We start from the raw sequence: 119,263 nt of genomic DNA on the forward strand, positions 1-119,263 counted from the left end.
ATTGCAAAGCAAATGAAAGAAAAGAAACCTAACCCATGGAGGGAAAAAATATTATTTAAACAGTTAGTAGTGTTATAATTAAATATTAAAACAACATTGAGAGGGCTAGTGATCTGATCTTATGGTATCATATCATAGGAAAAAAGAAGCAAAAGCATGATTACAAGGCCACTGCCACTTTCAGTTCTCTTTTCTTCCTCAATCATGACTCAACCAGTTCTTGTATTTTTATTTTCATTTAACTAAGCTAAGTATTCCTTCCGTCAACTTAACTTTTTACTATAACCACATTCCATTCTTCACTTAACTTTCAACAATGACAAGTTATTTTAACATCCAACAAGTTAGCATTTTTACTGTCATTCAGTATTGATGAGTTGTTCATCTGTATTAATATGATACTTAATATAAAATATCATCACGGCTATCAAACTTCAAATATGTGTGAAAAATGTCACAAATTTACCCCCCAAAATTAATGAAACTAGTAACTGTGGTGAGGGGTCATAAGGGTAATTTAACTTTAAAAGGGCCCAACTTTGGAACTTTGAATCTCTCTTTCTCTCTCTCTAAAATCAAGTTGGGATTGTATGCAGTAGTCAGTGATGGGCTGAGAAAGCAAAAGGCAAGAGGGAGAGAAGGATGCTGTTGCTGCAATAAAGAACCCAAAAGAAAAGGAAGCCCTCTCCCCCATTGCCAACGGATCTTTTCTTCCCTTCTCTCTCTCTCTCTCTCTCTCTCTCTCTCTCTCTCTCAAACAGTCTCAAGAAAAAAGAAAAAGGAAATTCAAAAACAATCCCAAAAATGGCTTAACAAAATCAATCCTTCTCCTGCCCTACCCAGAGATGAACTCCCTTTCCTCTATTCCTCCACCTTCAACCTTCACACTTCCATTTTCCCCTTCTATTGTTCATGCAAGATCCAAACAATTCCCAATCACGGTACTCTCACTCTCACCCTCTCTCTCTCTCCCCCCCCCCCCCCCCCCCCAATCTCCCCTTTAATGGCAGAAGATTTTTTATTTGTGCTTGAAATGTGGGGATTGGGTCATTTTGCTTTTGCAATGCTGCTTTGCATTTGCACTTCACATTTGCATGCTTGTGTTGAGGAAGAATGGCAATTTTGGCATCTTATATGCTTATGTGGGTTGATTATAGATTTCTTAATGTTCCAAGTTTGAGCTTGAGGTTTTACTGTTCTTTTTGTTTGATGGGTTGTTGGGGTTTGATGAGAAGCGAAGGATGTGAACAGAACATAACTGGCTTTGTTTTTCTCTTATTGTGGTCATGCTTCTTGCTAATTATATGGTTCAGGGTTTACTTAATAAACAGAAACAAATCAATTTGGGGGTGATTCTTGAATGTTGGACCCAAAGTCAATTGGGTTATAAGTTTTAGGGTTTAGGATTAAAAAGGGTTAATTGATTTGGTTGTTGGGTCTGTGTGAGTTCAGTGTGGGGGAGGTTGGAATTATGTTTCCCATTTTGGGAATATGATCTGGTTAAATCATTTAAAAGTTCTAGTTTCAGAATCATGAGGTGAAAATTAGATTCGTTTATCTAAATTTCTGTTCTTACTTTTACATCAAATTAGAAGAACATTGTCTAGCTCAGATTATTATTGATTATTTGGGTAAGACAACTAACTTTTCTGAACATTCCATCAAGACAAAAATAAGAACACACTTTAGGTAACATCACACTCGGGATAGATTTGGTTTAGCTAAGAGTGTAAGAAAGACAAATCTGAGAATTAAGTCAAAGCGATTGAATCCAAGGATTAAATCAAAGTAATTGAACTGATATCATTACACTAAAATGGACCATACTTCTGAACAGGTTGCTCTGATTTTTTGGTTTTTATATGTTCTTTTTGTGCACTCAATGCAAGAACTAAGAAGAGTAAGAGCCAAGGGGCCCTTGTGAATTGTGCTATTAGGCTTTGGGCCCAAACTTCCATTTTTGGTGGGCTCATCTCTTGGACATGTCGGTTTTCAAAGAAGCCATTTCCTATGATCTAACGCTTTCAATTAATAATCAAAGTTACTTTATCCAGTATCAATTGATTTGTATTCTAAAAGATAAGTGTTAGGGGTCAAGCAAAAAGTTTTTGCTGTTCAAATGTAATTGTGTGAATAACAGTAAGTGGTTTCTTCTTAAACCAAATCTATATTTACCTGATAAGAGTTACATGGGCTGATCTATGATGGGCTTTGGTTGCATTTTAAGTGCTCGATATGGGCTTGGATGGCATGATGCAAAATTGAAACTACTCAACCAATTCATGGGCCTTACTGGACAACAGCTATACAATGAGGGCAAAAGGAGGAAAATATCAGAGGAAATTGCTGAACTTTGGTTGTCTTAGATCTTCAATACATTCTGAAACCAGATAAATAAGAAATTACATGAAAACCTGTCTGCATTTTTCTTCAGAAATGTACAAATATACAGTTGGATTTAACTTTTTTCGATTGGTCATAACAATTGCAATACCAGTTTAGAGACACTAGATTGATAAATAATAATAGCAATTGCAATTGATGTAGCAAGTGGTCAACTCCTGGCACCTCTTTGGTAAAGGGCATTTGCTGGGAGATCAAGTGGTAACTGCCATCTTGTTAGTTTTGTTGCTGCGTGTCTTATCTTGATATTGTCAGTGCATTTCGTTACAGTTAATTTAGGTATTAGTTCAGTTGGAAAAAGGTTAAGAGTGGAAGGAGAACTGAAATGTGGATAAAAGGGTGTGTTTATTTCTTTTTTCACAGACCAAGTGGCAGTGCCATAGACGACAACGATAGTTATCGTTCTTTGAGGAAAAATCAAGAGAAGAATGCTCAGAGTAGAGTTCTAAATACAGGATTTTGATATCTGCTGATCTCTGAAAGATCAAAGAACAGTTTTGATACATCTTCTTACCCTTGCAGACTAGATGATATTTATGTAAGCTTGCACTTACGCATGCAAGATTAAGATTAGACTGTCAAATATCTCTTTTTATGATTATTTAGGAAATCGATTAACTTTCTCTATCCGGTAGATGCCATGTTGTAGTTTTCCCCCTCCCCTGCAGGTCATTTGTTGCAAAAGTAGTCGATGCCATGTTCTCTATCATTGCTTGCTTGACAGAATTTTGTCAATGTCTCTAGTGTACGCAACAAGTTGAAAGTTAACATGTAGTTTACCAGAAAAATGAGGTTCGACGAATATCTAGTTTTCTAATTAGTTGAAGTTTGGCATTGAATTCTTTAGATATGGAACTAGATTTGGTTACAAACAGTTTCCAAAAAGCCTAAATTTGTCTGTATTTTGTATGCACATTTGGTGTATCTTTCGTGTGTTGCTTTGTTTTTCTTTCTAATGCATTCAACGAAGACCAATCATCATATCATTGTGTTATGCAATAGGAAGCCGTGGTACCAAAGAGCAGTGGAAATGGCCACCCTGTGGAAAACCATTTCCAAGTCCCCGGAAATTCCCACAACCAATGCAACCTTATGGAAAACCATTTCCAGATCCACCGAGGTTTCAGCCACAAGTGCAAACAGACAGAAGCTAAGAAAATGCACCTCCCTAAAGGTTGCGACATCGTTCACGCGAGTTTGCTTATGCGCACCAATATCTTCCTACACGGAGATCTTCCAAGCTGATGTTCCTCCAAGAAGAAGCAACAGTTACCCGAGAGCAAAGCCGTTTCCCTCCCAGCAAGAAAGAACTCCGAGCTCCAGAATCAGCATGGAAGGGAGGAGAATTTTCCGGGGAAAATCCTTGACAGACGATGTGTTGATGAGAAGATTTGTTGTGGAAGAAGAGGCAATGATGCAGGTTAGGAGGAGGAACCAGATGGATATAATTAGGAGGAGGGCTGCCATGAGAAGGAAAATGCTTGGGCCAAGCCCTCTCAGTAGAATGGTTTTGGCCGAGGAGGAATCGATTTAATGAAACAGGTGGGGCTTTAAGGCTTTCCTTTCCTCTATCCAAACAACAACCGTTAATGGTATTTTCTGCTCCCCTCATTCTATTCTTTGAGGCTGTAAATGGCAGCTATTCATCCTAGTATTCTCCAAAGCAGTGAGGTAATCCCTCCTCTAGTCGTCGGTTTTCGTTCTGTTACTTGAGAAACTAGCTGCTTCAGCCCTTTAACCACTGGAATTCATGCATAAATGGGATCTTCTTGCTAGAAATTATTGGCTGTTCTTGCTAGAGATGATGGTTTTATAGATTGGTTTCAACAAAGAACTCATCGCAATTCAAACTTTGATGGAAACATGCAGGAAAACCCGAGTATGAAATTAAACCATCAGTTCCCCTTTAACAAGAATGATCGACCCCATAAATCCTATACCCTATACCTAATGCACGAGACTCTTTATTTTCTAACAGTCATATTTGTACGTAGCCTCTTTGTTTCTACAACTCGACCTCGTGGACCTTCTGGACACAAAGCTTCACCAGTGGGGAATAACATTTGAGTTGAACTGCCAACCTAGACACGTCTTGTTTATGCAGCCCAGAGAGAGGCATCAATTAGGTTAGCAACCTCTTCTTTTTAGGTCACTTGGTGAACAAAGCTGCTCTGTCTTCCCCAAAGTTTGATCTTGCTTATAAGCCACTCTAATCCTATTATTATACCTATTGAAATGCAGATCTAACTTGTGAAACAAGGGTTGCAGTTATCTTATACTTGTCAATCATATTACAGCCTATATATATACATACATATTAGGTCTCTTCTCTAACTACCATTATCAACCCTTCCCTCTTTCTTCTTGTCAGCCACCAACCCTCCCTACTTAGCTTACCTTCTTTTTTTTTTTTTTTCCCATTATTGTATCGATAATAACGGTTAAATTGTCCTTTTGTGATTAGAAGGTCATGGGGTTGTGTTGCAAAAATGGTTTTTCTAGAAGAAATGTTTTGTTATAAAAAAAAATTGTTTTTTTTCTCCACCACGACTCACTAAAAAAATCAAATATCGAAAATGTTTTCTTTCTTTTTTTTTTTTGGGTCTTTCTAAACATAAAATTCACGTTAGAATTCTGAGCCAAATTTGAAGGCAAAGAATTTGACTTCAATTTCAAGGTTGAATGCACCCTCTTGACAGAAGAGTCCTTGGGCTTCTGACGGTGACTCAGGTGACAATAATTTATCCCTCTTTAATAAATAAATCATCTTTAAATTTTTATTTTTTTTTAACGTAAGAAACTTGAGAAGTCTTTCGATCACAATTAATATTCGGTTTGGTTCTATTTTACCTTCTCTAAAATTTACGATTTACTTGCTTTATAGTCATACGTAAACGGATAGACTTATCGTGAGCTGAAACATGACGACTTAATTCTTAATTGTTTATAAGAAAAAATCAATTAGGGACGCGTGAGACACTCACCAATATTCTTACTAATTCTTTTATTATAGGTTATCTGCTGTGAACAAGTCATTCGTCTTATGATCGATGTTTTATTTTTATCTTTTTATTTTTTAAATTAATTAATTTTAGTTGGGTTTGTTTGTTTAGCAGATGGAAGTGTAGGATTGGAATAAATTGATCAACCAAGAGCTCAATCATCGTCAAATATATGATGATGATTCATCGTAGAGTGCTTGACCGCCCGTCGTCTTAGTGCGCCTAATTGAAATCTTCCAGCTTCCATTCCCTCGCCGCCTCTAAATTTTAAATTCTAAATTTATTTTTATAATATTTAATTCCATAAATTTTACTTTGACCGTAAACTGAGTCTAACTTCATAAGTAAAGCGAAAGGTCGTAACTTTTTTTATACTTTTGCGGACAAATATAAGTCATGTTTATACTTTTACTTGTGTATTTTTATTTTTTATTATCTCGATTATATTCTTATGTTTATATTTTTTTAATTACTTTAATTTTTGTTCGTGTAATAATTTAATTTTTTTATTATTTTAATTACATTATAGATTTATATTTTTTAATTAATTTAACTCTTATACTTTGATGTAAATAAAGTGTGACATATATTTTGATATTTTATTTTATTTTTTTAATATAAAAATAAATTAGTTAAATTAATTTAAAAATATAGATCAATAGGTGCAATTAAAACGATTAAAAGTATAGATTGCCATATAAAAAAAATATATCAAAATATAAGGGTTAAATTAACTTAAAAATTAAGTTCAAAAATGAAATCAAAACAACGAAAAGTTCATATAACTATACGAAAAAACGCGAACATACATAGACAAAAATATAAATTTTGTCGAGTGACTACTTATGTTGCACGGAAACGAAAATGGAAAGCGTTTTAAATAAAAACAAAAACTTGAAAATAAACATTATTTTAAGAAAATAAGTATAAATAAGGTCTAAAACGAGAATATAAAATGTTTCAAAAATAGAGAAATAACTCTTATATTTACGTGCAACAACATAGGTGACTACTACTTACTGTATTTTGCTTATGATCTCGGGATCAAAAAAATAACATATGAATATTATCTAAAGTATCATAATTGAATAGTCAAATAATATTTTTTGTAAAAATAATAAAAAAGGGGGTCCAATATATATATCAAAAATATGTAAAAGAAGAGGATAATAGCGTATGGGTAAAGGTCGGGATTGTGGGTGATGATCGATCAGGTGGTGGATGATGATCTGAGGCAGTCTGGCAGCTTTTCAGAGCCACATGATCTACATTACTCCTGCATGTGCAGGCTACACTGTACACATGCATCATGTATATCCAGTATGTACACTCATGTAGCCTCCTACGGTATCAATGTTATTGTATATACATACATACATGATAAATTTTTTATTTTTTTGAATGAAATATTCAAAACATATTGTTAAAATTTAAAAAAAAATTACAAATCCTTATTTGTATCTTGGGATTTGCTTATTTGACGCCATAGTTTTTTAAATATATTTCTGGTTAAAAGACGAATGAGTTTAAGTGAAATTAATCTTTATATTTTTACTTATTTGTATATGTTAATTTAATTTTATTATTATTTTAATTAGATTTTTAAATTTATATTTACAAATTAATTTAACATATCTAATTTGATGTAAATAGAATGTAGTGTATATTTTGTCATCTTATTTTATATTTTTATATATATAAAAATTAAATTAACTAAAAAATATAGATATAAAAATGTAATTAAAATAACAAAATATTTAAGTTATCACATAAAAAATATCAGAATACAGAGATTAAATTGACTTGAAAATCAGGTTCAAATACGTAATCAAAATATCAAAAATTTGAGTAATTACACACAAAAAAAAATATAAAAATATAAATTTAATCCACTTAAATTAATACATTATATATTTATATTGATACGACACACGTTACAACCCATCAATACACAAAATTCCCTGCTTTTTCATATTTATGTTTCGTCAACCTTATATTTAATGTTAAGATCTGCAAATCAAAGCAACTTTTAACATTAAAAACTTGAAAAAGAACAGAGAAAACAAATGGCTCCCTCTGAATTAAAGACAGCACAATAAATAAAATCCAGATAGTGTTAAGGTAGTTGTCAATTTAATGAACACACATCAAACCACACATTTCATATTATTTTCCTTAATATGCTTCCCTAATCAAGAGCCTTCGGTTGGTACATCTGATTTAATGTGTTGTTTAAACAAAATTGTCAATTTTATTTTATTTTTTCAAATATTACAGATACAGACTATACAATAATATTGCGACTTCCTCGACATGATTTTTGTTAGAATGGGAGATGCTATGGCACACACCAAGAGGGGGGTGAATTGGATATTTAAAAACTTAAATGATAAAACTTGAAAAAACTTTTTAACCCAATTGAGGTTTTAGTGATTTAAAATATAGAACATATGAAATGACAAATGTAAAGCAAGAAGAATAAAAGACACAAAGAAATTATAGTGGTTCGGCTTAAACCAAGCCTAATCCACTACCTTAGCTCCCACTAAGGATTTTAAACCAATTCACTAAAACCTCCTATTTACACAAGTAGGCCCTCTAGCTACACAAGCTAGGAAATACAACCTCCCAATTTAATGGGCCCTCTAGCTACACAAGCTAGGAAAATAGAAACAATACAAATGAAAGAGATAAGCTAAGAGTTAACACTCTTAGTTACAAGTTCTCTCATAATGAAAAATAAGGCTTAACAATAAATTTTCAATGATAGAACAGCAAAGCCTTGGAGAGAAAAAATAAAACAATGAAAGCCCAAACACTGTAAGCTCGAATAAAATTGTTTGCAATTGCTAGATCATCCCATTTCAGTCCATTAGCCTCTCCTTGATCATCCATGAGTTGAATATATAAGCATCCATAAAGATTGAAGAAGAAACTAGCCGTTTTTGTGACCGTTGGAGTTGAAAAACTAGCCGTTATAAAATCTGTGAAACATAATAGTCGACAGAAGAAAACTCTTATGATTTTTTTAATAAGATTGTTTGAATAACATTGTCTACTTTATTTTTTCTTCAAATATTATAAAGTCGGGCTTTGCAATTTATTAGTGACTTTTTCAACATGATTTTCTCTTATAATTTCCTCAATAGTATTATTTGAACAAAATTGTTTGTTTTATTATTTCCTCAAACATCGTAAAGTTAGATTTTGCGACATTATTAATGACTTACTCCAACATGATTTTTTCTTATGATTTTTGTAAGAGTAGGAAGTGATTTTCAGATTTTATAATATGTAGATATGATTTTTGAAATTATTAATAAAATATCTTAACAGTAAAGATAATGTATAGAATGAGTGGATTGTGTTTGATTTGAGGGGGTTGCAGGTGCAGAAGTAAGAAAGAAGATGACTCTCTGAGAAAACTTACTAATTATGAGTTAATCCGCAAATACAGAGAGAGAGAGAGAGGGAGAGACGTAGTAAAGTTGGCAAAATACAGAGAAAGAGAGAGAGAGAGAGGCGGGGGGGGGGGGGGGGGGTTGAAAGCGTGTAGTAATTATGTGGGGAATTGTTGTCCAAATAGTCTTCCCATTGAAGTAAAGTTGGTAGAAGCAGTAGGCCACACAACCCCCATCTCGTTGAGTGACAAAGCGGCCAACTCTCTCTTTGTCTGTGTCTCTCTCTCATCGTCGCCATCAATGATCAAACCAAAAGAAAATTATAAAACCATAAAAGGGGAAAGGTGAGGAGAAAAGTAAAATCCTTGCAACCCCAGAACCAGATTCAAAGTCCTAAAGCAAGCCCCGGGCTGCCTGGTAAGAACCCGAAAAGCAAAGTTTGAACCGAAGAAAAAATCCATGGAGAAAGCGAATGAGGTTTAGAGAGTAAGGGGGAGAGCCAGCCACAATTTTTCATTTCTCTCTCTCTCCGCCCACCCTGTGTTTTGCAGCTTTCTGGAATGTTCTTTTTGGAATTAACCCTAGAAGAAGCTTCTTCTTTCAGGTACACTTGTTGAATTCTGGGTATTTTCTTATTTTGTTTCTTTCTGGAAGCTTTTCTGGGCATCCTGTTGTGGGGGTTGAAAATTTTGTTGGGTTAATTTAATTTTTCCTGTTGAATTCCTTCTTTCGTTTGCTCTGTGTTCCCTGTAGTTGTATTTCTTGTATGATTACTGGATATTCTGTAGATAACAGCCTCTTTGTAGGGCAAGGGTAAGGCTGACCCTTGTAGAATGAGGAGTCTTGTGCCCTAAGGGCGCGGTTCCCGGTGCCTAATTTATAATTTTTTTGCAGAAGATCATTTTTGTTTATTTTCCCCCCATCTATATCTTTACATGTATGTAGGTGTATTTTCACAAGTATTTGATAGGAGATCTTCACCTGAAAAAAAATATATATTTATATATATATATATATACATACATACATACATACACACACACACAATTTGCTCCGGAACCATGATGTGATGAAACAAGTTTAAATTCTATCATATGGGTGATTTTATGTGAAAGCATGCGTGGTATATCTATTTTATTTATTGGAATTCAGATCCAGTCTGAAACTTCCCCTGCTTTGTGTCTCCTTTACTGTTCTTTGTGGTGAAAAACCCAGAACACAGGAAAAGGAAAAAATTTAGAGGGCAAGTCTTGGTAGCAAGTTAAGGTTGTTCTAGTGTGTTTGGAAGGTCATTCAAGTTGTGGGCTGGGGATGCCCTTTTTGGCATTCTGCGGACTCGCCCTTTCAACTTTTTCATTAATATGTGAATCTCAAACTCATGCAGATGAAAATTTGTTCTCCGCTTGTATTATAAATTTGGTTGGCATGTAATTAGACCCTGATTATCATGAGTGCTGAAACTATGTAGGGTGAGAACCAGTATATAGAACTCATGGATCACACGAATAGGAACCAGTTTTTAAATTTTTCTGCTTAGAGAATTCAATCTTTCTGTGCATAACCATTATTAAAGCGAAAGTGTAAGCATAAGTTGGGAATTTTGCATTATAAATTGCTTCGATGTGAGGCAATAGAAGCTAGAATTTCATATTCTTGATTGCATACTATGTTGATAATGATTATTTGAAATTCATCTTTCTTGTAGCTGAAATGCTTATATTTCTTCTTTTTCTTCTTTCTTTTCTTTTTTCTGCTCTATTTGCAGGGATAAACAGTGATGCTACAAAAATGGGGAAGAAGGGAAGTTGGCTTTCTGCTATCAAAAGGGTTTTCATACCCAACTCTAGAGAGAAGCCAGTGAATGTAAGCAGAATCTTCTTGCCTGTTCAGATGTAGCTTCTACTAGTTATCTTATTGCATCAAGTAGTTTGAACATTAGATCTCATTACATTATGTGCTGAATATAAATTTGCATTCCCATATCAATGGTGCAAAAATTTAGATAGTGGGCCATCTCATTTGAAGTTGCTTTTCTCCGGAATGTACTGTGTGTGGAAATCAAGTTTTATTTGAAGTGAATGCTGTTTGTTTAGAATTTTGGAAGCACTTCTATTACTCAACAGGAGCCTTGGAAAATTTTGCATCCGAAAAAGCAATCATGGGTTCCTCTAATTAGGTATTCTTTTTGTAGGGATCAGAGAAGAAAAGTAGCAAGGAAAAGAAGAAGGGACGAGGAATATTGAGATATGGAGAGACAAAATCATTCATTCCCCTCTTCAAGGAACCAAGCAGTATTGAGCAAATACTGGGGGAAGCGGATCAACAGAAATTACTTGTTAGGCCCCCAACACCTGTTGAGCAACAAAAAACACTACCTTTGTTGCTCCCTGCTCCTGGAGGTGCTTCTCCCAGGGATACTTCTCCCAGAGCTGCTTCTCCAAGGCCTCCATCCCCTAAGGCTACTTCTTCGAAAGCTCTTCGCCAAAAGGAAGTTAAATATAGGCCAGAACCAACTCTAAAATACCGTCATCTTTCGGCCATAAAGATCCAAGCAGCCTATAGAGGTTACATGGTAAGATTCTAGTCTCCTTTTTTTTTTCTTTTTTACTTGATTTTCCGAGTAAACTGACTAATTGGCATGTGGGGCATGGAAAAGTTGTCTTTCTCAGCTTCAAGCAATTTGAACTACCTAACAAACAAATCTGGGTAACTTGACATGATTTGACAAAATCCCAGGGGATGTTTGGGAGCACAACCTTGTGTCCAATTTGTGGCTTTCTCTAGGATCTCATATGTATCAGAGCACAATTTTTTATTTTTCTTTCTTTTGGAGCTCTGACCATATTGAACAGTTCAGAGCATTCACAGAATGGCACAAGATTATGTTTTCCGTGTGCTAATCTTGGACTCCTAATAGATTAATTTGAGTTTGAAGGCTCAACTATTTGTAAAACTTGTGAGGTTTCTTCATTATTACAGGCAAGAAAGAGATTCAGAGCCTTGAGGGGTCTTGTAAGGCTTCAAGGAGTGGTGAGAGGCCAGAATGTGAAGCGACAGACCACGAACGCCATGAAAATGATGCAACTCTTAGTGCGTGTCCAAACTCAAATTCAATCGCGCAGGATCCAGATGTTAGAAAACCAGGCACTCCAACAACAAGCTTACAAGAATGACAAGGAATTGGACGGCAGCTTGAGCAAATGGACTGTAAACCAGGTACTTGATTTTATATGTAATGACTTATCTTAAAATTGTCACTTATACTAAAGTTCAGTCGTTAATGCAAATGCGGGTGCAGTCTGAGGCCGGTCAACATGACGATTGGGATGATAGCTTGCTGACAAAAGAGGAAATGGAGGCCCGGATGCAGAGGAAGGTGGAAGCACTCTTCAAGAGAGAAAGGGCAATGGCCTATGCATATTCCCACCAGGTACTCCACCCTGCTTTAATCCAGAGCCAGTTTTCAGTTCATGTCTATCATCAAGCTGGACTTGAGCAGCATCAGCATGATGTTTCGCATTTATTAACTGCTAAATGGATGCTCTTAGTTCAGCCACCGCTCATTTTTCTTGCATTCCCTAATTTTTTTCATCTCTGTTTTTCGATCTTCTTATACTGCAACTCCCCATTTCCCTTTAGATTTTTCCTATGATCAGTGCCTTTTGTGGGTGCACAAATCTTGTGTCCAGAGAATATACCAATACTGTTTTAAGTTTTTGAAACCCATTCTATGTTTTCAAAAACATGAAGAAACAGAAACTGACATGGAAAACTTGTTGGGTTCTGGTAACTATTTAGTATTTGAAAATGAAAAATGAGAACGAAAGCTTTGATATTGATACCAAGCATGCTTGTCCCAGTCTGGAAAGCAATGATTTATTGTAAAATGTTTTCTTGCTTCAAAGGCCCTTTCTGCCGGCATCATATGTATATTTTAATGAACTTTTGTCGGATCCCCCTTTACACAAACAAATGCATAAACACGGATGCCGGCCAAGACAGGTTCAACGCAAGTTCATGGACTTAGGTGCCATGGATGAAATTCACTACAAACTGTTGCTTCCAGTGTCTGAGCACTTGTTTGACAGAACCTTCAGTTTTTAGTCTTGTATTTTTCTTTTATTTATTTATTTTATTTTTCTCTTACTCCTAATGTCACCGATGACTCCTCTGATTTGGGAGTCTTGTAATGATAACTTCGGAGTTACCTAATTAGACATCAAACGGGTTGGCCAGACCTGAGGCCTGTCTCTTGGCCCTTGTTCAATGAGCCAAGTCTGCCCAGCCCATTAGTGGAATGGCCGCACTTGGGCCTGATCCGTTAACCAAACCAAGGGCCTGACTTGGCCCATGAGCCAGCCTAGAGCCAAACATGGGCTGGCAAGCCTTAATGGACCGAGCCTAGTAGAAGCCTGCTGAGCTGGACCTTTTTTATAAAATAGTTTGAAAAAATAATTTTTTAAATATTTATTTAATTAAAATCTAAGATATAAAAATATTTTTTGAAAATGCAAATTCCAGTTGCAAAATAAAAATTTAGAACATTGAAGTTAAAATTTTAAAAATTGAAGCTTTTAATAGTTTCCAATTCCACTTTTAAAAGTAGGATTAAATTTTATAATGTAAAAGTTATAAAATTTACTTCATATTTCGAAGTTAAACTCCCAAGTATTTAAATTTTTTTAATGAGATTATGGTTTTTTGTGTATGAGATATAAATTTTCTTGTAAAACATGTAAAGTTGTGTATGAGATAATTTATTTGAGATGTATTCATTGTCAGTGTGAATTTGTAATATTATCTATATAAATTATAAAGTATTAGAGTTATTAAATTAAATATAAAAATTTTAATTCAAAATTAAATTATTTATATTTTTTTTATGAAACCAAAAGTCACTTGCCCTTAGACAGGCTGGGTTGCGTGTCTAGAAATGTTGGGCTCAACCTGGTCCTATATAAATGGGAGAGTTGAGCGCAGCCCGACTTGCTACTACAGTAACAAGTCGGACCTGTTTGACATCTCTATGCTTAATACTGAAGAGCAGGTTTCAGCGAAGTTCTGGTGGCATTGTCACCGGCAATGAAGGGTGGAGAATGGAGAAGAAAGTTAAAACGAAAATAAAAAGTGAAATGCATTCTCTTTGTTTTCAAAATTTTGAAAACGAAAAAAGCTACCATAACTCTATTATAGGGTGTTTCATAATGAGAAACACTATATAATTTGTTGTCACTTCTACATCTGAGATAACTGAAGGTTCTAGCATGATTATGTTACTTGATTGTCTTCTTTTCCCCTTGGTTTTATGGTTTCAAATCTGTGTCCCCAGTTGTGGAAAGCCAATCCTAAGTCAGCTGAAGCATCAGTGATGGACATCCGGTCCGGTGGATTTCCCTGGTGGTGGAACTGGTTGGATCGCCAGCTGCCTCACGCAAATCCGTCTGAAAACCAAACCATCAAGAGTTTCCATCCGACTCCTTCAAGGGCAGCCCTAGAGCCAAAACTGAGCCCTCGACCTGCATCTGGAAACTACAAGCTGCCGAATATGGGGCTTGATAATCTTGAAGTCATGACGCCAACATCGACAAGATCAGCTGCGCCCCTAAGAAGTAAGCACCTGTATACCGCTTCAAATAGAACACCGCCTAGAAACAGCTCAGGTCTGATGAAGTACTCGAAGCCAAGAACTAGTAGCGTTGCTGAGTCTGCTTTCGACATGCACCTGAAGGATGACGACAGCCTCATGAGCTGCCCGCCATTCTCTGTTCCAAACTACATGACACCAACTGTTTCAGCAAAAGCTAAAGTGCGACCAAGCAGCAACCCAAAGGAGAGGTTCCCGGGAACTCCAAGTGGCGATTCCAAGAGGAGGTTTTCGTTCCCTCTGACACCTAACATCACTTCTTTCAAGTGGAACAAAGGCCCCAACAAGGACTCGACTCCAATGAAAGCGCTGGAGAAGCGCCAGTCACTGCCATCGATAGGAGATGCAAGCATTGATTCGACAATTTCTATGCCTGCTGCAGTTGGGAGGAAACCATTTAACCGGTTTGTGTGATTTGAGTTTTCCTTTCATTTTGTTTCCCAATTTTTAGCCTATCTTCCTTTATATATTGCATTGAGCTTTCTCTGATTATGATGATTTTTTCTTTTCCCCTACTGAGTGCTTGTTGATATTGTGATGAATTACTACAAAATACTGATGTATAATAATGAAGGAAATAGTAGGAAATATGCTGGTTTGGATGGGAGAGGATTTGATTGAGCTTTTGAAGAATGTGTTTGTGTTTTGTGCATTTCTTCACCTTTTTCTTCCTCTCTCTCTCTCATGTAAATGCTGCTAACAACAATGGTGATTCTGATAGAAATACAGCAGTATGTGTGTTTTGTGGGGTCAAAAGTTTATTAGACCCTAATACAAGGTGTTACTCGCTTTGGCTCAGAGGTATGTGGGGTTCACATGATATTGTCCTAAAAAGGGGCCCTTGTAGAGGGGCTTAGTCTTGCACTAATGTGAATCTACCCCTCCTTAAGCAAATGCATATAGAGGATCTAGTATGGATGTTCCACAATAACATCATATAGTGATGCATTATATTTTTTTTTTCGCAAAAAATATCATAATTTAATGTCTAAATAACATTTTCGATTAAATTTCTGGATAACACCTCTGTCAAGGGTATTCTTATTCTTAATTTTCTATCTAGTTTATTTTGGATAAGGCTAATTGAGACAGTAATTAATGTATTTACTATACATTTGATTTGTTTTAGGCCCATAATCAATTTTACTAGTTGATGATAAAGACAATGGTTAGTATTATTTTATGGTCATATAATTTTTTAAGACTGTTGCATGAAGAGTTTTTAAAAGCTCTTATAGCATAGCTAAACAGATAACCAAAATTCAAAAAAAAAAAAACTCAAATCCAACTTAAAAGTTAGTATTGATTTGACTTAAGAGCTAAGAGTGTTCAAATTTCAATTTGGATAATAAGTTTTGTCCGGTCTTCAGTCTAAAAAATTTTAAAAATTGGCCTTCGATCTTCTGTCTGATCCCAATTTTGAACCAAAGACCAAATAAATTATTTTATATATTTGCACACAATGGTATATGTATTAAGAGCACATAATTGCTATATGTAAATAGGACTTGTTTTGTGCCTCTTATTTTGGGGACTGTCGTGTATCGTGATTAATTATTCTCACGTGTGTGGGGCACTGTGTGGAGGCCTTTTAAGGCTAGAAATTTCACCTTGCACCCAAATAAGACTTGTTTAGTTAAACTTTCGATTTTCTTATATCTATCTTAGTTAACAATTGTCGGGCCATTCTCAACTTTGGCCTACCACACTACTAGGCCACTCTTAGTCTTGGACCATACTGAGTGCGTTTGTGGAGGATCCTTTTTGTAGGTCGAGCCAAATTTAGATACATCTCCAAAGGTATAAATAGTCTGAGGGTCCGAGGTTGATGATAGTCTATAATGGAGCCTCCATTTCTTCTAAGATCAACGGACACACTTGCATCTGTTTCTTATTTACACGTTTTTGTTTTTGTTTTTATTTTTTTTAAATATTAGGCCATGATCTCTTTGTTGTTTTTAATTTTTTAAAATAATGAAAGCATGTTTAGTTTCATATTTTTAAAAAAAAATTATAACAAAACTCAAAATAATAAAAAGTCGTTTTGATTGTTTTCGTCATAAACATGCTGAAAATTTTCAAAACACATAAAACACTGCGGACAAAAAAAAAAAAAAAAAGAGAAGAATTCATAACTAACACAAAATAAATGTACACAATCGTTTTTAGTTACTCAAATAAATTAATTATACTCTATAGCCACTCAAACAAACTAATTATACTCTATAGCTATTTTTATTTTTATTTTTTTCAAGAATTGCACTTAACTTGAAATGTAATAAGGTCAAAACTGATTAGCTTAATTTTTTTTAAAAAAATAGCAGACTTACAAAATTAATTAACAAGGTCAAAATTGATAAAGTGGTTATAAAATGTAATTAATTTATTTGAGTGGTTAAAAATATTTTTTTTTCAAAAAATGGCTAAAAAATAATCCTCTTTATTTTTTTATTTTTATTTCATATTATATTGTTTTCATACTACCCATAAACTAATCCTCCCTCTCTCACGAAGGTTGTCCATGTATCAATGGCTAAACCTAGGAAAATGAGAAGTTTTAAGAGAATATTATTCCATCCCCCCTATGTATGCAAAGGTGGCTGCCAAGTGGAATATCCATCCTCAATCAGTGCCAGCTTGCATCTCACATCTTCTTATGCTTTTGTCTATCCAAAATAATAGTATCATTTAATCAAAAAAAAAATATTATTTAAACGGTTTTAAGGACTGAAAGGTCAATTACTAATGATAATTTTAAAAACCTAAATCTTGTTAAATTAATTTTTTGAATTTATAATTTCACGAATACTTTTTATTAACCTCTTAAGAACGATGTTTACTATTGGTTTTTTATGATAAAATATTAATATTTACTTAAAAAAATTAATAATATTTAAGGAAATGAAAAAAAGTATGGCCGTTGATTTTAAAATTATAAATGAGATTTCATTGGCAACTCCTTCCAGCATATTATATTTATTGTTTACATTGTGAGAAAAATCTTATCTCAATTGATAGTTTGAATATTGTTATTTTGTTTTTATTTTATTTTATTTGTGATGTTGGGGATATGTCTTAGTCAAATGTGTAAATGTTTAGAGGTTTTTTTTAATAATTTTTTATTTATAAGAAAAAAATATAATGTTAACAAATTTGACGTAGATAAAAAATTTGATACCTTACATAAAAAAAATAGTTTAAAATTGTTTCATTTTTTAAATTCGTAGTCATTTAAATAAGCATTTTATGTTATTAATTAATTATTTTAACATAATGTAAAAGATGGTATAAATTTAAGAGGAATTGAAATTTGACTCTAATATTTAAAAAGTTAGAATTTTGATATGTAATGAAAAATAAAATAAAATAAAATAAAATGTGATTTTATTTTTTTAATAATTAACACTTTTATTAGGTAGCGGCTTTGAGTAAATTCCTAAATTTGATGGGGGTACATGTGAGTTTTGCCTAAACTATAGGGAGGCAACAAAGAGAAAACCAAAAATTGCACAAAAGGGCAAAAACGTAATTCAGTGCAGAAGCAGGGGCATTTTCGTGACATACCTATGCGTATGTGCTCATAAATAACCCACCGCCAAGCGGCTGCCCTGCTCCTTCGTTTCATCAGCTCTCTCTCTCTCTCTCTCTCTCTCTCGCATCTTGGGATTTTCCTTTTCTGCTTTCCGCTTTCCGCTTCGCATTTGTGGCTCTGAGAGACAGAATTCATTCACAGAGAGAATCAAAGATGGCTCTGAAGCTCAATCCCATCGCCTTCCATTCCCAAAAGTACTCTTCTTTGGCTCTCCCACCAATGGCCAGCCTCAGATCTCCCAAGTTTTTCATGGCCTCCACTCTCCGCTCAGGCTCCAAGTGAGTTTTAATTTGGTTCTTTTGGGTATTCTCAGGATTGATGCTTTTTTCTTTCCATTCCTTGATCTGGGTTTGTGATTTTTTTGGGCCTCTGAATTGGGTTTGTGGTGGTTCAATTTGTATGCTCTTGTTGCCATTTTGATGTGATTCTTCCTAGAGGAAATGGGTTTTCCTGCCAATCTTGATGGGGCTAGGGTTTGCTTTTTGGGGTTCTGAATCATAGTTTTGGGCAGTGTATTGCCATATGCTCAAAGGGTAATCATTGTCAAATGCGATATTCAGGTCTGGAAAGTCATGTATCTGGGTTTTGGAATTTTGTGTTTGGTTTTTCTTCATTCGAACTGGGGGTTTCATGCAGGGTTGTTTTAATTGCATTATTCGACCAATGAATGCATTCTTTTGCTGCTGATATTTGTTCATTATTCAATTACTTTTGGGCTCTTCTTTTGTTTGGATTTTTGTGATTTGAATAGGGAGGGTTTTGCTTTCGTTTTCTTCTTTGAGTTATTAAATTTTGTTGTATATATTCTTTTTTTTTTTTTTTTTTTTTTTTTGGTTTTTTGGGGGGGGGGGGTTGTTTGCTTGTCTTTTTCAGTGAGATAGAGTGTGGAGTAATAGAATTTTATAGCTACTCATTGGATCAATTTGGGGGACAGTCAGGGAGTTCCCTTTTAAATTAGAATTTCGTTTTCATTGGTTGAGACTTAGGTTTGAAACTTTGGATTGTTGGTTTTGGCTGGACGATACTGTTGACTCATTCATTATTAGTTGCTTCCCATTCGTGCGTGTGCGAGTTTGGTTGCCCCATTCACCTACTTCTTCATACATTCGTGGGCCGTAAAACCTTTTCCATTCAGATACTTCTTGTAATTTAAATTATTTTTGATTTTCATAAATGCTTCGGCCCCACCTAATGGAATTAACACTTGATATGTTTTTCCTGTTGTCATAAATTCTTTGGGTCGAATTTCATTTACTTTTTCCCAAACCCAGGTTCAATATTTCAGATTTTACACCGTTATCTATATTAAAGAGTATATACCATGCATTATACCTGAGTGCACCGCTTCTTGTCGTTATGGTTTTATTATTATTATTTTTTGGGTTTTTCTTTTTGTTGGTGTCATGACATATATGATACCAGCCGAGTGATAAAAGTGAAACGGCTAAAATACTTTTCATTTCCTTGATTGTATCATCTTGATCTGTCTAATTCGTTAACTTCAGTAAAGGATATGCTTTTTTTTTGTTTTCTTTGGTTTCTTTTTCCCTTTCTTCACAGTTCTCCAAATCCTTTTGGTTTTTCTATTCTGATCGGTTAATTGATTCTGGCAATATAATATCTGAGTTGTTGAACCTGACTATACACTATAGGTTTTGATAATCTATCTTTCCTCACTCAAAAGGAAAAATAAATAAATAAGTAAAGAAAAGAAGGTAATCAAGAAATAGATCAGTTTTTCTTTTCATTTGACTGTGGCCTTTAAACCCTTTCCAAAACTCATATCTCTGCTGTTTATTTGTAAGGGCTAATTATGCTTTCTTGATCTCGGTTTTGGTAGTTACAAGTAGCTTGCTAATATTGAGTGTTTCCTTTAACATTGACTCATTTGTCTCAATAGCAGATTGTGTGGTGTACATGTATAACATTTCTTTTGTCCAAATGATTTTGTTTTGATATTCCTAGCCAGCTTTACCATGTTGTATATTTTGAATAAGTTTCTTCCTTCGGTTTTGTGATTTTCTTTTTCACTTTTTCCTTAGGTCAGTCTGTAAAAACTGTTAGAAATTTGAAATGGTCACCTTATTTTTATGCGCCATGGTTAATCTGATGTGCCAATGTTACCTGTTTGGTAATTTGAGTAGAGATTTTGAGTTTTTGACAAAATTAAAACTCTATTTAAAAATTTCAAAACAGAACCCCCCCCCCCAAAAAAAATATATATATATATATATTATTTCTCGAAATAAAATTCTGTCACATCACAGAGGGTGGGTGAGAGGAGCCAGGACAGAACGATTAGCAGGGGCAGTGGTTTCAAAAAATGGGAACTGATGTTGGGAAGCAGTTCACATTTTGGGAGTCAGTAGTTCCCATTGGGACATGATGATTCATTCAGTGGTTCCCAAATGAAACCGCTGGCTGAGTCAGCACTTCCAGAGAGGAAATGCTAGCACAGTCAGCAGTTCTCTTCCTGCTCTTTCTGGCAATAATCCCTGACATTGAGAGACTTTTATTTTGGGAAATAATTTAGGGGAAATTTTATTTTTGGGAATTTTTTTGTGAAGGGTTTAAGTTTTGTAAAAAACTGATGTTTGTGTGAGATCATCCTCTGTTTCTGCAAATCTCCATTATTTTGGTGGATTTTTATGCTAATAGTGGAAAACGTTACTACAGTGCATCCAACTTGTTGAATTACTCAATTGATCTTTTAAGTTTCAATTGTATGGGTTACTATTCTCTCATTTTTGCTTAATGTTGCACTAAAAAGAAAGAAGGGGGCAGTTGGTAACTCAGTATTGCTTCCTTTGTTGCTATGTGGCAACTTCTACTAGTTTTTTTTATGTGCAGAGAGGCTATCTTCACTTTTTAAAATTTGGAAATAATTTATATTGCCAGTGGCTCACTTTCACTTTTTGGCATGGTAGATATATGGGCAGGAGGAAATGAGGAGGGAGGAGTGCAGTAGTGAATTTGTTTTTACTTGCTAGGAAGGGAAATTGTAGGAAAAGAAAATACAGGAGTGGCTTTCTTTCCTAGCAAAACCATATTCCCACTCGAAATTAGAGGGAGGGGGGAAGAAATGCACTTGCTTCTTGATCAACAATTTTAAGCTTGGAAAAAATTCTTCCTTCAATATGTAAGGGTGTAATGTTATCAATTAAATTTCACCACTTTTGTTCTTTTTCATGTCCTAATTAATTACCAAAAGCAGGGTACACAACTTCCTTCCCATCTGAAAGCCTTTTGTTTCAGCTTCTGTGCTTTCCATCTTTTACTTCACTGGAGCAAACTGATTGTTAACTTTAAAATGACTTGTCATTTAAGGCCACATGGTCATAATTAATTAGACATGACCATTGATTACACCTTTAAGAAATAAACTTGACTACATGTGTCTAGAGAATAGTGGGTTCCCAGGTCTTTGGATGCCATTGTTGCTTGAGAAAAAGGATGGTGAAAAACATATATAAGTTCCTGTCTGTACACAATTCTGGCAATCAGGCCAGTGGTTTTGCTTTTCCGTGAATCCATACCAAAAATTATCTAATCAATATTCTATTCTCTTATTTAGGGAGGTTGAGAATCCAAAGAAGCCTTTTAGCCCCCCACGTGAGGTTCATGTTCAAGTAACACACTCCATGCCACCACAGAAGATAGAGATCTTCAAAAACCTAGAAGATTGGGCTGAGCAGAACATATTGGTGCACCTTAAGCCAGTGGAGAAGTGTTGGCAACCACAGGATTTTCTGCCTGATCCTGCTTCTGAGGGATTCCATGATCAAGTCAAGGAACTAAGGGAGAGGGCAAAGGAGATTCCTGATGACTACTTTGTTGTTTTGGTTGGAGATATGATCACAGAAGAAGCCCTTCCAACTTACCAGACAATGTTAAATACCTTAGATGGTGTCCGGGATGAAACAGGAGCAAGCCCAACTTCTTGGGCAATATGGACTAGAGCTTGGACTGCTGAAGAGAACAGGCATGGTGACCTTCTTAATAAGTATCTCTATCTATCTGGACGTGTAGACATGAAGCAAATTGAGAAGACAATTCAGTACTTGATTGGCTCAGGAATGGTAAACTCCTTTCTATCTTCTTTCAACCGTTTCATTTCTAATCATTTTTTAAATTTTTTATAAGATTTGTTATTTTGAGTCTTCAGACAATATATTAAGCCCCGGAGGAAATGATTTATGCAATCTAGAATTTAGTCTAGTTAACCCCTAGGGCCAGAAGTATTGTTATAACTGCTCTTAAAGAATTACTTGTTACAAAACACTAAGGGTTATGCAGCTTCTCCAGTAATTTCCCAAATCTAATTTCGATTGTCAATTATAATTTATAGAATGACAGGGAGAATCATCCTTTCTATCCCTTATGAGGCAGCCAGCTGTTTAAGCTGCATTCTCAGTCAAGAGGTATTAGGGGAAGACAAATAGATGGGACCGGGGGGGGGGAGGGGAGGGTGTAAAGAAAAGAGTAGCAGGATCCTATGCTTCCTAAATATGCATCGTTTATGCTCTTGCCTCCATTTTCAGTTTTGATTTTCTTATACCAAGTTATTTTTCCTGAAAGAAAATAGTTGCTGCTTCGATAATAGTAAGAGTCTGGAACTGTAACAAGATCTTATAATTTGGTAATGACTTGTGATGTCCTTGTCAGGATCCAAGAACAGAAAACAGTCCCTATCTTGGTTTCATTTATACGTCATTCCAAGAACGAGCAACTTTTATCTCACATGGGAACACTGCCAGACTTGCAAAGGAGCACGGTGACGTCAAGCTGGCTCAAATTTGTGGTACTATTGCCTCAGATGAGAAGCGCCATGAAACTGCTTACACTAAGATAGTGGAAAAGCTCCTTGAGATTGACCCTGATGGCACTGTCCTGGCTCTTGCTGACATGATGAGGAAGAAAATCTCTATGCCTGCCCACTTGATGTACGATGGCAGTGATGACAACCTATTTGATCACTTCTCAGCTGTTGCTCAGCAGCTTGGTGTCTACACTGCCAAGGACTATGCGGACATATTGGAATTTCTCGTTGGCAGGTGGAAAGTGGAAGAACTTACAGGACTTTCTGGAGAAGGACGAAAAGCTCAGGATTACGTTTGTGGGTTACCTCCAAGGATTAGACGGCTGGAGGAAAGAGCTCAAAGCAGGGCCAAGCAAACACAGTCCGTTCCATTTAGCTGGATCTTCGACAGGGAAGTGAAGCTGTGAGTGAAGGAGCAGACATGAAGTTCAGTTAGACACTCCCTCAACACAAATCTCTGCTCAAGATCCTGAAAAACCAGGTAGAAATTTTGAGTTGTTCTGCAAGTTCCATTTTGATGTTGCTGTTGTGTGAAGTAGTTTTGCTCAGGGGGACTCAGGTTGGTTGTAGATATGGTTGTTTCTGTTATCTGTTGCCTTTAGATCTCCATATAGGTGCATCTGCAGCTTTGTTGTTTTCTTTTATTATGAGTGAGTGAATGTTCCTATGTCAGTTTATAATTGATATTGATTTTGTGATCCTTGAAAGAATGAATTTTCACTAGTTCTTCAGTCTTGATTGCAATCTAGGGAGGAAGAATGAAACCTTGGAGGTTGCAGGCTTCATTCATATTCAAAATGTCTATCTAGATGGGTATTGGGTCCTATGATGTTTGACTTGAATGGTGAGGGGAAACATTGGTATTGGTTATTACATATACATATGCATATTCAAACATCTGGCCCAGATTCGGATCATTGGCAGGCCTACTGAGTTGGGACGGGGCATCATGGATGGATGTCGTCTGTGTTTCCTCCACAAATTTAAGATCAAAGCATGAGTGGGTATATGGCCGGCCTATGTGATCATGGATGTCTCATTGCTCTGCCCCACATGCTTTGCCCCCTCCCTTTAAAGGGGATGGATGCCTTCCATGTGGTAGAGAATCCCCAAATCTTTTGTCAGGTATATATGAATTAGGGTAAGTTTGGGTTTACCCTGGTTGTTTTAGAAAATGCAATGGTTACGCCCAACCTTTTAATATTATGTTGCAATTTCTCTTTTGTCATTAACATATCACCATCAAATTTCTTTAAATTCTCAAATCACTCCCCTTTCTCTCTTTTTTTTTTTTTTTTTTTTTTTTCCGATCCTTTTATTTCGGTTTTCTATCCAAAAAAAAAAAACTCATTTCTTGATTAATTCGATGACCAAAGTGTAGGATTGTTGTCAACAAATGTAGCAAGCCAAAATTTTTAATTTTGGGATTACTGTCTTTGTGCGATTTCTCATCACTCTGTCTTTAATTTTGACAAATGAAATAAATTGCAGGTGAAAATATTTTTTTACTGTTCAAGATAGAATTGAACTCAAGATTGAGTTAACCACTCTTAATTTGTGCATGAGGCAACAAATTTTCAATCTTTGATCACTAGTGTGTTGATCACTGGCAACGCTAACCTGTAGGATGCCAATGGTATTGTCAAACTTATCCCTAATTCATAACCAAAAAAGCATAAAGAGTATTTTCAAAAACCAGGCTTCATAACCAAAAGAGCATGGTGTCCGTTTATACAATAGCAGGTTTCGAAATCTTATAAATTTAAGAGATTTTTATAATTAGACATATGAAAAGACTATCAAGTTTATTATCTCAATATTACAATTTTAAGCCTCTCAAACTTTTCATATTATATTAATTTTTTTTATAGATTCCTACATACTGATTTGTATAATACAAACTAAATAAACTCAAAAAATAATAATCATGATTTAAAAATTAATATGTAAAAATACTCAAAATGATTCAAACCACAATATTTATTATTTTTTACCACTTTAACCGTAATCAAATAAAGTATTGAATTAAAGAAGTTAATGTGAATTCAAGTGTCAACATATCTATTACTTTAAAGAGTCAATTTTTCAATTATTATTAATATCAATATGAGTGGTGGTTATCACTTAAAATGATTCTCTTTGATTTTTATTTATATTTTTGACATTATGTGATCATTCACACTAATAAGAAATATAATTATAAATAAAACGTTTTACTGTATAATTCTTTTTTTAAATGATGCTTTTGATTTTAATCTAAATAAAATCTGAATATAAAAAAAAATTGTTTTGTCAAGAACTTGGAAAAGCCTTAGACAAATATAAGAGCAATCCTAACGTAATCTTATAAGAGCAATCTTGTACAATCCTTTTTGTCAAATTTGGGAAAGAGAGAGTATTGATTGGTAAACCCATTACGCTAAATTATCATCGAAAGCATTATTTGAAAAAAGGATTGTACGATAAAGCATTTTATTTACAATTTCACTTTTTGATAATGTAAATGATCAAACAGAGAGTCAAAAGCACAAATAAAAATTAAAGAGAGTCATTTTAAGTAATCACCACCACTGATATTAACATTAATAATAATTAAGAAATTAACTATCTAAAATAGCAAATATATCGATATTTGAATTCACATTGACTTCTTCAATTCAATTATTCATTTGGTTACCATTTGAATCCTTTTGAGTTTTAGTTTGCATGTTAATTTTTAAATCACGATAATTGTTTTTTAAACTTATTTAATTCGTATTATACAAGTTAATATATACGAATCTATAAAAAAAAATAGTATAATATGGAAGGTGTGAGAGGTTTAAAATTTTAATATTAAAATAATAAACTTGATAGTCTTTTCATGTCTAAATATAAAATTCGAAGCCGGCTATTGTATGCACAAAGACCATGCTTTTTGGGTCATGAAGCCTGTTTTTGAAAATATTCTTTATATATTTTATTTAAAAAATTTAATTATGTTAGTAAGATTTAAAATCGTAACTTTAACATGATAAGTAATTTCTCAAACAATTTTACTTTTTCCACAGGACGCATTTTATTTAAAATTTTATCAAAAAACTTGAAATAATACTTGTTAACTTTTACACACATATAACACATAATTTATTTATTATCTACATAAATATTTTGATTTATTAAAAAGATTCACTAATAAAATAATTTTAAAAATAATTATTTATTATTAATTAATAATAATATTTAATACTAAAAATAAAATGACTATCCATAATTTAATCTTGTATTTTCTATTTTTTCGTGTGACTAAATTTTATTTGGTCGTTGTGACTCAATTCTTAAAATCAATTGCAGTTTTGGTATGTATAATTGACTAAAAAATATATGGTATAATAGTAATCGAAATTATCACCCCCCCCCCAAAAAAATAGAGTTAAATTCATCCTTGTTCAAATATATAATTAAAATAAAAGATTTTAAATAATTTCACAAAAAATATGAAAACACAAAAACAAAAATATAATTTGACTAAAGTAAAATACACTGAAAACATGCTAGCGACAACATTAGTTAACAAAACTCTAGATTAAATTAGAAAGACATTGATTTGCTTGAGCATTTGTTGCTAAAAGTTAAATCCGAAACCTAATTGCTTATATTCGGGATGCCTAACGATTTCGATGCAACTTTTCCTATTACTGTGACAAATTTTATGTTTTTTATCCTGCTTCAAATGTGTAAAGTTTGTATCCGATCGTAGCCTGTTTGGTTAACAGGAAAACAAGAAGAAAATATCATCGCAACAAGAAGCTCAGGCGGAAGCCATAGCAGAAAGAAAACCTAGGTTTATGCGTAAAACATAAGGGGTAAACAGGTAGCTGAATCGAATCGAACTTGAAAAACAACCGATTCGCAAAAACTTCACCAGATCCGCAAGTAAACAAACATGGAGAAAAGGAAGGAAAGAAGGAAGGAGAGACGGCATGTAGCGATTTGTTCGAGGCCGTAATCAAAACAGTAAGGAATTTGAAAGGCACGGAGAATCGCTTCTCAAATGTTAGTATAGCCAACCTTCAATGCAAGGGAAAAGCTTCGTCATTGAAAAATTGACGCCCTTGCTCTGCGAATTGGCCTTTCTTTCACTTTCCTGGTAGCCAAACAGATGATGTAAAAGAAAAGCAAACGGACAATTCAATCTTACAAATAACAGAGAGAGAGAGAGAGAGAGAGAGAGAGAGAGAGAGAGAGAGAGAGAGAGAGGCGATGATTTGAAGACGGGGAAGGCAGTGGTTGCCTGGCCGGTATATATAGCCGAAACGATTAGAAGCCCTAGCAGCGCAAAATGACTAAACTACCCTGTTTCCAACCATTACGTCACCCAGTCCATATATTACTAATTTAAGGTTAATTCAGTTTATTATTAATAGGCATAGTATTAATTCAGTTTATTACTAATAGCGTAACAAAAAGCCAATAAGATGATAGATAAGTCCATATAAATTTTTGTTATTTTAATTACGTTTATATATGTATATTTTTTATTTAAATTAATTTTTATATTTTGATGTATTAAAAAATTAATTAAAATAATAAAAAAATTAAATTACCTTAAAAAAAAAAACTTACAAGCCACGTCACGTGGGGTTCGAACTGCAAACCCTAAAAACCCTCTCCCAGAAGCAGCGAGAAGACGCAGTTGAGAGAGAGAGAGAGAGATGGATCACCTTGCGGCTGCTGAAGAGCACATTGCGACGGAGAGACTGAAGCGAAAACTCAACGAAGTGAACGCCGCTGCTCAATCTCAACTCTCCGGCATCCAAGACCACGTCAATTTCACTCTTCAGGTCTCTCTCTCTTTCTTTCTTTCTCTCGCCCTGTGATTTCTCTGTGGTAGGAATATGCGGTATTGAGTAATGCGTTTTTCTTGAATGGATGGTTATTGGTGTAGCAAGCATACTTCAAATGCGCGTACGAATGCTTTGACAGGAGCAGCAGCCAAGAGGGTATTAACAATTGCGTCGAGAATTGCAGTGTCCCGGTTCTCAGAGCCCAGAATCTGGTCGAGACCGAGATGGCCAAGTTTCAAGTAATGTTGCTCTCTGCATTCAAAATATTGCCTTAAATTTAGGAAACAATAATAATTGACGAGACGGACAATTGCTATGCCTGCATTTAACTATTGTTTTAAAGTGCTGAGAATTATCTCCAATTTTTGGTTGAACAGAGAGGTACATGATTCACACAGACAGCCCAAATTTGAACTCCCCATATGTTCTACTTCTTTTACACATACAAATGACAAACAGGCTGTCTCAATCTGGACAAGTATCTTAACTGTACTTTCTAAGTAGAATCTGCTATATTTGTTTTCAGTGGTAAACGACTTTGATTTTATGGTTTATGGACAACAACAAAAGTTGAAGAACAAGAGAGAAGAAAGAAAAGAAGGCCAGATATTTGAATTTGTGGCAAATTGATGGTTATTGAGGCTAACTTTGTGATGTTATCATTGGAACAAAAAGGATAGGGCTGTTATATTGTAATCTATTCAAGGAGCTCAAGTTTAGATTAGTCGCTAATTTAAAACTCGTGTATTTGCCAGATGATGAAGATTTGCTCGGCTTGGCTTGGTTTGCTTGCAACCTCGATGTAGCAGACTAAAAATCCCTATTTTATGATGTGTTCTAAATTTTAAGATGTGTAAGCCACAGACTGACCAAAAATGTGAAATATCTGATAATGCCATCTGACTTTGCATTTAATTGGGTAATTTTTTAATTTTCCTGATGTCCCATACATGGATCAGCTTTTAACCTCTATCAACTGATTGTTCAAAGTTTCAGGCTAATCCAAATGGAAAGTTATATACCTACACTAACAAACACCCATAACAAGCTGAGCTTTAGTCTGGTAGGGAATCTAAGTCAAGCTCAAACATCTGAAGTTTTAGGCTAATGGTGGCGACCTGGGCAATACAACTTGGTGCTCTAGATGGCTATAAAAGGTTCACACATGTGAAAGAAATTTCCTTAAACCCTTAAAAATATTATTTTGTTCAGAGTGCTAGCTGAATAAGTGAATAAGATTCTTGGACATTTCTCCTTTTTCTCTTTAAGTTTCTGGTGGTTCTAAATCTTGATAGAACCAACCATTCCCGTTTCCAAAAGATCCTGCATTGGAAGGCCTGACAGTTATTTAATTCACTATGGTTGCGGTAACATTAGAGGACTTCACTTGAATAAATGGAATCATTAGAAAGAACAAAAAGAGAGCAAAATAGGGGTTGTTTAATTTGCCATTCTAGCTCAGTTTCTCAAAGCCTAACTGCCTGAGTCTATCTCAACCCTGGCCCCTTATGTGGCCCACAAAGATAGTAGAGGTATAATTAGCATGCGGGCAATCACATCCTAAAAGCAATTTTTATTCGGTGTGTTTGATTGACCCATACTTCATAACTATGTTGGAAATTGAACTCTATTCTCTAACAAATTCGAAGTATTGTGCAAATTTGTTTGAAATCTCAAAGCCCAAAAACATTTATTTATTTATTTTATTTAATTTGTTCCCAAATTGATTTCTTCATACCTCCAATGTGTTCCTCCATGTGTCCCTAAGCATGAACAGTTCTAATTCCTTAATCACGGACATGCCAAAGTGTTCTAAGGAGTGCCAGAGTACCAACATGGACATGCTGCCTTTTTGTGTCACTTTGGAGCATCTAATGCATTTACTATGGTGCTTCTCCTTTCTAGTTCTATTTGAATATAGATAAATCTGTTGTTGAGGGTTTCTTTTCTCTAGAGGTACTGCTATATTATCCAGAATTATGTGTATACTGTAGTAGTTTTCTCTCTTCTACGTTCTTATTTTCTGCAGAATGATCAAGCCCTTGTTTCCATTTGGATGCTAATATTGATCATCTCATCTGATGGATTCAGGAAAGGTTGAATAGGTCTCTGATGGTCTGCCAGGACAAATTTGAGGCGGCCAAGCTTCAGCAGGTCAGAAGCGATGCCACGAAGGATTTGGAGTCATGCGTCGACCAGTCGGTGCAAGAAAGCATCAAGACATTGCCACATCTGGTTGGAAGATTGAAAGCTTCTCTCTCCATCAGAGAATAGAAGAGAGCAGCATGGTGTTATTGGGAGTATTTTCAACTCCATGTTCAATTTATATTTATAATTGTCTTTTCTGAAATTTTATGAAGGCAAGAGCATTTCCAGTCATCTTGGAGATGCCACTAGGCTTCACAAACTATAGACTTTTGGGTGGGTTATCAATTGGTTTTATATATTGTTCTGAAGAAGGGGAAACTGTGAATCTACTACCATTCTGAGCATTCACAAAGGCATGTTTTTATCTCAAATGGGATGTAATATTGCCTTCTGCCTTGAATCAACAGTGGAGCATTATACTATAGCAAATGGCCTGTTTTATTTTGTTTTTGTGTTGTTTTTCCAAAATTTTGGAAGTTAATGACTGAAAATGGTATTTGATTTTGTGTTCTATCTATGTTCAGAAAAAGTGGAAGTACAGCTAAAAGAAAAATAGCGGCGTGTGGAAACACCAAAACGGGGATTATCATGTTCATTTCATTTCACGTGTCCATAAAATGATATGATATGGTTAATTTATCAAAAAAATACTAAAATTTAGCCAGTGTATTAATTTTATAATAAACTTTATAACTTATGAACTTTACATTTAACTTTTAATTTTGTATCAATTGGGCAAGATTGTTAAAATTTAAATAATTAGTACATTTTAATGTGTTAGTTATTTTTTTGATATTCTTAAATTCAACCATACATCTATGGACGCACTATAATTATGTCAAATAATAACAAATGAGTTTTACGCATGTGCAAATTTTTTTGTTCTTGATATTTTAGTTCACAACTATTCAAGTTGAACCTTAGTGATCTAAATTGTGAAAATAATCTTTTACAAAGTAAAAATGTAAAGAAGTTAGGGTTATAGTTTGTGCTATACACATGTAATTAAAAATAATACACTTTAATCGAAGTTCGTTTTTTTAAATATTTTAAGCCAAAAAAACTTGTACCGAGGACAGTTTTTTAGTCCAAGGGGTAAAATTTGTTTCAAATTAAACTTAAATTTGAGAGGGTTATGGTTTCAAATTTTGTTAATATAATTTTTATTTTTTTATTTCTTAAACTAATTATATAACTAATATTTTAAACATTTATTTTATTGTCAGATCTTCGTGACATCGAAATAAAGAATAATGGGGGCGGCCCCATAAAACGAACTGTGCCAGAGGGCTGCTTGGGTCCTAAGAAAGCAGAAATAAAACTGCAAATCTGGTTGATTCATGCAGATGAAAAACTAATTAAGCATTGGTATGGAATGAAATTACAGTCTCATAATTGGATTTTCTCAAAACACTGCATAAAAATTCAGTAAAATCGAAGGTGGCTATCATGAACTTGATCATAAAATATGTGGATTTAGGCATTAATCATTCCTCAAAAAGATACTAATTCATTCATCACCAGATAGGCAACTCAGTTTATTCCATCTTCTTGCAGAGCAGATAGATGGGTCAACATCTACATGGAAAGAAACTCAGATCACAGAGACAGACTGTTGTTTAGAGAAGGGAACACTCTTAGTCCAATTTTACTTAATTACATCATTTGCTTGCAGCAGCAAATGTTAGGAGTTGGATGCCAAACTTGCTTAAGCCTTATTCTTCTCTTTCTGCTCTTCAAATTTGTCTACAGCTACCCTCTTTTTCTGCTCTTCAAATTTGTCTATAGCTATCTGAAGTTCATCTGTACCTCCAACAGCTCTCATGGTGTAAAAATACACGCCAAACACAAAGGCTGTCAGCCCACCAGCAACAACAAAATTCTTCGTCTTGGGTGATAGGCTGCCAAATCGCAAAACCCCAGCCATCCTTGAAACAAAAGCTCTTAGTTTGTTCTTCCTTGGCCTGCAAATTCATCTCGAGTTAGTTTATATAATAACTTGTGAGGGATCAAAGAAACAAAGATGCGACGGTGAAAGAGCAGAATAACAATATGAAGTACGCAGACTGTGAGGACTCCTTTCCTCAACAAAACTGCAACGCCTAAAACATGCCCTAAAGACAATATATCATGATAAACCTACCACATACAACCCTCCGGTAGTTTCCTCTAATTGTGGAATAACTCATTTAAGTACTAGATTTGAGGTAGATTGCAGCCACATGACAAAGGCCAATGGTGTCAACTCTGCAAGCAGAATTATTCCAATTTCCTTTCACATTTTAGTGGCTTCTTAAAAAAGACATGCAATACAATGTATCAAAATGAAATCTGGCGGATGTAGATGGCAGAAAGTAGAAATTTCACACGATATATTCAATAGATTATGCAAGTAGGAATTAGGTGAAAGACAATTTCAAACAGTAGAACAAGCTAACCAATAAATAATACAACATGGAACATCCACTAAATTCAATTGTTATGGTCTAAGACATGGTATACTACTGCTGGGGAAAAAATAGTTGCCTCAAAAAAGCCTATTGATATTGCAAGGGCATTAAAGGACTGTCAGCTCAGAAAAATTGCCTCCCTCCCTCTCCCAATAATACAAAAAACAAGATACTTTTTGAATTTTGATTTATTCAATAATATGAAGCGCATACTTTGATCACTCTCCCCCTATGAAGCACAGACATGGACACGGGGACTAGGGATGTTCAATGGTTGGTCTAGAAGGTGTTTTTTCAAACCTAAACCCCATAGGTAGTTTTCCTATCTTTAGAACCATAACCAAACCACCATCTGCTTGAAGCCACCCAAACTATAGCATTGCTGTTTGGGCAGTTTGAGTGGCTTGAGTAAAATTGAACATTAAGAGAAAAAAGGAAGTACAGTATTATGCTTTCACCAAAGAAGATCTGAACATCATATGCTTTCACCTAGGAAGTACAGTATTACGATTCATTTAAGTTCTACACAACTTATTCACAACAAAGCAGCAGCTATTGATCCATTCCAAATAACTTAAACAATCAACATAACATAAATAAAGTCACTTTGGCAGAAGCCAACTACATATATCCAACAACATAATATAGAATCAATGAAACAGAGAACAAGATCTCTTCCGGTGGACGAAGACTCCAGATCGATGGTCGAAGACCAAGATCGTTCACTGAAACAGAGAGAAAAACCAAGATCGGTGGACGAATACCAAGATCGCTCGCCGGATCTACAGAAATGAGAACAGAGGAGGACGGAAACCTTACCGTGGAAGAAGATGAAGATGCGCCGGTGGTTTGAAACTCGAAATCGAAGATGGTCTTCTGCGGAGATGGCGACGAAAACGAAGTCAGAGCTGGTCTTTTGTGGAGATGGCGACGAAGCCCGAGTCGAAGATGGATGGCGGTGGATGGCGAGTCACAGGAAGTCGGAGATGGTCTTCTTCGGCGCTGGATGGCGACGAAGCCCGAGTAGGGGCTCGACTTCGGCGGTGGATGGCGACGAAGAGGAAGGGAACGAAGCCGGCTCGAATGGGAGAGGAAACCCTACAGAAATCGAGGTGGATCTGCCGTGCGCGCGGTGATTCATTTCCCTGGAAATGGAAAACAAGTGTTTGATACTCATTTTTAGTGTAACCAAACAGGCCCTAAGTTATTTTTTATTTATTCAACTCCAAAAATAATATGTATCTTATTCTTGTCCAATTATTAAATTTATGAAAATTAAAAGTGTTTGATAAAAACTTTTATTTTACATTTTTCTGTTAATTAAAACAGTATAATTTTTTGATTGTCAAAAGTTAAATTAAAAAAAGAGGTATAATTGATTTTTTTTTAATTTAGACATAATTATGCATGTTATATGTCATACTTTATAATATTGTCAATAAACTTACTATTATAATGCATCATGGAGTAACATATTTAGCATTAAAATGTTACATTTTTCAATAAATATAATTTAGTTATTGAAATCACTACTCTTAAAATCTCGTCATTCCCGATCTCTACATCACAAACTTTTCTTATTTACATTAAATGAACTTAAAAATGAGCTTTAAATGAATATGTATTTTCATAAACTCTAAATTTAAAACTTTTATTAAATTTGATTTGTAACTTATTTGTGTAAACCATATAAAATTAGGTCAAATACATATTTTTATCTTTGTATTTTTTTATATGACCGTCAAAATTTTTTGTTGTTTCGATTACACTAATATATTTGTATTTTTTAATCAATTTAATGCCTATATTTTGACATTTTTTTTACTATAATTTAAATATTTTATTATTTTAATTATATATGAATACTTATATTTTTTAATCAATTTAAGGTCTATACTTTGATATATAACAAAACAAAATTACATAAGTTAAATTAATTTTAAAATGTAAATTTATAAATATAATCAAAATAATGAAGACTTTGAGTTACAATATAAAAAAATTCAAATATAAAAATTTAATTAACTCAAAAATATATTAAAATAACAAAAAATTTAAATAATCACACCAAAAAAAAGTGAAAGTAAAAAAATATAAATATAAATCTAACCTATAAAATAAAGATAGTTATAATATATATTTAATTACATCTGTATACTTGTATTTTTTAATTAATTTAATCTTTATACTAATATATAATAAAAAAAATTACACGAGTTAAATTAACTTTAAAATGCAAATATATAGATGTAATCGAAATAATAAAAATTTTGAATTATGATAAAAATAAATAAATTAACTTAAAAATACATTAAAATAATAAAAAAATTAAATAATCATACAAAAAAAAGTGAAAATAAAAAAATATAAATATAAATTTAACCTATAAAATAAAGATAATTACAATATATATTTAATTACATCTGTGTATTTTTATTTTTGAATCAATTTAATCCCTATAATTTAATATATAACAAAAAAAATTACTTGAGTTAAATTAACTTTAAAAGACAAATATATAAATATAATCAAAATAATAAATAATTTGAATTATAATAAAAAAAATTAAATTAATTTAAAAATACATTAAAATAACAAAAAATTTAAACGTGAAAGTAAAAAAACAAAAATATAAATTTAGCCTATAAAATAATATAATTACAATATATATTTAAATTTTGAATTATGAAAAATGCACACATTATTTTGAAACAAATCCATGACCAAGCCCCCAAGCAAGCCTATACACAAACTTACAAGTAGTTACTTAAACGAGATTATTTGGATACTCAATACTCCTCTTTAGGCCTTTGAAAAGACCAAGTTACATTTCAATTCATTTGAACCCTTTCAGAGATCAATTATATATGAATATCATTTGAGGTAACAATGGCTTCTTGATCTCAATTTACAGGAGGATTTGGGTAACCTCTCAAATCAAAACATGAACAACCAATACAAAGAGTAGATTGTCAGCCCAGGCCCCAGCTATGGCCCCACTCTGGAGCCGGACGAATAAGATGAGAGTAAAATCCTTAAAAGAGAAAAATAAAATAAAATAAATTAGTACCAGGGCATCGGCTCCTCGATGCCATATACGTTTTTAGGGTTCAGCTTGCATTTTCTCGCACTCCTCGCGTATTGATTGGAAGAGAACAGTGGAGAGATACCGCTCGCCAAAGCTGGGAAAAACCACCTGCAGGATCTCAAGCGCGTTAGATTGAGAAATAAACGGGGAGAAAGCTCGAACTGCAGAACCATTGCACAACTTTTTGCATGGGATCTCTTATTGTCATCATATCAAAACCCTAATCCTACCAGGCGAATCTGTTGTATAAATTCTAACTCACTAATCATTTCTATCTCTGATCACACCTTCTTTAAAGACTTTACAGTAAGAATTACGCCTACCAACAGGTTTCCTTTTTTTTTTTCCCCCAAATCAGATTGGAAAACAAAAAATCTCCTCTCATCATCAAATCAAGACGGATGTACTGTCATTTTGTAAATGACGGGGATCAATTAACCATGTAAATGCTGGGGACCCTAAAACTAATGGCTTGTTAATTCAAATCAAGACAGATGTACTGCCATTTTGTTTCCAACTACTTGCATAAGCATCAATAACATTGACTTGCTTGAGAAACTTTTGTAGTATAGAATTGAATCAGGGAGTAAGGAGCCTCAGCAATGTCAAGTCACTAACTATTCCAAGGACTTTATGTTGGAGATTGCATTTTCTTTCTCGTTTTCCAGATGAGTAAGTGAAGATCAAATAATGTTATTTTTTACCTTGAAAATGCAGAACTTTGAATTATAGAATAAACAGATTGGTTTACGTCGATTTCATCAATCGACAATTTATCTTGAAATTTACAAAACAAAAGGCAAAAAAGTTATGACTACAAGCTATATACATGATGATGAGAGGAGAAAAACAATCGTGGAATGAGAAATGTAACGTTAAGACAAGTTCTAATGTATTTCAGAAGATAAACTGCATAAAATGAGTGAAACACCAAGATGCTAAGGGAGACACCAATTGAGTAAGATGGGAATTGAAGTTATCTGAGGTGGTCTCATAAATTGTGACAGAACATGTACAATAATTTATAATCCACTTCAGGACGAAACATCACAAGAGAAGGGCCACAAGACCAGGAAATATAGATAGGAGATGGCCTATTTACTTTAATTCTAACTATAGATCAGTCCATTTTAGGTTAAATAGCAAACAAAAACTGCGGGGAAAGCCCAAGTTGTTGGGATAGGAGGCACAAAGATCAGTTTTGGAAGACGTAGTCTCTGAACTCTAATTAATTGCAATCAATGATCGACACAATCAAAAGGCACAAAATCAAAAAATACATACCGCAATAAGCTTTCCTGCATTCTCAGGTCTTTTTCCGACCTTAAGTGCAGCAGCTGCTGCTGCTCCAGAAGAGATTCCAACCTGTTGAGTGGTCAAAAAATGATTTATAATATTAACTAAAAATAACAACAATCGCAAGCCCTAATCACTAGGTGGGATTAATGATATTAATTCTATTAATAATATCATTCACACTATTAATGAAATTAATATGACTCGATATCATTAATAGATTAAAATAATGAACATTCCTAATAAAATGCAGTATTAATAATATTAATACAACTATTAATAATATTAATCTAACCATTATTAATATTAGTACAATATGATTGCGTATTAATATTAAAGATAACTAGTTTCAGTAATATTAATGTAATATTATCAAAGGAAGAACTAATATTAACAAAAGAAAAACGTAATAATATTAAATTACTTGTAGGTAGGATTCAAATTCTTGATTAAGTAAAGATTACTCCTGCTTCGTGTGGTAAGTAGCAAATGGACATTTTAACTGTAAAGAAGTGGAAATACTTTTTCATGTGTTTTCTTTCTCTTGCCTATTTTCATGTTTGAGTTCATATTTGGTAACATCACTAACAAAAATAACAACACACCAAGCTATCCCATTTGGTGGAGTCGGCTACATGGCCTCTAGTTTGTCAATCATCTGTACCCATGACCCAAGGCCATTATTTCCCATGTCACACCTAAATTCACAAACATCACCGACAATCATTTTTCTCTTCTTTTTTTTAACAAATCCTGACAGGAAGGGCAAACAACAGGGGAAAAGCATTATCAAATGGGCCCACATGATTTGGTTGTTTATTTTATGTTTCTTATTTTAAAAAACACAAAGAAAACAGAACACAAAAGCATCTTTTATCCAAATCCTAGTATAATTTAGAATTGACCAGAAAAACTAACCAACAAGCCCTCCTGGAGTGCCAGTTGTTTTGCCATTTCAACAGCTTCATCGCTGGATATCTGGAAGAGTTCAGAAGTCATCAGAAATAAGATACAGAGAGAAGCAAAATCTTCCATCCCACTTTATATGACAACTAAAATATAATTTGCACTTTACCAAAAATATATATTTATTTTGCAAAGTGAAATGATGACATAATTTGAACAAGAATGCCAAAGGTAATATTTGATGATGGCATACAACATTGAGGTATATCACTATATGGAATACATGGATGCCAAATTCTTTCACAGCATGTGCACCATAACTCCCTGATGTTACAGCCAAAAAATTCTTTCATGGAAAGCACGGTATTGCTGTTCCCTGGTGTTGTTGATGCAATAGGATTTTGAATAAAGGATGTCAAATTTAATCGCTACATCTTGCAGATCAACTTCCACAATTTAGTTGCTGCAAGTTACAAACCAGAAATGCCCAAAGGAAACATTACCATGTGTCATTAAAGCCAAAATCAATCCTATATTTCAGTTAGAAATGTTGATGGAACATACATGTCATGAGAACTTTGCATACGCTAGAGTGTGTTACTTCCAGTTATTGCTAAGTAGCACTTGTTGCAAAAGATCATGGCAGGTCTAATCTACAGTTGCCATTCCACTGAAATTAGCATGCTATCAGCATTATTTTATGCTCATAACTGGGCCTGCATTCTATATTATAAAAATGTTTATACACGCATGCACATTTTTTTCTTTAAGGAGATGAGATTTAGAACCTGGAAACTGAATCTCATATAGAGCTAATGTTAGTTACAGGCATTCTTCAACCAGGATGCATAATAAATTTAAAATATCAAACAAATACATTTGAACCAAGTCAAAATAATATATAAGATTTTGACCTCAATGACTTCATCAACCACATCCTGATCCAAATTTCTGGGTATGAAACCTGCTCCAATTCCTTGAATTTTGTGAGAACCTGCATTTCAAATGGTAATGACCAGAACAAGATGCGATAGTGTGTTTTTAAGAAGGAAGAAAAAATAAGGGCCGTCTTACCAGGCTTCCCACCAGAAAGTATATTGCTCTCTAAGGGCTCCACACCAATAACCTGATAGGATAGATGAAGATAGTGTGAAAATGGAGAAGAGCAACAAGTAGAAATAAACTTTTGATGAAAATTTTTCAATTTCATCAAGGATATCAGAAGTTTGCTGAGACAAAACCTCAATTTTGGTGCATATTGCGTAAAACAAAGAATGTACTAAAATAGTAGCCGACACAAAGATGAATAATGGACCACATTTCATGAGTAGGTTTACCCAGCTCAAAAAGGAAACTACTTACCTTAATGCTAGGCTTTTTCTGTTTAAGGAACTGTCCAACCCCAGAAATCGTACCACCAGTGCCAATCCCTGCAATAAAAATGTCCACCTTGCCTCTTGTATCTTCCCAGATCTCTGGACCAGTTGTCTCATAGTGAATCTGCAATCCGAAGAAAATGTAAAGAAGTCGATATCCATAACATCAGAGGACAAGGGAAGTTTAGATTATTGACCCAACTTGATCATCTTGTATCATATGGAATGCTAGATCTGAAAAATAAAAATACAGCCAGCTAAGATAAACAGCAGTAAACTGACAAACATGAAACCACTCTGGTAGCACTTCTGTTGGAACAACACCACTGAGCACATGCAGGCATGGGGGAATATACATGAATCCAGTAATCTGAACCATGCATGTTATAGTGAAAGTATTGTAAAAATTCGCTTCAGGAAAAATCCTAGTTCATACATGAAAATAACAAAGCAGCTGAAATATTAATAGCTAAGGTTAATAATCAAATAACTGCAGTGCTAACACTCTTACCTGGCTACAATTTCTCTTCAAGGTACCAGAGAAAATTAAGCCTTATACAAAGTATACAATGATAATATTGCATATAAAGCTTATGAAAGTATGGACCATCTACAAAATGTTCTAAACTATTATTGAGGAGCCACTCATGATGTTATAATGCTGTTAAAGAGCAGTTTTGTGAGAGGCACCAATCACAAAGTTTCAGTTCCATTTTATCAAATTACCACCAAATTAGCCACATTAAGAAATCCAAACAGCCAGCTAAGTCTGGCATATGTAGTGTTTCAAGCATCAAGCATCAGTCTTTAGTCAGGTAGGTTATCCCCAACCTTGAGTAAATCTGGTACATCTTTGGCAGATATGTGGTAACTGGGTTCATACCCACAGGGATAAAGCAGTGTCAATTAATTTTCTAATAGACAATTTAAAATTGCATAAATCTTTGAGCATAGCTGGGCAAACAAGCTTCTACTATGTCACGCCAAATGGTGCATGGTACAAAACTTTAATAAAAAACCTTTGGATTTGCAGGATTGTCAAATTGCTGAAGCATGTAGGCATTTGGTGTGCTATTCAAAATTTCTTCAGCTTTCTGAACTGCGCCCTTCATGCCCTTAGAAGAATCAGTCAAAACAAGTTCAGCTCCAAAAGCTTTCAATAGAACTCTTCTTTCCAGACTCATTGATGCTGGCATTGTCAGGATGAGTCTATATCCTTTTGAAGCAGCTATAAATGCAAGGCCAATGCCAGTGTTACCACTAGTAGGTTCCACAAGAATGCTCTGGAGAGGGGAAAGGGAAAAAAAGAAAAAGGAGCAAAATGGCACATCAGATGATTCCAGAGAGTCATATGAAGCATTTGACTTAAAAGATTTGCATTTCTGTAGGATGTAGTAGTGCAAACAAGAGAAGCTATAATTAAGCATCCTTTTTTGTGATTACCATAGATTGCTCATGAGAAATATAGAAATAAACTAAGACACACCCGCCCCTCAAAGAAGAAACAAATAAAAACTATTAGTTGGTTTTTACTTTTAAATATTATGATGATTTATTAACCTCAACTCTCTTAGGAGCTCCAATACAACTAGCAGCCCACAGGTTACAGTGTCTGCCTATGACAACCAAGTCACATATTTACAGTCCACCACCATCAGCCAACCAAGTCATATTTACAGTTCTCACAAACATCAGCCAACCAAGTCTTCTAGTTGACCATGCCTATAACATGATTGGACCAGTGATTACTGTTGAATCACCAGTAGAAGATATGGTCCTCCATATTAAACATGCTTTAAACTGAACTTAGTCCCCAAAAATAGAGTTCCTCACTTTCAGCTCCATCTTGAGCTTTGGAGTACACCTGACAAACGATTTCCAAAATCTCTCAAGCAGTGGGAAGAAACATACAATTTTTGCTGATTTCAAGTTGCATCCAGCTCCATAACCATGACATTATCATGGAATCTTCTTCATCCCAGGCTTGGAAATTGGAATCCTCTTTGTTAGGTCCGATTCCTTCCAGGTGGCCAAGCTTTCCTCTCCCCTTAAGATTTGTCTTCACTTAATGTAACTCTTTCCATCAAGCCAGTATTCTCTCATATTCAGAAGTTCTCCATTCAATTAATTAGTTGAAAGCTGTGAAACAAGCCTAGTTGATGTGGAGGTAATGTTTCCTAAGTCACTCGTTGTCGGGAAAATTGTAGAAGGTCAATTATGGCTGTTCAGGAAGAATAGAGAAGAAAGGTGCTGGGCAGGCTAAAAAAAAAAGGCAAGGGGCGCATAAGGCAAGGCACATTGTCGGCAAGTTGCAAAAGATGCAAAAAGAAAAAACTGGCAGTAAGGCCAATTATCATTAGTGAAGGCTAATTAAGAGAGAGCCCAAGTATGGTGGCTCTGATACCATGAGGAAAAGGATACTTTTCTATGTTTTATTGCGGAACTGTACATTAGGTATTTATTACAAATCTGAATCCCGATTTAGGCAATCCCAAATAAGTAGAGATTAGTCAACTCAATCAAGGAAGAAAGAATAAAGGAAATAATACCAATAAGGAAACAAAATCATATCCTAATAAAGAAAAGGAAACTCTAGAAATAAGGGAATAGATATATTCTAGGGAGGAAACAATTATATGAGAGATTTTTGGATTTCTAACAATATATATATATAAAGCGGCCCATTAACAAAAGGATATCTCATTTAATCCCCATACAACAAAATAAAAAGGAAAAGAACATATAAGTGGAGTGAAGATATATATGCTACAAGGCAAGGTTTGTATGCATGGTTAAGTTACCTTCCCAGGTGTTATAAGACCCTTCTGCTCTGCATCAGTTATCATACTGTATCCTATCCTGAAACCAAAAAAGTAACATAATATTAAATATATCCATCCAAGTCTTCAACTGATTCTTTTAAGTTGCATTTAGAATCAAATTGAATCATGAAATAAGTTCACGTAGAACCCACATCTGAATATGGGGAAACATACCATAAACATGAATTCTAACAAAAGAAAAAGTAATTATGTAGGATTCTATGATTATGTAACCCACAACTGATTCTTTTAAGTTGCATTTAGAATCAAATTGAATCATGAAATAAGTTCACGTAGAACCCACATCTGAATATGGGGAAACATACCATAAACATGAATTCTAACAAAAGAAAAAGTAATTATGTAGGATTCTATGATTATGTATACCACACCAGGAGCATTATGATTTCACAACTTTATTTTAAATAGAATTCTAATATACTTTTGCAGGAAGGATCTACACTACTATAATACAATATGTGACCACTGCATACTGGTTCAGGATTTGTATCCATGTTGAAACAATCAAGATGCATCAAAGATCTCTTATAGAAGTATGACATATACTAAAGCTTCTAAACTTTCAAAACTGAAAAAGAAAAATGTATTTCTTACCTGTCCTTGACACTGCAACATGGCTCCATGATCTCAAGTTTGGCAGCTATGTTCGCAACAGACCCCTTTACGATATTATTCAAATACACCATTGGAGTTTTCCCAATGAGCTGTCACCAAGAAACCAATGGAAGAGAAATGAATCTAGACACCATTACAGCAGATATGAAGTTACCAACACACTTTTCTTAACAAGTGAGGAAAATTCATTAAATAGCATCAAGGGAAGGCAACCCATATACAGAAGATGGATTTACAAAATGAAAACCTATCTCAGCAAATATAGATGCCCTTGCATCCCACAGAATCAACAAAATAAAATTGGCCTAGGTTGGGAATAACCATGGATATGGACAACTATATAAAATCAACAAAACTACGGTCAATTGTCCATAACCATATAATAAAGAAATACAAGAATCAGTAAGCATAGTCTGAGTACAAGTTGGCCTTAGAAAATGCTGAACTTGTGAATGAAAATAGTTTGTTTACATCTTTTTAAGCGGTGAAACATTTGGTGTTAGCCCATTTGCAGTGAGATTTTGCGAAAGGATGATGCATCCTATCTCCCATGTGTAATCTAAAGTTGATTTTACATGGTAGATAAAAATATGGAACACAAGATTTCACTAATTGCTTTTGGGAAGACCAAATTTTGAAGACGTGAATAAAAAAATTATGTTTACTTAGCTGTCAAAAGAAAATATACTTTTTGTTTGTCAGCTCAGATTCTCAACCGGTATGCTAATTAATATTTTCATTAGTATATCCAGCCCTAAAGAATTGTCAATGTTGCAACAACTATTACCTTCCACCCTATAAGGATAACTAAATGAAATCTCAGATTTTGTGTATTTGTCGTACCTCCAGATTAAAAAGCCATTTCTAGTTATCTGCTTTCTAGCAAACTATATCAAGTCAACAAAGGAAGAAATTCAATAAGAGAATCCAGAATTTCATACACTAAGGCACCAACTGATTGGCCATTGATGTTTGTTTTGGTATAGGAAGAGTTGACCTTCGGGAAAAGTAGGGAAGTAGCAAAAGATTTGCAGAACCATAACCACTAAGCAATATAATGGTTCAAATTAACCAATACAATTAAAGTTTCAAAAGGAAATAAAAAAAGACGTAACAGCTTCAATTTTCCTATAATTCTCTAAAGAGCCCTATCCTCACCTGACCATCATGTCAACACTCCCAATTCAATTCACAATCATGTTTCCAAAGAGAAGAAGAAAAACCCTCGCTGATTTCCAGTGATTTCTCGACAACAAAGCCCCAAACAGGCACTCTTCTAAGCAACAAAAAAAAAGTCAAAAAGCAAGCCATTCACACTCCGAATTCGCAGATGCAAAGCAGAAAACGGAACTTCAAAAATCTCACCAGTCTTCGATGCAAAAAATTCCAATCACGTAACAAACACGCAGTTAGGAATTCTGGTGAGTCATATAGAAAAGGAGTTAAGCGGCTCACCTGAGTAACATCTTCGGCAATGTTGAGGCCTTCAATCTCGGTTTGGGGCTTGACGGACACGGCTCTGCAGACTATCGGATAAGAGAACTTTCCGGACCTTTTGAGGCTCGGGGAGGTGAATCCGACTCGGCATCGACTGGGCAACCGAGTTTCGAAGCACAAATCGGAGTTGGAGTTGGAGTTGCAGAGAGACGTCAAGGGCTTGTTAATCAACGAAGCCATTGGTGTTGGTATTCTGCAATCTCTCTCTCTTTCCCTCCTCCGAGCAGGACGACTTGCTATTTATCGTTTGTTACGAAACTTGTGACAGATTTTATTCCGGTCAAAATGGAAATTTGGGCTATCAAAAATCTTTTTTATTTTATATTTTTAAACTTTTCATAGAGAATTTAAAGAGTGTAAAATATTCCTTTTTTAGTATTTTTATATTTTTTTATATAATTATTATTAATTTAATTATATTTTTATATTTGAGTTAATTTAAATGTTTCGTTAATTTAACATATTGACTTTAATATATAAAAAAATAATAAAATAATTAAAACTCCAATTTATTTACATATCAAAATATATGATTAAAATAACTCAAAAATATATATACAAATATATAATTAAAATAACAAAAAATAAAAATTATGATAAAAATAACGTTCATATTCTCTCTCTAAAATAAGTTTAACTATAACAATTGACAATGACAATGGCAAAATGAAGGTTCATATATTTTGTTTAACTTAGGTCGAATGCTTAATCTGAATTTATTTAAATCCAACCCAACTAATTGTGGGTTCAATCTATTTGACTAGCTTTCGGCAAACCAATATCTATGCCCATATCATTTGGGTTTATTTAAATCCAACCAAATATGTGTATTGTTGTATTTATTCGATTTTCGTCCAAAATTAATATTGAACTGAACAAGATAAAAAATTAAGGTGGTATTCTTTTTGTGTTTCAGTTTTTTATTTTTAATTTTATATTTTAAGTGTCTATTTTAAGATTGTTAAGAGTACGTTATTTTTGTCATTTTTAATTTTAATATTTTTAGTCTATGTTAATTAAAAACACCCAAAACATTAAATAGTTATTTTGAGTTTTTTTTTATTTTTAAAATAATAAAATAAACGCGATTCAATGTTTTGAAAAATTAAAAACAAAGAGAATGTAATTTAATTTTTCTAATTTTTTTAGATTGAATATTAAATTTAACTTATTTAGTCTTGCATCGGATTGGATTTTTTTCGCTCTAGTCCGATCCATTTTTTGGGTCCAAATGCGACATTTAAACACCCATGTATAATAATTTACAATTTTTAAAATTAATTTATAATTATACAAGTAATTGTGGGCTGGGCTTTGGCATTGCTTGGACGCCGCCTTGAAGTTGACTGACAAATAATAGTTTTATTTAAAGCGATTGAAAAAGATTTGGGCTGGCCATACGTGGCTAGGTTCAATGAATCCAATCCAATCCAATCAAATCAAATTTTGTTAGAAAAGTTACCTTGAGATCTCACGTGATCTAAATTATTTGTATCGACGTGTGTTCTCAGATTATGCGCTTCACTCGTAGAGTTTATGAGTTTGATGCGTCAATAATCTTTAAACGAAGTCAATTTTATGGTAAAATTAAAGTTCTATTGAATCAAAATTAGGTTGTTTTTCGGACAAAACCTAATTTTGCTGATAAATAAAGTATACTCTGAGATGTTATTTTTTTGGCCTCAAAAAGAAAAAAAATCTAACAATCAAAATGATTATAAAAGTTAAAAATTATTTGTCGCCCTTATATTTATAATGGGGTTAGGATCGAATTGATCGCTGAGTCATCTAATTTACATCTCCTGTTAATATCGTGGAATCAAAAAATGAGAACGCTCGTAAATGTGCATTAATAAAAAAAATAAAAATTAGGTCATGGGTGAATTTGGTAATTTTGATGCAAATTTTATAGAATATTGTGATTGATTTAATATTTTAATATTTTATGTTATTTAAATTTTTTTAAATTAATAAACGAAGTTATTTTTAAATAGTTACATGTATTTTATTCATAAAATATAAGATTGTAATAATCATGTTATTAACTAATATTAAATTTTTTATAAAATTATAAATATATATATTAAAATATATTTATATTTATTTATAGAATCTTACGATTTTACAATCTAATTTTACGGTTCAATTTTATGGCCCTCGTTCGTTCCCATTGCAAAATTTATAGTTAACAATTTTGATGTTAATTAAGTTAAATTATATTAAATAAAATGTTAATTACGTTAAATAAATAACTAAATTTAACTAAAATAAAATTAAGTAACTCATAAAAATTAAAATTGACAAAAAGAAGACAGAGAAAAATGGTAGCTACACCGGTAACATAAAGGTGATATAATTTCATGGCGAAGTTGGTAAAAAATTGCGATAATGAATAATAATTTAAATTTGTTCTCAAATGATAACATTACAACAATGCGGATTGAGAGAGCATATCTTGTTTAATTTTTGTTTTAGTTTAATTTAACTTAATTAGGTTTTTATTTACACAATTTAGATTAATTAAGTAATGACATTTATAATGGGGAGTCTCCACACAAAAAATTAAATTACACAAACTTCTAAAATCATTTTTAAATCACACAAATATTTAATTTTAATATTTTAATGGGGCTTGACTCAACTTGCCAAAAAAAAAAAAAAAAAGCCTTTCACATACTCAAAGACAAACAAATTTCGTTTAAAATTGAACAATTCTTTGGCTAAGATTGTCTTTTATTATTAAGTGATAAGTTAAATTATAATTTATGATTACTTCCTATAATCTAGCGATTAATTCTAATATTGATAAATTTTAGATAAACCTTTATCCTAAATTTAAAAAAAAATAATCTTACACTTAAGACTAATTTTTTTAAAATTCAATCAGTATAATTATTCACAAACATAGTTTAATAAGAAGATTAATTATAATCAAAATATTACAAATAAAAAAATATGTCAATTTAAAAAAATTAAAAGCAAGATCGAGGGATGTTAGTTAAAGTTAATTATATGTCTAATTTCAATATCAAAATTATAATTAATTTGAATTTGAGGTAATATATAACTTCAATCAATCTACCTAAACTCTCAACCTTAGAGATCTCTAATAATGATATAAAGAAAGTGGATGGATAGGAGGAGTTTGAGAGAGGGACTTCAAGTTTGAAAATACATTATGGGACGGCCGAATTAACCGAGAAACTCACTTTTGATACCACAATGTACCGAGATAAGGGCAAAAGTGACTGGGCAAAAGTGACTTTCCAGTCACTTGACCCGAACAGTTGACGGGCCAAATATCGCGATCCTTACCTAGCAGTGGGGTCAAATACGGGCGGGGTCCGGTCTTAAAATGGGTCAGCAGGACCGTTCCGACCCAATATTTTGGTCCGACACCCAATATTTCGGACCGATCTCCTTCTCTGGTTGCCTCCATTGCCGACCTTCATCATCGCAGCTTCCATATCGTCCGCCGACTCCAGCCCAGTGCCGTCGCCGTCGCCTCCATTGCTGATCGGGTATATCTCTCTACAATACCCATTTTTAAATTTTTATAACCAATCTGTAGCTTACCTGCAATTTTGGATTTTATGATCATTATTTGCATATTTATGTTTACCAATACTATGTTTCTGCAATATTATTTGCAATTTTGGATTTTGTGACTAGTTTCTGCATATTTATGTTTACCAATACTATGTTTCATTTTTCTTAGGGATATGACTTTAGCATTCCCCCAGCTTTGTGGTGAGGTCTGAAATTGAAGATTAGGTTCTCTGTATTTGTATTAGGATTTTTTTATTATGAGAATAGGGTTTTCCGTGGTTCACTTGTGACTCCCAAATTTGATTGATAGATTACCCAAATTTGATTTCATAGTATCAGAGCCAGCAATCCTTCTGGCTGATTCCTTCCCTTCCGATTATCTCATATAAACTTACCGGTCCCTACGATTATGGCAGATAATACCTCTTCCTCTGAGCAAGCTGGAACAAGTTTGCTTTGGTGATGGTATTCTCTGTTTACCTCTTTGTATTATTATCTTCTTATTCCCACAAGAGTTGCTTCCTTGATGCAAATGCATTGCAGAAGATAATTGAAAGCAAGTGAGAAGATAATTTTAAATTTATTTCGTTAATTGAAAACAAGTTTTCTTTGATGATGTTTGTGATTAGCTTCTTCTTACCTGATGGAGGTTTCTTATATTTGCATCTTAAAATAATTGTTTGATTAATTTAAAGAATGTAAATTTATTGGTAATAATCTAAATTAAGGAAATAAACAAGTAAGAAGATAACTGAAAAGATCTATGAAAATGTCTTATAAAGATGGTTATCAGTTTCCTAAGTTATAAAATAACTATTTTCTACATGTTTTCTAATTTTCTAAAGTAGAAAAATATTTATGTATTTCACATCTAAACACGTTTTACAAAATTTCCATGGAAAAGGAAAATTAGAGTTGAAATTAAAAATTTGAAGATGAAAAAATACGAAAATGTTCTCTATAAATAAACTGCCCCTAATTGTCTGAAACTAGGATTAGTCAATTGTGGTTGGTTTTCCATGTAAAAATCATAATTTAGATGTCTCCTCATGTAGCAGTTTTGTAATAGTAGTAATGGGTACAAAACAAATTGCATCCTTGAAGTGCATTTCTATACCTGATCTGAATAAATAGCTCATGGGGACAAGAAGTAAAAATGTTTATTAATTTGATTAGCACAAAAGAGTAGCGTCATCTACTACCTGTAGTAAAAGAAAGAGGCAGTGTATATTTTTCTCTCACATGCTTCCATTATTTCCGTGCTCCTCCTTTTACGAGTTCCAGATCCTACATCTCTTCTTCTCCTTCCAGAAAATCCTATGCAGTGCACCGGCAGCCAAAACATACAACCCACATCGAGGCCACCAATCACATCCAGTATGACTGACAACAATACTAAGATATTGAGTAAGCTTTTCACAATTTATGAGGTTAGCTTACATGTTATATTTTGCATCATTCACTTTATTAAGTTCCACATGGGTAGGCTTAATCTCAAATCTAATTTTGAGTCTTAAAGATCAGTTCCTTCAATAGAAGTTAGTCCGAGAAAATTTAATTTTATGTTTTTTTTTTTTTTATATTTTTGGTGTAAATAAAATGTTACTGGTGCCTTCCTTATTGCACTATATAATTTTATGTGGTGACTTCATATTGCATGACAAGTGTTTGATGGAATGCATGAAAAGAATCACATGAAATAAGTGAAGAACAATTTTCAATTATTAAAGTTCAAAATGGATGTATAGGAATGAGAATTTTTATTTTCATTGTAGAAACTCTAGTTTGTTGATTGGATTTGATATTTGATACTGCATATTGGATTTGATGATCTCACCAATAGAGCAAATAAAAGAAAACTTAACTTGTCAAATGCTGATTCACTAGGAAATATACTGGAAATAATTGCTCCTTGAACAATATGTGCTCAGTTGTGTTGGAAAAAAAGGGGAAACAAAGGGTTGAGAATTATCCTGATACTGGCTGAGGCATTTGGCTCTAAACTTTCTATCATTTGAAGATAAACACTAGTTGATTGGTGTTTGTGGTTGAAAAGTGTCTGCTGAATGAATATAACTTCTGTATCAACATATCATGTTAGCTGAGAGAAGTTTAAGGGGCAATTGCTTCTATGTGCTCGTAATAGTAATGTCCGAAGTTTAAAGATCAAAATATATTTAATGTGTATTTGGAAAAAAAAAAAAGGACAGCCAGGTGTTTGTAATAGCAATTTCCTTGGGCAAGCAAGATGCAATTGGCACCAGTCATCTGCCAAGACAGTCTATATCTGTCACTACGAAACCAACTAGAAGATAAAAATTGACTCTTAAGGAGGCGTCATCACTTATCATCCCTATGAGGCCTTTTAAGGAATTTATCTTCTAATGAAGGGAGAGAAATGAAGGCTATGTCTAGAATTAGGATTTGTCAATGAATGAGAAAATGATGCAAAGTAAAATTTTGTGTGCTTTTATGTTGTGATCATAAGTATTTTTATTTTCCTTTCCTTTTTCCTCCATAAATCCATGTTCCACCCATTTTGAAAGGAAACTTATAGCAATTTTCTAACAAAATGTGCTTGCACATGTTATTCCTGATTGAACAAAACTGAAAACAGCTGATTGAAGCAACATTGGAAGAATACTTGATTAGAGAGGAAGAAAAAAAAAAGCTTACTTAATGAAATGAAAAACTGCTTCAATATCTTATTGAGCATACAAATGGGGTATATATACAAGAATTCTTCTACAACATCTCCTAAAAAGCAGGAAAATTGAATATTTTTAAAGGATAAATTTTATCACTAAAGCTGGACTTATCACTTGAAATCAACTGCCTCCTTTTTCTTAGGAACTTGCCTCTTTATTAGTTTAATTTTTTGAATCTTCCCTTATCTTCAACCAACCTTATCTCTTGGACTCATCTGTATTCAAATTTATCTCCAACCAACCTTATCTCTTGGTCTCATCCGTATTCAAACTTTTTGATTTGATATTCCAACACTAATTGCACTATGGAAACATGATTATTAGACTCTGAAGAACAACTCAATCTGCTAGAAAGATGGATGAACTCATGCTCACATATTGGATGTGTATTTATGTGAAAATAGCCTATTAGAGGAACACTCAACAATTAAAAAGCATGTTGATTGGGGATATAAAATGATTTAAAATGTAACTGCAATTTCTTTTGGACTTATTAATTTTTGCTTGAATCTTGTATGTAAATTTATTCAGTTTGTGTTGGATAATTTTTTGCAAGTTCACTTACTTTTTAATAAAAAATTGGCACTTGCATTGTCCATGCACATTCACTAGTTTTGGCAATTGGATTCACATGAACTACTCTAGTAAACTTGATTTTGAACTGAGGATACCAGATGCCAGACCAAAAACAAGCTCAATAAATTTTGGTGGATGACTAGATTTCATATGCAATGAAGTTTACAGTTGATGGTTTTGATTAGATAGGTCCATGTGCCTAGCGGGAAGAATTACTTTTTCTTGTCACTAGATGAGTATACAAAATAGTGATATCTCTCTCTCTTATCCTAAAAGCCAATTTTTGGAGTTTGCATGACCTTATTTTGGCGGTTTTTATCTCTAAATGCTTTAGGTTTTTTCCATGAAAGCAAGGAAACTTGTATAAGTTGCGTGCATGCACACACCCACGCGCGCACACATGTAGGTGTATCTTGAAAAAAGATGTGGAGATAGAAAGAAGCTTGAGTAATTGAAGTAAGTGGAGGTGATATAATCTAGTATGTCCTTTCTCATCTCTTGTGCATATATTTATGCTACTATCATGTACCTAGGGTTTGAATTGGCAGGCAGAAGGAATCGATAGAGCTAAGTCCAAGAACAAAGGGAATTAGGGGGAGATTGGACAGAAATGGGGAAGAATTTAGAGAGAAATGAGGGAGAGTAGCAGACAGAAACGAGAGGGAGATTGGAGAGAAATTTAGAGAGAGAAATGAGAATTTCATTCAATTAATTCAAGCATAATTCCATCTGATTACAGTAGCCCTTTATATAGGCATATTTGATTGCATAACCATCCCCATGCTTATAACTAATTGCTAAAATATCTCCTAACAATTATCATAAGCCTATTACTATATTACTCCTTTAATGCTCATTGGGTTATGACAATTCCTCCATCCTTGAGAGAGTTCTTGTCCCCAAGAACTTGTAGCAAATAGCCATTGTTTCATCCAATTCCAGCCTTTTCTATTTGGTTTATTCTCCTTTCTTTCATTCTCCTTCTAGGCTGCTTCTTCTTCGTTCTTAGGTTCTCATCAACTGGAACAAAAATTATGATCATTACAGTCAAGGTTGCATCTACCTCCAAAGAGTAACAAACCATTTCCCTTGGGTTTGCAATAGCTATCAAATTAAGATTGCTGGTACACACAGTCTGAGGATCCACTATGATGCCAAAGCTTGTTGTTAGAGTTCATTTGTACTAGATTAAGGTTTGTAATGTGAGGGAAATATTATGTTGTATTTCTTCGGTTATTTCTTCTAGAAGTTAGGTTTGACCAAGTTGTCGTAACTGCCAATTTTGGGCAGTCGGTCAGGTAAATCTCCCGCCCTCTATGGTTTATAAATAGAGGCCGAGAGTTAGACTTTTGGGTATGCTTTCTATTGTGGTTTTTCAAGCTGTCTTGGGGTGAGATTGTGCAGTGAGGAAGAGTGAATATCTTTCTGGTATACAACTCTATATAGCTTTCAAATTTATAGGCTAGGTGAGAGTTGGGTTTGAGTGCACTTGTAATCTTGTATTGATATTCAAGATAATGGAGAAAGTAGGGGCGAAAGCCAAGCTGGATGTAGGTATTTCATTGAGATCGAACCAAGGTAAATCTTGTGTGTGTTGTGCAGTTCTTGGTTGGTTCTTGATTGTATTCCGATTGCTATTCATTTGCAAATTAGAGAGAGTTTGTTGGGTGAGTTTGAGTGATTGAGTGATCATATGAAAAGGTGAGATCTAGGTTAACACCTGTTAATACGTCCACATTAAGGGCCTTCAATGAATTTAGTTGCTCCTTGTCGTAGGTAGTAGCTGAAACTTGCAACCCTAAAGCCTTCAACTGATGTTTATTATGAAATTCACCCATCAAACTGGTTATCACATATGTTTCCCTCCTCTCTCCATCTTCAAAAATGACAACAACACGGTGACACCATTTAGGATCAACAAGACTTCCTCCTACTGGTGCGGTCTTCCTTTTATCCTTCCCAGCTGTCTCCTGCTCGCTACCATACACCCTAGATTCATCGTTCGCAATTTTCTCCTCTAATGGTGTCCCAGAGTCCCTCCATAGGAAGGAATGCACAAGTTCCATAGGTTCCTCAATGGTTGAAACATGGTTTCCATCCCAACCTTCATCACTAATATGATTTGTAGCCAAATTATTTGAGGAAACCATCCTCTTATCCGAACTATCAAAGGCATGAAGGCCAACCTTATAGTAGTTCTCATTCGCAATCTAATTTGTAGACTGATCCTCAACCAAATTTTCCCTTAACAAGTTTACTTCAGTTCCAGCACTCTCTTCCTTAATATTGACTGGATTTTCATTTGGATCCTCCTGATTCCATGCAAACAATTCAACAACTCCTTCTTCCTTGTGTTTGCTGGAATTTCCCTCTATATGAACTTATTTTTCAACAATATCAAATTGTCCTTTTGCCTTTGCTGCCCTCTCAATCTGTTCATTACAGATACCCTTTGGATGATGCCATTTACCACCAATATCATAATTGATGTTGCATTCCTCCTTCTTGATAATTCTACTGAAACCGATATACTTCTTCCACTCCACATTGGAAATAGGCAGTGAATCCGCTTCTTGCCTTCTCCTTTGGCTACTCCATTTTAAGGAAGTCTCATTTGTTAAAACTTCTGCGATAATTATCGAAGAATTATGTAGGAAAGCTGTAATGATTCTTCTTAGTTAGTATCATCGCAAACTCCTGCAACTGCTTATGTAACATACGACTGAATTTCTTGCTTGTATCATGTACCACACTTTTTGTTTCCTTATCCAATTGGCCGATCCCCTTCTCAAACTTCTTTTCCCACGCCTGAGGCTTCTGGCCAAACTCCTCATGTTTCCTGTTGTTTTCAGTTGAAAATGCAAACTTCTTCTGCTGCCATTGAAACTCCATTTGTTTCATGCATGATCTGCTCCCCATGATCGACTTCTCACCAATAGAACTTTACAAAGACCATGGAGTAGGAGTTTTGTACATTCTTCTGTTTTGCCTGTTGTAACAGTTCCAATACTCGCCTCAAATGCAATTCAATAACCGAAGAACACCCGCTTTACTTCGCCTCCCTACTTCAAACAAAGTTAACCAAATTTCAAAGCCTAAATCAACCTCTTGTTCCCTTTACTCACAACCTCAAGCGCCAACAATCAATGAGCTAGATAAGTTGGAAGAATTCACTTCTCAAATGGAATCCGCCTCTGAGTTTACTTCCCGTATGTCTTTGCTTCACAGTAGCTACCGTTCACCTTCGTAAATCATCTTCATAAATCACCATTGTTCACCACTGCTCTAAAAGTCAATCAACCTTCCAGATCGCCAGAATTTTGCTAGATCGCCAGAATTCAACACTGGAATAGCCTAGGCTGCTTGCCTTCCTTAAGCAGTTGTGATGCAACCAACAAAATTCTCTGGAATTAAGAATCGATGGTTGCAGTAGCTTATGATTTGGCTCCCAAATCTGCTGAATCCATTTCACCCTTCCACCTCGAGCAGCAATGGCTCAATTAAATCTGCAGAGAGTCGTCAACTCTACTGCAATCTTTTGAGAACTCAATTGACTCTGATGAATCAACTACACTGAATCGCCAAAATCGCCTGTGGAGTTAATCACGTCGGCCAGCAATAACCCTTAAAATCAGATTGGAAGCTCAACCTATTTGTCGTCAATCCAGATTTGCAATAGCTGCAACCCACCCAATCATTGTCCATTGGCCGCTACCACTGTCCAATGGTCAAAGGACCACCTGCTCCACTGTCACTTCTTTAGTTTGCCTGGATGGCCGGAATCGGCTCTGCTCGCGATTGTTGCGGATTCAACGATCGCCTCCCCACCGATTCCTCCTTCTCACCCAATCACCGCCAATCTTCACAATTCGCTTCAACTACGCCACTCTTATTTGCCTTAAATTTCGGAATCGCTACTACATCGACTCGGAAAAATAGCAACATATCAACTTGTTGCTCCGCCTTCAATAATCGAACCTTTTACTTTTCTTACACAATCGAGGTCGCCTTCCTTGATCGGACAACACTTTTGAATTTTTCAAACCGAGAGCCACTCCTCCGTCGGACTAATTTAGTTCGCTCCACCACATTCACACCTATTGTAATTGATCGACTCAGTTGTTCGATCAATTCTACCGTTGCTTTTGGTTTTCGTGGTGGTCTTCAAATTCCGAGAACCAATCCTCCTTGCGTTGGACAACAGCCATCGATTTCCGTCGGAAATTAATCAACAAAAAAGTCGCTGAGGAATGATGCTCTGATACCAATTGTCATGTTCCTAGGGTTTGAATTGGCAGCCAGAAGGAATTGATAGAGCTAAGTCCAAGAATAGAGGGAATTAGGGGGAGATTGGATAGAAATGGGGAAGAATTTAGAGAGAAATGAGGGAGAGTAGCAGACAGAAACAAGAGGGAGATTGGAGAGAAATCTAGAGAGAGAGATAAAAATTTCATTCAATCAATTCAAGCATAATTCCATCTGATTACAGTAGCCCTTTATATAGGCATATCTGATTGCATAACCACCCCCATGCTTCTAACTAATTGCTAAACTATCTCCTAACAATTATCATAATCCTATTACTATATTACCCCTTTAATGCTCCTTGAGTCATGACAACTACTTGTGCTGCTGTGCATGCATGATACATGCCATAAATTGTGTTGAGTTGAGGAACTATTTTGACAGTTTCTATAAAACAAATAACTTATTTACTGAAGACTTATTATATGAAATGTGTGGAATTACAAATTTGTAGGTAGGTATACAAAAATCTGACTGGATTCACTAACACAAAAATGGGTTTTGACTTTTATAAGAATATAGATGTTTGTGTGTGTGTGTATATATTATACTTCTACATATATTTTGCTCCTAGTCCTTGAAATTTAACATTGTCTTTATTTCCCCTCCTTTTACATGGATCATCATTGTTATATTCATGCTCTATGTTTTTCTTGAAACCTTACATTGTCTAAGCTATGTTAGCATCTTTATCTATTTGTGCTTTAGTTTCTTGTTTAGGGGCAATGAAGTTGGAAGGGGGATTAATAGGAAACAAAAATGAATTTCTTTTGTCCTTGTGTTGCCCTAGCATGAGAGATCTTGTTTGGTGAAAGTCTCAACTACTGATTGAATTTGTAGTAGTTTTCTGTTGGGAGGTCTTTTAGCAAGCGTCAGCTGCTTATTGAATTTGTTTGGTATATTAATTTAATCATTTTACATTTGAACTTATTCTTTGCCTCTTTTTATGTTTTTTTTTGGGTATTTAAATGCAGACTATTGGTTGGCTTCATCAGGGAGTGTGAATATCAAACTATTGGTTGTTTTCATCACAAACTATTAAAACAATTTATTGAGAGAGCATGGAATCACCTGGTGAGCCTCTTCAAATTTGAATGATTCTCCTATCCCTATTTGTATATCCTCCTTTCTACCTCTTCTTCCCTCCCTAGTTTACAATGAGAAGAGCAATAATAAAGGGATGTGGCAGAATATTATGTGTGATAAGATTTTGCAGCTTGACATTTCTTTTGTCTCATCATCAGTGAATGCATGTGTTTTGTTGGATGGTAAATTTCATGAGGTAAGGCAGTATTGAGGCATGTTATGTTCAGGTATTATGCTCTCAAGCTAATAATTGGAAGCAGGAAATAGAATGTGATTTAGTTCTTCCGAAACCCATGTTTGGGTAGTAAGTTTGAGATAAGCTGTGAAAGAGCTTCCATAATCATCTTTTTTGGGAGTGCTTATTATTGAGTGGGTTGGTATTTGGTTAATTTGCTAAGTTTAGTAAATCTGCCAATCTATCATAAGTTGGTATCTTAATATTGGAGTATTATAATACCACAGGTAACCCACTCAACATGGTAGCTGAAGTTGACATTTGGGCTTATGGGATCAAGATATACACCCAATACATTTCCAGTAAACTATTGATGCGGTATTGAGTTATGACAAGTATGCTCCAAAATCTTTATATAAGAATCCTAATGTAGTAACTTGATTGTAAAGGCTTTCCAAGTGCTAAATTTATCATTTGTATTGACAACAGTAGGTGGGTATTAATTAGTGGTTGCCAAATTTAGAAAGCTCAGCTGGAGCCAAAATGCCATGCCCCGCCCCAACAGAGTGCATTACCATGACCCTTCATGTCATATAGCACAAAGCACAAATATAACCCTATTACCCATAATAAATCCCATAGTCCATTGACGAACAAGCTTAATCTGTTAGGGCCTTACTTAACTACTAAATATTCATAACTTAGCCCAAATCTTCCTTACAGTATGCATTAATGACCGTTTCAAAACAAGATACATAGCAATGGCTGTATGAACATAATTGGTGCTGAGCATCCTAACCTATTGCTCCACTTGTAGTGTCTGTGGTAACAATAACCATATGAGCTGTCAAGCTTAATCAGAAATGCATGCATGTGATGTGCTCATGTACTGTTGGAAGATATCGAGATCCACAAATTGTCATTATAGATATGGTGGATTCTTTCCAACTATTAGGATGTGATTATGTTTCCTAAATCATTGTTGTATATATAGTTTCCTTGTATGTTATGTAGAGTATTTCTTTTTTTCCTTTCTTAGACTTTCCTATAAGTGTATTCTTGTCACGGAACCGAGGTCGGCCCAGGCCAATTTTGCTGCAGATTTATTTACTTTCGTTGTTTCTCTTTATTGTTTAATTGTAATTCTCTTTTCCAGTTGTTAGTTAGTTAGAAGGAATGTCCAGGTGTAAAGGTGGCTAGGATAAGACAAAATAGTTTGTTATGGGGGTTATGATCTGCTGTGGTAGCACCCTAGAACAAGCTATATAAGCTCAGACTTTCCTTGTAAGAGATTATCGATTATCAAGAAAGAACTCAATCCTTACTGTCTCAACTTCTCTCACACTCTCTTTCTCTCGTTCTCTTCCAATCTCTCCCTTTCCTCCCACAATTTTTCAGCTATCTCTTCCAATACACATTGAATTAGAAGGATTATTATTGTCACATTCCATAACTGTGACATTTGGTATCAGAGCCTCGTTCCTGGCAGTGGAGTAACATCGTGAGAGAGATGGCCGAAGGGACTCGCATGAAGAATATGGAGTCACAACTCCAGTAAGTCACTTTGACCATGGGAGAGTTCCAGCATCGCGTGGATCGTTTGGAACAGGGATCTGAGAAGAATTACGAGGCGATTGGGGGACTAGAGCGTAGGCTCGAAGGTGGTTTGAATCAGATGAGGGAAAATATCAACCAGATGAGAGAGGAGATGGGGAATCAGCTTTAGCGGTTCATGCTAATGTTCACCCAGCAAAACCAGGTAAGAATTTCCCTTGACTTCCCTCCTAGAAATAGAACAAAACCTATTTTACATAATGAAAGGATGAACCGGGGAAATGGTGCTTCGGAGATTGAGGTTGAGTAGGATGATGAGATCGAAACGGAAACAAGGAGGGGATGGGAGGACAGATTTACTCCACCTCAACCAGGATTTCCCATGCCACGAATGAAGATTCTGGTATTTGAGGGAGCTAATCCCAGGTGGTGGATTAGGAAGTGTGAGCGGATGTTCGAATGGTATAATGTGCCAGCAGAAATAAGGGTGGCCTTAGTTGCTGCCTACTTTGATGATATGGTAGATGCATGGTTCCAAGGGTGGACCTGAACTAGGGAGAATTATACTTGGAGGGAATTCTCAAAAAAGCTATGTGAAAGGTTCGGGGAGAGGACCATGTCAGACACTATAGAGGAATTCAATAAGTTAAGGCAAGCTGGAAACGTTGGGTCTTACTTGAGACGTTTTGAGGAGTTGAGGTCGTTGATGAGTAATAATGACCCTCACCTGTTGGAAGCCTACTTTGTTTCTAGCTTCCTTAGCGGCCTCAATGAGGATTTGCGGCCAATGGTAAAAATGATAAGGTCTCGAACAATGGAACAAGCAGCGGAGAGTGCCAAGTTGCAGGAGTTGGTGGTTGAAGCTCTTATGAAAAAACAGAGACAACAACAGAAAGTGACATCCGGGGGAAATTGGCAGCAAAGGGACTTATAGAGACCCGATTAAAGGAAATATAGGGGGGAGAAATGTTGGTGGTCCGTATCAACGGGGATGAATTGAGGAGCCTAAGAGGCAATCAGGCGCATGTTACAAGTGCGGTGATAGGTACTATCGTGGGTACCAATGTGTCACGATCTTGGGTATTATAGGGGCAAAACTGTAATTGAGTAACAATTATAGTTAGGGGGTATCTTTGTAATTTGGTTACAACACATGGGTCTTGTTATTCTGTTATTTCCCTTTTTGTCTTGTAGTTTAGTTGGTTAGAGAGTTTTGTTTGGTAGCTAAGTGAGGTTGGCTATATACATATTGCCTCAGCTGTAGGAAGGATATGCAAAATTTGAATGAATTCTTAATTCTCATTTCTCTCTAAGACTCTCTCCGATCTCCCTCAAGTTCTTCCCCTTTCTCTCAATATCTCTCCCTCTTCCTACTGATTTTCCCCCTCCTACAATTCTGATTTCTTCTCCCAATTCCTATCACAACCTTAACTAACCCTAGGGTTGTGACACAATGTAAACGCCAACTATTGCTGCTGGAAGGAGATAGAGATGGTGAACTGGAGGTGGAAGGAGGAGAAGAAGTAGAAGATCTCAGGGAAATTAGAGGGGAGGATGACGGAGAAATATCCCTCCATGCCCTTAAGGGAATCACCAACAACAAGATAATTAAGGTTGAAAGGAAGGTGAAGGAGGGCAGTTTGTCAGTTTTGATTGACAGTGGAAGCACACATAGTTTCCTTGATGATAACATTGCTAGGAAGCTAAAATGCTAACTCACTGGAACACCGCCCTTGAGTGTGGTCGTTGCTAATGGGAATCGGGTGTTGAGCAACTCTACTTGCCTGGGATTCATATGGGAAATGCAGGAAGAAAAATTCAAGGCAGACCTCAGGTTGTTGCAGCTAGGAGGGTGTGATGTGGTGTTAGGAGTGGATTGGATGAAAGGGGTGAGCCCCATAAGCTTTGATTTCAACCGTATGGAAGTCTCATTTGAAAAAGAAGGGAGAAGAATGACTCTTACAAGTGGGCAAGAGGTTGCTACCTGCAAGATGATTATGGGTAAGAGGCTGCAAAGAGTCCTCAAGAGCAAATGGAGCCAGTTCACATAGCTGTTTTCCATTGTGGAAGTGGAGGAGAGTCCTAAGGGGGAAGGGCTCGAGGAGCTACAACTCACTATCAGCCACCGGCAAAAAGGTGCTGACCAGGTATGCACGCTACCCTTTATTGATGAATTGTTGGCAGAATTTAAGAACCTCTTTGTGGAACCAAAGACCCTTCCTCCTAACTGAACTTTAGACCATGCCATTAACCTAAAACTGAATGTGGAGCCAGTCAATGTTAGGTCATACCGTTATGCCCCCGTTCAAAAAACTGAAATCAAAAGGATGGTAAAAGAAATGATGAACCAATCCTTCATTAGACCAAGCCAAATCCCCTTTGCTTCTCCCATTCCGTTGGTAAAGAAAAAAGATGGTTCTTGGCGCTTTTGTGTAGATTATTGCCAACTTAGCTCTCTAACCATCAAAGATAAATTTCCCATGCCCCTTGTTGAAAACCTTATGGATGAGCTACACCAAGCCAAATTCTTTTCCAAATTGGATTTGCACTCGGGCTATCACCAAATAAGGATGAAGCCCGAGGATATCCACAAAACGGCCTTTCGAACTCACCATGGCCATTTTGAGTTCTTGGTGATGCCCTTTGGACTCACCAATGCCCCAACCACTTTCCAATCTCTAATGAACCGGATATTTGAACCCTATCTAAGAAAATTCATCCTTATGTTCTTTGATGACATCCTTGTATATAACCCCACTTTGGACCAACACCTTATCCACCTAAGAACCACTTTTGAGGTCCTTAGAAGAAACCAACCATTCATCAAAAGATCTAAGTGTGCATTCGACGCCAGGACCAAGTGGAATACTTGGGACACTTAATTTTGGAGAAAGGGATCAGTACCAACCCAAGAAAGGTGGAAGCTATGCTTAGTTGGCCAAAACCCACTACAATAGGAGCTCTTAGGGGATTTTTAGGGTTTAATGGTTACTACCGCAGGTTTGTTAAAGGATATGGGGTCATGAGCAAACCACTTACAAACTTATTAAAAAGGGAAACTTCCTGTGGGGGTTGGAGGCAGACTCTGCTTTTGAGGAACTGAAGATGGCAACGAGTAGGGTACCCACATTAGGGTTGTTGGACTTCAACAAGCCTTTTGTGCTTGAGACGGATGCTTATAAGGTTGGGATTGGGGTAGTTTTGATGCAAGATGGCAGGCCATGGCTTTTCTAAGCCAAGCCCTCAATCCTAAACACCTCGGACTGAGTATCTATGAGAAGGAATTCTTGGCTGTCCTAATGGTTGTGGAAAAACGGCGCCATTATTTGGAGGCGGGAAGGTTTATAATCAAGACGAATCATGAGTCTTTCAAGTTCTTGCTCCAACAAAAACTTCAAACTCAACTCCAAAAGAAAGGGATGGCCAAGCTAATGGGGTTGGATTACTCTATTCAATATAAGAAAGGAAAGGAGAACTTAGCAGCAGATGCCTTATCTAGATGCCAAGAGGAAGCAAGTGCAGCCGTTTTGACTGTTGTTATCCCCGAATGGTGCAAGGAGGTGGTGGACAGCTATGAGGGAGATGACCATATTAAAAGCCTGCTGGAAAAACTGGCTTTGGGAAACAGGGAGGCAGAAGGATATATGATGGTGGATGGTCTGTTGAGGCATAAAGGTAAGATAGTAATAGGCCACAAGGAGGAGCTTAAGAGGAAAATTTTGCAATCCCTTCATGAGTCCACTTTAGGGGGACATTCAGGCATCCAAAATACCTACTTGAGGGTGTGACAGCTATTCCACTGGCCTGGGCTTAGGGTGACAGTCAAGGATTTTGTTTTGGGGTGTGATACTTGTAAGAGGTGCAAACATGAGAATGTGGCGTACCCAAGGCTGCTGCAACCCCTACCCATCCCAGAACAATCATGGACAAGTGTGTCCATGGATTTCATTGAAGGGCTACTAAAATTTGAGGGCAAAGATTGTGTAATGGTGGTTGTAGACAGGCTGACTAAGTTTGCACACTTTGTGGGGTTAGCACACCCTTACACAACCCAAGAAGTGGCTAGGGCATTCACTGACCGGGTAGTAGCGATGCATGGGGTTCCTAAGACTATCATATCAGATTGGGATGAGATCTTTACCAGCCACTTTTGGAGGGAGTTGATGAAGAACATGGGCATGGAACTCAAACCTTTAAACTGCTTATCATCCCCAATCAGATGGGCAGATAGAAAGGGTGAACCAAAGCCTCGAAACCTACCTTCGATGCATGTGTTTGTTGCAACCCAAGAGTTGGCATAGGTGGTTAGCTCTAGCACAATGGTGGTATAATTCCAACCACCATGCATCTATAAAGATGTCTCCCTTTGAAGCTGTATTTAGGTTTAAACCTCCTATCTTACCAGCCATTGAAGAGTGTACCTCAGCTACAGCAGTTGAGGAGTATTTCCAGCAAAGGAGAGGGGTGTTACAACAACTCAAGTAGGAGTTGGCATCAGCCCAAAACCGGACGAAACAATATGCCGATAGGAGGAGGAGTGATCAAGAATTTGAAATGGGAGAAAATGTTTACCTACGGCTGAGATACCCTCATCTTAAGTCTATTTCCCAATGACCAGTCTTTAAACTCAGCCCTAAATACTTTGGCCCTTTCCCCATAACGGCTAGGGTAGGCAAGGTGGCTTACTGTTTGCAACTTCTCGAAGGATCCAACATCCATCTGATCTTTCATGTTTCCTTACTAAAGAAGACAACTGGACAGGAACAAGTGAACCCGAGGTTATCTGTGTTACCCAGGGGGAAGGAAGTCATGAAGGAGCCAGAGGCTCTATTGGACAGAAGAGTCATTTACCACCAAAGGGTCCCTCTTATTCAAGTGCTAGTCAGATGGCAAGGAGGATCTATGGGGGAGGACACCTGAGAATACCTTCCCCAGCTACTACAACAATTCCCCAGGACAACTAGCCTCTTAAACATTTCTTGAGGACAAGAAATTGCTGAAGGGAGGGGTATTGTCACAGAACCGAGGTTGGCCTAGACCAATTTTGCTGCAGATTTATTTACTTTCACTGTTTCTTTTTCTCTTTATTGTTTAATTGTAATTCTCTTTTCCAGTTAGTTAGTTAGTTAGAAGGAATGTCCAGGTGTAAAAGTGGCTAGGATAGAACAAAATAGTTTGTTATGGGGGTTATGATCTGCTATGACAGCACCCTAGAACAAGCTATATAAGCTTAGACTTTCCTTGTAAGAGATTATCGATTATCAAGAAAGAACTCAATCCTTACTCTCTCAACTTCTCTCACACTTTCTTTCTCTCGTTCTCTTCCAATCTCTCCCTTTCCTCCCACAATTCTTCAGCTATCTCTTCCAATACACATCGAATTAGAAGAATTATTATTGTCACATTCCATAACTGTGACAATTCTCTTCTCTATTAATAGGGCATGTATTCTATGGATTAATATATGATTTTAGATTGAGAATTTTTCCTGCTTGGTTTCTCTAATTTCTACATGGTATCAGAGCAAAACCTAAGGAAATTCTAAAATTGTTTTTTGTTTTTCCCTCGACCTTCATTGCCTGTTCTTTGCTGTGTCCTTCCAGTAGTCATTCCCTTTGTTTGCCTTTTGCTTCTTCTCGATTATTTCCAGAATGTCGGAAATCATAGAGGCTACATCTTCCACGCTAGCAAAGGAGACGGTGTTGACTGTACTTGCAGTTGGAGGTGCATCTCCTGGCGAGTTACCCAACATGCATCCATTATATCGATTGGATGGTAGCAATTACCTCCAATGGTCTCAACTGGTGAGGACCTTTTTGAAGGGAAGGGGGAAGATCTCTCACCTTATTGGAACAACTCCCAAGTCATCAGATCCTTTGTTTACAGGTTGGGACATTGAAGATTCCATGTTAATGTCATGGTTGTGGGCATCAATGCAGCCCGAGATAAGTAAAAATTACGTGTTTTTATCTACAACTAGGGATATATGGGAGATGGTAAAAAGGACATACTCTAAGGTGCAAGATGCATCTGTTGTTTATGAGATCAAGACCAAAATTCGTAGCACAAGACAAGGGGCTATGAGTGTGACGGAATACTATAACAAAATGAATGGTTTTTGGCTTGAGTTAGATCACTACCACGACATTAAGCTGGTGTATGGTGAAGATACTATCATTATAACCTCTATTCTTGAAAGGGATAAAATAGTAGAATTTTTGGTTAGGCTCAACATTGATTTTGATCAAGTTAGAGCACAAATCCTTAGCCGCAACAAACTGCCATCCTTAAATGAGACCTACTTCATAGTTCGGAGTGAAGAACATAGAAGGATTGCCATGCTTAGTGATAATCATATGGAGGGTTTTGCTATGATTTCTAACAGAATGCAGGGGGCATGGCCTAAATCATCCCACGGCGAGGAGCATTCTTCAGTGAAACAAGGTAGGGATAGCTTGTGGTGTTCATTTTGCAAGAAACCTAGACACACGCGAGACATGCTTTCGATTGCATGGAAAAGAAGCAGTCTTGAACAAGATGGGAGGTGGACCCAAGGAGACTAGTAAGTTGCAGTCCAAACAACCCACAAGAGCCTACCTAACCACTAACGAAGGAGAAAATACTGCTGGGAGAGAGGAGGTTATGGACTCCACTGCTTCGGGAAGACTGAAACTTGAGGACATCAGCAAGGAAATCAGTAAGTTGTAGTCTTTCTTGTAGAATCTTCAAGGAGATTCATGCTTCTTAGCCAGGAAGGTGGCAATGCCGCTCAGTCTGTTGGGTATGAGAACACCCGGTGTTCCGACACCAGAAGATGCGCTGCTAAGAAAAGAATCGGAGGATAGGGGCGAATCCGAGACAATGCAGCTAAGTCTGACTTAAGGTTTTGGGGAAGGGACGGTATAAATCCGGCTTGAGGAGGGGATAAGCAGCTAATGCTAATATAGTCAAGAGTTTTATGCGCGGGGTGGCATTGTCCGGATACGGGCAATGAAAGCAGTCAAGGCAATGCACCTCACTCTTTCAAGGAGATTGAGATCTCTCGGCTAAAGTAAAGTGAGAGGAGGGTTGGGCTTTCTTTGCAGAAGAGTCGACGGAGGAAGCCTTATATGACTTCCGTAGAAAGTGATTGGTGGGCGTGGAAATTCTGCTTTTGCAGTTGATGTTGAAGTTTCATAGCTAGCAAGACTAAAAGCAAAGAGCACAGTGCTAGAGCCAACAGGCATTAAGGAAAAGAGTGTTAGAAGAGCCAAAATGCTAAAGTAAAGCACAGTGCGAAGGAATTCAGGTATGTGCCTAAATTTTGAGAGTTTTATTGCCTCTAAAATACCTAGGAATGAGTTATGGATCTTGGATTCTAGAACAACTGATCATATGACTCCAAACCTACATTTTTTTGAGACAAATGAACCCTTGAACAGTTTTAGAAATATTACAGTAGCCAATGGCCACCTTGTTCCTATTGTTGGGCATGATAAAGTGAGTCTTACCCCTAATTTCTAAGTGCAACAAGTTCTTTATGTTCCTTGCCTTTCTACCAATCTTCTTTCAGTCTATAAATTAACCCAAGACCTAAATTGTCGTGTGATCTTTTCACCCCATGATTGTGTTTCAAGACTTGACAATGGGGAGGACGAGGCACGCAAGGGGCTATACTTCTTGCAGTAGCAGCAACCCTATGATTTCTCTGCAGGAGAACAGTCGATTCTCTCCCATGTGTCTCAATTCGATTCCAACAAAGAGGATGTATGGCTTAATCATTTTCGACTTGGGCATCCTCCTTTTCCTTTATTGAAATCTATGTTTCCTATCCTCTTTCATGGTCTTAATGTTAGCAATTTTCATTGTGATGTATGTGAAATATCCAAACATCATAGAGTTCCCTATGCTATTAGTCACAAATTATCCTTGTTCCTTTTTCATTGGTGCATTCTGATGTATCCCCCTCAAAAACTTTCAATTGTTCGAGGGCTAGATGGTTTGTGTCTTTCATCGATGATTGCACTCGCATGACTTGGGTCTACTTATTAAAGGAAAAATCTACTTATTAAAGGAAAAATCAGCCCTTAGTAGTGTCTTGCAATCTTTTAATATGATGATCCTTAACCAATTTGGAGTCTCCATTCAAAAATTCAGAACGGACAATGCTCGAGATTATTTTAATCAAACCCTAAATCATTTTTTTCAGCAAAGAGGCATTCTCCACGAATCCTCTTATGTTGACACCCCTCAGCAATGGGGTTGCTGAGGAAAAGATGAGGCATCTTCTCAATGTGACTCAGGCTCTTTTGCATCAGAGTTTTGTTCCTTGAAAATTTTTGGGGTGAGGCAGTGCTTATTGCTACTCACCTGATTAATCGGGTCCCCTCTCGAGTAATTGGCAATGTTAGTCCTTTTCACTGTCTCACCACTCATTTTCCACATCTTACTCTCCATTCACCTCTTTCCCTTAAAGTCTTTGGGTGTGTAGCCTTTGTGCATGTCTCTAAGCAACACTAGGACAAATTTGATCCTCGAGCCCTTCGTTGTGTTTTCTTGGGATATTTTTCCACTCAGAAGGGATACAAATGCTACTATCTTTCTACTTGGAAAATATTATCTCTAAGGATGTCACCTTTGTTGAAAACCAAGCTTTCTTTCGTCCTTCTGCTTCTGGTCACCAAGGGGAGAGTCTAGGTGGTGACTAGGTCTTGCCCATGTTGGAATCAATTTTTCAGCCATCCCCATCTTCCACTCAATCTAATGGTACCTCTGATTCCCTGCCCACTGCCATTGATTCATCTTTTCCCACTTGTTCCTCTCCTATTCATCTTAACTCAAGCTCAGCTCCTACAAGGGTAACATCCCAAGAGATACCTCCATTAATTTTGGATTCTCCTACAAGGTTCAGAGGGTCACCTTATGTATATAAAAGAAGGAATCAGCCTACTCAGTGTGCTCAACAAGAACCAACTTCCTCTCCACAGTCAGGTATGGAATTCTCTCAGTCAATTAAACCTTCACCTACTATTGATCACACTGACTTAGACCTACCTATTGTCATTAGAAAGGGAGTTAGAAGCTGTCCTAAACACCTTATAGCCAACTGGATTTCCTATCATCACTTGTCTCCTAAGCATAAATGTTTCATCTCTTCCCTTCACTCTATAGTCATTCCTAAGACTTTGGACGAGGCATTAAAAGATCAGAATTGAGTATATGCTATGCAAGAAGAAATGAGGGCCCTAGAGAAAAATCATACATGGGACTTGGTGCCCAAACCAAAGGGGGTGCAACCTGTGGGCTGTAGGTGGGTATTCAATGTTAAGTATAATGCTGATGGCACTTTACAAAGATATAAAGTAAGGTTGGTAGCCAAAGGATATACTCAAACCTATGCATTGATTATTTGGAGACTTTTGCACTAGTGGCAACAATGAATACTGTAAGAATCCTTCTATCCTTATCCAGTTGTTATGGTTGGCAATTGATGCAATTGGATGTTAAAAATGCTTTCTTGCATGGTAATCTAGAAGAGAAAGTCTTTATGGAACCACCCCTGGGGTTTAATAAGGGTGTTGCAGGGCAGGTTTGCAAGTTGAAGAAAGCTCTTTATGGATTGAAACAGTCTCCAAGGGCTTGGTTTGACAGCTTTTTGAAGGCTATGAAATCTATGGGGTACAAGCAAAGTAAGGGAGATCATACCTTCTTTATCAAGCACTCACAGAAAGGTAGTTTGACTGCTTTGTTGGTATATGTAGATGATATCATTGTTACAGGAAATGACATTGAGGAGCAACAACTAAAGAAAGATCTAGCTCGCGAATTTGATATCAAAGATCTGGGTAAGCTCAAATATTTTTGGGGGATAAAAGTGGCCTACTCTAAAGATGGTATTTTTCTTTCTTAAAGGAAATATGCCATGGATCTGCTGAAGGAAATAGGGATGCTTGGTGGTTGGACAACATGCACTCCTGTAGAGAGCCTAATCTAAAATTGGGAAATTCTGATAACCCGGCTATGAAGAAAGGAAGGTATCAGCAATTAGTGGGATGACTGATTTACTTATCTCACACTAGGCCTGATATCGCATTTGCAATTAGCTTGGTGAGTTAGTTTATGTATAATCCCACTGAGGAGCATATGCAAGCGGTGAGAAGAATGCTATGCTACCTTAAAGTCACTCCTGGAAAAGGCTTGTTGTTCAGACCGTGAAAGGAAATGGAAGTGGTAGGATATACGAATGCTGAGTATGGGGGCTCATTGGTAGATATGAGGTCAACTACAGGATACTGTGTCTTTCTTGGGGGTAACTTGGTGCCTTGGAGAAGTAAAAAATAGAATGTGGTGGCCCGGTTTAGTGCAGATGTTGAGTTTAGAGCGATGGCTTTAGGTCTATGTGAGCTACCATGGCTAAAGATAGTGCATGGAGATTTGAGGATATCTTGTAATGGATCTATGAAGTTGTGTTGCGACAATCAGTCTGCTATCAGCATTGCACACAATCCTGTACAACATGGCATGACCAAACATCTGGAGATTGATCATCATTTTATTAAAGAAAAATTGGAATCCAAGGAAGTTTGCATACCCTTTGTCACTTCAGCAAATCAGATTGCAGATGTATTAAAAAAATTTGTGCCTATTAAGAGGCTTAAAGCACTTATAAGCAAGCTGGAAATGATAGATATTCATTCACCAGTCACTAGCTTGAGGGGGAGTGTTGGAAGATATCGAGATCCACAAGCTGTTATTACAGATATGGTGGATTCTTTCCAACTGTTAGGATGTGATTATGTTTCCTAAATCATTGTTGTACATATAGTTTCCTTGTATGTTATGTAGAATATATTTTTTTTTTCCTTTCTTAGACTTTCCTGTAAGTGTATTCTCTTCTTTATTAATAGGGCATGTATTCTATGGATTGATATATGATTTTAGATTGAGAATTTCTCCTGCTTGGTTTCACTAATTTCTACATGTGCCAATGATGCAACACGGAATTACATGCTATTTTTGAATTCAGACATCTAGGCTAGCCTATGGCCTATAGAAACTTTTAGTTCAATGCCTCCTCAAGGCAATCCACCTGTATATGAGGCCTTACATGACTGAAAGTGCAACAAGAAATGGTCATATATCATTTATGCAATCAATTAATGCAAAATAATACAATAACGTATAGTAGCATGTGATTTGCAACATGTAACAACAATAGGCATGAAATTCTTACCATTCTTTAAACCCAGCTGTTTGCTGTCAAAGTCTGTTTCTGGCAAGCCTGTCTGCTCCATTCTGGAACACTAGGGGCTCTGTTTAGTTGTGGAAAACTGCCCCAGTTTTCCTGGAAATTACTCCAGAGAAAAAGGAAAATTAGAAAACTTGTTCAAATGCAAAAATTTGCCAATTGGAAAATGGAGATTTGGAAAACACCCGGTTTTCCGAAATTGAACTAATCTTGGAAAACTACTAAGATGAGTTTTCTAAGTTTCCCTTGTTAGCTTGGAGTTTTAGAAAACGTGGTTTTTTTAAATTTTTCCACAAATCATCTTCATCTCATTCTCTTAACACAAGTTACATAAAAAAAATTAAAACATCTTTCTTTTTTTGAACACATGTTCTAATTTCCTAGATTGGAAATTAGTTTCTGTATTTTTAACATTTGAATGTGTTCTAGAAAATGAAAACTAGAGATTTTATAGAAAATTGGAGATAGAAACCTGGAAATCATTTCCACAACTAAACAGCCCCCTACTGTCCTCAATTACCTTTGTATGCAATTAGCAATGAGACCAAAACAACATCATCTGGTTCCTATTTTTGTGTACTCTTCATCATGTAACTATTCCTTTCTTTTTGGTTGAGCTTTCTTTGATCTTCACAAAGTTACAGCCTCTCCCATATCTTTCAACTTATATTCTTCTTTCTCATAGCTTCTTTACTTGTGAAACATCTTCTGTTTTTTGTCACTAGTGAAGCAAGATGTGATTTCCTGACTTAGACTTTGTTTTGGCATCAACTTTAGAGTACTTATGATATGCATATGTTATGCTTGCTATTTTCTTTTCACGTAGGTGTTTGATGTTTTGTTGCAGCCAATCAATTCCGGGACACATCTGTTGTTGTGGTTACACTGGATTCTGGTGAAACTTATATTGTTTCCAGCTTGTCTTCTAGAAGTGACACGCAGGTGATTTATGTTGACCCAACAACTGGAGCACTTCGCTATTGTGGGACACTGGGTTATGATGTCTTTAGCTCCCAAAGTGAAGCTTTAGATTATGTCACCAATGGATCAAAATGGCTTTGCAAGAGTGTAACTTATGCCAGGGCAATATTGGGATATGCAGCCCTGGGCAGTTTTGGGTTACTTCTTATTGCTACAAGGGTGACTCCTAGCATTCCAAATTTGCCTGGTGGAGGGACTGTATACACTGTGACTGAGACCCAATGGATCAAAATTCCACTTCAGAATCCTCAACCCCAGGGCAAAGCTGAAATGAAGAATGTTCAAGAATTGACAGAGCTTGATATTGATGGAAAGCACTACTTTTGTGAAATCAGGGACGTTACTAGGCCTTTTCCAAGCCGTATGCCTTTGCATCAGCCTGACCATGAGTTTGTCTGGAATGGGTGGTTTTCAACGCCTTTCAAAAATATTGGTCTGCCACAGCATTGTGTCATTCTTCTGCAGGTTTTGGTTTTTCTTCCTATCTTAAGTTATTCTTTTACTGGATTAATGCATCTTGAGAACTGGCCTGGTGGCTTCTCTATAAATGATCTGTTGCGGTCACTCTGTGTGTTGATTATTACCTTGCAATGATAATTGTTTTCAATCATTAATTTGAGTTTTTGTACTGCATTAATTTGCATTTTTATGCTCAAAACATATCTTGATGTATAATTTTCTGAGAGAGGAGTTATGTATTCATGGTTTTTTTTTCATTTGCACCCTGTTATCCTATCTAAATTTCTAAAAATTGCCTTATATAACATTTGTTGTTTTTTAGTTTTGCAGTTAAATGCTTGTCAAATAATGAAAGTTTCACAGTTGGATGAGCGCCATCCCTGTGTTGAAAATGCCACCTCATATTCTGTTGTTATTAAAATATAAATCAGCATGTCATAATGTCCACTTGCTTGATAACTATCATAGGGTTTCGCAGAATGTCGGGGCTTTGGAAGCTTAGGACAGCAAGAAGGAATTGTTGCTCTTATTGCTCGTAGGAGTAGGCTTCATCCTGGTACTCGATACTTGGCAAGGGGCTTGAATTCATGTTTTAGCACAGGTAATGTAGTTGAATTATTTAACATTGTCAAAGGTCCTGTTATCTTAGGTTTGTCCTATTGTCAAGGCAGCCTTGGCTGGTAAAAGAATCAAAAGCATCCTCAAAATTAAATTTCTCTCATGTCCTTCAATGGAAAACTTTGTCCACTGACCCAAATTTCCCTGGCAAAAGCCATCTGGGGTGCATTGGCAATAGGTTTAAATGCTAGCATAACACATACGGGCCATCAACTTTCACCATGTTTTCTTTTCTACATGCTCTATCTTTTAGTTTATGCTATCTTTCTGTTGGCCTTTTCTTGTTTTAAATATATGCTGTGAGATTTATGAGATTTATTCTCTTCTATGTATAGAATGTGTATATAGTCAACTGATGATTAGATGATAGTTAGGGTAATTAGCTAGGCTGTAATTATCTCCATGATTAGCTCTATCATTGATTGTAATTAGCCTATAAATAATAGAATTGATAGGCTAATTTCTTAAGTTTTCTCTCCCAATCACTCTCACATGATATCAGAGCTTGTGTTGAGAAAACCCTAAAAAATCCCCCGATGTGTCTATATTTCCAACGGAACTCAAACCCTAGTTTTTCTTCTACCCGCAACTAGTCGAACTTATTGGCACATTGTCTAGTGTTATTTTTGAAAAACCAACCATACCATCGTCCTTGGAATCTCCAAATTGGTCGACCCTTGGTGCCGCGCAGCCATCGACAAAGCCATGTGCCCCACATGCCACCGCATGCTGACCACTTACATTGCCATGTGCTGGTGCATGTAGGCATGTTTGTTGTTGTCTCGCCTTTGGCCACTCTAGATTGGACCTCTGACACCCTCTGAGCCCATCTCCTTTGTCAAAACCCTCGCCATGTCTGACCTCAGTGACACCGTCTCTGCCTTTAGTGCTTTCGTTTCAGCATCTGATTCCTTTGCTGCCTCTCAAACCTTTGTTGCCTCCAATCTGGGGACACCCAACATCACCACTATCAAGTTGATAGGGTCTGCCAACTATCTCCCATGGGTAGCCTCTGTCAAAATGTGGTTTAAAGGACAAGGCCAAGCTGATCATCTTACCACAGGCTGAAAATGTGTCGGCAACCAATCGGGTTAGATGGGAACAAGTTGATGCTCAGTTATGCAACATCCTATAGCAGTCCATTGATCTATCAATCTTGCAACTCTTTCGCTCCTTTTGAAACTTTTGTTGACGTATGGAAGGATGCCGAAGAGTGATATACAAATGATATCCAATGCTTGTATACTGTGGTCTCCAATATCAAAAATCTCAAGCAAGAGACATCCATGGAATCTTATCTGAGGTAGGTTCGCTCACTCATGCAAGAATTTGATGCTCTTCTTCCTCTTACTGCGACCTGCACCGAACAGATTGCCCCAAGAGAGAAGTTTTTCATGATTATTACTCTTTCTGGATCGAAACTGGAATTTGATGCTATTAGGCATTAAATCCTAACCAACTCCACTAATCCTACCATGAAGGACTCTTTCAAAAGGTTGTTGAACATGACAGTTCCGCATGGTGTGTCATCTTTCTCTACTGTTGTTCTTTTAGCTGAATCTTCAGCTCTTGTATCTCAAGCCTCCAATTTAGGAGGAAACAAAGGACGTAATAATAGTCGCCCACGTCCACATTGTACCTTTTGCAAGTAAATGCGCCATCTTGAGGAAAAATGCTGGAAGAAATATGGTCGGCCAGCTATTTTGTCAGTATCATCTACCAGTGCAGCTAATGCATTTCAAAGTAATTCTAGTCCTACCTTATCTCTACCGGGTTTGCAGTTGATACCTATGTCTGCAACTGAGTATGATGCTTTTTTGAAATTCCAGGCCACACAATAGTCTCACCCGGGTAATCCTGTTGCTTGCGTTACTAAAGGCCCATCTCTTGGTCCTTGGATTATAGATTCTGGCACCACTGATCATATGTGTGGTAATGAATTTTTTTTCTCCTCGCTTACCTATTCTGATACCTTGGCCACTGTTACCCTTGTTGACGGCACCAAAATTGCAGTTGATGGGATAAGCCAAACTACACCCACCTCGGCTTTATCTTTAAATTATGTTTTATATGTCTCTAGTAGTCCTTTTAATTTGATTTCAGTTAGCCAGCTCACTAAAACCCTTAACTGCTCAATCACCTTCACTCCTAACTCTATTTGTGTATTCCAGGGTATAGGGCGGAAGATTGGTGTCGGGCATGAGTTACGGGGTCACTACCATCTAGCTGCGCCTAGTTCACCGGTAGCTTGTACCGGTATCTCCTCTCTCGAGCTCCTCCATCATCGCCTTGGTCACCCAAGTCTCTCTAAACTCAAGAAATTGGTTCCAAGTTTATCTTTTTTATTTGTTTTCAATTGTGAACCCTATCAAGGTGGAAAGCACACTCGTAGTCATTTTCCTTGTCGCGTCTCCAATAGAGCTGAGTCCCTTTTCTCTCTTATTCACATGGATGTATGGGGTCCTAGTCGTGTTCAATCTACTTTGTTTTTTTTTTTTACTTTGCTACCTTCATTAACGACTATTCTCGTTGTACTTGGCTCTTCTTATTGAAAAGTCGTTCAGAATTTTTTTCCATATTTCACACATTTTGTGTTGAAATAAAGACTTAGTTTGGCAAAACCATTTGTACCTTGTGTAATGATAATGCTCCAGAATATTTCTCCTCTCAATTTACAACATTTATGGCTACCCATGGCATTTTACATCAATCTTCTTGTCTATATACTCCACAATAGAATGACGTCGCTGAAAGGAAAAATCGTCATTTGATTGAGACTACCTGAACTCTATTATTGCATGCTAATCTTCCTTCTAAATTCTAGGTGAGACAGTTGTTATCTTATTGATCACATGTCTTCTTTTGTTCTACATGATCAAATCCCTCATCGTATTTTGTTTCCTACTTAGCCGCTTTCTTTCCTTCCCCTTCGTGCCTTTGGTTGTGTTTGTTTTGTGCATTCTCTCTCTCTTGGACATGATAAGTTTGTTGCTAAGACTCTTAAATGCATTTTCCTGGGCTATTCTGGGTTACAGAAGGGATACAAATGTTATTCTACTGAGTTACACAAATACATCATGTCTGTTAATGTTACTTTCTTTGAACAACAGTCCTTCTTTCCAGTTGCTCAACCTGACTTGCAACGCATTGATAAGATTTTGCACATTCCCTTTTATTCTCCTTCCTCGTCTTTAGAGGATTTGCCTGTTTCTTCTTCCACCGATCCTCCTTTTCTCACTTACCATCGTTGTCCTCGTCCTGCTACCGGTGCTAGCCCACCGACTACCCTAACCCATGTGGACTCACTCTCTCCACCAGACGTCCCTCTTTCCATGGATCTGGACATAGATAGTCTCCCTATTGCCCAACGCAAAGGTAAACTGTTTACTCTCAATCCTCACCCTATTTATCATTTTTTTAAAGTATGATTGCCTATCACCTATCTATTGTACGTTTGTTTCGAGTCTTTCTTCTATCCCTATTCCTAAAGATATAGGTGAAGCTTTATCCCATCTTGGTTGGTGCCAAGCTATGCTTGATGAGATGGAAGCTTGCACTCTAATGTGACATGGGACTTGCTTCCTCTCCCGTCAGGAAGACTATCATTGGGTGTTGATGGATTTTTACTCCCAAGAGTGGCCCTGATGGAACTATTGATCGCCTCAAAGCACTTTTGGTTGCTAAAGGGTATACTCAGATCTACGGGCTAGATTACAGTGATACCTTCTCTTCGGTAGCCAAGATAGCCTTTGTTCGTTTATTCCTTTCTTTGGTTGCTATGCATCATTAGTCACTCCACCAGCTTGATATTAAAAATGCGTTCCTTCATGGTGACTTGCAGGAAAAAGTATACATGGAGCAACCACCTGGGTTTGTTGCTCAGGGAGAGTTTGGGTTAGTTTGCAAACTTTGTAAATCACTCTATGGATTGAAACAATCTTCGCAATTATGGTTTAGTCGGTTTAGTACTGTGGTTCAGGCCTTTGGAATGACGCGGAGTGAAGTCGATCACTATGTTTTTTATCGACACTTACCATCGTAACAATGCATCTATCTTGTGGTTTATGTAGATGACATTGTCATCACCGGGAGTGATCAGGTAGGCATATAACAACTAAAGGAATTCTTGTTCAAACATTTTCAGACAAAAGATATGGGGCAACTTAGATACTTCTTGGGTATTGAGGTGGCTTAGTCAAGAGATGGTATTTCTATATCACAGAGAAAGTATGTGTTGGATATCCTGGAAGAAACTGGTATATTAGATTCCAAACTAGTCGACACTCCAATGGATCCTAACGCCAAACTCCTACCAGGTCAGGGGGAGCCATTGTCAGACCTTAGGAGATATCAGAGACTGGTGGGAAAACTGAATTATCTCACAGTAACAAGACCAGGCATCTCTTTCACTGTGAGTGTGGTCAATCAGTTTCTCAACTCCCCATGTGACTCCACTGGGATATTGCTCTCTGTATTCTAAAGTATATCAAGAGTGCACTAGGGAAAGGATTGCTCTATGAGGATAGGGGACATTAAGAGATTTGGTGCTATTCAGATGCTGACTGGGAAGATCTCCCCTTGATCAAAGATCTACTTCAGGGTATTGTGTTTTGATCGGAGGTAATTTGATTTTTTGGAAAAGTAAAAAGCAGAATGTGGTAGCAAGGTCAAGTGCCAAAGCAGAGTACCGAGCCATGGCTAATGCAACATGTGAGCTTATATGGCTCTGGCAACTTCTTTAAGAACTAAAGTTGTGTGGAACGTCTCCCATGAAACTTGTGTGTGACAATCAAGCTGCACGCCATATTGCCTTCATGAAAGGACCAAGCATATTGAGATTGACTATCACTTTATCAAAGAAGAACTAGCTAAAAGTGTTGTTGTCACTGAGTTCGTCAACTCCAATGATCAACTAGCAGATGCCTTCACAAAGTCACGCAGGGGTCCTCGGATAAATTATATTTGTAACAAGCTTGGCGCATAAGACATATATGCTCCAGTTTGAGGGGAAGTGTGAGATTTATTCTCTTCCATGTATAGAATGTGTATTTAGTCAACTGATGATTAGATGATAATTCGAGTAATTAGCTGGGCTGTAATTATTCCCATGATCTGTAATTATCTCCATAATTAGCTCCATCATTGATTGTAATTAGCCTATAAATAATGGAATTGAGAGGCTAATCTCTCAAGTTTTGTCCCAATCACTCTCACATATGCTTCAAATAAATCTTAGTAGACCATCTATGTTGTGTAATTTAATCATGCCATTGCAGGAAACTAAGAAACCTAGTACTGGTCTAGTGATCATCTCCACTTTGCTTTATTGGGGATAAAGAATATATTTATTCCAATGGTCACCTCCGTGTCATCTATAAAGTACATTTTCTATTCATCTCAATCTTCATTAATCCCACTTCAGATATTTACAGTGGAAAAAGCATTCCAGCCTTAATCTGGTTAAGGTCATGAGTAATTGCAATCCATTAGGATGTATTTGCAAACAAGATTAGCGTTTTCCATGAAAGTACCCTCTCTACTTTCTAGTCGTTTTTCCTGCTATAATTTTGAGGTTAATGATTGAGCCATATAGTTTTGTTATAGTAGTATATCATTATTATATTGTATATTCTATTCTCCAGATTTTCAACATTTTCACGTGCTCGAGAACATATACTGCACAGCACCCCCCCCCCCCCCCCCCAAGGGAAAAAAAAGAAAGAAAAGTAAAACCCATGTCCCACATCTTTTACCATTGATTTTTTTTTTTATTTTTGGCTTTTCTCTTGCTATTGATCTAAGGGTGAGCCTTAGTAGCAAGTAAGGCTGCATCCAGAAACAACACTGTCCTGATCCTCACAAAGTGGAGAGCCTCGTGCAATGGGACACCCTTCTCTTGATTTCAATCTTTTGTTTGTTCATTATTTTATTAAATCAATCTGTTGGAGCTTCTGAAGATTGTATTTGACAGGCAATGAAGTCGAGTGTGAGCAACTTGTATGGATTCCAAAAAAGGCTGGTCAAAGTGTTCCTTTCAATACTTATATCTGGCGGCGAGGCACCATCCCAATCTGGTGGGGTGCAGAATTAAAGATCACTGCAGCAGAAGCAGAGATATATGTTTCAGATTGTGCTCCTTATAAAGGAAGTGCAGAATACTATCAGAGGTTAAGTAAGAGGTACAGTGGACAGAACCTAGATGTAGCTGTTTGTGTTAATCAGAAGAAAAATTCTCTGCTTCCAATTGTGTGCATCAACTTGCTTAGAAATGGAGAAGGAAGATCGGAATCCATTCTAGTTCAACACTTTGAGGAATCCATCAACTATATTAGATCAACTGGAAAACTTCCGAATACTCGAGTTGATTTGAGAAACTATGATTGGCATGCCAGTATAAAATTGAAAGGTGAGCAACTAACAATTGAAGGATTATGGAAACTACTGAAGGCACCCACAATATCTATAGGCATTTGTGAGGGCGATTATTTGCCTTCCCGTCAGCAAATTAAGGACTGCAGTGGTGAAATAATCTTTAATGGTGATATTGAAGGTGCATTCTGCTTGAGAACACATCAAAATGGAGTTATACGTTTCAATTGTGCAGATTCTTTGGATAGAACCAATGCTGCTAGCTACTTTGGTTCTCTACAAGTTTTTGTAGAGCAATGTAGACGGGTAGGGATATCACTTGATAGTGATTTCGCATTTGGTTATCAGTCTATTAATAATTATTGTGGATATACTGCCCCACTACCACCAGGCTGGGAAAAAAGATCTGATGCTGTAACAGGGAAAACATATTATATTGATCACAATACTAGGACAACAACCTGGAATCATCCATGTCCAGACAAGCCATGGAAGAGGTTTGATATGACATTTGAAGAGTTCAAGAGGTCAACGATTTTGTCACCAGTATCTCAGCTGGCTGATCTTTTCCTTCTTGCTGGTGATATTCATGCGACATTGTACACTGGTTCTAAAGCTATGCACAGCCAAATTCTAAACATTTTTAACGAGGAAGCTGGCAAATTTAAACAGTTTTCTGCTGCACAGAATATGAAAATCACTCTGCAGAGGAGATACAAAAATGCAGTTGTAGATAGCTCTCGCCAAAAGCAGTTAGAGATGTTTCTTGGGTTGAGGCTTTTCAAGCATCTTCCATCAGTTCCAATTCAACCTTTACATGTATGTTATCCTGTGGATTTTCTCAAATTAACTAAATGGATTATTTCTTGTTTGATGCTTCTTATTGTGCTTTGCATTTTATTCTGCTTCTTGCATATAGTACTTAGACTGAAATGAATTACTTCATCATTTGATCTTTCATTAGAAGTTTTTTGTTGTTAATGTTGTTGTTTTAACAATAATTTATATTCGTAATTCTGTGTCATCTTTCATTGTTTATTTCTCAATATTACCTTTGCAGCTTGGTTTTTTAGTTCTCTCTTTCTCTTCCTATCATGTATGTTTTCCTCAAATATCACTCTATTATATGACATGATTTATGTCAGTCTCATCATTTTTATGTCAGTAAAAACTATTATTTTGTTCTTTTGTAAGATCATAGAATTGTTTGTTCGACCAACTTTTGTATTTGACATTAAATATAAAAAAGTCTAAAATTATTGATCATGAGAAGTAAACTTCTTATTTTTGTCTAACTTTGCATTCTACCATCTTAACTATGGGCACATTGCATGATACATGATTAGTAACATTTATAGCCTATCCTTCCAACTTAAATTTTGGAAATAGGACTACTAATACAGTTTCATTTACCTATTTTAAGATATTGCTCCCCAGCTATTTGCTTTTGTTCAGAATTTTTTTAATGATAAGCTGATGCACTTATTTTAAATTTCAAATTTCACTTATGAATTAAAATACAATCTATATTACAATGTAAACCATTGTAAATATGAAATAGTATAATTATACTTTTATATTTAAAATATATAATTGCATGAATAGCGTTGTATGATATAATACAAAAATGTTATAGAAACATTTATAGTTGAAATTGCCAATAATGAATGAAAATAATAAAAGAAAATTATGCTATTATCTATAAAAACTAACTCAAATAAGGTATATCTGAGAATAACAAGTCCAATTTGGGATTCTTTTGTCAATATTTTCCTTCTTTCTTTGTTTGAGAAATTATAAATTAGAATAATCACAAAAAATTATTTAAATTCCGTATAGGATTTCTAGTATGTATTAGTAGCTATTCATTATAAATTGACTTTTCCTGAACCAAAATGATAGTATTTTACACATCAATTACTTGTCATTTTGAACTAAAATGCTATTTGTCCATATCTCAATAAAAGATGAAGAGAGAAAACTTAGGTATTGTTGCTTTTGCAAAAATCTAGGATTCATGATTAACAGTACAATTTTTCATTTTTGTTTAGTTGGCTATTCAAGAGGGCTAGCTTTGGTTGTGATGATTAAGTTGCTGTTTTGTGGCTTGAAGGTCAAAGGTTTGAGTTATGAAAACAGCCTCTTTGCAAAACATGGTTTAGGTTGTGTATGAAGATGACCTTCCTTCAACCGTTGCAAAGTGGAGAGCCTTGTGCATTGGTGATGCCCTTTTATTAGTTGGCTATACTAGACTCTTTTGGGTACATATTTGAACAACATGCTGAACTGCTAGTAAATATATAAAGCTGGTCATTCTTGCTCCTTGTGCTGTTTTTTAATCTTCTTCCACCTTGTCTTTGTACTTCATTTAATTACTTTTAAGGTATGACGCTGTTGTTGTGGAAAATATTAATTCAAATGACATGTCTTCTTGATTTTTGATGTTTCAATGTTACAACAAGCTATTGTTTAATATTCATGTTGATCATTACAGGTGCCATCTCGGGAATCTGCTTGCCTGCTTAAGCCTGTTCCCAACATATTTCAAGCTTCTGATGATGGAGCAAGTCTTCTTAGTTTCAAGAAGAAAGACCTAATCTGGGTACTGCAAAATTTCTTTCTGTCATCAAGGGGATCATATTATAACTAATCACTAGTCTCGCATCTATTATGATGAAATATATTCTTCTACTTGTATGTTTCCTTTGTTTGTTATTTGTACTGAAATATGTCAATCGGAACTTACATGATGGTCCATTCTACAGGTGTGCCCACAGGGTGCAGATGTTATTGAAATGTTTATCTATCTCGGGGAGCCTTGTCATGCCTGCCAACTTCTTCTCACTATTTCACATGGTGCAGATGATTCAACTTTTCCATCAACAGTTGATGTCAGGACGGGGCGCTACTTGGATGGGCTTAAACTTGTCCTTGAGGTGTGGCTAATTTCATGTATTAGTTGGAATTTTGGATCCATGCTTGCTAGCATTATATTTCCTGTGCTAAAAGGAGGTGGCGATCTTACTTATTCAAGTCTTAAAAAGGAAGTTTGCTTTATTTTCTGACTATAGTGTGCAGTTGTGCCCTGGTTCTTCTTTTTTTCTGGGCCCAAGTCTGGAATTTACAATTATAAGGAAAATTATACACATCCTCTCCCAGGTGTGTAGTTTAACTCCCTCTTGATTGAGTGAATATAGAACTGTTGAATAGTATGAGGGCAGACAGAGTGCTTGGCACTCACGCCCTTTTTCGGCGTTGTTGGAGTGCAATTGAAGAAATTTGTTATTCTAGCTGCTTTTAGAAGAGCTTTTATGCTTTGTTCTTTTCTTTGATCTTTAAGGGGGGTCGGGGGAGAGCCAAGGATTTGAAAGACTTCTTATCAGTGTCTTAGGAAGTGTGTACAAAATTCTATCAGAACTGAGTCTTCTAGAACAAAGAAGGTTCTGGGTTGTCTGATCCCATAATGCCTCTATGGAGTTTCCAAATTGTTGATGTTGTGTTTTTTGATAAAAAATTTCTGGATTCTCAGCTTAAGTCTAATGCTTTGGAACCCTATCTATAAGCTTGATGTGGAGAAGGCTTGTGACAATGTGTGTTGGGATATCCTTTAGTGATTGAGAAGCTGATTTTTGGGCAAAAGTGGTGATCTTGGATTCATTTTGTCTCTCTTTAGTGAAGTTCTCGGTGTTGGTGAGGTAATGTTTCTTCTATACTTGTAGAAGGCAAAGCTGAGGATGTGTTTTGGTAATTCCTCATTGGGAGGTTGGGATTGGGCAAAAATGGCAATCTTTGATTCATTTTGTCTCTTTAGTGAAGTTCTTGGTGTTTGTGAGTGGGTGTCAAAAGGCTTCTTCTTGGGGTTTACACCACCCTTGCATCAACCTCTATCATTAACGTGAAGACTTATTTTTTTTTCCCTTGCCAGGATATAGGTTAGGCCCATTATACTATGTATTTTGTCTTCCACATGGGGCAACTTTTAAAGTCAACACTGAATGGACTAGTGCTATTGAGAGATTAGGGAGTCATTTGGTAATGGCTTCTTGGAATGGGCAGTATTTATCAAAGCACAGGAGACTTTTGTTAATTAAATGTACTTTATCTAGTCTCCTCACATATTCTCTTTCCCACCTTTTTGCTTGGAACAAAAACCACCCTAAATCCTTGGGGTGGACTTATGCGGTGCCTCGTCCTCATCCCCTAGGTATGCCCCAATGCCCCATCTTCATAACTGTCAAAGGCTCAAGGTGCACTAAGGTGCAATAGGCGCTTGGAGCCTAGGCATGAGGTGTAGGTGCAAGCCTTTGGGATGAAAAACACACATTTATTAAAAATCTGCATAAAAATACTTATACATCATTATTTTCAATATGTATCTATAACTATAAAGGGGTAAATGCTATGAAATTATATGCAGAACTGAGAGAAAAGAAGAGAGGAAAGAGAAATTAGAGGGAAAAACTAATTCAGATCTACTGATAGAGGTTACAAGTATTTATACTAACCTGCTATAATTTCTACTATATACAACTACTAAGTTAGGTACAACTACTATATACAGCACCTAAGCTAGTACAATAATACAGATTCTCAACAAATACAAACTTATAAAATCATACATAACAAATAACCAACACTATATTATTATAAAATGACAAGCAAGTAGACATACAATTTGCAAATTAACAAATCAAAAGTAATATTTAAATTATCTAACATAACAAAACATCAACATGAATCATTGTCTCAAATCTTTATAAGTTAAAATTACACTTATTTCTCATTCCTTATCAAGACTAAGTTCAAAGTCTTCTTCCTCATCATTTCCTTCATGCAAGCTTTCAATATCATCTTCTTTATGCTTTCATATTGACAAAAACAAATTCTCCAATGACAATCATACTAAAACCTTTCTCCTTTCTGTTATTGGATCTCTTTCAATCCTTTCTCCTTTCTCACTTTAGGGTTTAGGGTTTTATGTTGAATAGCTAATGAGACTTGAGAGGTTTTGTTTTAATGTATCGTTTTATGGCAGATAGCTAATGGGGTGTTTTATTGTTTTCTCAAGTTCTTTTAATTTTTTGGGTTATTATTGGTTACATTTTAACAGGTCCCTAAAAAAAATAGGCATACACTCAAAGGCAAAGGAGGTAAAAATGGAAAAGTGCATTTGACATTTTATGTGATTGTAAGATTCAGTTAAAGTTTTTATAAGATAGCCATAAAGCCAGCTTATATAGCATAGGATGTTGGGCTGTAAAGCACTAATATGTGCAAATATGAATGTAACAAAGATGAGGATGTTAAGATGGATGTGTGGCTATAGAAGAAAAGACAAAAATTTAGGAATGTGGTTATTTGTTTCATTGTTGGTGTGGCTCCTGTTAAAGATGATATGTCTGGGACACAATTTATATGGTTTTTTGATGTGAGAAGAAGACAATAGTGGCTCCTATGAGAGGTGTGGATGAAATAGAACAAGTATCTAGCAAAGAGGTAGGGGAAACCAAGGAAAATTTGGCCAGAGACACTTGGTATGATATGAGTTAAGAACCTTACAAAAGATAAGGCCATAGATAGAAATGATTGGCAAGCTAGAATTTATATAGCCCATCTCACATGGCGGGTTATTGGCCTGATATGTTGTATTCATTTTAATTTGTGAGCGCAAAAAATCGGGGTCGGAATTGCACCTGGTTTACTGGAGACAACATTTCTGGAGCTTCAAGATATTATTTGTGATATATATTGACTGATGCTTAACCATGTGGCTAGAAGTTGTTTGCTTTTTCTTCTTCCTTTTTTCCCCCTGTTCCCTTGTTGTCTTTCATTTCCTGTTATATATTCTTTTTCCATTTTCCAATCCCTTGGTTATGGAATGATTTCTAAACTGATCTCCTTTCCCCATCCACAAAATATAAAGGTCTATCCGTCTATATCTATCTCCTTCAATTATTATCTTTCTATGCCAATTGCTATGTTGGTAATCCCTAATATGTTTATTTATGTTCATGGTGCATTAGTCCTTGTTTTGTCTTCCATTTGGCACTACATATGATAAGTGGTTAACACAACCAGAGGCTTTGCTGAGGAGGTTATCATCTATTTGGTGCTTCACTGCTCCTAGTAATTGAACATGACTTGTTCTGTATACTTATTTTGCTCTTAGATATTCTATACAAATATTCCGGGTGGGCTCTTGTTAGTGGTGTAGGAAACTATATACATATTATCCTTGTAATAAATGTGGATTACTTGACTGGATTATAAGCAGGATCCTTTTTATGACAGGCAACTGTGTATTCATTGTTAGTATTTTCCAGAGTGTCCTTACTCTTCTAGTTTATGATTGCAGTTGATTTCTGTTGACAGGGTGCATCTATACCTAAATGTGCAAATGGCACAAACATGTTAATACCTTTGCCAGGATCAGTTAATGCAGAGGACACGGCTGTCACTGGAGCTGGTGCACGTCTTCATTCTCAGGATGCATCTACTCGTGCATTATTATATGATTATGAAGAACTGGAGGGCGAGTTGGACTTTCTTACTCGAGTTGTTGCACTTACCTTTTATCCTACTGTATCTGGAGTAACCCCATTAACTCTTGGTGAGGTATGAAGAAAATTTTAAGGCATGTTACATTATTCATCTTTTTGTTTAGATCTAATTTTTTAGCTGACCATGTAGAGTTTCTTTCGGTCTTATTTGAGATGATTGCTAGGTTGTTTGTAAGAATTGCAACTTCTGCTTAGGAGAGATTTACAATTTGGAAGAATTGGTAATTAAGCTAATGCACCCATGAATATTAGATCAATAATCTTTTGGCTGGAAGAGTACATAGGGATTTAAGAGCCAGAAATGAAGATTGAAGTTTGAGATCTTTGTCTATGCAAGAACTTGAACTAATATTTCAGATATCCCTGTGATAGGGTCTAATTTTGATGGTGCTTTCTACTCTTCTTTTTTTTTTTTTCATTTTTCTTTTGTTTATTTGGCATTTCTGTTTGATTGGTAGTGATTTAATGGGTACATGAAGAGTCTGTTTGAAGAGGAAAACTCCTTTTAGGATGCAAGACCATCTTGTATACCCAAATGAAAAGATTTTTTTTTCCCCTTCCCTGATTAATAACAAGCATCTATTCTAAAGGTACCAAGGTGGTACAGCCCGTATACACAATGAAATGATTTAGATTATTTCCTCCATACATCATTGCTTTCAGCTATCTATGAGATCTAAGAATTAATCTGAAGGTTTATCATTACGATCTTAGACCCGACTGTACAAAAGGGAAGAAAAATTAACTTTTCTGTCAAATAAAGGTTCTTCAGATTGTTGAATGTTCTTTTGTTTCTTTTGCTTAGATGTTCCAACCATCAAGACATGAATAAAAAGGTACACTTTTTTTCTTTTTCTTAGCAGTTCTAGTGCCTTAGCAAGCAACGAATGAAATCCTTGACATGTCTTCTGAATGCGCAAAGTCTCTGAACTATCCAAGGAGGAGATCTGTGACACCCCATAAATTTATTAATAAACATAGGAAGAGGGTCCCAACATAACACTTTAATGGTGAGGAGCTATTCTTAGACAGTTGTTGAAACAAAATATGTAAGGTGGCAGCCAAGCAGGTGGAAAACCTCAAGCAAGTAGCTGAATTTAACATCAGTTTTTGGGGACTAAATTAAGAGATAAATATCTGCATTTCTAACATGTTATTGGGCATAAAAAGAGGATTCCAATGATATGGAAATTAGTAATTTTAGTTAAGAATTGAGAAAGTGGGATTAAGGAATTAATTAGGTGATTATGGTTAATTAAACAATAATTAGTGAAGTTCCAGCTATTGGGAATCTGTAGAAGGTTTTAGAAACATGTTGAGGTGGCTGAATTGATGGAGCATATAGATGGGGTTTCTTCCTACAAGAAGGGCTTCATCTTGGCTAGGTGGCAACAGGAAAGACAAGAGGGTGGCAGCTGCTTCAGTTGAAGCAGATAGCTGGTTGTCTCTGCAGGAAAATGCCACCAAACAAGAGCCAAGCGGCAGCCACCGGGGTTGCCATGCACTCAGCTGCTTCAGCAGAGAAGTAGGCTACATTCATGGCCTATAAATAGGCCAAACCTTCTTCATTTTAGGAGACAACTGAAATGAGAGTGATAAAATATCCATAAAAAAGAGTGCTAGAGTGAGAGAAGCTTGAAGAAACTAAGACTTAACTTGAGGTAAGTGCATGCTTATGGTTACACTATGTTGTTATTATGCATGAAATGATTTTATGACAGCCTGATACTTAAAATGAAATGTTGTATTCATGATATGTGTGCATAATGAGGGCATGTTGCATGAAAGTACATGCAACTTGTGTTGTTAATGAAAGTTCAAGCCATAATGCTGTAATGATTTGACACAGTGTGTAGTGCGTGTGTGAAAAAAAACACACTAAGATAAACTCCTGAAAGAACAAACTTCAATGGCCGAAGTTTGGCTTTCAAGAAGATGCAAAAATAAGACTGTTTTGCTAAGAAAATCCAAATAGGTTGCTGAAATTTGATTGAGAAAAACTTGATTACAAACTCTAGATCCTAGGCATATTTATAGTATTTGGCTAATCCAAATCCATCTAATATTTGTAAACAAAATCCAACTAAAATCCTAATAAAAATAAAATCATAATCCAACATGAAGTAGAATCCTAAATCAAGTAGAATTCTAAAACTTAAGAAGTATTAAAATAACATGAAGTAGAATCCTAAATCAAGTAGAATTCTGAAACTTAAGAAGTAATAAAATATTGTTCCGGCATGATCGGGTCGGCTTTGGGCCGGGTCTTGATTGGTGACCACATCATGATTGTTGTTAATGTTTGGCCAAGGGTTGAGCACATAGGTCGTGGTTGTGTCCATGATGCCAAAGTATAATGGGAGGGCTTGAACCTAGGAGAGGGAGCCGTCAGTAAATGGGAGAATGTTACGCTTAGGGGCTGCCTTCATGAAATGTGTGGATGATATTGTGATTGTGTGATTGCATTGCCATGACATGCCTTACTAAGAATTCTATTCTCATGCATTGCATTTTAAAATTCCAGACCATGCAAGGGATGGGGAGATTGACTAACTAGGGTTAGAGGATGAGAGGAAATTTGCAAGACATTATATATGTACTTTTGTTAGAATGTTTTGCGCAAACTTAAATGTCGTTGTACTTAGTTGAATATGTGATATGCAATGCTATATTTTTGAATCATTCTTGGAATTATAATACTACATCTCATATGAGTAAATCTGGTTAGAAACTGAAATTAGAAACCAATAGAATAAAAAGGGACACTTCTAAGGAGGAGATTGAGCAGACCCTACTTAATGAAGTCAAGACTTTTTATGTCATCACAAGCCAAGGATGTGCCTAGACTTTGCGACCCAGGTCGGTCTACAGACATGGTAGGTAGGTCATGACCACAGTAATACACTCAAAGGTAAGTCAAATAAGCGGCATTCCTCGTCTAGGAGATGGGGCACCACAAGATCCCACAACTTTTTAGTTGCCAAACAATGGGTAGATATATTACCAATAAACTCTCCATTTGCTTTCACTCATGCAACACCAAATTGAAGTGAATCTGTCTTCTTCTACTCAAATATCAACAATCAACATCTTATCATGTATTACTGCTCAAGCAAAAAGCAGTTGGCAGGTTTTTGTTACCCAAACTCATTTCCAGTGAATTAACTCCCATAGTTGACTTTGTTCACTATATGTTACAATAGTTATTTTTGTTAACAATCAGGAATGATGGAGTTAAGAACTTGTCCTGCATCTACACGTATGTTTTTGTTCCTTTCCAGATAGTTTTAGTTTAATGCATTTTATGGTATTTTTTTCCCCTAACTGTTACCAATGACATCATAATAAATTCTTTTACAGGTTGAGGTTCTTGGAGTTACTCTTCCTTGGAAAGGCATATTTACTCGTGAAGGTCCGGGAGCAAGGTTATTTGAACTTGCTAATGATATTCAGAAGGAGAGCAACCCTTTTACATCTGATTCAGGCAGAAATCCATTTGGCAATGCTGCTATACCCAATCAAAACGTGTCACAACCTTTGCAACCAGATGCGTCTGCTGACTTATGGGTAGACCTTCTGACAGGAGATAACATGCCCTTGGAGACCATTTCTCAACAAGTCATGGGGACTTCTGTACATGAGGGGAGCGACTTTCTTAGTTTCTTGGATGAAACTGTAATTGAACAGCCAAAGAGGGCAGGTGATTCTGAATTCACTTTATCATGGGACCAACGACCTTCAGAAAGTAGTGCTCAACAGTACATAAATTGTCTCAAGGTCCTTGAGGGCCCAAAAATGGTATGTTAATGACTTAATCTGTTTTGGGGTACTGCTGCGTGCCTCTAAAAAGTTCTCTACTCATTTGAGAGATATTTAACCCCTCTAGACTTGAACTCCTCATTAGAGAGATTTCTTTTTCTAATACCCTTTAATGTACTTCTATTTTCCATTATGTAAATAAAATTATTATCAACAATGGCTTTACCTGTCTTCTTATTTAAATTAAATTTATTTATGATAAAATGTCCCTCTCCCATTTTAGTAAGAAATTCTATTTCATTGGTGTTTGGTTTATGAAATTGATTGAATTGAACATACTCTCTTTAGGGTAATGAGATGGGTGAGGAATATGGAACTTCAAGTTTCTGATGCATAGATATGATATTTGTTAAAAACCAGTATCAATGTGTTAGTTGGTGTCTATATGTATCCATAATATTAAATCAATTGTTCTTTACTACAGAAAAAGGATGCCATTTTTTGATTATCTCAGGTGTTAAAGTTTCTAACTGGCAATATGAAAATTTACACAAGGAAACTAAGGGATTACTCACATGAACATGGAAATTCTAGGACAAGTTGCAAAACTTGTCTTAGTTTTTCATAGCTAGATGCCTAACAGGATTTCAGCTTTAGCTTTGAGGTTTGGTGTTCTAATAGGTAGAAGAGATTTTAGAATCTGTAATGGGAAACAGGGTGAAATTAGGTTGATTTCAATAGTAGATTGATGTATTGTGAGAAGAAGAAACAACAAAAGAAGTGTAGAATTAGGCTAAAAGCAGTGTAAGACCATGTCCTCTGCGTTACCTGGTGAATTGGGAACTTTGAGTTTTTTGTGTTTCATTTTGGTTCTATATGGGTTATTCCCACAACGTGTTAAGGCTTTTATACGTGTGAGTGTTGTCCATCTTCTTGCTGAGGTCAACATGGATGACTATCCCTCTCTGCATTTGTCAGTACCTGGAAGATTAAAAACAGAAGGGCTTTTGATGACACAAAATGTTTGGTTTTGTGGGTAAAGAGTAGCATTGTCAACAATTAGTCTTTTTGGTTGTGGATGGTACCCCATTCTGTATATCCTCTACAGTGTTTGGATGGTTACTTAATTCCTAGCAAGAACTCCTGGTTTCCTGCCTAGTCTTTTATATCAGGTGTGCTCCCTTAAGATGTTTCTTGTGTGGGGTTTTCCCTCTTGAGGCCATTCTCTTTTATTCACCTTTTACTTATCAAAGGGAAAAAAAGGGTGTTATTGTGTAATAATCTGGTTAGGAAAATCATACGATCATGTAAGCTAGTTCTTCTGAGATTGCAATCTTAGTTGCCATGGGGTTTAGTATGAGGTGGAGGAGCTGAATACACTTTTATGTTTCATTCTTGATGATCTCAACTCTGGAAAATGAAGTCTCAAAATGTTTTTTTTTTTCTTATAGAACATTTCTGAAAGGGGCTGCCTTTCCCTCTGTTTATAATGGTAATGGAGACCTTTAACATTGCATTAAAGAAAGTACTGTGTGGGATGGATTAGGGTTTTCCAGTAGGACTAGAAAAGAGTCAGAGAATGCGGTGCCCTGCCCTGACTTGCATGACAACCTTATCTCTATCATCCACTGTGGGTTAGCATGGTTGGGGCTGCCCATGGCCCGTGGATCACTTGTGGCACATGGAGCAAGATGACCTTTCTTTTCTTTTTTTTTATCAAAGGGTAAATATGTATAAATGATTAAAGGAATGTACAAGTATTCTGGGCATACCCAGGGGACATGGAACCAAACAATTACAAAAGACCCATAGCTAGAGACTCATATTGGACTAAAACATAAGGATACAAAGTAAACATTGTCTTGTATACAAAGGTTTTAATCCTCCTTATGATGCGCTCTATCATGGGCTTTGAATCCTCAAAAATTGATCTGTTACGAGCCTCCCATAAGAAATATACCGTGCTGCCAAGAGCCATACGCTTAGCAATGCTTTGCTAGCTAGATCCACGCGCCTCCCTTTTAAGCCATCTGAGGGCACTCGCAAGAGACGGCAATTCTAGCTAGGGTGAATGTGGAGACTTCTTGTACCTCCTTCAGCATTCTTCATGTAAAATGGAGTATTTTCTCCATATGAACAGCTAGTAACCTACATTTATCTCCATAGTCAACTTTCCCTCAATCAGTAGAGGTGACTAGCATTTTGCCTTTGACAATAGACTGAATTCAGTCAACCGTGCCTCTTTGACAGTCAATCTTCCAGGCTACATCTTACCCCTCAGTTGACTATCCTCCTCCATTTTCAAGGAACTTGGTCATCGGATCATGGATAATTGGTCCTTCAGGTCTTTCTTTGTCCCCAGTTGACTCTACAGTCTGCCTTCAGTTGAAGCCAAAATCAACTCCCAGTCCAATCTTACTGACTGCATTATCCATGATTCAAGATATGTTATAGTGTGAATTTCACATGGCTCATAACTTAAACATCGAAACGTAGCATGCTGGTTGGTAAAATACACCGTTATCAACATAAATAAAATAGCTAGCATCCTTGGGTAGATATGCCTAGCACTTTGTTGCTGGAATACAGGTGGCCTCTAGAGTAATCACATTTATAATAGGGGTAGTGGCGACCTGTTTTCTTTTCAACGTAGGCAATGTGGGAATTCATTTGAAAATGACACTTAATGCTCCCACTTGTCAACAACCATTTGTGCATGGTACAATAGTTTTTTTTTATGATCTTGTACTTGTTTCAAAGGTGTGCATATTGCGAAATGAACCTTTTGTTGGATTCTCTCTTTCACCATTATGTGCATTTTCTGAATATAATGCGAGGTCATTGTCATTGTCATTGTCTTAATTGCTGAACCAAGGTAATCAATCCTAATAGTGAAACATAATGATTGCATCCTATCTTAACCTTGCTGTGTAAGATAAGAAGATTGATCAAACGAACAAAATTTTCCTCTCCTCTTTTTTCTGTTTTGATGTTTTGATAACAATACTTTTTATTATATTTCCCTGAACTATTCAAATTTGCAGGAAAGAAAACTAGGTTTTATAGAAGCTGTTAAACTTGAAATTGAAAGGCTTCGCCTAAATCTTTCGGCTGCTGAAAGAGATAGAGCTTTACTGTCAATGGGCACTGATCCTGCTACAATAAATCCAAATCTATTGCTTGATGAATCATACTCAGTAAGATTATGCAGGGTTGCATACTCTCTTGCCATGCTTGGGCACTCTGTAGTTGAAGACAAACTTGCAGCTGCTATTGGTCTGGATGCCACTAACAATAGTGCTATAGATTTTTGGAATATTTCTGGAATTGGGCAGTGTTGTTCTGGTGGCATGTGTCAGATTCGTGCTGAAGCTGGGGCTGCTGGATATGCATCCTCCACTTCTTCTTCAGAGGTTTCACCATCTATCTTTTTATGTTCTCAATGTGAGAGAAAAGTTTGTAAAGTTTGTTCTGCTGGGAAGGGAGCTCTTCTGCTATCAAGCTATAACTCGAGGGAGTTGTCAAACTATAATGGTGTGCTAAGCCAGTCTGGATCAGTCCATGGCAGCCCAGCTGATGTATCTTCTAATCGTTCAATGACACTGGATGGTGTTATTTGTAAACTATGCTGCCATGAGATCATTCTTGATGCATTAACCTTGGATTATGTTAGGGTCTTGATGAGCACTCGCAGGAGTGCTCGTGTAAACAGTGCTGCACAGAAAGCTTTGGATCATGTGATTGGATTTCCTTCGAGGGACTGTATTACTGAAAGAAGTGATAGGCAGGAAACTATTAAAACTTTAAGACTATTGCTTAAAGGAGAAGACTCACTTGCTGAATTTCCTTTTGCAAGCCTTTTGCACGCAGTATGTTTTTTGCTGTCTCTTATCTTGGTTTTGGTGTAAATGTACATGGAAATTTGTTTCCCTTATTCATTGTGAATTCCTGTTATAAACAAATAGGACCTCTCTATCAATTTTCAGGTTTACCATGTGTTTTCTTTTATCAGGCCCAACTTTTAGTACTAGCTTTTTTTCTTTTTCACCATTCAATGCTCATTGAGTTAGACATGCATGGTGGTCTTTATACATAAAGCCAGTCTACTACTTATTTTGCTGCCACCTCTTCTTTCTGAAGATATAATTTTTCATGTTCTGAATAGTTTCAATGTAGCTCGTCTGCTAGCAAACTGGGCAAAAGCAGCAGAACTGGCTTCCCTTTTGCATCTGTCCAATCTTCCCATCAGTATAGCCTTTCACATTCTATTTCTTGTATGAATGCACCCACTCTTGTTTCCCCATTTTTGTTTCTCAGGGCAGTTTCTCTCTTAGCTTATTGTCTTTTGTGCAGTCTTTGCTTGTTTTCTACATGCCTATAAATGTACAGGCATCTTTGTGTTTATTCTTTTCTTTTTTATAAAGGCTTTACCCCTTGAGAGCCATCTTCTTTATTGTTATTTTTTATCAGAAAAAGTAAGAAAAATACATATCATAATGCTGTGTCAAGCAGGAAGACCTTGAAGCAAACATTTAAGATATGGTTATGTACTTGTATGTCACCTGGCTGTCATCTTTCTTTTTATTTCTTTACTCTTTGAATTTATTTGTTTTATTTTATTTTTTAGCAGCTTCGTGTTTGAACTGTTTTCTAATTTTGGTTTTTTATCATTGTAGGTTGAAACAGCAGCAGGTTCAGCACCACTCTTGTCATTGCTTGCACCACTTGATTCTGGATTACCACATTCATACTGGAAAGCTCCTCCTAGTGCCTCCTTTGTTGAATTTGTTATTGCTCTTGGTGATCTTTCTGATGTGTCTGGGGTGGTCCTCCTTGTCAGTCCCTGTGGCTATTCAATGTCCGATGCTCCTATTGTAAGTATTGCTATCTTTACACAGGTGCTTCATGTTAAATTTAATCCATTTTGGAACCTTATATTTGACTTTCCTCCACTTCAACAAATGACTGTTATCTGTGTGTGAGGCTGTAGGATCCTGCTGTGTCATCATTTTGAACCCCTATTCTCCGCTTTCTCTTTTCATGGTCTAGCAAATATCAGCTGAAAACTGCATTCCTTTGATCTATATAATATGCTAATTTATAATTATAATTTTTTATTGGATACTCACTAAATTTCCTGAGGATGAGCCTTAGTAGCAATGCACAAAGCTAGTCATATAGTCATTTGAGTCTTTGAGTAATATTTTCAGCAATCTTCCTTTCTTTCTGAATAATTGATGTGAGATATATGAAGTAATTGCTTCCTGAAATAATTTTAACTCTTACCAAAACATCATTGACACTTTTTTTTTTAATTTTATATATTTATTTTTTACTTGCTCAACTTAATAACTTCTTTTATCCCATCCACCTAAATAATATACTTCGCAAATAGCCTACACTAAGGGCCTCTTCTTGAATGTTCTTAGTGAATTCATCCACCATTTAATAGTTTGGAGAAGTCCTCTCCTTGAAGCTCCCTCATTTACTAGCACCTTTTGATTTTCATCTTTTATGAACTTCGCTATGCTCTCTCTCTTCTCGCTTTAGCTGGTGTATGTATATAACTCTTTGTCGTCTTTTGCATCAAGTTGTTATTACCAAATTTTACAAGCTTTTTATCTTAGCTAACTGCAACTTTTTCTTTCGCTTTTGCTAGAATACATACATATATATATATATATATGTATATATGTTCATTAGCTCATATATGCAAAGTCTTGTATCAAGTTTTCTTGACCTTATTTTTCTTTTTGGTACCATTCACTGTCATTTTGTGGCTTTTCCCATTGACTCTCTTAAAATATTCCTCATGTTTTTTAATAGCATTATATATCTTATTCCACATCGGATTAGCTTCACTTTTCATAATGCAATCTCTTTTGCCACACTTTTCTTTGAAAATAACTTGTTTTTCTTCTTTCAAAAATGCTCTATTTCATTATTAGGCTTTGATTCTTATCATCATCCATCTTTTTTTCTATACGGAGGTTAAGGACCTCAGACCTATGTTGAATGGTTAGGTGCTCTACTCATAAAATGTTACAATCTTTACAACATTAGCAATGTTTTTTTGCCTCATAAGAAAGAAGTCTATTTGTCTTGTGATTGTTGGTTACGTAATGTACAGCCCTTATCCTTATTCAATGAATTTTTTAGCACAATTTTGATAACCAATGAGTTTTTTAGCACAATTTTGACTGGGTATAGTAGGTTACAAAGTGAACAAGAAATGATTCTCAGATTACATTTTGGTTAGGATTTGGGTTGGGCTACCCTTTTTCTTTTTTTGCTTAGGAATTTTGATTGAGCCAGTTAAAGCTTCATTTCTGGGGAAAGTATAGAGATCAAGTCATTTATGGCAGTTTGAATGGGTATCCCAGAGAATTATGGCTCCATTAGCTCATGCTTAGGGCGGTGGTTGGACGAAAATAAATCCTTTTGTTTATCTCTAGGCCTTTGCATTAGATGCCTCAACAAATAAGTAGTTTCCACTATTGTCCTACTAGGTATCAAACCAGATTAATTTTCAGAGATCTTTGTTTCCTTTCCTAACTTTTTCTTAATTACCTTCTTCAAAGTTTCATAATATGGCTCATCACTTTAAATTACATATTTATAACTTCAATCTCCTTTGTTCTTCTAAATAGTTTCGTTAAATATAAGATGCCTTTTTCTCCCATATATTTTTATACTTCAATTAGGATTTATCTTAACCAACCACTTCACCATTCTCCATCTTTTTCTTTTCGTTCTCTTTTTTTGTCTTTTTTTTCTTTCTTTCTTTTCTTTTTCATCTTTGAATGTGCTTAGTGGTTAACATGATTGATAAAAGGAAATGCCACACTAAAGGGGGGAAATGGAGAACATCATTACCACTAACCCCTCCTACTTTCGCCTTTTATTGAACTCCATTTTCCTCTTTGTGTGACATTTCCGTATATCAATCATGTTAGTGAAGCTGTTACTATGTTCTGTAAGTTCTCATGTTAACCACTTCTGTTGATGTGTACCCCTTACTGTTAGTACAGGTACAAATTTGGGCCAGCAATAAAATACATAAGGAGGAAAGGTCATGCATGGGAAAATGGGATGTCCGTTCCCTGTTAACATCCTCCTCAGAACTTTGTGGACCTGAAGACTTCCGGAAAGCGAACTTTACATGTAAAGGGAATACAGTTCCTAGACATGTAAAGTTCGCTTTCCGGAATCCAGTTCGATGCCGCATCATCTGGATAACTTTACGTCTTCAGAAAGCTGGTTCAAGTTCTTTAAATTTTGAGAAAGACTTTAATCTTTTGTCGCTAGATGAAAATCCTTTTGCACAACTTGATCGGCGTGCCTCTTTTGGAGGGGCAGTTGAAAGCGACCCATGTCTTCACGCCAAAAGAATTCTTGTAGTTGGAAGTGCAGTGAGAAAAGATTTGGGTCTTACATCACCTCAAGGCTCTGACCAGATAAGTTTAAGAACCTGGTTGAGCGAAGCTCCACAACTAAATAGATTCAAGGTGCAACTGTTGCTTTTGTCCATATTCTGTCGTTATTAGGTTTGCTATTTTGTACTCTAGGTAATTTCCTTTCAATTATACTTTTCAGGTCCCAATAGAAACTGAGAGGTTGATGGACAATGATCTTGTTTTAGAACAGTATCTGTTACCATCTTCGCCTTTGCTGGCAGGATTCCGTCTTGATGGTTTCAGTGCAGTAAGGCCTAGAGTCACCCATTCACCGCCTTCAGATGTAAATATGGGGGATACGACATTAGCATTCTTAGAAGATAGACATATATCTCCCGCTGTACTGTATATCCAAGTATCTGCTTTCCAGGTACCTGCAATCTCGATCTATCATTGATCCGCTTCACTGGATGCAGTTTCTATTCTTCTGTTAATTGTTAAGTGTAACCTGCTAGTAGTCTTTGTCAAGGGACAAAATATTGTTTTGATATGCTCTTTGGTTAGCTAAAAAACAAAAAGATTCCAAAACATCTTGGAAAAAATCAAGGGAAGAATGTAAAGTATGGGAAACATAAAACAATTTTTGGAAACAAGATCTAAAACCTGCACAAGCGTTCATACAAACTTGATAATTATATATGTGAACTTGTTTTAAGTCTATGCATCATTTTTATAAGAGTTCAAGTAACCAACTATTTGAAAATCAGCATACTAACGTACCCCATACCACGTTCCTGAAAACTGTGCCTTGGTCCAATCTTTAATCTATGATCCTGGACCAACTTCTTTCCTTGCATCCATCCTGAAAATGCAAGATCCCCTGCAGTTTTGACATATCTGGGCAGTGCTGCAGTGGCCTTAGCTCATTACCCGCTGCAGTTGGGCAATGCAGCGTGTCACTAAGAGTTTTGTGCCCCAATGATTTGCTCATTTGTCTGAAATCCATTTTGTTTGATGCACGTTGTTTGGTCAACTATGTAATATCTCAAAAAAAATTAATAAAATAAAACAAACTCTTACACCATCAGAAGCGGCAGACACAAATAGCATTGTTGTTAAGGTGGTATACTATTTGATCAAATAGCTTTTTATGGACACGTGACAATCCAAACCCCTTCTAGTTGTGGAAGCACTTTAACCAAAGATTTGAGTTGATCTTTATCTCTTATGATGGTCTAATCAGACCGACTAAGAAATATCTAGAATATCTAACCCAACATAAATGCTTGTGGTAAAATGCAAGAATATCTAGAATTTTGAGACATAGGTACAAACAATTTCTTTAGAAATTTTTGTTCTATGTTGTGAAACTGGTATACGTTATTTTATGATCATTGAAAGAAGGATCTCTCAAGAACTTGAGTATATATATCTGGCGTTCTATGCCTGATTAGCCATGCTGACATTTATGCATATGATGATATGAAATAGACCAAGCTCATGGACCCGATACCTATTTTCTGTTTTCTTAATTGAGTATCATGCTCAAGAGCATGAAATGAATGAATCTGAATCATAACTTGAAAAATATACGTAATGTGCATTTTACAGGAACCTCGCAATATGGTTGTCATGGCGGAGTATCGTTTGCCCGAGGTTAGACCTGGGACAGCAATGTACTTTGATTTCCCTAGACGAATACAGACGCACAGAATCTCATTCAGACTTCTCGGGGATGTTGATGCATTCGTGGATGACCCAGCCGAGCAGGAAGATCCCTATTCTAGAGCTGCGCTGCCGGCTGCAGGCCTGTCGTTGTTAAATAGAATCAAGTTGTATCATTATGCTGATCCTTACGAACTAGGGAAATGGGCCAGCCTCTCTGCCATTTGATAATTTTTGGCTCCAAGAACAGGGTTCAAGGAATTGGATGTAATTGATTTTTGTATTTCTTGTCAAATATATATTGTGGATGTAATTGATTTTTGCTTTTCTTGTCAAATTTATATCATTTTCTTCAATTTAACGCGTTCGTAATAGCAGGTACAACAAAATGTACTAGTGGTGGTGCTGGTAGTGAGAAATCAGTGTAGTGTAGGTTTCCTTTTCCATGAGAAAAGAGCATTCAAATGCCATAGTGTTGTTAAAAGTGTTGGCTTTGGTTTGTGTTGTGGGAGGAACCAGTTTTCTTTTGGGGAGTTGCTGTAACATTTTCAGTATTTGATTAATCGAAGGGAAACCCCTTCCACTTGGGATTTTGGCATTCTTTTCTGTATTTAGTTTTTGTAGCATTGCTGTTATGCTTTTACTTGTCTTTTGCTTGCCCTTTGCATTTTGTCTTTCCACTGTTCATATATTTGTTTCATGAATTAGGGCTCGTGTTATAGACAGATGTACGAGGAGAGTCTATGAAGTGAAAAAAGAGACAATATATGAGATGAGTTGATGAAATGGAAATAGAGAGGCATTGGAAATAATGATTAGAGATATAGGATTTTATATAGTTGCAATTATAATTACATAGCTAAGCTTAGGTGAATTTTTGTTTCCAATTTAGATTAACATTCATGACATGGAATGACATTTATTTGCGTACTGCTATAAAGAAAATTAAGTAAATAACAAATCAAAAAATTGGTTAAAGCCCAAACCATTCAAGACGAGAACCAAGCCTCCCCAAATTCCTAAAAATTAATAACAAAATAAAAAGTGTACCTAATGATACATACCCGAGAATTGTATTTGTGTACAATCTTCCCTTTATTTATTTTTTTCAAAAAAAAAAAAATTTCTTATTCAAACCCATGACTTTTTAATCACAATTATGTGTTGTTAATAGCAAAGCTCACCCCTAGAAACAAGATGAAAATTCAGTGCGAGACCAACAGCTAGGCTTTATTTATTCATGTAACAGACTAGCAAACATACATCTCATTCATATTCAAAATCAAACATATTGAATCAGAGACACCAGTTATCCAATCTGAGTCACAAAAAATATAAGCAGCTCCGAAAAGGGTTTTTTTTTCCTCTTTGATCAAGTGAAAAGGTGGGTTTTTATTTTGTCTAGTACTACTAGAGGGAGTGACTAAACAAAAAGAAACCACATTACAACCAATTCGTTTATATTCCTCATAAAAACTCTTGCCTTACTCCTGATCATCAGAATTCTCTTCCTCGTATATGCAACTGTCGCCTGATTTCTTCCTTGCTTGCTCTAAGTGAGGAAAACCAGAACAAATAGAATAACAAACAGAACCACCAAGAACAGTATCATCATGATCTGCCCCTTAACCCCAGCCTTCTTCATGACCATAGCCACTTTTTTCTGCAGTGGACATTTAATCTTCAAAATCAGAAAATGGAAACAAGAATAGAGAAGGCAGAAATTGAATTTCAACCTCTATTTGTAAGTACATTTCAACCTTCTATTTTGTTGGGTTATTAATAGAATCATTTCAACAATTAAGACAAACTACAGGTGGAGAGTAATTTTAATCAACCCAAAACTAATCCAGCTTGAAGAAGATGTCTTACAGTAAACAAAAACAGGTTCAGTCAACATCCATTTCAATTCAAACCTGCAAGGGAACGATTACCTGAACAAAATCAAGGCGATTTGATGTACTTTCCATGTCCATACCCAATTCATCGATAATCTTCTCCTGTAGAACCAAAAATTAGGCAGTTAAGTGCTAATAATAATCAGCAGAACATTGTTGAAGATATTTTTGACCTACTTCATAAGCTATAAATAATGTTTGAATTAGTATATTGGAGCAAGATCAGATCTTCTGAAACCAATACCAAGAAATCCAGCCGATACAATACTTGCCTGTGCAAGGAGTTCTTCATGTATGGTAAGCCCAACGCCTCCGATTCTCTCCACACTAGCACTAAGCTCATCCAGCTCCTCATCCTGTTGCCTGCAAGCATGAATGGCATTTACAAAACCAATCAAGATTTATAGAATGGCATTTACAAAACCACTGTGGTCATCCCTTCTTTGATGAAATAATCACAATAACCTCCAGCAATCAAATTTCAGTCAGTGACATTGAGGATATGCTTGGCTTTGAAGTAATAGAAAGATTGTTCATTAGCAAAAGAAATAAATAAGAACCTTAACTAATAAACAAGACCAAATAACAGAGGCAAATTGTAGTGTACTTGAAATATAAAAGTGGAAGCATTTCCAAGCATTGACAGTAAAAAGTCTAAAAAATATTTAAGAAAGGAAAGAAAGAGGGAAAAAAGAGAATGGCAATTAGAGGCTTCTGGCCAGACATCTAAGACACTTCTGAAGTAGCAACTGACAAGGAGGCGTTCTATAATTTTCTCAAATAAGAGGATAAAGAATCAAACAATCTAGAATCCAGCTCTTTGTCTGATTTGCATAGGGTAGGAGAAATAAATTCTGAACTAAAAGCACATCAGAATAAATTATGAAGCTGGAAAAGACATATGACTTGTGTGTGTGTGTGTGTGAGAGAGAGAGAGAGAGAGAGAGAGACCTTATGAGAAGCAATTGTCTGTCTGACTCTGATGAAATGAAATCATCGTTGTCCTGAGATGCATACTGTTTGGATATGTCAATCTGATGAGAATTTGGTAGCCTCATTAGTTCACGGCGCATCCCATTTACATTAGAAGTGCTTGTACCGTCCAACTCACTTCCTGCTACCACCCGTTTCTTCACGTTGCTTACCTAATAACATACTGCAACTTAGCAAATCTGGAAGTAATTGAACAATGAGAAGGATAAGCATAAAATATACTCAGTGATACCTGAGCACGTGCAGTGCTCGTCCATCTCCTTCTTTTGTCAAGTTCAACTTCATCAATCCCATAAAAAGCAGGATCTCTAGATGCTACAGAAATTGCTTTGTCCAATTCATCCACCTTCCTATCAAAAAAGCAGGTTTTCAAAAATGGAAAATAGAGTGCCTTCCTTGACAAACAGCCAAAATCACCAAAATTGCTTGTGCCAATCAAGGTATAGCAGTGATATTATCATTATATAGCACCCACGTAGGTCATTCAAGTCAAAAATAATACAAGGAAAAACCAATTTGTTCGGCATATAAACTTCAGACCAGGGTCATTCAGATGCTCAAATTCAGTCACAAATATGCATGTATAATAGAATTTAGTAAGGCAAACATATGGAAAATCCATTTAGAAAATTATTGAAGATTTGGAAGCATACCTGCCACTCAACGCTCTCACAGCCAACAAGCAGCTCCCTTGTCAAATTCTGTTGATCTTGGCTATATGCAGGGATGCGTTCCCATTGGTGAAAAGAGGACAGCAACTTATCAATCTAACAAAGACAATTAAAGTATAAGAGGGACAAACTATATGTGTGTGAATGAGGCTACCAATTGTGGGTCAGAATCACAAACAGTCATGCATTCTTCTAACTAATCTACCTTAGCTTTTAGCATAGACTGCATATAACACATACAGAAAGATTCCTACAGTATAGCCAGTTTTCAGTTGGACAAGCCCTGTTTCATTTTACCTATATGAGCTGCAGAGGAACAGTGTCAGGACCCTTACGGTAGTTAGATGTATGGAGTAAGTTGTAACAAGTAAGGGGTAGCATAACAAGAAGTTGTTAGCAAAGCTGATACAGTTAGAACAGTTAGAAGGTTGTAACCGAAATAACAGTAGGAGCCAAGGGCATTAGGCGGGTGAAGGAAGTTGCAACAGTGAATTACCTATGAGAATGGGCCTATATCAGGGGTTTTCCCTCTCAATGAGAATGATCGATGCATATTTTGATAAAATCTCTAGTCCATCTCTCTCAATTTCTCTCTGTTTTCTCTTCCTTTCTCAATTCTCCCTCTCTCATTCTCTCTCAGACCAACCCTAATTCTCCTCATCAAGGAGATTTTGCCCCTTGCCAGGCCAAGACCCTGACAAACAGTTGCTTAGCTCTCTTAATGACTTTGTAAAGTGTTTTTGTTCAAGCAATGTTGACACAGAAAGTACTCAAAAGTCAAAGCATGAGAGTCACTTGCATCTTGGTGCTGTCCGCTGATCCCTTTTAGCTTGCTAGAGACAAGCTTGTCCCAGTTAGTTAGAGCTACCCTAATGATATCGATGCTGTTGCCAGGATTCAGACTTGACTGTTGGGGAATTAAACCATTAACAGCTTTCTTAGGCAGATCCTTAATGACCATCAGACAACTGGACATATGGAAGACAGATGGGTAAGAATTGAGGCACCTTTCCATCCACTTGTTTTATTATCCATGTGACAAAGAAGGATGAATTGAGATCAAAAGCCCCTCCCAGCATCACATTTTTTGTTCAGACTGAGGCCCTTTCAATCCATTTTTGCTAACTTGACAAAATGAGGACAGGTGATTGGTCTTGAATTACCCTTCTTCTAAGTGTAAATCAACAGCAGAATCTGCTGCTCATCCTTTGCATCATTGTGAAGTGGCTCATGATATTTGGATCCCTTTTTACTCCAATTTTGACACACTGGGTGATACCAGCTAAATTTTGGAGCTTTTGTATTCCTGGGCGCAAGTTTGTCTACTGCTCAGACTCTGATCTTGAGATAGGCTTGGACGATTATTTCCCTTAGTGTAATGTGGTGCCTATGAAAATAGAGGACCTTCAAACAGTAATGAGAACCTAGTTGATTGTAGATATAAAACTATCCTTGTTTTCTCTGTTTGGTGGTTGAGAGAGGAGTCTACCTTTTATCATAGAGATTTTATGCGGATTTTAGATGATCTTTCTTTCTGTAAGGCTTTTAGGTCCTTTTGTGTTTTGAATGGTTGATCTCTTTGTACAAGTTTCACCCTCTTCTGCAGTATCTTGATATAAATCGTTACATACTTAGGAGATAAAACCAAAAAGAAAAAAAAAAAGAAACAAACACCATCTTGCACTAACAAGACATGCCCAAAAATCATCAATTTTAGTAAGTATGCTGTATGCCATTAACTCTCCAAGGTAGAATTAAGCACAAAAGTTGACAACTGAGATGTTTCAAAGGTTCAAACAGAATTGGTCAATTGGTAGTACAATTCCAAGCAACATATTAATCAGATGGTAAAGCAAAACATAACAAACAACTGTACCACTAATAAAAGAACTCCATATCAAATAGCCTTTATAACCTTATGTAACAAAAATGATGTTTTCTTTCTTTTCTTTTCTTTTCTTTTTTTTTTTTTTTTTTTTTTTGGGGGGGGGGGGGGGGGGGGGGGGGGAGGGGGGGCTTCATTCATTCAGCTTACCAAAAAAGAAAAAAATATCAAAGGTTGGTTAAGGAAAAGTATGCCACTGTTGAATGTTCAGTTATTTCTTTTTCCTTCAGTATTTCTGTTTAGCAAGATTCTAAAACCTCCAATAAGTTATCGACAAATTATAGATGTTATCCAGCTAAATGGTTATATTTTGATGCAAACACTCTTTATATGGTTCTTCAGATACATTCCATCAAGAACTGTACTAAAATCTTCTGAAATAATCTCATAGAATAACTACACAAAAATTCAGTTTTTGTATATACTAGTGTTATTAAAGGCGCAAGGCGCCTGAGGCGCAAAGCGAAGCGCGAGTCTGATGGAACTAGGCGCAAGTTAATAAAAAAATAAAATAAATAAAAATATAGTTGAAGAAAAAGGCATAAAATAGGTCATAACTTCTAATAATATTTTAACAAGCATGTTATAAAAAAAATCACTCTAAAGATCAAACATTTCTATATTTTCATCATTAGAAATATCATCTCTAATATCTTCTTCCACATCATCTACTCCTTTTGCTGGATGATTTCTATGGTTTAGAAGTGAGATGATAGTTTCATACATTTTTTTGGTAGATAATATACTAGACTTGAATTTGCATCTTTCTTTGTTTTGGTGACTTAATGTTGCATTTTGTTATTACATGCCTTGAATTTGTTCAATTCTCCCTATCCATCTTCATCTAGTTCAAATTCAATTGGAACATTTGAAGTAGTAGCCTTTTTATTTATTGTCAAATTTGTAGTTGAAACAATAAATTTAAACCCTAAACAATAAAAATTTAAATAAAGTAACAAACAGTGAAATAAAAAGCTTGAAAAACAACTAAAAAGCCCAAGGCGCGCACCTTTGCCTAAGGTGCCTTGGGCTGAGGTGCACTTGAGGTGCGCCTTTTGGTCTGCGCCCGCCTGGAAGGCTTTCAGGCGCCCAAGGTGCGCCTTGAGCCTAGGCGCACGCTTAGGCGCGCCTTTAATAACACTGGTATATACTTGCTCATACCGTTTCATTACGATTTCATAGGTCTCCCAACATTCAGAAGTAATACAGTATAGCAGCTAAATGATATTAGAAGAGGACAAATGCATTATCATCCTAATCAAGATATGCAGACAAAATACCACATTAAATCAGAGAGAAAAACAAAAACTAGTGTACACCATGAGGCCCAAGTTATACTAATATATGAATCTGCTACATGGTTGATCACGAAAAATATCAATTGCTTCTTGCTGAAAGTTATTGCAGACCTATAACCAATGCAACAATAAAGAAACTTACAGATTCTTGAATCTCTTCCTTGACAATGTAAAATGGATCCTGAGCTGAAGACATCTTGTATCAAATTACATAAATTATCTGCAACATGAAAAAGAAAAATCTTGAATAGCATGCATGTCTGTGCAATAGTACATGAATACATAAAATCACGACTTCCTTCGATTAATAGAACTAATTCCACCAGATTACTTACAAGTAACAACAAGCTTCAGCACGATGAAAGCAAATGATATGGAATATTGGGAATGAAAGGCAAGAAGACCCCTATATTTTGGGTGAAGTGATTGGGAAGAGGCAACAGGCTTCAGCATTTAGGGGAAAACAAATGGTTCCAATATTAGACATCAAAATAGTACCTTTATTCCCTAAAAGATCACAATCAACAAGATATGAGAAAAATGCTAACAAAAGTTAACTGAACTTATAAGAACAAATCTTAATAAAAGAAGCATATTTTGCATGACATCATAAAGGATGAAACCTGCAATGTGGGAACCTCATGCAAAGGGTCAACCAAAAGCAATTATTCATGTCAAGAGATAATAATTGAAGTACTTTTCATTTCTATAGGCAACTAATTGGATACTGCAAACCATTTTAAAAGTAAAACTAACGATAATCATCCCACATAAAAATATAGAGAAAGGATAATGATCCTTCAGACATTTGGTTGGAATTTCAGCAACATCAAAAATGCAGTTATGCTCTCACCGAATATTACAGGACATAGGGGGCCTATGGTCCTACAAACGAAGCCACAATCCAACCTGCCTGATTGAAAGGAGCAAACAATTCACTTGTAAACACTTTCTTCTTCCCTGATATATTTCTGCAGGTTTATTGCTTTAAGTGTGGGTGATTAAAAGGGAATGAAAGCCATCTTCAATTGCAAATTATAAAATGACAGGTATATAACAATTGCAATATCTGCCTTAATAAATCTGTCAAAAGCTTTCATGAGAATTTGTCATGCATGCTAAATTTCTCGCAGTTACAAGTAGTCTGCAATTTTATTGTCATGGAAATATAATTGTCATTTATATAGTTTTTGTACAGCAATCACAATGGCAAGTACCTGGTTTTTCCCAGAGTATTGATCTAAATCTGCTGTTCTTAGAAACCAGGAATAACAGAAAAAAAAAAAACCAACAACAACAACAACAAAACCCCAGAAAAAGTAGACGATCTGCTAAGACGGGCAATCGGCTTGCCCACTGACAGCCTTCTGATGAATTTAACATCTCCTTTCAACATTCAAAAACAACCACACACATATTCATATAATACCTAGATCTGGTTGTATGAACAAAACAAATACACATTCACACAGATTTGGTTTTACAAGTTGAAACTCATAAGATCAAACCAGAATATTAGAAAGAACAAAACTAAAGCAGATCTGGTCTGATCTCAACAAGATACCAGAGAATCAAAATCTTTGGCAGAACAATTATACCTTGACGAGAGCGGAGGATGCAGTGGCGGTCGGCGGCGAGAGGCGAGGCGACGGCCAGAGACGCGAGGCGGCGGCAGAGATGGAGGATGCGGCGGTGAGACGGGTCGGCGGCGGGAGCAGCGGACACTCTGGGTCTCTCTCTAGCTGTTCCAAACCTTCGGCAGGCTGAAATTGCTATCCAAATTTACGATTCAAATTGAAATAGCACAATCTAGCGTTTACAACTTACAATCCTACTTATATCCCCTAAATTATAAACTAATTTCACATGCATTCTTATTTATTTTATTTTAATTTATATATATATATCTTATTTATTTTATTTTTAAATATTTTTATTCTATAATTCTTTTAAAAAGATAACAATAATCAAGAATAATAATTATAATATCATATTAATATGTTCAGGAAAAAAATTTAGTTGAATAAGAAATATGCATATAGGTGGTGAACTAATATATAGTTTGATTGATTTAAATTTTTTTATTGATTAATTATTTTTTGTGATTTATATATATAGTTAATAAGTATTAAATATATTTTTTATAATACATTTATTATTATAAAACTAATTAAGGAGGATGTTAAAGAAATCATGTAACATTATTTTATCTGCCTAATACTTCCTCTAATAAGAATGTAACACATGATAGATGATCGTCATTAATCACATGATTCCTAGTAATACTCTAAAAAATAAGATATACTAAACATATATTGTCTGAAAATTATTGTAGAGTGTTAGTGTGTTTGGCAACATATAATATATAAAATAAAAAGTTTTTATTCTGCATATTACTTAAAATATGTACAAATTTTCATATCTTTTAAATAATTACTATATTTTCATGATAATATTATTTATATATATATTGATGTAATATTACATAATTTATAATAGTCTTATTTAAAATTAATAATAAATTTAATCACTATTATTAATTTTTGGTAAAACAATTATTGATTTTAGATAAAATTATTATAAATTTTACAGTATAAATTTTGTTTAAATAAAATATTTGAAATGTGTATTTAATGATATCTATAACTATTAATTTTTTTCAAATTTAATGTAATATTAGTTAAATAAACTAGATATTACTAGAGTGAAATATAGAGTTATTCAAGTAAATCTTTTTAATACTCGAGTAAATTATAATTTTACTCGAGTGATATTTATTCTGAATCAATTAATGATACAATTATAAAGATTTGTCATTTTAATATAGATTTATTACTCGATTAAATGTTATAGTTATTCAACTAATGTATCATTTAGTTGATTAACTATTTGATTATTCAATTAATGTTATTCATTATATATTCGAGTAAAACAATTATATAATCGATTAATTTCTTAAATGTTTAGGTCTTACTTGATTAAAATAAAAAATTAATCGAATACAATACTTGTTAATTGTTATTCAACTAAACATTTCCTTACTCGATTAAAATGATAATTACTGTATTAAACTCATATATTAGTTAATTAATTTTCAAGTCACAACATATCTTATTATTAACACATTCTATTAATGATATTATTATAATAATATAAAGTTTGATAATTTTATATTAAATAATATTTTTATAAAATTATAAAAAAAATTATTAATGTATTTATAAACAAGTCTATTCACAAACCAATAATCGAGCTTACTTGCGAGCCTATAATCAAGCATACTTGTGAGCCTCTAATCGAGTCAGCTCGCAAGTTTATAATCAAGCCAATTCGTGAGTCTATAATCAAGTCAGTTCGCGAGTCTCTATTTAAACCAACTCGCAAGTTACTGAGCTGAGTTGTACTAAGCTCAAGTTCGGCACGTTTACAAATCAAGTTTTAAAATTAAGCTCAAACTTAAGTCGCTTACCTTAACAAACAAACTTTTAACGAGCCGAGCATCAAGCGACTTTACTCGTTTGTGACCCTATAACATCTAACTAATTTATGTAGCGTTTGTTAAAATGAGTAAGAAGATGTTATATCAAAATAAGGTTAAAATATTTTTAAACCAATATATGAAATGGTTAAGATAAAACTAGAAATCATTCAAATATTTCTATCAAACTATTAATTTTTTTGGAATGTACTAAGAATTACACTTTTTCTTTTCTAGTAATGTTATTAATATATAGTAAAATGAACAGCGGTGATGTGGCAGCCCATGTGGAAGTGCTTGCTTAGGAAAGATGAAAAGGCGTCGAACAAATTTTATTTTTTTATATATATGTAATGCCAATAAAACACTTTTACATGGATTGTCACATCATCGTTGATAATCTTTATTGGAGATAAATAGCATTACTATTTTATTTTTATATGTTTGTTAAAATATATATGATAAGTATTGAAATAATGATTTTTTTTTACCAAAATATCCCTCTCGTTATCAACATAGATAAATAAAACAAGGAAAACTGAGATTCAAAGAAGTGAATCGGGCGACAAGCAAGAAAGCAGCAAAATGTGGTGATAGGCAGCCAACAGTGGTTGATGAAGCAAGGAGAAGTAAGTCGTTACAGGCAATAGGAAAAGCAAGCCACGACTAAGGCAATGACGGAAGGCTAAATAGGTTGCGATGGATGAAATGGCAACCTCGAACAATGTAGGTGACAATGGCAAACGCAACATAAAATGTAGGCAATAGCAATCGACGAACAAGAAGATGAACATGAAGATGAAAAAGAGTGTGAAGGTTTTATGAGATAAGTGGACATATGAGTCTTTTCTCTTATTTATAAAATTCGAGATACATATTTATCTAAAATGGGGAAGAGATTTGTTTGTCTAATTTTTGACAGATAAAAAGTCATATGACTTATTTTCAATGATGTTGGTCCCTTAGGGTATGACCACTCAAGAGGGGGGCTGAATTGAGTGATTAAATTTTTTTTCAATTTTAATAAATATTATTGATTAATGATTTTATTGAAAAATATATATTTGATAAATATAATAAATTATATTTGAGATTAATAATAAATGTAAACCACAAGATATAATAAAAATAAATACAATGAAACACAAGACAATTTATAGTTGTTTGGTGTCTTCACATACACCTAGTCCATTATCCCAAGGTCTAACCACCCTTGGGGTTCCACTAAATCAAAATCACCAAGATTTTCACATTAGCTCATCTTGAAAACTAGATACACACCTAAATTACAATGGATTATAGGCAACCACTACACTAAGGTTTTCTCCCTAACTTATTTTGGAAACTAGATTCACCTAGATTGTAACAGATCTAGGAAACCTATACTGTAATGCCCCGCTTTTCCGAGCGTTAAATAACTTAAGAATTTCGATAATTTTTTTTTTTAATATAAACTATTTCCTGACAATCCTGTTTTACTTTCCCAGCATACTAAACAAGAATAAATAAGCTAAGATAGGTAATCATCATAAATGCGGAAACTTAAAATCAAAACCTGATACAGTACATAACTGAATTCACTTAATCATAATATAAGAATCTGTACTTGTAAGCACCCCCGCCCGGATATCCCAAGCACCCGGACTACCCGAGCGGAAGCGCCTACGGGAGGAGAAAAATAAAGAAACACGAGACAAAAACCACCCCGGCATGCATACTCAAAGATGAGAGCAACGGAAGCGAAGAAAAACACATGCATGCACTACGGGTACCCCGCTAACACAGCGGTCACAAGATAAATAAACAAACACAAACTCCTGTGCCGAAATACACAAGACTCGAGAAAACACCTGGCACAGTAGAAAATAATAGAGTAGACCCTACACAATCATCAGAGTTGACAGGGATTGACGAGACTGCCTGTACACCACACCGACTCTGCTGTTAAAGTTGACTCCCTTGCTATGGCCCACGCCGCCACTACCTGGAATGATGGAAAGCAAGGTGAGTCGAGAGACTCAGCAAGCATAAGGAAAAGAAAGGCTGTAGGCTGAGTATAACCAAAAAAAACTCTTCCCAAAATAAACCCCCCAGGTACACACAAGCCATGAGACGCTACAACACAACAGCTCAATAGCATAACAAAATAAAAGCACATACCGGTCCTTGGGGCCCACATAAGACACTTGGCACCCAAGTCCCATACCAACCTGCCGCTGCCCTGAAAGGCAACAAATATCTTCACAAACCTGCGCGCGCTGTCCCAGGCCGGTACTCCCGTCACCTGTATCCGTCGGTACTCCCGACAACCGAGCCATAGGCTCCCTCGGAACGGTACTCCCGTCCGAGAACTAAATACTACCAGTATCCATGCAATGCACATAGAAATGCAATGGCGTAGTGAGCATCAACGTGATACAAGGCGCCCATACATCCAGGCATCAGGCCATGCTCCGCCCACCTAGTAAACCACACGCCATGCATATGCTCGCGGTGGATGCAACCTAACCAAACTAGAATGTCCGTGTCCAAGCATACTCAATAAATGAATATCCCAACATGCATCCCGCACCCATGTGCATATCAAATCATGAACAGTAATACAAGAAATCTAATCATGCAGTAAATCACATACCGGTAGAGCTAGTCAGCAGTGCCCGGCACCGGTCAACGGCCAGTGACTAGGGGTGTCCACCCGACGGTCCACATCAGGGCCGTACCATAGTCTACCCCAACGTCACCAACAACCGACCCCTGCCCTACTGCTCGATAGCTCTAACCGAACCATAACTAAATCTGAGAAAAACTGTAAGTAAACCCAATAAAATCGTAAATAAACCCTCACGTCTAGGAACCTAGTCCCCAAACTGGTTCAGCATCATTCCCGAAAGGAATGGGGGCGGTACAAACCCCCGTAGGCTCACAACGGATAAAATTATAGAAGCCTCGGATTTAATTTAATTTAAATTAAAACAAATGAATAATAGTTCAACCAATAAGGCAAGATGCCGAATTAAAGTAAGGGAGGTGATAAAATACAAGAAATCACGGGGTCTTCCACGGGAATTAAAGAGCACGAGAAGAGGGTTAGGAGCTTGCCTTTACACGGCCGTTTCTTCTCTTTCTTGCACTCCCGCTGCGAAGTAAAACGTTCGCTGGCAATAAATAAAATCGCAGCTTTAATTAAATAAATCTACCGTGTAATATAATTAATTTAACCGTCTAAAATCCCACGTACGCACACCTCAAATAAAATCTCAACGAATCTCATATTTATTTTAAATTAAATCATGCTAATAAAATCCTCGAAGCCAGCTTAATAAATTAAATTTAAATCAAACGACTTAAAATTCTATAATTAATAAACGAGCCGAAACAGACGAAGGGAGGGTATAAAATATGAGAAATCACAGGGTTTCTCACGGGAATTAAGGAATACGAGGAAAAGAGTTGGAACTTGCCTGAAATTAGCTGATTCCGACTTCTCTCAAGCTCCCGAGGCAAATTAAATAATTTCCTAGCAAATAACACAACCGGGACTCAAATTAATTAATTTTAATCGCGTAAAATTTATAATTTAAACATATAATGCTTCTACTAATTTTTACCCACGTACCTGATCACTTCCCTTGTCGAAAAATCCCAAAATCCCTTTATTTTCCCCTTATTTTCTTCTTTTCTTCTCCTTTTCTTCTTCTTCTTCTTCTTCCCTTCTTCTCCCGCGCACTACTCTGCGCGCCTCCTTCTTCTTCTTCTTCTTCCTTTCTCTTCCTTCCTTCTTTCTTCTTCTCCTTCTTCTTCCTTTCTTCCCCCCGTTCTTCTCCAAGCGGCCGAACCAGCACCGCCGCGGCCACTCGCGCGCAGCTGCCCACCATGGACGGCCCTTACTGCTCCAGCCGCTGCAACCTCCGACCGCCTTCGCTCGCCATAGCCGGTCATCAAAGCCCCCATCGACCCCCCCTCGAGCTCCAGCGTTACGGCCATGGCAGCGGCTTCCTCAAGCCGCTGCTACTTGCTTCAATCACCGGCCATGGCAGCCACTGCCATGACCGATCTTTCCTCTCTCTCTCTCTCTCTCTCTCTCCATCTCGATCTCTCTCTCTTCTCTCTCTCGATTACTCGCCCCCCCCCCCCAGCTTCCTCTCAAGCTCTCCCTCTCTGTTCCTTCTCCATTCTCCATTTGACAGAAAACGGACACTGTTGATGGCTTGGAGACCACGTACACGCACCGCCTCTCATTTTTCATTTTCATTTTTGTTTTATTTAATTTAAATTAATTTAATTTATTCTTTTATTAATATTTTCAAAATTTGAGGATATTACAGTACTATCATATCATCAAATACTTAAATACATGGAGACTTATCTGCACAATCTGACAATTCCTCAGAAATATATAATTATACATGATCTTCAATATAGTATAATCTTCTAACCATGGCTAAAGACATATCATGAATCCTCACGAAGGAGCATATACCCGAACAAATGTTTTGAACCCATCGGCCATGTCATCAATCATCCCTTTGCCATAGCTACAAATTATAACTGGAACGTTTGAATGTTCTAAGGGCATAACCCAATTAGAAGATGAATAATCTTCTAGTGAGGGTTTAGAAACATGATACATGAACACATGATGCAATAACATAAACAATCATATGCCCTAGTGTAACTTCCCTAACCCACCAGCCAGGCACGGAACCCTAGGCAGAATCCTGACCTGCTTTCAGGATAATCCTAACGTTGTTTCATCATTTGCCCTTGGGAATTATGGCTACACTATCGAGGCAACATCCTAATCCCATGCACAATTATCAATATGCCAATAATATCATGCCATGCAAAAATCACAACTTTCTATGTAATATGACAAAATGATCATAACTTCAATAAATATCATGCATAATGAAGCAAAGCAAACATGTCATATATAGGTTCTTGGGACAAAACCATATTTAGGATAAAATTACTCACCTTAACACGAAGTTCGAAATACCTCAAAAAATGTGTATCACCTCAATTTGCGTGCCCAATCTTGATTTTAGTGCCAACTCTCAAAAGTTGCAGCAACTATTTTTCCTCGAGTACATAAATCATAAAAGGCATATTTAATCACTAAATATCTCAATATTCTATTTTTCTTTATATTTTTTTTCATTTTCTCTCATTTTTCCTTTTAAAAATTCGAATAAATACCCTTGAGACTATTTTATCAAATTTCCTTTCACAAAAATTCATAATATCCAATGAACTTCAAAGGAAAAATACTGAACTTACCCGGATATTGCATTTTCATGCAAAATGAGGCTGTTTGGTGCAAAAATCGAGACATCGGGATGACAAACACGAAAACTTTTTGCACAAACCCCGTAAAATATTTTTCTAGAATCTTAGGAATTTTTACCAAATTTTTCAGAGACTCCAAATGCCCGCACGTACCTACACGCGCCTAGGGTGATTGGGCGCGCGTGACCAACACGTGTCGGTTGTCTTCTCTAGCACCGGCCATGCCAGTGATTTGAGATTTTGGCACCATTTTCTTCTCCCTTTCTGGTCGATCCGAATAGCATAGGTTTCAGCCCGAAAGAACCACCGCAAGGCCCTCAACGGGCCGGCCAAACTCTCAACCAGGCGACCTGCCACCCAACTCCGGCGAAGCCCAAAACCCCATCAAACCTTCACCAAAATCCCTCAAAGTTTTCAGAATGCTTCTACATCTCATGGTCTTCAAAAGCCCTCTATTTTGGAGGCTCAATTCGTTCGATTTCGTGGCCGATTTGAAGCTCCATTCCCTCCAATTTTCGGCCACCAAGAACTCATATTTATAGGCAAATCCGAACGCCCAAAGGCCTTTGGCCACCTTACCCATGCCCCTTAGAGCATCAACCTCCCATGGATCGACCTTGAGTGAGCTTTATCTAACAAAAAATCCAAGTTGCAGGGGCTCGACCAATCAGCCGAATTCTTGGTCGATTTTTACTCAATTTTTGGCCACTCCGGTGGCTTTTGTCGGATCTTCCTTTACAAAAGTTGCTCCTCAACCATCGCTTGTGCAGCCCTGGTGCTCCAGATGGTCGTTCAGCGACTTTCGATGGGTTGATCAAATCCTATGGCCAAACTTTACTGATTTTGCACTTTGGCCCCTCCAAGTTTTGGTTTCTAGCTTTGGCCCATTTTCACATAGTCTCTGAACTTTTCATAATTGCTTTCAAGACCCTCAAGCCCTAAAACATCCATTTAATCCCCGAAGATTTTGGAAAAATATCATTTTGACCTCCCTTTGGCAATTTCGAAAACTGCACTTAGGCTTAAATCTTCGTTTGGGCTGTTAACCCTTTCGTTTCTTCTTGAAACCACTGAAGGGTTGTTCCTTATGAAAAATCGAAGCTTCCTCAAGCTTTCATTGACTTACCGAAAGTCGTCTATAACAATTCGGTATTGCAACCTAATTAGCAGCTGCATTTTAGTTGTACCGAAAATTGTTCTTGATCTCATTTCTTTCAATGCCATAAATCATGCCTCGAAATACTCATCACGGCCATATCATTTTCCTTTGGAATCTCTGCTCCAAGGCACTCCCTACAGTCGATTCGATCAATTTTTTGGGCTATCTAGATACCAATCTTCCCCAAAATTTTGTTTTTCTAATAAAACGCTTATTTTCAAATAATAATAATTTCTTGGGTATTACATATACAATCCTCAATAATAATTTAAATATTTACAAATAATTTGTCCACATTTTGACACAAATAAACAATTAAGAACAAATTATACAAGACAATAATATTTAAATAAATAAATAAATTTGTAACCTCAAATAGAGAAGTTCGGATTTGTTGTAAAAGACTTGAAGAACTTTTCTTTTCTTACCTTGTGGCTCTTTGGTGGATGAACAATGAATCTTTGAGAGTTTTAGAATGCTTGGAAATTAGCTTGAGAGCTTTTGGGAGTTTTGGATGTGCAATATATACTCAAAAAATGAGTTTGAGAGTATTTATAAGCATTTTAGCTATTAAAGAAAAGGTTAAGAAAACATGTCTCACATTTCATTCAAAATAAATTTACTTTTTGCATGAGAAATCAAGATTTGAAAATTCAAATATAAACTTTTGAGACATAAATAATTAAAACAAGAAAACATATCTAAAAGCAATCTCCTCTAATTCAAAATAAATTTATTTTTATATGAATAAGAGAAAACATATTTAAAATCAATTTTCTTTAATTCAAAATAAATTTACTTTTTATATGAAAAAGATAAAACATGTCTAAAAGTAATTCTCCTTTAATTCAAAATAAATATATTTTTTACATAAGTAATAAAATCATTTATCGATAAATGAAAATTCAAACATAAACTTTTGAGACATAAATGATCAAAATAAGGAAACATGTGTAAAGATAATCCACCTTTAATTCAAAATAAATTTATTCTTTGTACCCACTTTTAATTCAAAATAAATTTATTTTTTTATATGAGAAAGAAATATATTTATATCATAAAAATATTTTTGTTAATCATTAAAACTTAATTAATATGAGCAAGTTGGCTTAACAAGTGAGTTACAGATAAAATTGTGGTGCCCAAAAAATCGAAGACAAAAAAGTCCAAGCATGGCGGGAAAGGCACATTCGGAAGCTGCTGAGGAGGAGCTTCGGAAGCTGATGAGGAGGAGCTTTAGAAGCTGCTGGTGAGGAGCTTCGGAAGCTGATGGTGAGGAGCTTCGGAAGCTGCTGAGGCGAGCTTCAGAAGCTGCTGAGGAAAGGTTCGGAAGCTGCTGGGGAAGGTTCCTTCGGAAGGCGCCCTTCGAAAGGAATCCTTCGGAAGGGCCAGATGTGCTCCCTGCTCGATCTCTATAAAAGGCCAGGTTCAACCCTTAGAAAGGGATCCAGACATCGGTATTTCTCTCTCACTTTCCTTTCGAAATTTAGCCTTCTTTTCCATTCCTCGCGATTATTTTCCTTCCATAACTAACTTGAGCATCGAAGGGCCTTCGCGGGAGGAAAATCTCGCGAGCCTTCTAACCGTTGTTTGTCCCGTACGGACCTTCGGAAGCAACCCTGTTCCTTCGGAAGCCCCCTAGTGCTTCGAAAGGCTCATCATTGCTTCGAAAGCCCAACTCGTAGCAGGCTTTGGAAGCTATTGGGACACCTTTGGAAGCCGCAGGGAAGACCTTCAGAAGCTGCAGGGAAGACCTTCGGAAGCTGCTGAAGAACACCTTCGGAAGCGGATTTGCAAACACCTTCGGAAGACTATCCCAAGCATTCCTTCGGAAGCCCACCTGGACTCTTCAGAAGCCCACCTAGACCCTTCGGAAGCCGACCGAAGAAGAGACCTTCAGAAGCCTACATTGACCCTTCGAAAGTTCCTCTTAATTTTGCAGTCAAATCTTCGATCGAGTCCCGGGGCCGATGATATCCACGTGCATCCCACTCTTAGAAATTCTAATTGTTGTATTTTAGCAATAACAAAAATTAATAAAAAATATTTTTGTCGGTAATGTTTTCTATATTCTACTTTTTTTAGCTCATATCCTGATTAACAAATAATTCCTTAATAGATTTGAATATGATTGATTTGGTCAAAATCTTATAAATAGATATGAATTTAATAATATGAGTCAAGTTTGAGCTAAACTAATTTTAAACTTTTAATTATTGAACCATATAACCATAATTCCACAACCAAGAAAGACTTAAGTTTAATAAAATAATAAAATTGTATAGATAATTTTTTTTTAATTTGTCTAAATTATATTGGTCCCCATTGAGATTAATAAACTAAATCAAATGACCACTTTACCCTATATTTAGAATATTTTTCTATCTTTTTCTCTCTTATCTTTCTTGTATTTCTCTCTACTCTCCCTATATTTCTCTCTCCATTGTCACATTGTCGATGATTGCGAATAGTTACCCATCAGTGACCATCGTGCATGGTATTCCTGGTCTTCGAGAAATGCTAATGATGGGAAAGAAATCCCATTTTCTTTCTCTCATTATACACACACATACACATATACATGCACACACATTTGGTTCACCCATAGTCGCCAATCTCTATACACATATTCGAACCCAAACTACTAGGGTTCCATTGCACCATACTCTCAAACAAAGTTTCTTGTTGTGTTGAATCTCTATGCGCATAGCATATATCAACACTAGTTATTTCTATTTTTTCTAAGTGTGTATGTATAGAGAGGAACAAAGAAAGAATCTACAAATGTTGATGATAATTTCGATTGGCGTCGTTCATTTACCTGTTTCTTTGCTTTGCGGTTGTTTTCCTTTGCCTCGGCATTTTCCTTTTTTTTTTTTTTGTAATCCCTTTTAGTGTGCTGTAATTTTCCTTTGCATAAAAATGGAGTCAGAATGAGGAAAATTAAATAGACTGGGTTCACATCGAATTTTCGTTATTTCATTTTTTAATTGCACTCATATCCACACACTGTCTGTAGTGACTTTTGTTTTTTTGTCTTCCACAACCGTCTACTTCATCTTTATAAAACTCCTTTATCCTCTGTTATGTTTCATGAAGTCATTTCTCATCTAAGTCATCCCCTCTCCCAACCTCGACCTCCATATCAAAATAGTCTCTCTATAGTACCTCAAACTAGTCTCTATATTCATCTCTTATGTTAGCTCCTTGACAATCCTTTCCTAATCCCCCACCAAATCTCTTACCACACAAACATGTCCCTTATTACCCGAAAGCCCCCTATATATCTCACCTATTGTGCAATCCTTTATCACCCAACCTATAGTAAAGTTAAAATAGAGGTTCAGATTCATCATATATATCAAAGGTTTTTTATATGGTCATTTACATATTGAGCAAAATGTTACCTGTTAGCCTCCATTAATCATACCAAATCCGTCATTTAGCCCTTAAAAATTGAGACTAATGTGTTCCCCCAACCCATAGTAAATCAATTGAAGAAATATTTGATACTAAAAATCCTACAACCCCTTTCTCAACTACCGCTAGCCACTCCACTACCAAGCCTATTTTCTAATTGCCGAAGGATTAAGAGTTGATAAGGGAATATTTATAGGGGGGCAATTTTATTGTGCTACCCCTAGAGGTTACTATTAACTTGGAGCCATGTGTGCTAGTAAAGGCCAATGGGCGATCGCCACGTGTCAAGACTTGGGAACTCCGCTTATCTTTATAATCCTTATTATGATTTTGAACTGGAAAGAGATAAAGAGGAAGATTAAGTCAACCAATGATATCTTTAAATATCTCAAGAATTATCTCTATTAGGGAAGATTATCTTTTCTCCCCATGGAAAGGGGATCGACATCTCTTTTTGAAATATATCTTATCTCCTAAGGGAAAGGCTAACGGACATCTATAAATAGAGGACAACCTCTACAGGTATGGGACCTGATCTGACTCCTAAGGGACTCATATATTATTTTTCCATTACTATTATACTCCTCAAAAACCCTATGAACTGACTTGAGCGTCGGAGGGATCACGGGGAGCAAGTCCCCACCCTTTTTGCAGGTACTTGGTTCGAGACAGAAGAAGATGATCGGCTCCGCATCATCAATTGGCGCCCACCGTGGGGCCTTCGTCTTTTCCTTTTGTTTTCCAAGTACAATTTCAAGCCGTAGGAAATCTATTCAACTCAATTACACGTATTTGCTGATTGCATCATGGGTACGCTTGTTTCTCTTTTAATATTTTTTGTGCCTCCTACGGTTTTTATTTTTCAATTATTGTTTTATGTAAAAATAATTGAAAGAGAAGGCCGAAAGATTCATATATATATATATATGGATATATATATTCAATCACATAAAAGAAGCTTAATTCTGCCATTGTTGTGGATCACACGCACATACATACATGATACACATTTACATTCATGTTATATATATATATATGTTGGAGAAAAGCTCCTCATAGAAGCTTAGCAGAGTAAGTAAGAAAAGAGGTGTTATATTATAATATTAAAGGGGAAGGCTTTCTGGAAAAAGGGTATATACCCAGAAGCCGCCATGGATGAGCCAGGAGATGGTCGCAACAAGCAGCGATAATGGCGGCGACGGAAGCTCCGTTAATGTCGCTTTGGTTAAAACTTATTTCTCTTGTTTTATCATTCTAGTGTTTTAACTACTATCTATTGGAGAATTGCTAGTTATATAGGCAGAGGCAAAAGCTTTTAATTTGAATTGCTTGATATATATGCTCCAATGACTTGAATTTTAATTGATTCTGTTAAAATGTTCGGGATTAATAACGTTAACAGACGAAAGGCTTGCCCCGAACACCTGCGGATGTAGGCGTTATGCCGAACCGCAAAAATAAAATACTCTATTTAATTGAGGACGTAGGCATTACGCCGAACCGCGAAAACAAAATATTTGTTATTCTTTAATTGCGGATGTAGGCGTTACGCCGAACCGCGAAGATAAAATATTATTATTCTTTAATTGCGGACGTAGGCATTTCACCGAACCGCGAAAATAAAATAAGGATATTATTTGAAATCCCGTCATCAACTATAATCCAAGCCATTATGTGCACATGAAAACCGAAGGTCCGAAAGGCCTCGACAACGTAAGAGTAAAGGATCAGATATGATCCCCGGGGGGCCTCGAACCCCCGAGCACTCACAAGCAAAGGATCAGATGTGATCCTCGGGGGGCCCCGAACCCCCGAACACTAAAAAGCAAAGGATCAGATGTGATCCTCGGGGGGCCCCGAACCCCCGAACACTAAAAAACAAAGGATCAGATATGATCCTCGGGGGGCCTCGAACCCCCAAACACTCAAGATGAAAGGATTAAATATGATCCTCGCAGGGCCCCGAACCCCCGAACACACATTATCTCTGATTGCGGATGTAGGCATCAAGACCGAACCGCGGAGACAAAATATGAACATTATTTCTAATTGCGGACGTAGGCATTTCGCCGAACCGCGAAAATAAAATATGGATATTCTTTAAAATCTTGTCATCAACTACAAATCCAAGCCAGCATGTGCAAACGAAGACCAAAGGGGACCACCCCTACTAATTAAGGTACCAGTTCGGAGGCTACGAACCTCCGCCAAATGAAGACCAAAAGGCATCAGTTCGGAGGCTACGAACCTCCGCCAAATGAAGACCAAAGGGGACCAC

At 36.1% G+C, this 119,263-nt stretch overlaps 8 protein-coding genes and 1 non-coding gene across 24 annotated transcripts; 5 read left to right on the forward strand and 4 right to left on the reverse strand.

The window, feature by feature from the left end:
* Positions 1 to 576: 576 nt before the first annotated feature.
* Positions 577 to 4,929, forward strand: LOC127787999 (uncharacterized). The gene is made up of 2 exons (XM_052316117.1): positions 577 to 941; positions 3,406 to 4,929. Exons 1-2 carry the CDS (start codon positions 913 to 915, stop codon positions 3,935 to 3,937), a joined length of 561 nt encoding a protein of 186 aa, XP_052172077.1. The 5' UTR covers positions 577 to 912; the 3' UTR covers positions 3,938 to 4,929.
* Positions 4,930 to 9,028: 4,099 nt separating this feature from the next.
* Positions 9,029 to 15,083, forward strand: LOC127788784 (protein IQ-DOMAIN 14). Its single transcript, XM_052317395.1, has 6 exons — positions 9,029 to 9,410; positions 10,572 to 10,669; positions 10,998 to 11,378; positions 11,786 to 12,022; positions 12,105 to 12,236; positions 14,136 to 15,083. The coding sequence occupies exons 2-6, from the start codon at positions 10,595 to 10,597 to the stop codon at positions 14,862 to 14,864; spliced, it is 1,554 nt and encodes a 517-aa protein (XP_052173355.1). The 5' UTR covers positions 9,029 to 9,410; positions 10,572 to 10,594; the 3' UTR covers positions 14,865 to 15,083.
* Positions 15,084 to 18,050: 2,967 nt separating this feature from the next.
* On the forward strand, positions 18,051 to 23,592 carry LOC127789184 (stearoyl-[acyl-carrier-protein] 9-desaturase, chloroplastic). The gene is made up of 3 exons (XM_052317997.1): positions 18,051 to 18,320; positions 21,617 to 22,121; positions 22,708 to 23,592. The coding sequence occupies exons 1-3, from the start codon at positions 18,196 to 18,198 to the stop codon at positions 23,266 to 23,268; spliced, it is 1,191 nt and encodes a 396-aa protein (XP_052173957.1). The 5' UTR covers positions 18,051 to 18,195; the 3' UTR covers positions 23,269 to 23,592.
* A 3,230-nt stretch (positions 23,593 to 26,822) lies between these two features.
* LOC127789419 (small nucleolar RNA snoR86) lies at positions 26,823 to 26,961 on the reverse strand. Its single transcript, XR_008020587.1, has one exon. It is a non-coding gene; the product is annotated as a small nucleolar RNA snoR86 (small nucleolar RNA).
* A 529-nt stretch (positions 26,962 to 27,490) lies between these two features.
* On the forward strand, positions 27,491 to 30,280 carry LOC127787896 (uncharacterized). Its single transcript, XM_052315963.1, has 3 exons — positions 27,491 to 27,684; positions 27,789 to 27,926; positions 29,779 to 30,280. The coding sequence occupies exons 1-3, from the start codon at positions 27,556 to 27,558 to the stop codon at positions 29,959 to 29,961; spliced, it is 450 nt and encodes a 149-aa protein (XP_052171923.1). The 5' UTR covers positions 27,491 to 27,555; the 3' UTR covers positions 29,962 to 30,280.
* A 1,045-nt stretch (positions 30,281 to 31,325) lies between these two features.
* LOC127787895 (uncharacterized) lies at positions 31,326 to 33,448 on the reverse strand. Its single transcript, XM_052315961.1, has 2 exons — positions 33,105 to 33,448; positions 31,326 to 31,799 (listed from the first exon to the last, which is right to left on the reverse strand). The coding sequence occupies exon 2, from the start codon at positions 31,760 to 31,762 to the stop codon at positions 31,544 to 31,546; it is 219 nt and encodes a 72-aa protein (XP_052171921.1). The 5' UTR covers positions 31,763 to 31,799; positions 33,105 to 33,448; the 3' UTR covers positions 31,326 to 31,543.
* Positions 33,449 to 35,120: 1,672 nt separating this feature from the next.
* Positions 35,121 to 44,156, reverse strand: LOC127788905 (cysteine synthase, chloroplastic/chromoplastic-like). Of its 2 annotated transcripts, none has more exons than XM_052317580.1 (10): positions 43,865 to 44,156; positions 42,389 to 42,498; positions 41,753 to 41,810; positions 39,971 to 40,234; positions 38,938 to 39,075; positions 38,650 to 38,701; positions 38,490 to 38,539; positions 37,588 to 37,647; positions 36,658 to 36,738; positions 35,121 to 35,481 (listed from the first exon to the last, which is right to left on the reverse strand). In XM_052317580.1, the coding sequence occupies exons 1-10, from the start codon at positions 44,084 to 44,086 to the stop codon at positions 35,389 to 35,391; spliced, it is 1,128 nt and encodes a 375-aa protein (XP_052173540.1). In that variant the 5' UTR covers positions 44,087 to 44,156; the 3' UTR covers positions 35,121 to 35,388. The 2 variants fall into 2 exon arrangements, with proteins under 2 accessions (XP_052173540.1, XP_052173539.1); XM_052317579.1 differs by having other exon boundaries at positions 38,490 to 38,569.
* Positions 44,157 to 47,270: 3,114 nt separating this feature from the next.
* LOC127788503 (probable phosphoinositide phosphatase SAC9) lies at positions 47,271 to 97,216 on the forward strand. 11 transcript variants are annotated; one of them, XM_052316862.1, is made up of 16 exons: positions 47,271 to 47,427; positions 48,740 to 48,885; positions 56,019 to 56,118; positions 56,593 to 56,700; positions 69,934 to 70,532; positions 70,995 to 71,127; positions 77,116 to 78,332; positions 80,008 to 80,115; positions 80,279 to 80,449; positions 83,886 to 84,128; positions 87,434 to 87,871; positions 90,877 to 91,701; positions 92,509 to 92,706; positions 94,864 to 95,340; positions 95,429 to 95,659; positions 96,841 to 97,216. In XM_052316862.1, the coding sequence occupies exons 4-16, from the start codon at positions 56,694 to 56,696 to the stop codon at positions 97,120 to 97,122; spliced, it is 4,929 nt and encodes a 1,642-aa protein (XP_052172822.1). In that variant the 5' UTR covers positions 47,271 to 47,427; positions 48,740 to 48,885; positions 56,019 to 56,118; positions 56,593 to 56,693; the 3' UTR covers positions 97,123 to 97,216. The 11 variants fall into 11 exon arrangements, with proteins under 11 accessions (XP_052172822.1, XP_052172821.1, XP_052172818.1 ...); XM_052316861.1 differs by having other exon boundaries at positions 48,740 to 48,862; XM_052316854.1 differs by lacking the exon at positions 56,593 to 56,700 and adding an exon at positions 47,872 to 47,920 and having other exon boundaries at positions 47,277 to 47,427; positions 48,740 to 48,862.
* Positions 97,217 to 98,098: 882 nt separating this feature from the next.
* LOC127789165 (syntaxin-61) lies at positions 98,099 to 105,447 on the reverse strand. 5 transcript variants are annotated; one of them, XM_052317972.1, is made up of 9 exons: positions 105,238 to 105,447; positions 103,975 to 104,083; positions 103,782 to 103,859; positions 100,439 to 100,552; positions 100,018 to 100,131; positions 99,744 to 99,937; positions 99,065 to 99,155; positions 98,829 to 98,894; positions 98,099 to 98,557 (listed from the first exon to the last, which is right to left on the reverse strand). In XM_052317972.1, the coding sequence occupies exons 3-9, from the start codon at positions 103,833 to 103,835 to the stop codon at positions 98,447 to 98,449; spliced, it is 744 nt and encodes a 247-aa protein (XP_052173932.1). In that variant the 5' UTR covers positions 103,836 to 103,859; positions 103,975 to 104,083; positions 105,238 to 105,447; the 3' UTR covers positions 98,099 to 98,446. The 5 variants fall into 5 exon arrangements, with proteins under 5 accessions (XP_052173932.1, XP_052173930.1, XP_052173931.1 ...); XM_052317970.1 differs by having other exon boundaries at positions 103,975 to 104,146; XM_052317971.1 differs by lacking the exon at positions 103,975 to 104,083 and adding an exon at positions 104,493 to 104,552.
* Between the last annotated feature and the right edge of the window lie 13,816 nt (positions 105,448 to 119,263).

The sequence above is a fragment of the Diospyros lotus genome, chromosome 13 (assembly GCF_014633365.1).
Source record: "Diospyros lotus cultivar Yz01 chromosome 13, ASM1463336v1, whole genome shotgun sequence".
In the NCBI taxonomy this organism is placed as follows: domain Eukaryota; kingdom Viridiplantae; phylum Streptophyta; class Magnoliopsida; order Ericales; family Ebenaceae; genus Diospyros; species Diospyros lotus.

Excerpts from the sequence above, each read along its gene's own strand:
- LOC127787999 (XM_052316117.1), top strand. The coding sequence starts at position 913 with ATGCAAGATCCAAACAATTCCCAATCACG. Across the intron at positions 942-3,405 it reads CCAAACAATTCCCAATCACG|GAAGCCGTGGTACCAAAGAG; the intron begins GTACTCTCACTC and ends GTTATGCAATAG.
- LOC127788784 (XM_052317395.1), top strand. The coding sequence starts at position 10,595 with ATGGGGAAGAAGGGAAGTTGGCTTTCTGCTATCAAAAGGGTTTTCATA. Across the intron at positions 10,670-10,997 it reads CTAGAGAGAAGCCAGTGAAT|GGATCAGAGAAGAAAAGTAG; the intron begins GTAAGCAGAATC and ends TTCTTTTTGTAG. Across the intron at positions 12,237-14,135 it reads CCTATGCATATTCCCACCAG|TTGTGGAAAGCCAATCCTAA; the intron begins GTACTCCACCCT and ends CTGTGTCCCCAG.
- LOC127789184 (XM_052317997.1), top strand. The coding sequence starts at position 18,196 with ATGGCTCTGAAGCTCAATCCCATCGCCTTCCATTCCCAAAAGTACTCT. Across the intron at positions 18,321-21,616 it reads ACTCTCCGCTCAGGCTCCAA|GGAGGTTGAGAATCCAAAGA; the intron begins GTGAGTTTTAAT and ends TCTCTTATTTAG. Across the intron at positions 22,122-22,707 it reads ACTTGATTGGCTCAGGAATG|GATCCAAGAACAGAAAACAG; the intron begins GTAAACTCCTTT and ends TGTCCTTGTCAG.
- LOC127787896 (XM_052315963.1), top strand. The coding sequence starts at position 27,556 with ATGGATCACCTTGCGGCTGCTGAAGAGCACATTGCGACGGAGAGACTG. Across the intron at positions 27,685-27,788 it reads ACGTCAATTTCACTCTTCAG|CAAGCATACTTCAAATGCGC; the intron begins GTCTCTCTCTCT and ends TTATTGGTGTAG. Across the intron at positions 27,927-29,778 it reads CCGAGATGGCCAAGTTTCAA|GAAAGGTTGAATAGGTCTCT; the intron begins GTAATGTTGCTC and ends TGATGGATTCAG.
- LOC127787895 (XM_052315961.1), bottom strand. The coding sequence starts at position 31,762 with ATGGCTGGGGTTTTGCGATTTGGCAGCCTATCACCCAAGACGAAGAAT.
- LOC127788905 (XM_052317579.1), bottom strand. The coding sequence starts at position 44,086 with ATGGCTTCGTTGATTAACAAGCCCTTGACGTCTCTCTGCAACTCCAAC. Across the intron at positions 38,702-38,937 it reads AGAAAAAGCCTAGCATTAAG|GTTATTGGTGTGGAGCCCTT; the intron begins GTAAGTAGTTTC and ends CTATCCTATCAG. Across the intron at positions 37,648-38,489 it reads TGGTTGATGAAGTCATTGAG|ATATCCAGCGATGAAGCTGT; the intron begins GTCAAAATCTTA and ends GAACTCTTCCAG.
- LOC127788503 (XM_052316858.1), top strand. Across the intron at positions 71,128-77,115 it reads GAATTCATGTTTTAGCACAG|GCAATGAAGTCGAGTGTGAG; the intron begins GTAATGTAGTTG and ends TGTATTTGACAG. Across the intron at positions 80,116-80,278 it reads AGAAGAAAGACCTAATCTGG|GTGTGCCCACAGGGTGCAGA; the intron begins GTACTGCAAAAT and ends TCCATTCTACAG.
- LOC127789165 (XM_052317968.1), bottom strand. The coding sequence starts at position 103,835 with ATGTCTTCAGCTCAGGATCCATTTTACATTGTCAAGGAAGAGATTCAA. Across the intron at positions 98,895-99,064 it reads ATGAAGAACTCCTTGCACAG|GAGAAGATTATCGATGAATT; the intron begins GCAAGTATTGTA and ends TTGGTTCTACAG. Across the intron at positions 98,558-98,828 it reads ATCGCCTTGATTTTGTTCAG|AAAAAAGTGGCTATGGTCAT; the intron begins GTAATCGTTCCC and ends TGTCCACTGCAG.